This window comes from Peromyscus leucopus, chromosome 23 (assembly GCF_004664715.2).
Source record: "Peromyscus leucopus breed LL Stock chromosome 23, UCI_PerLeu_2.1, whole genome shotgun sequence".
Taxonomy (NCBI): Eukaryota; Metazoa; Chordata; class Mammalia; order Rodentia; family Cricetidae; genus Peromyscus; species Peromyscus leucopus.
In genome coordinates, this window is record NC_051082.1 from 14,350,304 (window position 1) to 14,475,667 (window position 125,364).

The 125,364-nt window shown below is 53.0% G+C and overlaps 5 protein-coding genes across 8 annotated transcripts; 2 read left to right on the forward strand and 3 right to left on the reverse strand.

The window, feature by feature from the left end:
* Window positions 1-1,438: 1,438 nt before the first annotated feature.
* Tmem120b (transmembrane protein 120B) lies at window positions 1,439-43,421 on the forward strand. Of its 4 annotated transcripts, none has more exons than XM_028885860.2 (12): window positions 1,439-1,675; window positions 21,594-21,712; window positions 23,277-23,393; window positions 27,254-27,313; window positions 27,910-28,005; window positions 30,225-30,314; window positions 38,726-38,791; window positions 39,236-39,297; window positions 39,869-39,961; window positions 40,742-40,806; window positions 41,324-41,392; window positions 41,822-43,421. In XM_028885860.2, the coding sequence occupies exons 1-12, from the start codon at window positions 1,607-1,609 to the stop codon at window positions 41,933-41,935; spliced, it is 1,020 nt and encodes a 339-aa protein (XP_028741693.1). In that variant the 5' UTR covers window positions 1,439-1,606; the 3' UTR covers window positions 41,936-43,421. The 4 variants fall into 4 exon arrangements, with proteins under 4 accessions (XP_028741693.1, XP_037054602.1, XP_028741694.1 ...); XM_037198707.1 differs by having other exon boundaries at window positions 1,513-1,675; window positions 39,844-39,961; window positions 41,283-41,392; XM_028885861.2 differs by having other exon boundaries at window positions 1,513-1,675; window positions 41,283-41,392.
* On the reverse strand, window positions 43,389-60,330 carry Rhof (ras homolog family member F, filopodia associated). Its single transcript, XM_028885862.2, has 5 exons — window positions 60,105-60,330; window positions 59,737-59,824; window positions 46,154-46,263; window positions 45,936-46,070; window positions 43,389-44,892 (listed from the first exon to the last, which is right to left on the reverse strand). Exons 1-5 carry the CDS (start codon window positions 60,240-60,242, stop codon window positions 44,728-44,730), a joined length of 636 nt encoding a protein of 211 aa, XP_028741695.1. The 5' UTR covers window positions 60,243-60,330; the 3' UTR covers window positions 43,389-44,727.
* Window positions 60,331-61,737: 1,407 nt separating this feature from the next.
* LOC114704546 (translation initiation factor IF-2-like) lies at window positions 61,738-71,034 on the reverse strand. Its single transcript, XM_037198516.1, has 6 exons — window positions 70,840-71,034; window positions 70,095-70,747; window positions 69,626-69,668; window positions 68,153-68,258; window positions 62,352-66,268; window positions 61,738-62,196 (listed from the first exon to the last, which is right to left on the reverse strand). The coding sequence occupies exons 1-5, from the start codon at window positions 71,032-71,034 to the stop codon at window positions 66,180-66,182; spliced, it is 1,086 nt and encodes a 361-aa protein (XP_037054411.1). The 3' UTR covers window positions 61,738-62,196; window positions 62,352-66,179.
* Window positions 70,657-94,179, forward strand: Setd1b (SET domain containing 1B, histone lysine methyltransferase). The gene is given in 18 exon segments (XM_028885854.2): window positions 70,657-70,737; window positions 71,194-71,378; window positions 71,602-71,700; window positions 72,333-72,603; window positions 74,787-74,899; window positions 75,766-76,989; window positions 80,405-80,645; window positions 80,648-81,228; window positions 84,618-84,879; window positions 84,968-85,311; window positions 85,414-85,513; window positions 86,232-86,765; window positions 87,988-89,268; window positions 90,035-90,201; window positions 91,104-91,235; window positions 91,325-91,444; window positions 91,565-91,702; window positions 92,565-94,179. Coding segments are annotated over 17 exon segments (5,952 nt in total). The 5' UTR covers window positions 70,657-70,737; window positions 71,194-71,207; the 3' UTR covers window positions 92,739-94,179.
* A 4,806-nt stretch (window positions 94,180-98,985) lies between these two features.
* Window positions 98,986-111,231, reverse strand: Hpd (4-hydroxyphenylpyruvate dioxygenase). Its single transcript, XM_028885853.2, has 14 exons — window positions 111,109-111,231; window positions 110,976-111,002; window positions 110,454-110,516; window positions 110,025-110,129; window positions 109,482-109,524; window positions 109,262-109,344; window positions 107,956-108,045; window positions 106,604-106,707; window positions 105,926-106,003; window positions 103,980-104,142; window positions 103,807-103,878; window positions 102,179-102,301; window positions 99,339-99,455; window positions 98,986-99,264 (listed from the first exon to the last, which is right to left on the reverse strand). The coding sequence occupies exons 1-14, from the start codon at window positions 111,109-111,111 to the stop codon at window positions 99,154-99,156; spliced, it is 1,182 nt and encodes a 393-aa protein (XP_028741686.1). The 5' UTR covers window positions 111,112-111,231; the 3' UTR covers window positions 98,986-99,153.
* Window positions 111,232-125,364: the final 14,133 nt, after the last annotated feature.

The following is a 125,364-nucleotide window of genomic DNA, read 5'->3' on the forward strand; positions in this document are numbered from 1 at the left end:
TGGGCAAGGCATGGCTATTTAAGGGGCCAATGATAGCCCACGATAAACTGTAATTAGGCTCTGGACCTGCAACATCCCAACTTCTCCGCAATTGCTAAAATCCTAATCAGTTAGCCAGCTTCGCAGAAGGTTCAGTAGAAGCTGCAGCTTCTTCCTGGGCACTTTCATTCATAAGGCAGGGCACACGGGACCACAGGTCAGAGGGTGGACGAATGCCGCCGAAAGCCGAGGAGCACCTGGGATCGAGAGCCACTGCCACGAGCGGCTAGCAGCAGGGAAAGGCTCTACCCAGGCTCCCAGGAGGCGCACGGCTTCGATTTCAGATTTGTAGCCTCTAGAACTGTGAGAGAAGTGCATTCTATTGCTCAGGGCACCCACTTGTATTTACTGCAGCCCCTATGAAACTAATACAGGTGTCTTTTAAATTTTAACTAATTAATCAATTTAACAGGGTCTTACTGTGTAGTCCCAGCTGGCCTGGAACTCACTATGTTAGACCAGGCTGGTCTCAAACTCAGATCTGTCTGCCTCTGCCTCCCGAGCGCCGTGACTAAAGGCATGCGCCACCCAAGCTCGGTCTGCAGAATGCACTTTTAACCACTGAACCACCTCTCTGGCCCCCACAGGCAACATTTGATATTTCACTTTATTTTATTTTGAGACAGTCTTGCTATGCTGTCAAGGCTGGTGTGTGATACCACACCCAGCTGCAGGTATCATCTGAATGAGGCTCCAGGGGTGGACAAGAAGCCACTACATGAAGATTCAGAGGGAAGAATGCCAAGTCAGGATGAGAATAATGTCTGGGGAGTCAGCTGGAGCCAGGGCAGTGAGATAGGATGTGTCCCTGGGAAGCCAGGCTGGTGCAGGTCTTGTAGGACTTTGCAGGGGAAGGGAGCTAAGCGCCTTCAGTGAACTCCGGAGGTGGCTGTGTCTTCTGAATGACAGCAACAGCTGTCAGGAGTCACCTAGTGTCACAGAGGACAGGAATCTAGGCTGTATGGGTTTGCAATAAATACCAATGCCGACGTGAGATGACAGAGTCAAGTCTGCATCTTCCCACCCTGCCCTTGACCTTACTACACGGTCACTGTCAACGCATTCCAGGGCACTGGCTTTGGCCTCTGGGGTCAGGCAAGGTTAAGGGGTACATGACTTTTTCTTTCACCTCCCCCCAAGTCTTTCTCCACCCTACTCTCCCCACAAACAATCTAAGTTAACATAAGCCGGAAATGCAGCTTGCAGATAAGCCCTTCACCCACACCGAGGAGAAACGTACTGTACGGGAGCAGGAGCAGAGCGGAGACAGACCAAACTAACCAAGATCATAAAGTTGAGCCTTCCACGCGGCCCGAGCCCGGGGGAAAGCGCAGGCGCAGGCGCGGGCCCCACCCTCGGGCGAGGGGTGGGGCCGGCGGCGGGGCGGGGCGGGGCCCGTGACGTCAGATGCGCGCGTGGCTCCGGCTGCGCAGGAACAGCTGGTGCCTCGGGAGGCGACGAGTGAGCGGGCGAGCGGGCGGGCGGGCGGGCGTGGGGTGCTGGTGGCCGGCTGGGCCACGCTGCGGGAGCCGCCGCCGCCACCGCCGCCGCCTTGCACCATTGCACCATGTCCGGGCAGCTGGAGCGTTGCGAGCGCGAGTGGCATGAGCTGGAGGGAGAATTTCAGGAGCTGCAGGTAGGGCCGGGCCACCTGGTCCCGCAACTCTTGCTCCTACCTGCGGTGCGGTGCCTTCCCCATCGAGCCACCCCAGCCCCGGGGTGGGGCGATAGGACCCAGAGGGTGGCCCAGGCTGTGCGTCCGATGAGCTGGTGGGTGGCCTGGCGCAGCCCCTTGCTTATCTTCCAGCGCTTGGGCTTCTCAGCCTCGTGGGGCGCCCGGTCGAAGCCCCCCATTCTCCCGCCCTCTCACCCGCTCTTTGCTCCACGCTCCCCTTCCGCTGCAGAAAGTTGGTCTCTGGCCCCGCGAGGGTAAGTTCCAGGTGTGTTCATGAGGAAACAGTGCCCCGCTCCAAGGACACCAGACCAGCCCCCACGCAGGGGTCCCCCCTCAACTTCGCTACTCTCCTACTGCGGCCCGGCAGCCCAACTACTGGCTCTCTGCTAGTGGGGCAGCCCTTCCCTGCAGCTGCGCTTTGAGAAACGCACTTAGCAGTTTTCACCTTGAACCCTTAGACAGTTCCTAAGTATCACAGTCATAGCCCTGTCTTTGGGGGTTCTGATGTGGTTGTGCTTGCACGCTCCTGCAAGCCGAGTTTGTCACTGGATGGCAGGCATCTGTCAGTTGACAGCTGGCTGCCTCACCCAGCGAGAGAAGACTGCACCCAACCCTCACCCTTTTGGCTCAGAGCTTTCCACCTGGTAGATCGAAGGTGGATGTAAGAGCTGGCCCTGGAGAGAATGGTCCTGCCTAATAGGTCCTGAGAGGCCTCAGCCCTGTGCTCTGGGGACTAGAGGCTCGGGAAACCTTGGGGATGTCCAAGAAGAACACCACATGAGTCCCTCCCGAGCCATGGGGTTGCCCGAAGTCGTTCACACCGTCACGCCAGCCTCCCCTCCACAGACACATTGCCATTTCCCCTGTCCCTGTGGTTCTCTCAGTTGAGCTGCCCAGGGCGGCGTCCAGGGGAGGATGTTGTCAGGGGTGCTGTGATGGGTCTTTCTAAAGTGAGGCTGTGGATCCTGATGTGGGTGCAGAGGGAGGCTGCAGGGTGAGCCTGAGCGGGAAGGCATGTACAAGGTCCCCAGGGCTGTTATCCTTTCGTGGTCTCCCCAGCACACATGGGTGGGTTGGTGCCTTCTCTTTCAAATCGAGGCCTTGGGTCCCTCGTAGTTCCTAGGAGGGGGCCTTTTGGTTCCACCCTCTGGGAGAAGACTCAGCCACTTAATAGTTTGTCCCACTGGGCTGTAGTGGGAGTGGGAGAAGAGGTTTCCCCGCGTGGGACCTTTCTTCATAGTTCCTTTCGGCTTGCCTTAAACTACAAGGGGGCCTTATACTTCAGAACTATGCAATTAAAACAATTAACAACAATTAGGTAGCAAGTCGTGGCAGGCAGATGTTGCAAAGGACTCCTTTGATTTGTTATGTTCTGGCTTGGACAGGAAGATGTCATGACGTGTCAGATGCTGGGGTGGTCAGGGACAGGGGAGTTAGGGGTTGATCTGGAGACCATTGTCAGGTGGTGAGCACACAGCAAGGCTTGTAGAAGGACCTGATGAGTGGAGGTGGCCAAGTGTCCGACTGGTGTCTCCTCAGAGCGAGGAGAACTGGAACAGACTTGAGCCAAATGTGTGGGCTTGGTGGTCAGCTGTTGGGTCTGAGTCTGGTAATGGATGACTTCCTGGGGCTCAGTGTCAAGAGACTAGAGCAAAATATCCTTTCTCTCTCTCTCTCTCTCTCTCTCTCTCTCTCTCTATATATATATATATATATATATATACATATATATGTATATATACACACACATATATATGTATATATACACATATATCCATATGTATATGCATACACATATGTATGTATATGTGTATATATGTGTACACACACGTATATGAGTGTTTTGCTTGCATTTATATATGTGCACCACACACGTGCCCGAGGAATTCAGAAGGGGGTGTCGTTGGATCCTCTGGAACTGGAGGTAGACAGTTGTGAGCCACCATGTGGGTTCTGGGATCCAAACCCGGGACCTCTGCAAGACCAGCCAGTGCCCTTAAACCACTAAGCCACCTCTCCAGCCCATTTATTTATTGACTTCTTAGGTTTATTTACCTGTCCCTGTGTGTGTGCCGTTAAGGTGTCGGTGCCTGTGGAGGCCAGAGGAGGAAGAAGGGGTTAGGTTCCCTAGAACTGGAGTTACCATTGAACATTTTTATTTATTTATTTAATTTTTTTGTTTTTTTTTTTTCTAGATAGGGTTTCTCTATGTAGCTTTGCGCCTTTCCTGGATCTCGCTCTGTAGACCAGGCTGGCCTCGAACTCACAGAGATCCACCTGGCTCTGCCTCCCGAGTGCTGGGATTAAAGGCGTGCGCCACCACTTTATTTGTAGAGGAAGAAACAGGAAACTGAGACTTGGGCATGCCAATTGTCCTAGCTGGGACCACTTATTCCGCTCAAAGTCAGTGCTGGATTTTACTCTGGAAATGCCTAGAGTCAGCCTGTTTTCCGCACACATGGGGATTCTGGGAAGAAAGTCTCCTAAGTCCAGGGGTATGTTGTGTATGTGGTGGACAGAGATTCTGATGAAGGACATTTATGGGGAGACAAAGGTGAGAGAGCTCTGTGTGTGTGTATGTGTCGGTGTCTGTGTCTGTATGTCTGTGTGTCTGTGTGTGTGTGTCAGGAGACTGGCTGTAACTGGAAAAGTTAACAATAGGAGGGACTTTTTTTTGTCATCAGGAAATCCTGATTAGCCAAAGTTTTCCAACATCTGCCTAAGAATCTGGGATTGTGCGTTTCAACTTTGCACCTCTTCATTTCTGGGGAGATGTATTTCGTCTGTGTTTTACCTCTCCTTCCCTTTTTGGAGTGGAAAAAAGAGGAAGCCTGTGTCTCAGACCTGGAACTTTTTTTTTTATTAAAAGGTCTTTGGAATCCCCCTTCACCTACAAAGAGCCCCAGGGTAATGCCTGGGACTTTGGAAAGGATCTGTTTCCTTTGCGCTTGGCTTTACATTTCCTGAGGCCTTGCTGGACTCTGGGGAAGGCTGAGTCCTCACCAGGACTTAGCGTTTAGGTGGTCACGAGTTGTATCAGAGATCAGCATGTACCAGGCCCCCTGGCCTGTGATGTGATCACAGATGGTCACACTTACAGACACTGGGACTGTAGATTTAACGATCAGTTCCTGCCTTACGTCACTGGAAACCTGACCCCATCCTCCCCAGCACAGGAAGCAGCCTTTCTCAGTGTCTGGCTTCAGGGATCACTGGGGCCTTGTATATTGTAAAGATTTGGAGTTTTTACTGCCAATGAAATGGACATTCCTCTGGCTCCAGAACCACAAAAAATAAAAATAAGGGAGTGAGCCTAGGAACAGGAAGGTCAGTGTTACCTCCTTAAGACCCCATGAAATAGAGCCTGGGGTTGAGTTATTTACCTAAGGTCACGTGTCTTTGTGAGTGCTAGTGTCAAGATTTGAACATAGACTGTTGAACACCAGCACCTCCGTATTCTCTGCCCCCGTTTACATTTAATTATGTGTGTATATATGTGTGTGCACATGAATGTGTATGTGATTAATGCAAGACTTCATGGAATCCAGAAGAGGATGTCAAGTCTTCTGGAGCTAGAATTGTGAACTACCCAACATGGATACTAAGATATGAACTTGGGTCCTCTGGGAGAGTAGCAAGCACTATTAATGGCTGAAACGTCTCTACACACACACACACACACACACACACACACACACACACACACACACACACCAATTATAAAAAATGTACATTTATAGCTGGGTGGTGGTGATGCACGCCTTTAATCCTAGCACTCGGGAGGCAGAGGCAGGCAGATCTGAGTATGAGGCCAGCCTGGTCTACAGAGTGAGTTCCAGGACAGCCAGGGCTGCACAGAGAAACCCTGTTTTGAAGACCCCTTCCCATGTACGTTTGTTTATATGTGTGCATGTGTGTGGGTACCACAGCACATGTGTAGGAGGCCAGAGGACAGCTTGTGGGGCATGATTCTCTGTTTAAAGTCCCGGAATCGATTTCATGTGATCAGGCTTGGTAGGCAAGCACTTTTCCCTGATGAGCTTTCTGTCCAGCACTGGAGTGAGTCTGTCTGTCTCTCTGTCTCTCTCTCTCTTTAGGGGCAAAAGACAAGATCTCTGTATGTAGTTCTGGCTGTCCTAGAACTCTCTAGAGAGTCCAGGCTGGCCTTGAACTCACAGAGGTCTCCTGCCTTTGCCTGCCTAGTGCTGGGATTAAAGACGTGCGCCACTCTATCAGACCACGTCTGTACTTTTTTTTTTTTTTTTTTTTTTTTTTTTTTTTTTTTTTTTTTTTTTTCGGTTTTTCGAGACAGGGTTTCTCTGTGTAGCTTTGCGCCTTTCCTGGAACTCACTTGGTAGCCCAGGCTGGCCTCGAACTCACAGAGATCCACCTGCCACTGCCTCCCGAGTGCTGGGATTTAAGGCGTCCGCCGCCGCCGCCGCCGCCGCCACCACCACCACCACCACCACCGCCGCCCGGCACACGTCTGTACTCTTAACCTGTTCACAAGGCAGACTCGTGTAGAGGTGAGTGTCTTTTGTTGGCCGCAGCTGCTCTTTTATGTTGGTTGCCCTGGGAACCTCTCACTTTAGAAGCAGGTGCAGTAGAAAGAACACTGGATGTGGAGTTAGGATTCCCCGGCCCGGGTCCTTGCTCTGCCGCTGTCTATCATCTGACCTGCAGCAAGCCACCACTCGGCTTGACACGGGTTAGCAGTAATGTCACCCTGTGCCATAGAGAACCATGCGACACATGGATTCCTGTCTAATCCAAGCAACAGCCCGCTCCTTTCTCGACATAAGGAGAGTGAAGCTGAGGGACTTGAAAATAGTCAAGGTGGCAGGGCATGGTGGCGCCCTTAATCCCAGCACTCGGGAGGCAGAGGCAGGAGGATCTCTGTGAGTTTGAGAGGCCAGCCTGGGCTACAGAGTGAGTTCCAGGATAGATACGTAGAGATACCCTGTCTTAAAATAAGAAAGAAAAAAAAAATTCTCCAAGTCAGAATTTGAACACAGGCCTATGGTTTGAGTCAGGTGCTCTTGTAATGCTAACAGAGGAAGCGCCGAAGTATCTCGAGAATTCCTTAGAGAATTCCTTAAAGCGCCAGGAGAAAAATTTTATGTTTTTTGTTTGTTTTTTTACATTTATTTACTCGTGTGAGAGAGCGCTTGTGTGCCATGGCAGATGTTTGTGGTCCAAGGACCACTTGCAGGAAGGAGTCAGTTCTCTCTCTCTTCCACATGGGTTCCAGGCTTGGTGGCAAGCGCTTTTACCCTCCGAAGGAAAGTTTTGAACTTGCCGAGTCTCTTTCGTTTGTGTGGAACTCCCTTACGCCCGGCCAAGACTCTTAGTTATAACTCTTGTCGGCAGAACCCAGTTCTGCTGGTTTTCAGGCAGAACCCAGTTCTGCTGGTTTTCAGGCAGAAAGGGAGTTTATGGATTCCTGGGTTGGGAAGTCCAGTTGCGATGACTTTCAGCAAGGCTGGATCCAGGAGCTCAGTTTATGGTCGTCTGTGTCTCTCTTTGTCCGGTCACTTCTTTCTTTACCTGACACCTCTTCCTTGATGTGGTCACGGTCACTAGGGCCAGGATGGTGGCACACATTTAAAATCCCAGCCTTTAGGAGCTGAGGCAGGAGAATCATGATGAGCTCAAGGCCAGCTTTCTGAGACCTTGTTAGAGAGAGAGATGGTCCAGCTTGGTTCATGTAATCATTCCATATTCAGCCAGTCACGGTACGGACTGGTCATACCTCTGGTTTGCCTCTGGAGTCTGAGAATGGGGTCCGTGGAGTAGGTGGGGATGGAGAGGGGTGATTCCATAGAGGGAAACCAAAATAACAGAGGTTTTTAAAAAAAAAATAGAAATCATCTTTATCTGTGATTCTCAAACCGTGTGTCATGACAGTCCTCCCCTCAAATGAGGATAGTTAAAAACGTCGGGGGAAACAGCGAAATGTCAGATCCTGGGTCGGGCCTGCCATGCTTTCTGACGGCGTCCTCTCTTGGAGACCAGTTCCCACAGACCTCGCCTCTTAGCCTTTATCCAGCTGAGGAAACTGAGGCAAGAGCGGTGGCCTTAACTCAGCTAGTGAGTGGCAGGTGGGCCTCTGAAGTCAGCCCGCCTGATGGCAGAGTGTCATCACTTAGCCGTTGTCTTACTCTGCCCCCCTTGCCGAACGCCCGTGCAGGTAGGCCTACCCACTGCCCTGTGGCAGACATTGCCTGTCAATCCTGGCACATGACTCAGAGTATTCCCCAGTATGGGAACGGCATGCTTGAGGTGGAGTGAACCTACCTGCCATGTTTGGTTGTGTTGCCATGGTGATGGGTCCTCCTTCGGGAGAGCGAGCCTCAGAAAGTCTGCTCCAAGATGCTTTCTTGGGCACCAGGCTGTGTGAAAGTAATCTCTTAGAAGTTTACTACCAGCACGCAGCACAGCCGTACGGTGGTATACGCTCCCGTGGGGGCCCCGGCGCTGTAGCCGTCTGCTGGATTGACACCACCTTCCGGGGCCTCTGGGCCAGTGCTCTGGTCTGTAGGTGCCAGGAGACTCATCAGTCTGGAGGTTCCTCTGAGAGATGGGGACGAGGAGGTCTGGCTTCCCTGTTCTGGATCTTGAACTGCGGGCATTGTTGTGTTAAGAAGGCGTTTCCAGATGTTTCACAGTTGAGCTGGGACCTGGAGTCATTAACCTCACCTTCCCACTGGGGCGGAACATGGGGCCTCAGAGGAGGAGAGTGGTGGCCTGGATTTGTGCCTACATCGGAACCTCGCTTGTTTGTGTCTCCTAAGGGTGGCAGGTGGCAATTAGGCAAGAAGGGACGATGCTAGGGACGTCCTGGCTCACAGAGCTGTTAGCCTTTTGGTGTGTGTGTGTTTTTAATCCAAGTGCAGTCTCTTCTACATGTTGCTGTTGTTAGGTGGGTTGTTTTGTTACATTTATTTATTATGGAGGTCAAGGGACAACTGGTGTGTGTGTGTGTGTGTGTGTGTGTGTGTGTGTGTGTGCTTTAGTGCTTGTGTGGAGGTCGGAAGACAACTTGGGGAGTAGGTTCCCCCTTCTACCGTGTGTTGTCAGGCTTTAGCGACAGGCCATCCTTCACGGAGCCACAGCATCACATTGCTATTTCCCGGGCTCAGAAAATGGCATTTATAATGGAGCCCAGACTACTCAAACCAGTACACTATGATGCCTAATGATACTGTGTGTGTAGCTCAAGGAAAAGACTTGCAAGACTTAGTAAAGACCACATTCCCCTGGTCCGGAAGCTCACACCTGAAATCCCAGCACTGGGGAAGCCAAAGCAGGAGCGAGTCAGGAGTTCAAAGTCATCCTCAGCTGTATTAGCCAGCCTGGGCTACCGGAGACCCTGCCTCAAAAACAGAACCATCCAACTGAGTATAGTATAGAGGGCCCTGGGAAAAAGCAAATGGATCTATTAAGAGTGTTGGTGATTGCCGGGCAGTGGTGGCGCAGGCCTTTAATCCCAGCACTTGGGAGGCAGAGGCAGGCGGATCTCTGTGAGTTCGAGGCCAGCCTGGGCTACAAAGTGAGTTCCAGGAAAGGCTCAAAACTACACAGAGAAACCCTGTCTTGGGGGGAAAAAAGAGTGTTAGTGATTAAAGAAATAAGGAGGGGAGAGTTGGTTTTCAGATGTGCGTAGTTTAAATCCCCCCCACTGCCCCCCAGACTGAAGGGTGAAGGGTGAAGGCTGGGAAGGTCCTGCTGTCTGACCTTTGCCGGAGCTGCAGTGAGAGCGGTCATCGTTGAAGGATGCCGGACGCAGGAGGAAGCCACACCACAGCCTCTCTTTCCTCTGCCCTCAGGTCCTCTGCTCAGGCCCATCGACCAAGGGTGCAGAGCAAGGGAGCCGGAGATGGGCAGCACATAGGGTCGAAGAAAAGCGGAGCCGATCCGGGGTGGGGATGGGGTACAGAAATAAACCAGCAGAAGTGAGTCACCCCTCACTCTGTGGGGAGGGTAGGAATCCCGGCTAAGAAGGATGTGGGACCTGTCAGCTCCGTGTGCACTGTAGGATTTTGGTTTGGGGCCAGCATCTCACATAGAGAAAATACCAGACTACTGAACTTTATTTTCTTTGTTTGTTTGTTTTGTTTGTCTTGAGGCAGCGTTTCTCTTTGTAGCTCTTGCTGTCCTGAATCTCTTGGAAATGGAGGCAGAGATGATGTTTAAACTTGATATATAGCCAAGAATGGCCTTCAGTTCCTCATCCCCCTGCCTGCACCCACCAAGGCAGGGACTCTAGGTGTGGACTAGCATTGGCCTGAACTTCGTTTTTACTTCTCCCTTTAATAGTGGGTTGGGACATGGGAGATAACTCACCCCAAACTGGGAGCTAGCTCTCCGCAGACGTAACCGTTTGCTTTTTAAACCAGCTTATTAAACATGATTGACTCCCACATCAAGTTGCTACTTCTAAAAATAATCCAGAGTGTTGGGAGTAGCGTGGCAGACAGGCAACTGTGTAGAGGACTCTATTCCACAGACCCAAGCAAGCCCAGGTCCCGGACGGTCTATCTTGAGAACAATTCAAACACACAAACAAAAGCATGCGATGTATCATAGACTACTAAACATAGAGGTGCTGGGAGGGGGCAGGTAGTCATAGAGAAAATGCGGCCAGAGAAGAGTCAAAGGCTAAGACTCTTACTTGCCAAGAGCAAAAGCCACAGGGCTGGAGAGGCGGCTCAGTGGTTAGAGCACTGGCTCCTCTCACAGAGGACCTGAGTTTGGTTCTGAACATCCACATGGCGGCTCACATCCATCTCTGCCTCCATTTCCAAGAGATTCAGGACAGCAAGGGCTACAAAGAGAAACGCTGTCTCAAGACAAAACAAACAAACAAAGAAAATGGAGTTGAGTAGTCTGGTATTTTCTCTAAAAGTTAGAAATTTATTTTTATGAGATGGAAAGAAAAAGATGGACATGGTAGCACATGCCTTTAATTCCAGCATTCAGGAGGCAGAGTTTTGTTTTGTGAGGTTTTGTTTCTTTATTTGTTTTGTTTTTGTTTTTTTGAAGACAGGGTTTCTCTGTTTAACAGTCCTAGGCTGTCCTAGAACTCACTTTGTAGACCAGGCTGGCCTCGAACTCACAGAGAGGAGTTTAAGGCCAGCCTGGTCTACATAGCAATTTCCAAGTCAGCCAAAGCCACACTGTCTCAAAAGAGATGGCGGGGTGAGGACAGAGTTTACTTTACCATCCAGCAATCCCATTACTAAGTATCTACCACACCCAGATGGTCTTGAATTCCTAATCCTCTTGTGCCCCACCTCTGGAATCCTGAGACTGTATTAGAGGTGTGTGCCGCTGCTGATCCACAGGAAACCGAGACAAATGGCTAACTGTGGTCTGTGGTGCCTCTTAGCATACCAAAGCTTGAGCCAACCTCCGACCTCCGACCTCCAGGCTCTCCCACAAACTTCTCCAGCTCCCAGGCTTCCCCGCCCCCAGCGTCTCATTCCTATGTACCCCTGCCATTCCTGCCAGGCTGCCTCTTTGCTCTCTTGGCTCTTGGTTCTCCTCAGCACCCTCTCTTGTCCCTCTCTCCTCTTTGCACGCACGCACGCGCGCACACACACACACACACACACCACGCACTTACTCCCTCGCTCTCTCCCTCTTTCTTTCCTGCCATGGCCCTGTTCATTCTGCTAGCCATGTTCGGTCCCTGCTCTGGACCCTTCCGGATGCCTCTGGCTGTCCTCTCCCTCAGATCTACAATAGACACCTTCTCGGTCGTCCCTCGGAGCAGCCACGCCCTCATTTTATTCAGCCACCACATCCTATTTAGGGGTGTCAAGAGGATGAAATCCAAGGCCTCTTGCTTGCCCGGCAAGCCCTCCACCCCCCTACAAAAAGACGCAATCTCTAGAGACTCGAGAGAGTGGTAGCCCGGAGCTGGAGAGAGAAGGAAGTGGGCAGTGACTGCTAATAGAACATGGGGATCTCAGTGGGTGATGGGATTTCCGAAATGAGATGTGGCGATGGTACACCTTCGCAAATGCCCAAAAGTCACTGAACTGGGCCAGCGAGATGTCTCGGCACGTACAGTGCTTGCTGGGCAAGCCTGACGGCCTCGCTTTGATCTTTTGAATCCACGTAAAGGGGGAAGGAGAGAACTGAGTCCGTGAAGTTGTCCTTTGACCTCCGCGTGCATGCCATGCTGTGTCCCCCCACCCCCCTCCTCACAATACACACACAGATATAATAATAATAATAATAATAATAATAATAATAATAATAATAATAGTGAACAGGTGTCACTGGACTGTCCGTGCACCCATTTCTGAGCTCGTGTATGTGTAGGGTCTAGGGTGTACACGTCTTTGTCAGTACCTAACTTACACATTGGCGAAGTTGTTAGAAAGCGTGCTTTGGTTTCCGGAGTTGGTGGAAAAGCTACCCCGCAAGAATGTTTAGACATCTTCATGCTTGGCTGTCTCCTTAGCTACTGGCCTGAGGAAGGAACCGCTCAAGTGGCTTTCAAAGTCCTTATTTGTGGCAGTTTTTAGATGACAGTGCTCTGGGCAAGAGACCGGTCATCAGACCAAGGAAGGTCTGTGGTTTCTCTTCTCTCTCTCTCTCTCTCTCTCTCTCTCTCTCTCTCTCTCTCCCTCTCCCTCTCCCTCTCCCTCTCCCTCTCCCTCTCCCTCTCCCTCTCCCTCTCCCTCTCCCTCTCTCTCTCCCTCTCCCTCTCCCTCTCTCTTTTTGTTTTTGTTTTTTGAGACAGGGTTTCTCTGTGTAGTTTTGGTGCCTGTCCTGGATCTCGCTCTGTAGACCAGGCTGGCCTCAAACTCACAGAGATCCGCCTGGCTCTGCCTCCCGAGTGTGCGCCACCGCTGCCCGGCGTGGTTTCTCTTCTTACCTGACGTGGTTAACTTTGCCCAGGAGGGAAGTTCCAGTCCTTATCCTGTTAGTGTGGGTTTTGGCACCTGCCTGTGCGGTGAAGATCGTAAGAACTGGTAACGCCACACAGGCGCAGTGGAGTGCGTTTGCCTGTGCAGTTGGGCATCCGAGGGCATGATTTCAGAGGGGGGCAGATACAGAAGAGGGCCTCCATTTCTCTCTCGGCTTTCCTCTTCTTAGTTGGGTTCATTCCCAGGTATCCAGACATTGGTAGGACAGCCCTGTTAACTCTGGACCTCCATCTTACTACCTTCCGAGCTAGTGGGAACAAGGCCACCCTGTTCTGACAGTCCCTTATGAGCCCCACACTTAACTGTCCTTCGTTCTGAATGCCCGTCCTTGTATCGGCCAGCTGGGTTGGCAGTGGGGGGTTTTGAGGTTCTAGTTGGCCAGGCCCAGGCCATGTGCCCTGGAGTCTAAGGCAGGGCCAATCTCACTCCGAGCCAGATCTCATAGATTGAACGTGGGGAGAGATTGGTCTCCAAAGAAATCTATAGCACTGGAAGTCTGCCTCACCGGTCAAAAACAACAGAAGGTCTCTGTCTGGCCAGCTGGCTCCACAGGAGGAGGCCAAGGTTACTCGGAGGAAAGGAAGTTATGGACAATGTTGTCATCTGAATCCAAAGTGTCCCCCCACGGGCTCATGTTCACTTGAGCTGGAGCTGGCCATGCTGTTCTGAAGGCCATAGAGCCTTTAGGAGCCGGGGCCTGGTTGGTAGGAAGTGGGTTCCTAGAGGTGGGATTTTCACATTTATACCCGCCCCTGCTTCCTGTCCAGCCCCCTCTGCCTCCCGAACCTCAGTGACATGAGAGGTCTCTGCCACAATAAGTGGAATCCTCTGAACCGTGAGCTGAAACCCTCCCTCTGTTACGTTGTTTCTGTCTGCATTTTGGTAAAGGACAGAGAGGAGCAGGTGGCATCTTTGGTTTGTCTTGGCTCCTGGGAGAAGCAGCTCACGGCATAGTAGGACTGGGCGTGATGGAGGCGCTCTGCGTGCACAGAAGGAAAACAGGAAAAGTGTCCTTTCCTCCTGCTAGAGATGCGGCGAACAGGGTGTCAGCCGAGAGCTGTGGGCCTGAGGATTTGGCTCCGCGGTCGAGCACTCGCCTAGTGCGGTGACTCGATGAGCATGTTCCCCCATCGTCCTGGGCATTTGAACACCTGGTTCCCGGTTGGTGGTGGTGCTTGAGGAGGGTTAGGAGGGGCGGGAGGAAGTGCATCACTGGGGGGGGGGCGGGAGGAAGTGCATCACTCGGGGGCGGGCTTTGAGATGAAAAGCTTTGTACCATGTCCAGTTCGTTCACTGTCTCTACTTTGTGCTTGCAGTTGAGGATGGGAGTGCTCAGCCTCCTGCCTGACACACACACACACGCACACGCACACACACGCGCGTGCACACACACACGCGCACACGCGCGCACACACACACACACGCACACACACGCACACACACACACACACACACACACACGCGCGCGCGCGCACACACACGCACACACACAGGCCCGCTGCCACACTTCCCTACCATGATGATTCTTATTCCATAAGCCAAAGGAACTCTCTGTAAGTCACATTGGTTGTGGTGCTGTATCACGGTAACAGAAAAGTAACCAGTACAGAAGTTGGTACCGGAGAGTGGGCTCTTGCTGTGGAGAACCTGACCATGTTTTTTTTGGGTGAATGTGGAGGACCTGGGAGCTCTGGACTAGAAAAGCAGTTGAATGCTGTAAGTAGAACATGGGAGCTTGGAAAGTGGTAGTGTGCTGAGGGCGGTGGAGATTGGAGATCCAGCTCAAGAGGTTTCGGAGGGGAACGATATTAGCAACTGGGCCAGAGGCCGTGCATGGGATATTTTGGTGAAGCATCTGGCTGCCTTCTGCCTACGTCTTAAGAACTTGCCTGAGGCTAAATAAATCCGAAAGCAATAAAGGGATTTCTTTGGCTGAGGCAATTTCAGGGCAGCATACTAATGACTCTGTGGAGCGGCTGTTATTGGTAACTAACTCATACGGAGGTCTACGATGAGAAAGAGCAAGTGAGGCAGAGAGAACTACAAATTACACACTTCGCAGAGGAGAAGAGCCCGGGGAACTCAGTGTCCAGCCAAGGCTTGTGCGGAAAGAGATGAGATCAGTATCCCTCAGGAGAGGCCTCCCGCTCCGTCCTAGGGCGAGACCCTGCCCAGTTGGGCTCCCAGCCCATGAAGGAGTGTGAAGGATTTCCGCTCCTGGAAAGCAACTGAATAAAAGCTGCTAATGTGGTTCAAGGGGCGCCAGGATGCACCCCAAGCTGGAGGTGGCACTCGGCAGCGTCACCCATGTGGAGTTGGCTTTAGAGGCATGAAGGATGCAAGAGTGAAGGAGGTGTGGATTCTCCCTATGTGGTTTCAGGGAGCCCTGAGGTTAGGCAGTGCGGGGTGGGGGAGCCCCTTGCATGAAGGTCTCCTGCTTTTCTAACAAAGGTTCCTCAAGTGAAACAAGATCCAAGGAGGCTCCTTCCTCCCTTCCTTCTGCACGTGACTGAGGCAGGTTCTAGGTGGGGTGTGAACGAGGGTTCATATGTATTTTGAGACAGGGTCTTAATGTGTATCCCCAGCTAACCCAGAACTCTCTGTGTAGACAAGGTTGGCCTCAAACTTGTCTTTGCCTTCTGAGTGCTGGGATTCAAGGCGTGTACCACCACTCCGCCCGGTTGCTTTTTTTTTTTTTTTTTTTTAAAGACAGGGTCTTTTGTATCCTATCTTGGCCTTGAACCCTGATCTTTCAGACTCCCATTTTGTAAACGCTGTTATTAGAGGTGTGGCCACCGTTTTTCCCTTGACTTCTAATTATGTGTTACTGAATAGAATAATAGTAACTGCCTCAAGCTCATGGACTTGGGGGGTGGGGTTGGGAATTCAGACAGAGCACAGGCGTTTAGAGTTGGTCCAGAGGACTAGCTGTGCCTTGCTGGAAGTCTGTAAGGACTACCGAGGCCAGCGCCAGAAGCCTGTGGAGTTTTCTTTTTCGCAGGTGTCTGGCCGGAGTAACTTGTCTTTATGCAAATGCAGATTCAGACTTTTGGGTTCTCTGGGTAATCAGGGCGCTGGGGTGATGGGACTCTTCGTTCTAGGGAATGAGGTGGACGCTGCATGGGCCTCTGTGACCTTGTCTCAGGAACTCTCTGGCGTCACCTGTGTCCTGTTCAGCTGGGTCGTCACGGCACTGCTGCTCAGATTGAGCTGGGGGTGGGGTGGGGGTGGGGGTGGGGGCGTAGGTGTGGGGGGGTGGGGGGGGGAGTAAGTCTCCACTTCTCTCTTTTAAAATAGTTTATTTTAGCCAAGCGTGGTGGCGCACGTCTTTAATCCCAGCACTTGAGAGGCAGAGGCAGGCGAACCTTCTGTGAGTTCTAGACCAGGCTGGTTTTCACAAGGAGACATTGTCTCAAAACAAAACACCCAGAGCTATTAGGAACAATTGTTTCTTGCAACAGTGTATGTTTTTCTGTATGTATTAGAAACGGCTCGGATAAAAGGCAGGAGCAGGGGAGGTGTTACTCAGAGGGACCAGGTTTCAGGTGTAGAGAATGTGTAGTCCAGTGATAGAGGCTTGCCAGCGTACATGGTATCCTGGGTTCCATCTCTAGCACTCAAAAATAAATAAGGAAATAAGAGTGGGCGGGGCCTTGAATGTTCTTTTACACAGAAGTAAATGATAAGGGGATGAGAGGAGACCTCTGGAGGTGAAGGGCAGGTCCACAGGTCTTAGGGCTGCACACTCATCTCCACTCATCACTTCCTAGACATTTAATTTGCTTCCTGTTTTTTTTTTTTTTTTAATATCAATCATACACTCAACTGCTTTGTTTTAGTTTTGATTTGGGTGCTGGGCATTGAACGTAAGACGTCACACATGATGTACTGTTAAAGAAAGGAAGACGGCAGACATTCACACCGGCTACAGCCTGGAAGAACGCAGAGCAGGGTATCCAGGGGAAATCTGTAGCTGGGAGGCCATGCTTGAGTTCAAGGCCAACTTGGGCTACATAGCGAAGGTGAAGTCAGCCATGACTATAGAGCGTGATCCTGCCTTGAAAACATAAGGAACTTGGTAACAGTGGTGACTTCTGGGGAAGAGGGAGAAGATCCATTGTGACGGTTCTCAACCTCCCTGATGCTGCGACCCTTCAATACAGTTCTCATGTTTGGTGGCCGCCCCCAACCATAACGTTATTTCTGTTGCTGCTTCATAACTGTAATTTTGCTCCTGTTACGAGTCATAATGTAAATACCAGATATGCAGGATATCTGATAGGTGACCCTCAAAAGGGTCGGGACCCAGAGGTTGGGAACCACTGGATTAAGGGCCTATTCAGAGCTGACTTCAGCCGTGGCTGGCGTTTTAATTTTTAACAGGGATAATGTCTTCGTGTTTGACTTGTGAAATTAAATATTAATTCACACTGATGAGGGCCTGGTCAGCATCTGGCTGCTGATTCCGCGGCCTTTGTCTTATCTCTCCAGGGTAGAAGCTGACACTCAAGAGTGCCAGGAGGCTGTGTAGCCCCTTATCATGCTGGAGCCTCCCCACCTTCTAGAGTGCTATCTGGGGCCCCTGCCTTCCCTGTGATGTCTTGGGGGGCTCTCCTTTGTTCCAGATATGTGTTGCACTGAAGCATCCAAAAGTCGTTTCCACACCATCTCTCTTCAAGAGTTTATTTCATTGTGTTTATTTATTCCTTTCTGTGGCTGGGGCCTCACATACGCAAGGCAGGCATTTAACTAACTGTGTTCCAGGCCTGGCCCTGAGATACCTTCTTAATTGCAAATAGCAAAAGTTGATCACTCGACACTAGAGACTCAGAGGGACACCGTGACCAGACACTCTAAAGTGATGTCACAGACACCACGTTCCTCCTGACAGGAAGCTCAGAGCACAGGTCACCACCACGTCCAGGCCCACGACAAACACAGAACCAGATCTTCGGGAATCATCAGATGGAACCCAGGTTAAGAGACGTTCTCTAAATGATGTCAGTTCATGAGAGGTGGGGGTTGACGTTCCGTTCAGGTTACAGAGACAAAAAGACGTGTATGGATGCTCAGTGTAAAATTGAATGGGACCCGAGAGCTGAAGGACAGAGGCCATAAAAGAGACAGTTTGGGCTGCAAGCTGGCTCAGCAGGTGAAGGTGCTTGCCTGCCCCCGAGCCTGAGGACCTGAGTTCTATAACGGGACCCACAGGATGGGAGGAGAGAACCACTCCTGCGGACTGCCCTCTGACCTCATGGACACTGTCCTAGGGTTTCTGTTGCTGCAACAAAACACCATGACCATAAAGCCGGTTGGGGAGGAAAGGGTTTATTCGCCTTACACCTCCACAGCACTGTTCATCACTAAAGGAAATCAGGACAGGAACTTAAACAGGGCAGGAACCTGGAGGCAGGAGCTGACGCAGAGGCCACGGAGGGGAGCCGCTGACTGACCTGCTCCTCAATGGCTTGCTCAGCCTGCTTTCTCACAGAACCCAGGACCAGCAGCCCGGGGATGGCACCACCCACCATGGACTGCCGGTGTCGTGCCCCCATCCCCACGACCCACCCGCCCGCTGTTGATCACTAATTGAGAAAATGCCTTACAGCTGGATCTCTTGGAGGCATTTCCTCAACTGAGGCTCCTTCCTCTCTGATGACGCTAGCTTGTGTCAAGTTGACACACACAACCAGCCAGGACACACACTGTGGCCGGCAGCAACCAACCGCCCATTGGATAAATAAACAAATGTCATCGAAAACATTTTCTTTTTCTTTCTTTTTTTTCTTTTTTCTTTTTGACATGGAACTAAATATAGATGGGTCATTGGTGAGTTCTAACATTTTCAAAGGACAGTTGGCAAAATGTGAGTTGTGGTGTCTGAGATGAGGGCCTCATATTCCATCAAGGTTTAGGAGCTGCCTCTGAATAGAGCAGATATCGTTGATCACAGCTGATGCACATTTTTATGGAGAAGTATGATGGTTACAACTAACTCCCTAATAGGCCAGCACAGGGGTGCGGTGGGGGTGAGGCAAACTTCTTTGGCAAAGGGCCAAATAGAGAATTATTTTTTGTTTTTAAGCTTTGGAGGCCATATGGTCTCTGTCACGGCCACTCACTCGGCTGTTGAAGTACCAAAGCGGCCACAGGGCATGTGTGATGGGCGTGACGAAGAACCAGTAAAACTGTGTGTGTGTGTGTGTGTGTGTGTGTGTGTGTGTGTGTGTGTGGCTGCCACGATTCCAGCGGCCTGCAATGTTCACAGAGCTTGGGACATTTTCAGATTTGTATTGTTTTCAGCCTTCCAAAACCCATTCTGTCGTACAGCCTCCGATACAGAAAGAGAAGCGCACCCCCGGGAGACAAGCACATGCTGAGAGCGTAGAGAGGGGCGTTCTTCTACTCACAAACTTGAAGTCATCTCAGGAGAAATGGGCATATTAGGAAAACGTGGTTTTCCTCTCTGGGAGGCCCAGAAGGAGAGGAGGTTGCTTGCTGGTTTTGCCCCCTTGCAAATGAATGGTCCGGGGTGACGGGCTCACACATTCTTGCATATCATTGCTAATTCTTCTCCCTTTTTTCCTTTCTGTGACTGTGGTCTCACTATGCAGCTGAGGCTAGCCTAGAACTTGCTGAGTAGACCAAGCCGGGCTTGAAGTATCCGTGATCCGCCTGCCTCTGCCTCCCAAGTGCTGCATTAAAGACTGCCCATCACCGTTCACGGTCTGTCTGATATTTGTCTTCCTTTACTTCCTAATTCCCTGCTTTAACTTCCGGTCCTGCTTGGCAGCCATACTAGTTTAGACTCTGTACCTGGTGTCCCCTCCTTTTCCTGCCTGCTAAACATGCTGCTGTGACAGCTAAGAAAACGGCTGTTTAAGCCAGGCGTGGTGGCACGTGCCTTCGATCTTAACACTTGGGATGAAGAGGCATTCCGATCTCTGAGTTCAAGTCCATTCCTGTCTGCATAGAGTTGCAGGTTAGCCAGAAAGAAAGGAAGGGAGGGAGGGAGAGAGGGAGAGAGAAGAAGGAGGGAGGGAGGGAAGGAAATGGCTCTTTGTTGTACATCGGCCAGAAAGGAAGGAAGGAGAAAGAAATGAAGAATGGCTCTTTGAACTGTGTCCACTGCTCATTGATCTTAGTTTCATGTTCTGCCCCCCTCCTTGCTCCCGTCGCCTCACAGACGTGACTTACTGGGAGATGAGTGTGGTAGCCGTTTGAGAGCTTACTGTGGCGCCTTCTCCCGGATTCGGGATAAGTCTCCCGTTATAAAGCTCAGAAGGGTTATTTCCAAGAATGAACTGTCACGTTTATTGAGTGATGTCGTCTGGGGCAGGGAATATGGCTTTTGGGGGGGGAGGGAGGGGGGAAGGGGAGACGGACAGGAGCTTTCCTTAGGTGACTTAGCAAGAGCTCTCTCATAGCGAGGATCAGAAAGTCAACGTGAACAGGAAGTAGCAAGGAGCTTACGGGTCTCTGTACAACCTACGGCTCAAACCCAACAGCCGAAATCTTTGTTGTGTTGTTACCATAAAATACTTAAGACTGGATACTTTAGGAGGATAAGAGGTCTGCTTTGGCTCATAGTTTTGTAGGCTGAATCCAAGCTCGAGGGCCACCTTTGGCAAGGGTCATGCAGTGCATCATGGGGTAGATAATACCATGGAACACGATGAACGTGGTGAATGCGTGGGTGCATATGGAAGAGCATGCATTGGGAGGTTGAGGGAGAAGCACCAGGCTTGTATACCACAGTCTGCGCTTGTGAGTACTGACCTAGTCCCGTGAGACTTAACTGACTCCTGTAACTTAGTCCTTCCACAGCCTGCTGCCTTGACCTAGTTACCTCTCACTTGTTCCCAGCTCTTAAAGATCCCAGTACATCTCAATACTGTGACATTAAGGACCCAGTGCATGTACCTTTGGACCCAAACCCGAGCAATAGCAGATGCTGTAAGAATTTGATCATATCATCTCTGGATTCGCTTTTCATGCCTGGCTTCATTCTTAGGAAGACTTGGCCCGCTCAGACTAGAGTGGGCATACCCAGGGGGGCAAAAAAACACTCTCTTATCTAATTGGTCCATCCAGAGTTTCAGGACTGGCTCTCATTGGTCAGTAGGAACCTCGTGTTCACCTCTGAACCAGTCCGACTGGAGGATGCTGATTGGCTGGGACTAGATATGTGGCCAACTGGACTGGGCATGTTCTGCTCTGCCAAACCATGTAGACGCAGACTTGGCAAGGGGTAGACTGGGTCTATCATTGACTTGGTAGAGTGTGTGCCTAAAGCCCTGGGTTTGACTCCCAGTACCACATAGACTGGGTGTGTTAGCATATGGGTGTCATCCTCATACTCAGGAGGTAGAAGTGGAGGAATCAGAAGTCCAAGTTATAAATCCAAGTTCATCCTCCGCTACGTAGTGAGTTCAACACCATCCTGGGATGCGTGAAACACAGTCCCACAAAATCAAAAGGAAACATTGGCCAGGAGGCTGAGGATATACTTCAATGGTAGAAAATCTGCCAAGTATGCCCAAGCTTCTGGCCTCAAACCTCAGACAGACAGACAGACACACACCAAAACCACATGGCAGTCCTACTGTGTTTGGTTGTTAGCATCAAACAGATAAACGAATAGGTGCACGCCTTTAATCCCTACACTCAGCAGAGGCAGGGGGAATCTCTATTCAAGGCCAGCCTGGTCTACACAGTGATGCCAGGACAACCAGGGCCGCATAGACTCTATCTTAAAGAAAAAACCAAACCACCTCAGGAATGAAGGAGTGACCCCGGGGAGAGCTGGCACTTATCCCACAGCCGCTGTGTCCTGCCTCCTTCCTCGGCCAGTTGCAGTCCTGGATGGCTGTAACCAGGATAGCTGTCACCCGAGACCTCTCCAGCCCTGTGACAGTGACGTGTCTGCCCTTCAGGAGACACACAGGATCTACAAGCAGAAGCTGGAGGAGCTGACCGCGCTCCAGACGCTCTGCAGCGCCTCCATCAGCAAGCAGAAGCGGCACCTCAAGGACCTGAAGCGTGCACTCCAGAGGTAAGAGGGGCGCTGCTTGAAAGCTCCCCGAGGGCCTCCTGCTGCCCCCCCACCCCCACCCCCCCACCCCCCACCCCCCCACCCCACCCCCCCCACCCCACCCCCCACCCCACCCCGCCGCCGCCGCCGCTGCCACCACCCCCCATCGTCTCACTCCGTAGATAGGACTCATCCTCACTCGGAGGTTGACCCTGAATTTCTGGCCCTCCTTCCTCCCTTCCTGAGTTGGGGTTACAGGTGTCGGCCACCACGCACGGTTTTTATGCAGTACTGGGTTCGCTGGGCTGGAACCCAGGGCTTTGCATACGCGAGTGAGGTGAGCACTCCACCAACGAGCTCCACCTCAAGGACAGAACCCCAGCTCAAAGCTGGCTTAAGAAGAAAGTGGAAATTTTAATGGAAAAAAACCCAGGGATACCTTCAGGCATCACTGGACCCAGGGGTCAGAGTGTGTTTCTAGGACTCTGTTTTTTTCCTCTGAATTTTCTCTAGGTTGGCTTTTGCTCTCGCGGTCACGGAGGCGGCCACCTGCCTGCTGAGCTTAGCTCCGCTCCCGTCGTCCTGACTGAGAAAGACGGGCTTTCAGCCTCTGTCATTCTAATAGTGGTCTGCTGCTCAGACTGTTTGGACACTGTGGACAGTGTGTAACCCCACTGAGCTGGGTTCTGCTGAGCAGAACCCCAGTAGATACAGCGGAGCCTCCCAGCCCGGCTGTGATAGACACTGCTCAGCATTGCCACAGGAGAAGCGCCCGCTGAGGAAGGTTGACCCGTGAGCTAGGGTCCTAGACTGAGCAACTCTCCCAATCCAGGGTGTGGTGTCTCCCGATATGGTTCTGTTTTTCTTCGTTTCTTAAGACAGGGTCTCATGTAGCCCAAGCTGACCTCAAACTGGCTCTATCCAAGGATGATCTGAACTCTCAATCCTTCTGTCAATCCATCTCCCAAGTGTCTCTGCTCCTTCCTCTTTTTTTTTTTTTTTTTTTTTTTTTGTGTGTGTGTGTGTGTGTCGGGGGGGCAGACAGAGAGCATTTGTTTTTTCAAGACAGGATTGGTTTGTGTAGCCCTGGCTATTCTGGAATTTGCTTGGTAGACCAGGCTGGCCTCAAACTCAGAGATCCACCTGCCTCTGCCTCCTGAGTGTCAGGATTAAAGGCGCGGGCCACCCGCCCCACCCACTTCTGTCTCCCAAGTGTCGGGTTTACAAGCCCATGCCACCACACCTGCCTCCAGCTTGGTTTTCTAGTTTTGATCCTTGCATCTCTCCAAAGAGCAACAGGAAGACCCTGCCTGGTTGACTGCCAGTACTTCCCCATGCCCCTCAGTCCGTCCACCTAGGACTTAGCTTTAAGTTCTGTTACAGTAGAGGAAAACGGCTTACCCACCCACGCAAGTCCATCAGCTCCTGTAGGCTGAGTATCGTTCATCCCAGATGCTTCACTGCATCTCCTCACGTCATCTTTACGTGGCCGTTGTTGGTGGATGCCACCCTTATCCGTCAGGCATGGGAAGTGGCATCCCCAAGGCCCCAAGGCTGCAGGGGCTCAGCTTCACCCCCATTACAGGTACAAGCGCCATTCCAGTCAAGAGGAGGCGGAGCTCATTCAGCAGATAGGCGCCAACATCAAGGAGCGGCAGAATGTCTTCTTCGACATGGAGGCCTACCTGCCGAAGAAGAATGGGTAGGAGTAGGAAACCTCTGATTCCTGTTGCCGGTCCCCGCTCCCTGCTGGGGTGTGAGATTCCAAGGGGCCACTTCTGTACCTGCTTCTCCCATTCCGGGAGGAGCTACCGTCCTTCCCCTGTGGCTGGGAGCAACCTCCCCGGGGTGACTCTTGGGAGCTGGCACCTGATACCTGTGTGTGCCACCTGGGGTAGATGGAAAGTGTTCTCTCTCAAGAGAGCCAACATGTATTGAGTGCGTTTTGCATGCCCAGCATTGTACTGGGCATGCCCGTTCGTGGCAGCAGACATTTTATTCTCAATAGCCTACTGTATTAGACTGAAGTGTTCTCCCCCCTGTTTCCCCCAGGGGTTGAAACCAGGGCATCCTGGCATGGTGGGTAGTGTTCTAGACTCAGCTACATCCCCAACCCCCCCCCCCTTTTTTTTTCTTTTCAAAGGAAAGGCCTCACTATATTGCTCTGACTGGCCTGGAACTCTCTGTAGACCAAGCTGCCCTCAAACTTGAGGTGATCCTCCTGCCTCAACCTCTTGAGTGCTATAATTACAGGTGTGTGCCACACTCTGCCCTTATTTGCTCTCTGTTTTTGAAGCAGGGTTTAGCCTGACATGGAGTCAGATCTTTCCTGGAGGGGGAAGATTCCTGTTAAGCTTCAGCCAGATGAGTATTTTTTGGTTTTTCTAGACAGGGTTTCTCTGTGTAGCCCTGGCTGTCCTGGAACTCACTTGGTAGACCAGGCTGGCCTCGAACTCACAGAGATCCCCCTGCCTCTGCCTCCCGAGTGCTGGGATTAAAGGCGTGCACCACCACTGCCCGGCACCAGATGAGTATTAACATGGTGGCCCCAGGGCATTGTGACCCATCCCTCCATTTTCCTTTCTTGCTGTATTTGGATTGAAAACGCCCCACGTTAGTTGGCCGTCCTATTAACAGCACCCTCCCTCCATCATTCATGACCTCCCTCCATCATTCATGACCTCCCTCCATCATTCATGACCTCCCTCCATCATTCATGACCTCCCTCCATCATTCATGACCTCCCTCCATCATCATTCATGACCTCCCTCCATCATCATTCATGACCTCCCTCCATCATCATTCATGACCTCCCTCCATCATCATTCATGACCTCCCTCCATCATTCATGACCTCCCTCCATCATCATTCATGACCTCCCTCCATCATTCATGACCTCCCTCCATCATCATTCATGACCTCCCTCCATCATCATTCATGACCTCCCTCCATCATTCATGACCTCCCTCCATCATTCATGACCTCCCTCCATCATTCATGACCTCCCTCCATCATTCATGACCTCCCTCCATCATCATCCATGACCTCCCTCCATCATTCATGACCTCCCTCCATCATCATCCATGACCTCCCTCCATCATTCATGACCTCCCTCCATCATCATTCATGACCTCCCTCCATCATCATCCATGACCTCCCTCCATCATTCATGACCTCCCTCCATCATTCATGACCTCCCTCCATCATCATTCATGACCTCCCTCCATCATTCATGACCTCCCTTCATCATCATTCATGACCTCCCTCCATCATTCATGACCTCCCTCCATCATTCATGACCTCCCTCCATCATTCATGACCTCCCTCCATCATCATTCATGACCTCCCTCCATCATCATTCATGACCTCCCTCCATCATCATTCATGACCTCCCTCCATCATTCATGACCTCCCTCCATCATCATTCATGACCTCCCTCCATCATCATTCATGACCTCCCTCCATCATCATTCATGACCTCCCTCCATCATCATTCATGACCTCTAGGACTGTGTTGCTCAGACTCACTTCCCCACCTGTGCGGGCATTTTGCCTCAGGTGGGAGCCTGTGTCACACGGGGTAGACAACTCAAAGAGTTGCTGAAGAAGAAAGGAGGGGTTTATAGCTCAGATAACACAGGTATAGCTCAGGTATGAATGGGTCCTGCCATTAAATGCTGGTAGAACCTGCCTCTCTTTTAACTTTTTTTTTCTTACTGTCTTTTCCAGTATGTATGTCTGTTCAATTCATAGGCAGCCTTTTTCTGTAAACTACTCCCCAGCCAGGCCAGGCTTGCTCTTGCCTAGCCTTTCTAGTAGAAAAAATCTGGCCCCTCAGTGGTCTCGGGGATTTAAAATGCTAGGGTGGGTTTTTATTGGGTTAGCTGTGTTCCGTGAGCTTTCTTACCCCAATCAGGAGGAGGAGGTAGTGCTTTTATCAGCTTTTGGACCGTGGTTGGGCCTGTTCTCCGAAGGGATTACATTACTCTTGCAGGATCTAGGGACTGAGTGCTAGGTAAGGAATCCGGATGTCCTCTCAATACTTCACATCTCCTTCAGACTAGCAGTGCTCCGAAAAGCCGCTCGAAGCTGGAACGAAGGCCCGCCCCCACCCCCCATTCCTCCTCTCCAGCTTCTCACTCTTCCAAGCTCAGTTCAAATGCCATCGCCTCAGTGAGGTCTTTCCAAAGCCTATCACTGATAGGAATTTACCTTTTCTCCCTGGGGTCTCAAGGAGCCTTTGTGTGCACCTTTGTTAGTGTGTTAGAGCACAGGCTGGTGAACAGAGAGAGGCCTAGCCATGCCATGGTTCACATAAGAGAGCTTCTCCTGGGGCTAGAGCCATGGCTCAGGTGGTTAAAGAGAGCACTTGTTACTTTTGCAGAGGACCTGGGTTCAATTCCCGGCACCCACATGGTGGTTGGCAGCTGCCTGTAACTGTCGTTCCAGGGGCCTGATGGCCTCTTCTGGGCACTGAAGGCACTACACACAGGTGGTGTGCAGATGTACATGGGAGCAAAACACCCATCTACATATGAGGGCGGGGGGGGGAGGGGGGGAGCGCACACCTGAGTGTGAGAGTTCACTTTTCTTTGTCATGAAGAATTAGAGGTAAGAAGCCAAGTGCCATGGGCTCATGAGACCATCAAGGGGCCGATAGTTCCTCCGACCAATGCCTCTCTACCCCTTAGCAGCTGTCTTCTTCCTTGAGGACAAAGACAGTTCCCACCATCACAGTCATAGGAAGGGAAAAAAGAGGGAAGAAAGCAATCCCTTTTTCCAAGACACAGCTGCCATATCTTGTAGCAGATAAACAGATACCATACCGTGACTCCAACCTACACAAGAGTAACAAGTGCTCTTTAACTAGTGGAAATGAATGCTCATGTTTCTATGTTCATTTATGTTGGTGCATGTTCGTGGGCATGCACATGGCCTTAGCGTGTATGTGGAGGTCAGAGGACACCTTGCAGTCTGTTCCCTCCTTCTATCATGTGGGATCCAGGGATCGAACTTGGGTCATCAGGCTTAGCGGCCTGCACTTTTATCCACCAACTCTCATTGGCCTAGAATCTTTGTGTGTGTGTGTGTGTGTGTGTGGTTTTTGAGACAGGGTTTCTCTGTGTAGTCCTGGCTATCCTGGAACTCGCTCTGTAGCCCAGGCTAGCCTGGAACTCAGAGATCCACCCGCCTCTCCTGCCGAGTGCTGGGATTAAAGGTGTGCGCCACCACCTCCCAGCTGCCCTAGAATCTTTTTTAAAATTAACCTAGATGTTGGATAAGTGTCTTTGACTCTTTGGCTGTAAGTTAGTTACCTGCTTTTGTCTGGCTGCCAAGAAGGCTGGGAGATCTGCCCTGTAAGTTGGCTTCAGTGGGGAAACAGCTGGTCATACCGTAGTCAGGAGTGCGGTTACCACGCTCTCTGGTTAACCATTGTTCTCAGCCATTGTGGGGCCCATCTGACATTAGCCCGAGCGTCCTGTTTTCTGATGTGAGGCGCTCCGTGTGCATCCACTGAGCTTGAAAAGTGTCGGTTACATCCTCACAGGTCTTTCCTTCCAGGCTCTACTTGAATCTGGTTCTTGGCAATGTGAATGTGACTCTCCTCAGCAACCAGGCCAAGTGAGTACGCCCGGATCCCGACCGACCGACTCCAAGGAAGCCAGCCTCTTGGGCCTTTTACCGGGGGACCGTGGGTGGAAGCGAGGGTTTTTGCATGGATCAAAACTGGTTAGCAGTTGAGGCTCTGGCTATCTGGCTTTCTGACCCTGCCCACCTCAGTGGGGGAGTGCTCGGGGGACCTCCCTTTCTTCCTTTCCCAGAGTCAGTGTGTTGGTGGATAGGACCCCACCCCCCACCCCCAGTTCCCACGAGAGTGACATCTATTCTTTCTTACACCTGATACAGCATTTGTTCTGGAGAATAGAGTCCTGCCTAACCAATCACCTAACTAGGTGACATTTCCAGGTGGCATCGGCCCTTGTTTCTGCTGCAATCTTGCAATCTTTAGGTGAGGGTAGAGAACTTGTCTTTGACCCTTGTCTGCCCCCAACATGGCCCCAGAGCCCAGGAGCTGGTACCTTCTGTACTTGGTCCTCTTTCCCTCACTAGACATCACTAGCTGAAGGCCAGGTTCTGCTGTAGATCTGTGGGCAGGATGTGGCAGAGCGGGGTGGTAGCAATACGAGACCTTTCCTGGGATGTGTCCGTCATGGCAGGTTTGCGTACAAGGACGAGTATGAGAAGTTTAAGCTCTACCTGACCATAATCCTGCTTCTGGGAGCTGTGGCATGTCGCTTCTTCCTTCACTACAGGTAATGGGGCACGGTGGGGTGTGAGGGAGGGCATGGGGGTGTGGGGGAGGGCATGGGGGTGTGAGGAAGGAGTCCTCAGGGAGGCAGGCTGTTGTTTCCTCAGCCTGTGCCTAGTACAGGGTGGGGAAGGACCAGTTCTGACTGCCAGGAAGTAGCATCCCTGCCCACCCCCCGTCCATCTAGCAAGCTTCATGGACTAGCTGCTGTCCGGGCCTCCAGATGTAGTCCTTGATGGTCCGGTGTGGTTTATGTAGACCCCGGAATGTCACACAGCCCTAACAGAGTGCAGTGCTGATGTGCATGGGTGAGCTGTGCCAGCATCATGCTAAGTGAGAGAGACGCCAGGTACAAAGGCCACGTATTGTATATGTTCATTGATAGGAAATGTCCAGAAAGGGGGGGGGCAGGTTCAGAGACACATAGCGGGGAGCAGACCTTGCCAGGGGAAGCAGGAATGGGGAATGACCATTCATGGGCACCAGCATTTCCTTTTGAGAATGATAGAATACCCTGGAATTATCAGTGGTATTACAAAAATGAACAAAAGACATCAAATTACATCTTCTTTAAAAATTTTTTTAGCCGGCGGTGGTGGCGCACGCCTTTAATCCCAGCACTCGGGAGGCAGCCAGGCAGATCTCTGTGAGTTCGAGGCCAGCCTGGACTACCAAGTGAGTTCCAGGGAAGGTGCAAAGCTACACAGAGAAACCCTGTCTCAAAAAACCAAAAAAAAAAAAATTTTTTTTTAAGGCCATGCTGGCCTAGAATTCACAGAGATCCTCGGCTTCTGCTTCCCGAGTGCTGGAATTAAAGGCATTTGCTCCCTAGCCTTTCGATTACATGCTTTAAAAGGAAAAATTGTATGGTATGTGGATTACATCTCGATTTCATACTAAGTAGATCAGTAGGGCCGAGGCTGTAACTCGAGGCTTGCTTGGGATGCAAGGAGACCCTGGGGTCAGTCTCCAGAGTCGGAGAAGCCAGGTTTGGTGTTGCATCCCTGTAATCCCAGCTCTCAGAGAGCGGAGGCAGGAGGATCAGAAACTCAAGGTCGTCACTGGCTACAGGAGAGTTGGAGGCCAGTGTAGGATGTATGAGACCCTACCTCAAAGAAAGAGTAAAGATGTCTATACATAGAGAGATGGATGCATGGGAGAACAAGAAGAGCCGTCCCAGGCTGCCTGGATTTAAATTCTGGCTTTGAGACTGAATGGCTGTGTCTATGGGCAGGTTCCCTGCGGGGTCCTCAGTCTCTCCCTTTGTTGGACAGTGGCAGCAGGCCATACCTCATAGGGTTATAGCCACTCAGTGAGCTCCCACTGTGTGTGGGTAGTACTCAGTTTCTGCCCATCGCTGATTGAGAAGAGAGGGAGGGCAGAGATAGGACCCATACTGCCAAGAGGGTCTGGTCCTCCTTTCTCTGCCTGGGTTTCCTGCCATAAAGGGGGAGGCAGCCAAGTACGGCTTAGGCATTTGGCCTAAGTGTCAAGGTTTATTTCCTGGCGTGCCCTTTGCTGAGAGTCCAGCTGTTGGCCTGGCTACTTGAATTTCTCAACAAAGGCCCTTGCAGGCTCTTAGTTCATGCCTGCCTGCTGCCAGTGCCCGGCTTGTGACCCCGAGGGCAAAGGCCGCGCACACAAGTACTGCCTGCTCATCTGCCCCTCTGAAAGAGAGAGTTGTTGGTGTCCAGTCCTAGGCCCTTACCCTGGGGCCTCAGGGTTCCTCCCTGGGAAGCCTGTGGCGTGTCACATTCTAAGCCATGGTTAAGCTCCACCTAGAGCCTGGATGTCCCCGATTCTCCCCTCCTCTTACATACAAGTCTCTAATGATCTCTTGGACAAAGTTTCACCAACTGGAGAACACAGCAAAAACACTTTCTGTCACCGCCCCGGAGGCCGGAATAAGAGGTCTGGATGTTGCAGGACCGTGTTGGTTCTGAGTTCCAAGAAAGCTCTTCTGCGTCTCTCTCCCATGGCCATCATCAATCATTGGCATTTTTCAGCTGAAACCTGTTACATTCCAGTGGCTGTGTAGACTGGATGGCTAGGGAGGGAGCCTCTGCTAGACCTTGGGGTGTAGGGGGGGCCGGGTGGAGATGGGGCACAGGCTCTGGGTGTAGGCAGGGGGAGGCACCCAAGGACTGGTGTGATCCGTTGGCAGTTCTGGTCCTGGCTCTCCTGTCAGGCCGAGGGGAGAGCTCACGCCGTCTCCTTCCCTAGGGTGACAGATGAAGTCTTCAACTTCCTGCTGGTGTGGTACTACTGCACCTTGACCATTCGGGAGAGCATTCTCATCAGCAATGGCTCCAGGTAACTACAGGCCTGGCTGGTGGGATGGTCATTTGGGGGAACAGGGAGCCGAAGAGAAACGTTGATACCCAGGGCGGGGGAGACCATGCCTGATGCGGTTGGTGTGATGTCACCCACTTTATGGTCCATCTCTTGCTGACAAGCAACGGGAACCCCAAGTCAGACTGATTTCATGTCATTAGATTTGGTTTCATGTCCTTGGAAATCTTTCGCCTCATAAAAAAACAGGTTCCCCGGGACTGACTTCAGGTAGGGCTTCATTCAGGACTCAGACACTGTGAGTGAGACTCAGTTTCTCTCCGTCTCTCACCCTCCCATTCTGTGCCGTCTGTTCTCAGGCTCTGTGTAGGGAGTTACGATGACGCTGAGTGTACGTCATCTCTCCCAGCGAACGGCACCGTTCCTTTCTTCTGAGCGTCTCACCAGTCTTGACCCGTTGGCTGGGTGCAGGCTGGACCATGTGCCTATCTCTGAACCAGTCACTGTCACCAGAGAATGCAAGGCTGTGATTAGCCAGGCTTGAGTGCTGTGTCCATCACAGCTCCAGGGCCAGAGCTGACTGGGGCATGGAGGGAATGAAGAAAAGGCAAACACACACACACACACACACACACACGCACACGCACACGCACACGCACACACGGACACGGACACGGAGACACAGACACATGGAAATAACCGGGTCCAGGTGGACTGGGCTCTCGGATGGGCTCAGGTGGACAGCAGCACTCCAGCAGCTCCGTGTGTTTATGACACAGAGTTGAACAGAGCTGTGGGTATTGCACGCAGCTGAACAAGGAATCAGGCTACTACATGCCGATAAACAAAGAGGCAGGGTCCTGGGACACAGCTGGACCAAGGAGACAGGTTTCGCTGATCTCAATAGGAGCGGTCTCTGTAGGGGAGCAATCTTTAGTCCGGAAATACCTGGGGGAAGAAAGCTACAGTGGACATTTTGTGCACGTGACCATCGGCATTGGTACTGGACCAGGAGGGAAGAAGGCTTTGCCGGTTCCCCAGCTCAGGGTTGGCTTTGCCATTTCGTTGGAGGTCTGAGGCTTGGAGGCCTTGGATCTGACTGTGCTTCTGCCAACAGCACACATTCATCAGGGCTTCCTCCGCTCCCCACACGTGAGCGTCACCTTCCCCTGGGTCCCTCAGCACGCAGAAGGAAGTGTCGGGAGTGGGGGCGGGTCCCAGGGGACATGGTTCCTGGGAGGATGAATGGGTTTTGGTGAAAGGAGCGGAATGTCTTCCACAAGAGAAGGGAAGAGGAGAGTGGACCAGTGATGAGGGTCTTGGCAGGGGGAGGGGGGGAGTCTCTGAGCAGCTCTGGAGCGCTGGACAGGCCCTGGCGCCTCTTTGGACTGTTTCAGTGTCCCTGGGAGAGCCACCATGTCTCAGTGTCAGTGTACGAATCTAGGAAGGAGGTTCCTGGTGCGTCTAAATTCAGGAAGACCTGCTGTTTTTTCTTTTTTATCTTTTGTCTGCTCTGCCCGCCTCTGAGCAGAGTCTTAGGTCCCAGTTAAGATCCATGATTTGGGGGCTGGAGAGATGGCTCAGCAGTTAAGGGCACTTGTTACTCCTGCAGAGGACCCATGTGTGGTTCCTAGCACCCATGTGGTGGCTCACAACCATCTACATAACTCCAGCCCTGGGGGATTCAACACCGTCTTCTGGCCTCTGAGGACACTGAGCACACATGTGGAGCACATATATGCAAAACAGCCTTACACATAAAATAAAAATACATTTTTAAAAGGTTTTTTTAAAAAAAAGTATTTTTAAGTTGGGCGGTGATGGCACACACCTTTAATCCCAGCACTCGGGAGGCAGAGGCAGGCAGATCTCTGTGAGTTCGAGGCCAGCCTGGTCTACAGAGCGAGTTCCAGGACAGCCAAGGCTGTTACAGAGAGAAACTCTGTCTTGGGGGTGGGGGGGGTGGGGTATTTTTAAAAGATCAATGATTTGGGGCTGGCAGGATTGCTCAGTGGGTAAAGGCTCTTGCCACAAAGCCTCGACTTGACTTCAGTTCCTGGGACCCACATAATGGAAGGAGAGAACCAACTATAAAGTTGCTTTCTGACCTCCATACACTCCCACCCATAATAAATAAGTAAATGTAATTAAAATATTTTTAAAAGATCTGAAATATCCTAGCAGTGGTGGCGCACACCTTTACTCCCCGCACTCGAGAGGCAGGCAGATCTCTGTGAGTTCGAGGCCAGCCTGATCCACAGAGTGAGATCCGGGACAGCCGGGGCTACACAAAGACATACCACCACCACCCCCCAAAAAAACCCCAAACTGGGTCATCTGTCAGCCCTCGCAATCACAGAACACCGGCTCGCTTTCTGCCTGGTGATCTCTTGCAGCAGGTTCTTTCTGTGTGCTCGAACCTGAACACGGAGCCGAGAGGTGGGGACGGTGCAGCCTACCGAGGAGGCACAGCCGTGCTTAGGGGCATAGCCTGTGGCATACAGAGGACGTCAGTGTCCTCACACTGCCCTCCTCCTGGTCCTTGTCCATGCTGCTGTTACCCTCTCCGTACACCACCCGGGCCACGGGTTCCTCTCGTCGTCAATCAACCCACTCCCTGTCTTTTTTATTCATTTGGTTTTCTTTTTTGTCTTTTGAGACCGAGTCTTCAGGAGAAGCCCAGCCTGGCCTCCCTCCTGCTTTCGCTGCTGCCTCGGGGGCTGGGATGGCAGGTGTGTTCCACCGTGTCCCGCAACAGCTCTCCCACCTTTTTCCTGGTGGTTATTGTTGAAACAGGGTCTCACTGACGTAGCCCTGGCTGGCCTGGAACTCGTTATGTAGACCAGGCCGCCCTTGGACTCACAGATTTCCCCCCTTCTGGCTCCCAAATGCTGGGATGAAATGTATGTGCCACCACACCTAGATCCACGCCCTCCCCCCCCCTTTTTTTTTTTTTTTAACTTTCTGGTTGCCGGTCTCTTCCTGTCCCTGTGAACCTGCTGCCAGGCACACACATTAAGAGTGCCGGGCAGCTGGAGAGAAATGGCTCAGTGGTTAAGAGCATGGATTGTTCTTATAGAGGACTGAGTTCGATTCCCAGCACCCACACCCATCAGCTCACACCTGCCTGTAACTCTAGCTCCAGGGGGTCCAGCAAACACACACAGTCACACACATGCACACATAGATGGACAGACAGACACACATAATAAAGTACTCCTGAGAGCCTGGGTGGTCTTTGGTAGTGGCTTTCATGTTGGAGTGGTTACTCTGCCTCTGTTTGCTAATTTAGTGTGCTTAGCTGTGGGCAGGCCATTACCAGAGAGAGAGAGAAGAAGAGAATTACCAAGAGAGGGTCCCCTGGAAAGACCAGGCTCACCAGGGGTATTAAAGGGGTCAGGAATGTGGAGTTCCAGAGCCACACCTCACTTGCCTCAGTTCAACAGGAGCTTTTCTGGGTTCCTTGGAGCAGGGACGAGCATCAGTGTTTATAACATCCAGCTTTGGGTGCGGGTCTGCTGTGTATGAGCCCCCCATGCCATTTATCATATGGCAGACACTGGGTTAGAGATTTTGAGATAACTCAATCTTCGCCTCTAGGAATCATCTACAGACGTTTTAAAAGAGCCTTTCCCACACAATCCCATGCAGTGGTGGGACTGTTTCTCCAGGCCTGGGGGAGGAGAGTCTGGAATAGACCCAGGGGACCCCAGCTTCTAGAATGACCACAGGAACTATGACCAGTCTGTGGGGTGATAGGGCAAGGCAGGTGGGCAACTCTCTGCATCTTTTTTTACGTTTATTTATTTACTTTCTGTGTATTATTTGTGTATGTGGGTGTGCAATTGTGCATGTCTTTTTCTAATTTTATTTGTTTGTTTGTTTTTGAGACAGGGTTTCTCTGTGTAGCTTTGGAGCCTGTCCTGGAACTCACTCTGTAGCCCAGGCTGGCCTCGAACTCACAGAGATCCGCCTGCCTCTGCCTCCCGAGTGCTGGGATTAAAGGTCTGCGCCACCACCATCCCACCTCGAGCGTCTTAATTTTTTGCATTTATTTATTTTATTATATGTATATGTGCATGCATGTACAACTATGTATGTCTTAATTCTTTACAGTTGTTTATTGTCTCTGTGTATATGAGTGTGCATATGCAATTGTGTACATCTTAATTTTTTTTAACATTTATTGTCTGTGAGTGTGTAGCATGCACATGCCACCGGGTGCATGTAGAGAGAAGGTTAAGCATAACCTGTGGGTGTCGGTTATCTCCTCCGCCATGAAGGCCCTGGGGATTGAATTCAGGTTGTCAACCTTGGCAACAAGTGCCCTTCCCACTGAGCGGGCCCACGCTGGCTCCTCGCACCCCTTAAACACCACAGGGCCTGTGCAGGCTGGTGCCCAGTAAACACCCATAAGTCTTGCTGAGATGAATGAAATCTGGGCTCTTTAGTGAGGAGCGGTCTTTGGGGATACCCAGGTGTCCTGGGACAGCAGACCTGAACCACACAGGCCTCCTGGAGACCTGTTGCCCAGGATGGGCTTCCCTAACTAAGCCTATTCTCCTCATCCCTGTTTTGTACCTGGGAGCAGAATTGGAACAGAAGGAAGTCTGGGAAAGCAGGCCTGGGGGGGTGGGGGTGGGACTGCCTTACTTTGAGATGGAGCCATCCTGGGTGAGTCTGGCGCCTCCTACCGCAGACGGCACACTCGTGAGCTCAGTAAAGAAGTCAGCTTTTCCTTGAGAAACCCACCTAACAGGGACCGAATCTGAAGGCACCTACTGTTCTTCAGCTGGGAAGTTCAAGGGTGCAGGAAGAGCTCCAGCAAGGTTCATAGCCCCGTTGGCTACCTTTCTCCCCCCACCCTACTTTGCTCTGGACAGTCCAGTCTGGCTCATCAGCCACCTCAGCGTGGAGAGTCTTGAGACACTCTTCTGATAGGCTGAGCGTGAGACACTCGCTGACTTCTGAACCAATCACTGGCTGGAGGGCTGTAGAACCCAGAGGGCTCGCTCTGAGCTGAGTGTCCAGACAAAATTCCTCTTCCCCTAGGTGAGGTGCTGCCCCTATAAGGAAGCAGAGGCCTGGGAACCAGAACGGCTGGTGTGGTGATTGGCAGATGGCAGAAGAGCCTTTCCTTCTGGGCCCGCATGACTAGTGAATCGGCAGGAGTCATGTTGACTTATTCCAAGAAGCCAGCCATGGTCCCGGGCTCCCGCTGGCTTTTTTAGGGGCTATACTTAGAACAGATGCATCCAGAAGGGAGCAGGCAGAGAGAGAGAGAGAGAGAGAGAGAGAGAGAGAGAGAGAGAGAGAGAGAGAGAGAGAGAGAGAGTGTCTGCAATGCAGGAGTCATCCATCCCACCAGCTACTCTAAAAATCCAAAGCGTGAAACCAGAAGCTACCTGGGTGCCGAACAGTGAGTGCCTGGCGCTCCTCTCCCCGGCCTATGCGCTGGCTGATGTGTCCTGCAGGGAGAAGCAGTGAGCCCCCCCCCCCGACACCCCCACAGTGCCCAGAGACTAGTACATTCTGTCCCTACATTCTAGACGCAAGCGCACCTGCTCCTTCCGGAGCCCACAAGCGCCCTGCGAAGCTGCATTTCTATAGCAAACAGGTCCAAGTCTAACAGGGTTGAAACAAAGGTCTCCAGTGGATCGTGGTGATGGTTGCGCAGCTCTGTGAAAAGACTAAACGCCCTGAATTGTGGAGTATCTGAATTCTATCACCGTGGAAGCTGTTACAGAAACACATAAGCCCAGAACCGGCCTGGAGCCTTGGGGTGTGCAGATGATGGCGGTGGTGGTTGCTCATGAGCGCGAAGCCGGGGGTTGGGGGTGGGTGGGGGGTGGATTTCTACTTTTCACCCAATGTCACTGAGCTGTGTTTATTGGTGGCATCTGTCAGAGCTGGGCCCTGGGCACAGCGAGCTGTGAAATTAAAAGCTGCTGCTCAGTCAGGCTTGTTGCCCAGGGTCTGTATCCAGCCCAAACTGCTCCCCGCACCAGGAGAGGGCGTGTCTCAGGGGAGCTTTGTGGGGACTAGGACAAAGGAGCCCCGGGGGTGGCCAAGATCCGAGGGCTGTGGCATGGCCTTGCAAAGCTCTGGGGAGGTGGCAGGGAGACCTCTTGGTTGCTTGTTGAGCAGAAAGTCTGAGGATCTGGCTAACTGCCTTTACTGTTAGGAAACTGGAGCCAGGGTCTTTTAGATGCTATAAGGTAAAAGGGCTGTTAGGACTGACTGGGAGCCGGAGACAAAGAAGTCAGTGTCTTATCCTGATCCCCCTGTCACCTCTGTGTTGGTGGCATTTAGACTCACTGCTGCTTTTCCCCTTTTTCTCTCTCTTGTAATTTTTAATCGTGTGTAGGAGTATGTGTATGCATGTGGCTATGAACACGTTAGTGCAGGTGCCTGTGGAGGCTGTCCTGGCTGGTTCTGTGTGTCTCCTTGACACAAGCTAGAGTCATTAGAGAGGAAGGAGCCTCAGTTGAGGAGATGTCTCCATGAGATCCAGCTGTAAGGCATGTTCTCAATTAGTGATCAGTGGTGGAGGGCCCAGCCCGTGGTGGGTGGTGCCATCCTTGGGCTGGTGCTCCTGGGTTCTATAAGAAAGCAGGCTGAGCAAGCCAGGGGAAGCAAGCCAGTGAGCGGCTCCCCTCCATGGCCTCTGAATCAGCTCCTGCCTCCAGGTTCCTGCCCTGTTTGAGTTCCTGTCCTGACTTCCTTTAGTGATGAACAGCAATGTGGAAGTGTAAGCCGAATAGACCCTTTCCTCCCCAGCTTGCTTTGTGGTGTTTTGTTGCAGCTATAGAAACCCTAAGACAGAGGCCAAAGCTGTTGGATCCCCTGGAAGTTGAGTTATAGTTGGCTGGGAGGCACCTAACGCGGGTACTGGGAACTGAACCCAGGGCCTTTAGAAGAAAGAGCAGCGGGTGCTCTTCCTAACCACTGAGCCATCTCTCCAGCTCCTCTTTCTTTATATTTGAGACAAGGGTCTCAGTATGTTGTCCATGCTGGCCTTGAGCTCAAGATCCTCCCGTCACACCCTTCCGTGTGTGGGGATTACAGGCGTGTGTGTCACCAGGCGACCTCTCTCAGTAGCCACAGTTCCTGAACATGATTTCACTCATGTCGTCACCTGCCTTCGGTAGAGGAGGTGACAGTGTAGAGCCATGTCAGCTGCACTCCATAGACTCTTCTTCCTTTTGCAGAGGGCCTTAGCATCCCCCTTCCCTGATGGCAGATCCGCATGGTCCCCTCTACTCTTTTGAGACGGGCTCATTATAAGCCCATGCTGGTCTTGAACTCACAAGTGATCTGCCTGCCTCTGCCTCCTGAGAAAAATGAAAACCAGATTTCTATCCCTAATGGGGTGGTGGAACTGTTTTAGGCAGTGTAGTCAGGCAAGGCCTTTGGGTAGAAGGCCTTTGGGTAGAAGTGGGGTCTGAACCTCAATTCGGGACCCCAGAGCCTAGCAAGGAAAAAAGAGTAGGAGCCGGAAGGACAGCATGCACAAAGGACCCTGTATCCATCTGTGAGGCTGCCACGTGATACCACACACTGGGCATCTTCACACACAGGCGGGGCTGGAGAGATGGCTCAGTGGTTAAGAGCACTGGGTACTCTTCCAAAAGACCCGGGTTCACTTCCCAGCACCCACACGGCAGCTCATAACTATCTGTAACTCCAGTTCCAGGGTATCCAACACCCCCAAGCAGACATACATGCAGGTAAAAACACAATGCACATGAAAGTTAAGATTGGAAATGAAGCTTGGTGGTAGAGTGTCCCTAATGCTCAAAGTTGAAGTCTCACCTCCTTAAAACAAATGAATGGAAAATAAAATAAAACAACAACAACAAAAAAACACAGTCATTTCTTTCCTGTGGCTTTGAGGACTGGAAGTCTGTGATCTAGGTATCATCAGTGCTGGTTTCAGGCCTCTCTATGGCTACCTTCCCATCATCCTGTGTTCTGTGTGGTCTTCCTTCTGTGCTCTGGTCTTCCGGGCCTTTTTCTTACAGAGACACTAGGTCAAAGACCGTTGATGAAGGCTTCACCCTTGTGTCCTCTTAACCTGAGTTACCTCTCCAGATGCAGTCATGCTGGAGGGCCCAGGGGGATTCGGCTCCAGCATAGGAATCTGAGCACATAGTTCAGGCCGTCCTAGGCCCTAGGTAGCGTTAGGCTTGGAGTATCTCAGTGCTGGGGAGCTAGGTGAGGATGTGTTCTGTAGGTCACGGAACAGGTCCCTGGGCTAATCTGCAAGTAGTGTGTTTGGGTTTCTGTGCCTCTGCAGGAAGAGATGAGGTCCTGGTTTGAGTCCATTTCTTATTCCAGCTGCGGGGCAGCCCCTGCTCTGAGGTTAGGAAGCAGAAGGGTGTCCGCATTTCTTGCCTCATCTGAACTTTCTTTCTCTCCTTCTCACCAAGGATCAAAGGCTGGTGGGTGTCCCACCATTACGTCTCCACGTTCCTGTCTGGAGTGATGCTGACGTGGTGAGTCCTCCCTCCCTGTGGAGCCAGAGCTGGGGGCTGGTACCTGGGGAAGGGGTTCCTGGCGGGTCAAGAACAAAGCAAGTGCAAACTGAAAAACTGGGTTAGAGGCCTAGCTGCCAGGGTCCTGCCAAGACAGCCGGGAGCTTTTCTGGGGACTGTTTCCCAGTTTCGGTTGGCTGGGACAGAGGTGACAGGGAGCGGCATGAGGAACCGGAGTGATCTTCGTGTCCCTTCATTTTAGAAAGGGTGATGGGTGTGACCCAGTCAGCTCAAGGACAAAGGACAGGAATCTGGGACTCGGTTTTACCTTTGAAGTATTTTCTTCCCTTTCTGTTGGAATGAAAACAAAAAAAAAAGGGGGGGGTGCGGGGTATGAATGAGTGGTTTTACAGCATGTCCCACCTTTGGGTGTGTGTGTGTGTATGTGTGGTTTTTGTTTTCCAGGCCTAATGGACTCATTTATCAGAAGTTTCGAAATCAGTTTTTAGCCTTCTCCATTTTTCAGAGTGAGTGCTCAAACCCAGCTTAGGGTGGGGAGGGAGGGACCTGGTTTCCCAAGGGATTTTACTGATGAGGAGGTCCCCAGAAAGATGTCCATCCTGGCCTGTGTGGAGAGGAGGGAAGAGAGTCCGGGCCAGAAATCTAGATCCCCCCCTCCACCAGTCTCACACACCTGTCTGAACACGCTTTATCCCTTACAGTACGGACAGACATGTAATGACCCATGAACGCACCAACCAGAGTAGAAACCTCTGGATTGTCCCTAGGCTTGCAGTAGGCACTTAACAAATGCTTTTGGGAATGCAAGCTTTGCGAGGCGGTGCTGGGAGCCGCATGCAGCGTTGAGGTGCACAGGAAGTAGCTCCATGCTGAGGGTGACAGCCGCTGAAGTGAGGTAGTGACCGAGAAGTGTGGCTGTGGTGCCTTATTAAAATAAAAAAGTAGGTCGCCAGGGTGTCCTCTCTGCCCTTCTGCTCAGCCCACCCACCGGCCTGCATTTGATAAGGACGTTGGCCTTGGGGTGGGGGGGAGACTTGGGTGTTTTCCTTGAGCCTGGGCACTGTGCTCCCCCTACAGGCTGTGTTCAGTTCCTACAGTACTATTACCAGAGGGGCTGCCTCTACAGATTGCGGGCCCTGGGGGAGAGGAACCACCTGGACCTCACGGTGGGTGAGTAACTGGGCAACAGGTCGAGTTGGGAAGACTGATCTACCTCCCTGCAATAGAGACTCATCATCAGAAGGGCACAAGGCTTCCAGGCCTCAAAACTGGGGCTGCCATTTGTTTTTTTGTTTTGAGACAGGGTTTCTCTGTGTAGTTTTGGTGCCCGTCCTGGATCTCGCTCTGTAGACCAGGCTGGCCTTGAACTCACAGAGATCCGCCCGGCTCTGCCTCCCGAGTGCTGGGATTAAAGGCATGCGCCACCACCGCCCGGCTGAGGCTGCCATTTCTGACCCCACGTGCTGTTTACAGTTCATCAGGGATCCTGTTTCAGCCACCGAATGTGGTAGCAACAGAGTGCTAGGCCTTTCAACCTTACCCTTGAAATGCCTGTATTTTTAAAAAAATAATTATTTTGTATTTTCTGTACATTGGTGTTTTGCCTGCATATATGTTTGTATGAGCATCTCCTGGAACAGGAGTTACAGACAGTTGTGAGCTGCCATGTGGGTGCTGGGAATTGAACCCGGGTTCTCGGGAAGAGCCGCCAGTGCCCTTAACCACTGAGCCATCTCTCCCGGAAATGCCTGTGTTTTTTTGTCTGAACTTTATAATATACACAATATTAGGCTGGGTGTGGTGGGACATATCTGAAGTCCCAGCTGTCTGGGAGGCTGAAATGGGAGGATCACTCGAGCCCAGAAACTTGAGGTCAGCCTGGACAACAGAGAGACCCTGTAGTTTTTTTTAAGTAGTCACACACACTTAACCTCTTAACTCTTCCCACAGAAGGGTTCCAGTCTTGGATGTGGCGGGGCCTCACCTTTCTCCTGCCTTTCCTTTTCTGTGGCCATGTGAGTCCCCCTGTTTGTGGGTACCCCTGTCAGGGATGACCCCCGGGAGCAGAAGATCTCTGGGGCTCCCCTCCCTCACAAGGTATCTGTCCCCAGGTATCTGGGATGAGATACCCGCCCATACAAATATCACCCCAACCTAGCTCCCTGTTGGGATGTATTTAATGCCTGAGCCTCAAAGCTTCCTGGGAGTCTGGGAAGTCTTCTCCACGGCTTGCAGGGTAGGGCCAGTCCCTCTGCAGGAGCAGTCGAAAGCCTCAGGTACACACACTACCCCCTCCCACCCCGCCACATCCCCATTTCCTCAGGCTCTAGGGGACAGTAAGGATAGAAGCGAGAGCTGGCCCTTCCGACCTGCGGTGTTGTGTCGGAGACACTTGTGATTCCATGGGCTGGGGGTGTCAGTGTTGCGGGGAGTTGGTCTTGGATGCTGGGGAGCCTGGTCCATCTCCCCGGCTTTCCACATGGATCTGCAGGGAAACGGATGGGTGAGTGCTGCCTGTCTCCCTGTCTCCAGTTCTGGCAACTCTACAATGCCGTCACGTTGTTTGAGCTCTCCAGCCAGGAGGAATGCAAAGAATGGCAGGTACATGCCCACGTCTGTCTGTCTGTCTGTCTGTCTGTCTGTCTGTGGGCAGGGAGGAGGGGGCTTGAAGAGGGCGGGGCTGCCTTGGGGAAGGACCCTTCCGATCCCTTTTCCTTGGTTCTCGGTTCCTGCTGCCCAGAGTTCTCGGCTGCTGGGGCCTCAGAGGAAATAGTAGGAAGGAATTCAAGAGGTCAGGGGGCCCCTCAGTGTCGTTGAACAAAGGAGGATTATCACCCCACTCCTCCAGAACCCCACCTCGGGGACCCACCGTATTCACATACCCCCGTGCCTTGCTGGTGCCTCCCATGGCTGTGTTAAGGGTCTGGGGCTGAGGTTAGAGGCAGGTTCTTCCGCAGGGGAATTGACTCGGGCTTCTCCTTCCTCCCCCGCCCCGGGCATTGCTGGGGGCCGCACCTCCGAATGGACCAGGTATTTGTGCTGGCACTCACCTTCCTCATCCTCTTCCTCGGCAATTTCCTGACCACACTCAAAGTCGTGCACACCAAACTCCAGAAGAACAGAAGCAAGACAAAGCAGCCATGAGCCTCCGGACTCGTGGGCCTGGGGTCTTGGGACTTGAGAAGGACTGCGGGAGATTGCAGTCAGCAGCCCAGCTGCCCAGCCGCCGGGCACTGGCAGCCGTGGGCAGCAGCATCTCAGGGGCCGGCAGCAGCACCCGGAGCAGGACCAAGGCCCTGGTCCCTGGCCAGACGTGAGGAATGTGAAGGCCGCCCGCCCGCCAGCGCACACAGTATTGCCCTGCCCCAGCGCCCTATTTATAACCTATTTAACGCCGGGTCTCTCCCCCCACCTCCCTTCCCTGGAATCTGCGGCCTTCCCTGCAGCTCTGGGTGATGGCAGTGGCCACACCTGTGTCTGTCTTCCAGGGAGGGGCGAAAAGCCTCAGGGACCCCCCTTCCCGCTCCTTTCATTTGAACCCCTCCCTGGGGTTTAGATGTGCCTCACGGGGGTTGGCCTCAGCTGACCTGCTCCTTACTGTGGCCCAGGCACCCGGTGGAATGAAACTTTCAGCATCCTGTGGAGCCCCCCCCCTCCCCTGGGCCACCATCTGTTGTAAGCGCCCCCCCATACCCCCCACCCTCTGTGATGAGGGAGTATTTAAGTCCTCAGAGAACCTGCCTGTCTTGTCTCTTGCTTTGTGTCTCCTGAGTCGCCTGCCTGCTGGCCACTGGGGACAAGGGGCGCAACCTACTCGGGACCTAGAGTTCTCTTCCCCTCCGAGCAGGCGGCAGGGTTTTAAGGATGGTCTCCACCAGAGGGCGCCCGGCCTCTGGGTTCTTTGCAATCCAGTGGGCTCTTAAGGTTTTCTCACTAATGCCCTTCCTTCACAAGCTTGCTGTGAGCCCTTAACCTGGTGTGACTGGAACTTAAGTCGTTAGGAGGTCATTCATCCCCTGCCTCTCCCCACCGCAGGCAGAGGGTCTTGTATGTTTGGGAAGGGCTGTTGCGACCCCGTGAGATCCAGGCAGCAGCCAGGGTGGAGGTGCAAACAGGTCCAGCTGAATGTTCTGCCCCTTCCCACCCATGGGCCTCAGCTGCCCGCTCAGACCCGACTTCACAGCTGGCGTCCTCGGACATGCTTCATTTGGTCCTCACAGGAGTTTTAAATTCTTGAGTTCTGTGATAAAAAACGAGATCTCGCCTCTCCCACACTGAGAGTCCACCTAAGAATCCAGATTTCTGTTTACCTTACAAAAATGGAAAGACCTGGCAACATTCCCAAAGAGCAAGATCAGGCACCTGCTCCTGTTTGCCTCAACCTGCCCCTCCCTCCATCCCTGCCCTACCTCTGTCCTTGGTCTCCTGTCCTTGGGTCCCCTGGCCTGTCCTTCACAGGTACCCAGGACTGCCCCAGATGAGGAGTCAGCAAACTTTTCCCATTAAAGCCCAGATGATAGTATTTTAGGCTTTGTGGGCTAGTCCTGTGGTAACTCCAGCCTACAGGTGTGGAGCAGAAACTGCCCTTGTCTAATCGTGGCGGTTCAATAAAACTTTATTTACAAAAACAGGCAGTGGCCATGTGTGGCCCACAGGCTGTGGTTTGTTGACCTCTGCCGTACATACACGATAATTTATTCACAAGGCCTCGGATTCTGAGAGAACAAGAGGTCCTTGCTTGGCTCTGCAGGGGACAGCAGGGCCTTGGGGCACTTGGGGAAGGGGATCAGAAGTCTCTTTCCTTGGCAACCTGACTTTACAGTCTGAGTCAAGAGGTATTGGGACAGATGGGCCAGCCAAGGCCATGGTTTCTTTAGGAGATGCTGACTTCCTCTTGGGGGCGCTAAAGCCACCTGGGATACTTGGCTTGAAAACTTCTGAACCGCAGACCCTAGACTTTCCGGAAGGAGTGTCAGAATTCAAGAATCTTGCTGTGGTAGACACTGGTGGTCAGCAGGCCAGTTCTGGAAAATTGTCCCGTGTAGCCAGAGACCGTCATGTCAGTTCTGGAGGGAGGCAGGGACAGTCCATTCCTGAGCCCCACATCCTGGTAGAAGCAGAGACTGGGGTGGAAGATGAGGAACTTTACTACTTAAATGACCCAGTCCTGGCCATTGACAGATGGGGAATGGTCTAAGGAGAGAGCCCATTGGCCCGAGGCCCCCGATGGGGGCGTGGGCACTGTCCACCAGGGGTCCCCAGTGGAAGTCAGCCGGGGCTTTGGAGGTGAGACCTGGAGCAGGGATCAGATGGGGGCCCTGGCTGGCCTGAGTCTATTTTGACCTTTTGAGAGATTGTTTCTTCTCCCCTGAACATGTGTCTCAGGCCAAGACAAAAGTCTTGAGTGTGGTAGAGAGGGAGCAGCTGGTGCCAGCCCCATGTCCGGCTCGCTGCCTGTGGTCTCCTGATAGGCCGTGGCCCCGGGTTCCTGAGGGGAAGAAGGGATAGGCTGGAGGATGTCGCTGAGCCTATCTCAGGAGCTCAGGGAGACGGCGTCAGGGGAACAGGCTGAGGACTCTGAACAGCATTGCATACCCGCATTTGCCCACATCTCAATGCCCTTCTGAGCTCCAAGCATGAACTGGGTTTGGAGAGGGAAACGCGCATGACTGGGATAAGAAGGAGCCGTTACGAGGGCCCCCCTGCGACCTGGGGACAAGTGCCAGTCCCAGGGCGGAGGAACATGGGTGGGCCTGGCGCCAGTCATTCACCATGGAACTACAGCGTGAACCCAAGGGGGATGGTTCCAGAACGTTCCAGGAGTCTAGCCCCCGATGGCCAGGCACTATGGGCCTCTGATGGGGCAAAATCCCCCAGCCGGGTCCCTGGCCACAACAGTTCCACAACAGTTCCACTCGGGGCTGTCAGCCCCAGGGTCACAGCAGCAGGCAGGTCCTGTGTTTTTTCTGCCTCTGTGCTTTCTTCAGGGCACTGAGGGCCACTTTGGCAGCTTCCCTGAAGACGTCTTCCACATTCTCCCGAAACTTGGCGGAACATTCCAGATAGAGTGCGGCTCGCATCTTTTCGCAGGCAGTCATGCCCTGGGAGGGGGTTGGGGGAGGCAGTATTCATTAGATGAGGGCCTGGTGCCTCCTGACACCCCTATACACGCACACACACCCTGGTGCCTCCTGACCACACGCGCACACACACCCCACCCCACCCCCAGAGTCTTAGGAGTTTGGGCTAGCTTTGGAGGCTCTCCAGAGCTGGAAAACAAGCTTGAGTGCTGGCCAGTTTGGGGTTTGCATGGCTGGATGGAGGAAACCCCTTGCTGGCCCCCACCTGCCCTCTCCCTAGCTTTCAGCAGAAGGGGAACTGAATTGTGAGAACTGGGGCTATCTACATCTCAGGCTTCTGTTCCTTGTCGGTTCCAAACTCAATGACCGAGTTTGCTGGTGAAGTGAAATAAAAACCTTGGTTTTACCATTATTAGTGCCTATGCCTTTCTATTTATTTGAGACAGGGTCTCACTGTGTAGTCCTGGCTGACCTGGAACTTGCTATGTAGACCAGGCTGGCCTCAAACCCAACAGAGATCCGCCTGCTTCTGCCTCCTGAGTGCTGGGATTAAACATGCGCATGATTATACATAGACTATTAGTTTTTGTTTGTTTGTTTGGTTTGGTTTTTTGAGACAGGGTTTCTCTGTGTAGCCCTGGCTGTCCTGGAACTCATTCCGTAGACTGGGCTGGCCTCAAACTCAGATCTGCCTGCTCTGCCTTCTGAGGGCTGGGGTTAAAGGTGTGCACCGCTGGGCGGTGATAGCGCACACCTTTAATCCCAGCACTAGGGAGAGAGAGCCAGGCGGATCTCTGTGAGTTCAAGGCCAGCCTGGGCTACAGAGTGAATTCCAGGACAGGCTCCAAAGCTACACAGAGAAACCCTGTCTCGAAAAACCAAAAACAAAACAAACAAAAAAGGTGTGCACCATATTAGTTTTTTTTTTGTTTGTTTTTGGTTTTTCGAATGACTCCTAAGTGCCTGCTAAGGCACTCTGGTTGAGAAGACCAAGGCCTAGGTGGTCTCTGGCTATGGCAGTTGAGGGGTCGTGGACCTGGGTGGTAGCTGGGACCCTGGCCCACCTGTGTGTAGGTGATGGGCTCCAGCTGGGCTGCCCGGAGCTTCCGCAGCTGCTCCTTATCCTTCCTCAGGTCTGTCTTGCAGCCGATGAGAACCATGGGGGTCCCTCTGCAGAAATGGGTGACTTCGGGGAACCACTGAGGAGGGAGAAAGCAGGGTTATCAGGGCCGAGGCCACTCTGCAGCTGACCCTTACTCTCAAGAGGCAGGCGGGACTTTACCTTGATGAGGACATTGTCGTAGCTGGTGGGGTTCATGACATCGTAGCAGATGAGAACCAGGTGTGTGTTCTGGTACGACAGAGGCCGCAGCCGATCATAGTCTTCCTGCCCTGAAACCAGAGAGGGAGCAGAGACATGAATCCCTGTCTGCCTGGGGGCCCTGTCTGGCCTTTGATGGGGTGGGGGATGACCTCAGGGCCTAGTTTCCATATTTATAAAGTGGACAGGATGGGGAAAGAGGGAATAGATTATATGCCGTCAAACCTCAGCTGGACTGATACAGAGAACTAAACTGCAGCCATTCTGTCGGGGACGGGAGTGTTCCCTCGCCTGTCAAGCCTGAGACTCAGATCTGGGATGTTTGCCATTCGGATATCTCCAAGGCCCAGAAGCATGTGCTGGCTCCAGCCTCCTTGGTTCTGGGGCAGCTGCCTGGATTCCTCCTGCCCATTCTTGCAAATGCTAATGAGGTAGGAACAGGCACATTGATCACCACATCTCACAGGGGCAGTCAGCTCCCATTGCACCTGGGGCCCACCTGGGGACATGTGACAGTCCCAGACACAGCCTTCCATAGGTCCAGTCCAATCAGAACCTAGAAGCTGGGCCTGGGTGTGGCTCATTATGCTTTTGTGAAATTTGGAGGCAACTCAATTTTTTTTTGTTTTTTGTTTTTTTGTTTTTTGAGACAGGGTTTCTGTGTAGCTTTGCGCCTTTCCTGGAACTCACTTGGTAGCCCAGGCTGGCTTCAAACTCACAAAGATCCGCCTGCCTCTGCCTCCCGAGTACTGGGATTAAAGGTGTGCACCACCACCGCCCGGCTGCAACTCAATTTTTATATTTTATTTATTTATTTATTTTTGGAGCTGAGGATCGAACCCAGGGCCTTGTGCTTGCTAGGCAAGCGCTCTACCACTGAGCTAAATCTCACACCCCGTTATTTATTTTCAAGGGTTTCTCTGTGCAGCCCTGGCTGTCCTGGATCTAGCTCTATAGACCAGGCTGGCCTCAAACTCAGAGATCTGCCTGCCTCTGCCTCTCAGGTACTGGGATTAAAGGCGTGGGCCGCCACCGCCACCCAGTTTGATCTTACTGTGCAGCCCTGGCTAGCCTAGAACTTTCTATATGGACCAAGCTAACCTCAAACACACAGCCACCTGCCTGCCTCTGCTGAGTGTACCTGCCTGTGTGCTGGGCATACCATCATGCCTCGTCGGAAAACGTGTTTTGTCAACTGTTTTAAACTTCCAGAGAGACTGCACGGGAGAATGCAGAGAACCCTTCTGAGCGTCCCTGTTTGTGTGTGGCTCACCTGCTTGATCAACTGCACACAGGCAGCCCCCCATTGCTCTCACAACAGAGTGCCTCAGAATAGCTTGTCCTGGTCCTGGCACCGAGCCCAGCAAGTCACACTGACCCCATCCTTGATCCACTCTGAATTCAGGTTTCACCCACTTCACCAGAAAGGTCAGCTTTTTTTTTTTCCCTAGTCCAGGAACCAGCCGGGATTACACGCCACCTTGAGTCACCATGCAAAGGTATCTATCTTTTAAAAATTCCCACAGAGAATGGATCACCTTTAGAGCTCATCAGTGACCCTCACTCAGCCACCTTTGTATAAACGTGATGTCCATCTACTACAAGGAACGCGGAGGTCCAGAAGGCGCCTGTCCAGCCCTGTCCTCATTTCTGGGCGGTGCCAGCCTACACTCCAGTCAGTCAGGGTAATTTACACCCTTGGTCTCCCATTGGTAACAGGGCGTAGGTTCCCTCTGGTTTTACATGCCTGGTTTTACATCCTCAGCCAGCTCCACCAAAGCACAGTTCCTAAAGTCATGGGCACCAGAGGCAGGTAAGACACAAGTTCAGACCTCCGCTGTGTCCTTCACTGTGTGACTTAGACAAGTCACCTGTGGGAGCTGAGTCTCCACCTGGAACATCAACATCTTTTCATTTTCCTTTCTTTTGTTTATTTTTATTCTTTCTTTAGTTAAAAAATTTTATTAGTTATTTGAGAGTTACTTTTTTATTATATTTTTCATTAAAGCAATTTTTAAATTTAAATATATTTTGATCACATTCTTCCCCTTCGAACTCATACAACTTTGAATCCTTTCTCAAAAAGCAAAAACACAGTACAACAAACACCCCCAAAACCAAGAAAACAAAACCACACACATGCCCCCCCCAACCCAAATAAAAGCATACAAAAAAAAAAAAAAAAAAAGAAAGAAAGAAACCCAATGGAGTCCATTATATATTGGTTGGTCAACTCCTCCTGAACATGAGGCCTGTCCTGGAGCGGCTGATAGACCCAGGCTGATATACTATTGGAAAAAAACTGATTTTCCCTCTCCCAGCAAATATAAGTGATAGTTCAGTTGCTAACCTTTACCCTAGTGGCTAGGTTTTCATTCATTCATTTTTTTTTTGTCTTAATTGATTTACTGGGACTAGAGAGATGGCTCAGCAGTTAAAAGCACTGGCTGCTCTTCCAGAGGACCCAGGTTCTGTTCCCAGCACCCACATGGTGGCCCACAACCATCCACTACTCCAGTTTCAGGGGATCTGAAATCCCAGTCTGATGTCTGGGGGTGCCAGACACACATGTGGTGCAGAACACTGATACGCATAAATGTAAACAGTTTTTAAAAATGAACTTCTTTTGGGGGGTGTGGAGAGATGGCTTGCTTGGTGGTTAAGCGCAGTGGCTAGGATCTTCCTTGCAGAAAGGACCCCGGTTAAATCTGCAGCATCGAACTTTTCAAATTGGACTTATTTCATGGGTGTGAGTGTTTTGCCTGAATGTATGTTTATGCACCACATGCGTATGGTGCCATTGGAGTCCAGAAGAGGGCACCACATCCCCTGGGACTGGAGTTACAAATACTTGTGAGCTGTCATGTAGTTGCTGGGAATTGAACTCGGGTCCTCTGGAAGAGCAGCCGGTGCTCTTAACCTCTGAGCCATCTTTTCAGCCCCCTTCTTTCTGTTTGTTTTGTTTTTTTGTTGGTTTTTTTTTTTTTTTTTTTTTTGGTTTTTCGAGACAGGGTTTCTCTGTGTAGCTTTTCGCCTTTCCTGGAACTCACTTGGTAGCCCAGGCTGGCCTCGAACTCACAGAGATCCGCCTGGTTCTGCCTCCCGAGTGCTGGGATTAAAGGCATGCGCCACCAACGCCCGGCTGTTTTGTTGTTTTTAAAGACAGTCTCACCATGTAAGCCTTGGCCGGTCTCAAACTCAGAGATTCAACCCCCTTCTGCCTACTAAATGCTGGGATTAAAGGCATGTGCCACCAGGTCAGACTTGCCTTGTTAACTTTTTTTTATTTTTTTTATTTTTATTTTTATTTATTTTTTTGTGACAGGGTTTCTCTGTGTAGCTTTGCACCTTTCCTGGAACTCACTTGGTAGCCCAGGCTGGCCTCGAACTCACATAGATCCGCCTGGCGCTCTCTCCCTAGTGCTGGGATTAAAGGCGTGCGCCACCGCCGCCCGGCTGTTAACTTTTTTTTAAGTGTGTGTGTGTGTGTGTGTGTGTGTGTGTGTGTGTGTGTGTATGAAAACAAACACACACACACACTCACACACACATGCATGCACACATGTATGTGGGTTGTTTTTTGAGACAAGGTTTCATGTATCCCAGTCTAGTCCTGAACTCCTGACCCACCTGCCTCCAACTTCCAAGTCTTGCTGGCATTACAGGTACATACCAGCCCATCCAATTGGGGACATGGAAAAGTAATAAAACCTGTCTTGTGGGATGCCACCAGCCAACATCCTTCTAACGTGTGGGGTTTATCCAAGTGTGCAGCAGCCATCGTGACAGCTGGCCCAGGGAAAGTATCCATGCTCTCCTTCAGTCCAGGTCCCCTCCACACGGGAGAAAGGGGTGCTTGACTTCAGCCTCCCTCCCCACAACAACTAGGAGATACCCCTTGTGGGACACTGGGACACTGGCTCAGGATGTCACCCCACAGAGGACCCTAGGCAGTCTTCTCTCTAAGTCTCTGTCAATGTCTTTCTAGGCCTGTGCATCCAACAGGGCAGCTTCCCAGCCCGATGTGACTCTTTGAATGTCAACTAATTAACAAGACAAAATTGAGTTCCTTGGTTGCACTAGCTACATTTCAAGTGATTAATTGCTATGCCAGGCTGGCAGCTGCCACCGCAGAGAACGCTGTGCACAGCTTGGATCTGTCTATTGCTTGCTAAGTGACCCTACCCCCCATGCCATCCTTTTCAAACTACCAATGGCGTCTTCCTTTTTTTTTTTTTTTTGAGACAACGTCTCATACAGCCATAGCTGTCCTGGATCTAAGTAGTCTAGACTGGCTTTGAACTCACAGAGATCCGCCTGCCTCTGCCTACCGAGTGCTGGGATTAAAGGTGTGCGCCACCTCACCCAGCTTCTTGTACCACCTCTTCCTGATCTCCTGCAGTCCTTCAGTAAAGCCACTCGCCACCTGGCTGCTGGATAGATCTGGAAACAATATTCTGGTCAGGCCGCCACACTCAGTGGTCCCCCAGGTCCCCTACTGCTTGACACGGGAGTTTACTACACAGCAGCAGATGCCCACCTGGAACTTTTGACGGTTCTCCTGCCTCAGCTTCCCTAGCTCTGAGATTATGGGTGTGTAGCACCCCAAGCAGCTTTGTATTTTGTATGTAAAAATCCAGACCATAGTATTTGCTTTTTCACAGTACTCATCGTCTCTCTATTTTTATCTTTTTTTCTCGGAGACAGGGTTTCTCTTTGTAGCTTTGTGCCTTTCCTGGAGCTTACTCTGTAGACCAGGCTGGCCTCGAACTCACAAAGATCTGCCTGGCTCTGCCTCCCGAGTGCTGGGATTAAAGGCGTGCACCACCACCACCCAGCCATACTTTTACCTTCTTATAGCATGCATTTTTAAAAAGATTTACTTTATGTATGTCTTAGTTACTGTTTTAGTATAGTGAGGAGATACCATGACCAAGGCAACTCTCATAAAAGAAAACATTTAACTGGGGCTGGCTTACAGTTTCAGAGGCTTAGTTCATTATCATGGTGGGGAGCGCGGCAGCACACAGGCAGGCATGGTTCATGGTGCTAGAGAAATAGCTAACAGGTCATATCTGATCTACAAGTTGTAGGCAGGACCTGGCAAGGGCTTTTGAAACCTCAAAACCCACTCCCAGTGACACACCTCTTCCAACAAGGCCTCACCTCCTAATCTTTTTCAAATAGTTCCACTAACTAGGGACCATGCATTTAAACATGAGCTAAAGCTGGGCGGTGGTGGCGCATGCCTTTAGTCCCAGCACTCGGGAGACAGGCAAGTGGATCTCTGTGAGTTCAAAGCCAGCCTGGTCTACAGAGTGAGATCCAGGAAAGGTGCAAAGCTACACAGAGAACCCTGTCTCAAAAAACAAAACAAAACAAAACACCACATGAGCTATGGGGGCCATTTTCATTCATAACGGGTGTGAATGTTTTGCCTGCATGTATTTTTTTAAATTTTATTTATGTGTATTTATATATCTATGTTACATCTGGTGGCCAGAAAGGGTGTTGGAATCCATGGGGATGGAATTACAAGCAGTTGTGAACTGCCTGATGTAGGTGCTGGGCGCTGGGCACTGAACTTGGATCTTCTGGAAGAGGAGCAAGTGCTGTTAACCACTGAGCCATCTCTCCAGCCCTGGCTTGCCTATTCATCTTTAAGGGTTCTTTACAGGGGCTGGAGAGATGGCCCAGCGGCTAAGAGCACTTGCTCTTATAGAGGACCTGGGTTGGATTCCCTGCTCACCACTGCCTGTAACTCCAGCTCCTGGAGATGCAATGCCTTCTTCTGGATTCTAGGGGTACTTGCCATCACATGCACACACCGACATACAAATACATATACACACATACATACTAAACATCAATTTAAAATAAAGAAGTACTTGCTACTCTTGCAGAGAACCCAAGTTCTGTGCCCAGTACTCAGTTAACTCTAGTCCCAGAGAATCTGATTCCCTCTTCTGACCCCCTTAGGCATCAGGCACACATGTGCTACACATAAGTACATGCAGGGACACACTCATATACATAAACAATTCTTCAAAAACAGATGCCCTTAATTACATCCCAATATGAAAGGGAAAGTATAAATACAGTCAACCTAGTATCTTTGGATCCTATGTGTAGGAGCCCACAAAAGTTTCCTAGTGAGATCTGAGCCTGCTTTACACAGCAGGGCTGCATAAGGGGATGGCTGGGCCACATGCCAGGTCACCAGGTGACTGGAACGGTCTGCATTTGACTGTGCTGGGGGGAGGTCTTTTGCTCCACCCCTTGGCGTTCCTATAAAAGATCTTTAGAAGAGACAGAAAGGGATGGTGGGTTTTGACCCAGGCCCTCCCGAGGCTAGCCTGTGTTTCTAACTCTCTCTCTCTCCTCTATATTTCTATCTAAATATTTCTCCCTTCTCAAGAGTACCCTTGAGGAAAAAAGTGGGAGCTGGTCTCCCTCACCTATGTCTACAGAAGCAACTTCCACTGGAAACATTTAGAAACACTGTATCTGACCGAACAAAGACTTCTTGTCACATTCCCTAAATAATACAGGTAGCAACTCTTCACATAGCACTGATACTGTATCCTGAGTAACCTAGGGGTAACTGAAATTCAGGCTATGTGAAAATGGATGGTGTACCATTTTCTATAAGGATCTTGAATTTGAGTCTCTATGGAGGTATGAATGGGGGTCTTGGAACCCATCCTTTGTGCTTACTGGGGGATAACTTACTCAGATTTCATATACAGGGGCTCAGTGTCACAGATGAGAAGCAATTTGCCTAACGCTACAGAGTCAGGAGCCAACCCCAAACCTTCTAAGTGGAATTAACGCAAATTAACAGCTTTTATTTTGTATTGTGTAAAGACAGGCTCTGGGCCTCTAAGTTGTAGGTGGGGTTAGTGATGGTGTGCATAAGTCTAGAATAACAAACACATTCATTCTCTTCCAAAATTTTGTCTAGAGGGTTCCACCAACAGTTACAAAATGAGGTCCAGGTACTGTGTCTTCCTCTGCATGTCACCTGCTGTGACTTTGAAGGACACCTCCTCTGATAGGCCCTCCCTGCTTTTAGCATGGCTTCCAAGTGTGGCCCATTCTGCTCAGCTCAGACAGGTTCCTGTTTACTGTCTGGCCTGTGGCAGGGCACACTGTGAGGGCAGAGACTGGCCACCGCTATCCTTATGAATTCCCGGCCCCCAGGAGACATTCAGGAGATCCTAGCTAATTGCTGGCTTGTGGTGGCTCAGGAGGCAGCAGAGATGAGGGCAGAGATGCGCTGGGCTGAGCATGGACAGCTGCGCTATTACCTTAAAGTCAGAGATACGGGGAGAGGTGTGGGTGGAGTCGGGTTGCTGTGGGCTGGAAAAAGAGGAACCACAGTGGGCGGAGAATGTTCACACACACTGCTGTTCCCTCTTCCAGAAGGTTCTCTCAACAGGTTGCAGCTGGCTGATGCTTTCTCTCTCTCTCTCTCCCTTTCCCTCCCTCCCTCCCCGCTTCTCTCTCTCTCATTACTTTTGGGTCTATGTAGAAATGTCACCTCCTCCAGGAAACCTTTCTCAACCACCCTGAACCAATGGCCTCTTGGTGTCCATCAGCCCCATAACAAAGGTTTTCTTTTTCTTCTTTTTTCTTTCTTTTCTTTGGCTTTAAAATACATCTACCATCTGATGTCACATGCCTCTTATGACTTTTGTTTCTTCCCCTAAGTAGGGGGGCCACTGTAAGCCTTGGAAGTCAGGTGAGCTCAGGAAAAATCGACTGAGGACAGGGAGAAAGCTAAACCCTTTGGTGGTGTCTGCCTTCGACTTCCTGACCCAGGTTAATTCAAGCAGCACCCAGGAGGTAAACTGGCCAGGAGAGTTCTTGTTAAGAGCCCAGGTGGCTGAGGGGAGCAGCCCCGTCAAGGTCACAGTTGGGCAGTGCCAGACAGCTTAGTCCCCACGGCCAAGGTCAGCTGCCTGCCCAGTCACTCTAAAAGCACCCAGAGTCCCCCACAAAGGCTTTCCCACTAGGAGTGAATCCTTATCTGTCCTTATCTGTGACATGGAGCTTTAAAGCAGGTGAGTCTTCGGGACAAGATTACTTAATGAGAGTGACCTTTATCTGTGAGTGTTTACCCCGTCAAAACGCTCTTTTAAAACTGAACTTCGGGGGCTGGAGAGAGAGCTCAGTGGTTAAGAGCACTGGCTGCTCTTCCCGAGGACCCAGGTTCAGTTCCCAGCACCCACAGCTCATAACTGTCTATAAGTCCAGTTCCAGGGAATCCTGCACTTTTACAGACATACATGCAGGCCAAACATGAATGCACATGAAATAAAAATAAATTATTAAAAAAAACCCTTCATTTTGTCATCAATGAATGGGTCTGCGCACTTGAGGATGTGAGTGCCCATGGAGTCCAGAAGAGGCTATTGGAGCTCCTAAAGCTGGATTTCCAGGCAGTTGTGAGCCGCCTGACATGGATGCTGGGAAACAAACTCGGGGTCCTCAACAAGTGTAGCGTACACTCTAAGTCACACAGCCATCTCTCCCCCTTTCCTCCCCATTCAAAACAATTTATGGGATGAATTTATCATTCCGCACAACCACCACACAAGGTAGGCGTTAGTTACCTGCCTTTTCCAGCCAGAGAAACCAAAAAAAAAAAAAAACCAGACAGGTGAAAAGACTTAGCAAAAAAGCTGATAGACGCTGCAAATGATAAAGGGTATGCAGGTGCTTTTTGTTCAACCCCCCCCCCCAGAAGGCAGCTGGGAGAGCTTCATTTCTGTTTACCCGTGATAGCTAATCTTGATTGTCAACTGGACACATCTGGGAATCGGGAACCTCAGTTGACAATTGCCTCCATCAGACTGGCCTGTGGGCATGTCTGTGGTGCCGTATCTTGATTGGCCAGTTGATTGAGGAGGGCTAAACCCACTGTGCGTGGTGCCCACTGAGCAGGTAGTCCTGGGTTATGTTAGAAAGACAGCTGAGCAAGCCAGTAGATAGCACTCCGCCATGGTCTCTGCTTCGGTTCCTGCCTCTAGTTCCTGCCCTGGCTTCCCTCAATGACAGACCAGAGTCTGTAAATATAATGAATCCCTTCTTCCTCCAGAGTTGCTTCTGTACAGCAACAGAACACGAAATTAGGACAACACCCCAGCCCTGGCAAGTTTGACAGAATGGCGGCATAAACAGTTCTCTCAAGAAAAAAAAGGGGGGGGCCTTGGTGAGGAATGGGGGGACAGCTGAGACCTTATTTCCTTCTTAGGCTTCATTCTGCCCGGCCTTTTCTTAGGATTCAGTGTGAGCCTTTCATAAACACAAGGAATTTGAGCTGGGCGGTGGTGGCGCACACCTTTAATCCCACCACTCGAGAGGCAGGCGGATCTCTGTGAGTTCGAAGCCAGCCTGTGAGTTCCAGGACAGCCAGGGCTACACAGAGAAACCCTGTCTTGAAAAACAAAAAGCTACAAGGAATTTAGGTACTGCTGCCGCCCCATCTACCCTGGAGGGTGGGTACTGGACACCCTTTCTGGCAGGCATGACTTGGACACACATTCTGGAGCCTAGTACTTTCCTTCCTAAGTCTTAATACCCTTATCTGGGAGAGGGTGACCGGCTCTGCCCTGATTTGGAAACAAAAGGACTTAGGGGCTGGGCAGAGGTGTGACCACGGCTCTTGTGGTTACAATACCAAAACAGAAACTTCCAAGGTAGGTGAATGACCTGGGTGCAAATTCCAAGCCCTGAATCTCAGAACCCCTTAAGGGGGCCTCCCATCCACTAGGTTAGTCGGGTATCCTGTTTTGCCCATGAAGAGGCCAAGTCACGGTCCGGGCGGTGGTGGCGCAGGCCTTTAATCCCAGCACTCGGGAGGCAGAGGCAGGCGGATCTCTGTGAGTTCGAGGCCAGCCTGGTCTCCAAAGCGAGTTCCAGGAAAGGCGCAAAGCTACACAGAGAAACCCTGTCTCGAGAAAAAAAAAAAAAAAAAAAAAAAAAAGGCCAAGTCACTTGCCCAAAATCTCCTTCACGCCCTTGGTTCTAGTGAGGGATGGGGCCGTGGGCCAGAGCTCCCCTGACGTCCCGCCCATTTTCCTGCCGTTTGCCAGGCAGGTGGAAGTGGGGCTGTCACCCCACCTGACGTACTTCCTCTGTGGAGTGGGGCTGTCCCTGGACCACGTTCCTTTTCCGGGCCAGGGTCCCTAAGACCTAGAGCTGTGTGGAGGGGTGCCATGTCCTCAGGACACAGTGCTCCCCAAATCTACTGGGGGGCAAGAGGTGACCCGTTTTGACCAAAAGCATTGGTCCTCTCGGGAAGGGGTGTTGCTGGCAGTGTGCGAAGCGGAAGCTGATGAAGAAGGAACCCACTTTTACGAGCTTTGCTAGGGCCCCCCCTGTCCCCCTCCTAGGGACAGGAAGAGACAGGGAAGTCCCTTCTTGACATGCGACAATGGTACCTGACGTGGCTTACCCGAGGCCTGACGTGGTCCCAGCTCCAGGGCTGTAATGGCCCCTCTTGTCCTGACCCCTTGTCTTAGCAGCTGTGACCCTCCATGAATTCTCTCACACAGCTCCCCCGTGCCCCTGTGCGCCTCTCAGTCTAGACGAGACTCTCTGGGTGGGGTCTGAACACCCCCACTGCCGCCATGACACCACCCCTCTCTGCCTAGGAACCTTCTGGCCTCACCACAGCTTCCTGTCTGAAGATGTCAGGGCTCAGGCGAGGCCACTAGGGCTGTGGGTGCTAGGGCCCCACCCCCTCTCTACCTCCCGAGCACCCAGTACTCGGTAGAGGACTGTGGTGTCTCCGCTTCCGCAGGATGGAAGCAAGCAGCCAGACAGGCCTTACATGTGGGCATTGATGTACCACTCACTGCCCATGGCTATCATTCATTTTGGGTTTGGAAAAAAAATTCAACTTTCTGGGGTCATTCCTGTCCCATAACTCTGACCAGTGCTGACAGGGAAGGCAGGTCCCTCCCCCCAGTTCCAGAGCTTTCTATGGCATTTCCTAGAGCCATTTCTAACACGGTCATTGCCCACACCTCCTTAGCCTCCACGTTTCTCTAGTCTAGACAGTTACTCGCCATCATTTTTTTTTTCTCCCACATTATCCCAAGACCCAGCCACAGGTAGAGCTGACTCATCTCCCTGATAATGAATTCATTTACTCCACAGTCACTGCTACAGCCTCCTGACAAACACCGTGCACATACACACACATGACCCAGCTTCATAGGCATATTGCTCACTGGCCAGGGAATTTCCTCCAACCATTAAGACTTCCCCAGTCACTCAAGTGACTGATAACATGCCACTTGTCAACATAGCTCTAGGACCTAGGAATCTGTCCTGGAAAAAAAAAAAAAAAGCAGTGGACACTCCTTGAGAGGGCACCTAGATTCTCCACCCTCTATGGAAGGAGCCGGACCAGAGCCATGTGTGATGGTGCCTATACCTCAGACGGCCAGGCAGGAGGATGGAGAACTGAAGGGCAGCATGGGCTGCTTGGCATATTTGAGGTCAGCTAGAGGAACAGAGACCCCTGCCTGGAACAAACAAACAAACTCAGATTGAGAACTGGGAAGGTAGTTCAGTGTCAGTGGTAGAGCTTAGTATGCACAGGGGTCTGATTTTTCAGCCCCAACACAAAATGAAAAAGAAGTCTAAAGAACAGTATGTGCTGAGCTGCTCCAAAGCCAGCCCGCCCCTGTGCTGAATGCTGTGTATATGAATTTGACTGAATTTTTTTGTTTGTTTGTTTTTTGTTTTTTTTGTTTTTCGAGACAGGGTTTCCTCTGTGTAGCTTTGCGCCTTTCCTGGAACTCACTTGGTAGCCCAGGCTGGCCTCATAGAGATCCGCCTGCCTCTGCCTCCCAGTGCTGGGATTAAAGGCGTGCGCCACCACCGCCCCGGCTTTGATTGAATTCTTTTGACTATTTTAGCTCTGATGAAAGATAAGGAAAATAAGGCTTGGATGCCCCCAGTGCCACAACTGAGGGGAAGCAAGTCAGGGTCTTGGTCTGACTCGAAGCAGGAAGCAGAAAGTTACAGACAAGATAGCTTGCTACACCCCACTATCATCACAACCTCCCCATGTCAGCCGCTGGGATCCCCCTCCATCCCTGCACAGCCTCTAGGAACAAACTTCTTCTAACCAGGAGCAGCTTTCTGGACCCTCATCATCATATCGCCTGACATGTCCTTCGGGCATCTTTTTCCAGAAAACGTCCAAAATGGTCTCCGCTCTGGTCTGAGGGGGAAATGGTCCTGAACAGGGAGGGAACTTTGGGATGTGACAGGAAAGGCTGATGGCAGAGGGAGGCAAAAAAACAGACTTCCTGGCCCCTCCTGGAGCTGTGGGGAGGCATGCAATACTTCTGCTCAAACAGTACTTCCCCCAAAGCGCGGTCAATGGTCCTGTCCCTCCCTGGCTCCTGGATCAGAGGCGTGTGTGTGAAAGTAAGTTTTCCAGACCAGACTTTTACTGCTCTCTGGGCCACACCTCAGAATTCCTTCCTCACACACCTGGAGTTGGAGGAGAGGGTGGGTGGGGAGCCTCAGTGGGCCACTCAAGGGGTAGGGAAGTCTCTCCAGTCGAACTTGCCCACGACAGGAAGGAGGTAGAGGTCTGGGGGTGGGGGTGGGGGTAGCCCTCTCCTGATCCTCTCCAGGGGGTGGTGGGGTGGGGAGAATGCCTGGATTGGGGCTCCATTTAAGATCAGAGACTTTGCCTCACGCACACAGGGATGGACTAGAAGGAAGGGGCACTCGGTGACTGTCCTGGTTCCACCCAGTCACTGGACACTGAGTCACCTAGATGGATGGGTGAGGCTCCACCTGGTCCAACCTTTACCCTGGAAATGCTCATGACACCCCAAAGGGAACCCCGGTGTTCGTGAACTGTGAGCCGACGTCTGCTCTTTGAGGGGCTAGCACTAGGAGACAGAGCCTTATTTTGATCCATTTCCTAGACTTCAGGTTCTTTTCTAAAGTTGCCTGTTTCTTCACAGAAAAACCAAGAAAACACAGAATGGACTGTAGCCCCAGGATCCCAGAAGCCAGGGACACAGGAGGAGGTCCACTCACAGGACCTTGGGGTCTCAACACCAACATGCCAGCCACAGAATCCTGGATTCAACAGCTGTGATCTAGACCTTGCTCCCCTAAAAACGATAGGACCCAGAAACACAACCCATTGAAATCCAAGCCCCAGGGGACTCAAAATCAAAGACCACGGTAAGGAAGGAATTCTGCAACCTTGGGAGGTACAAGTACAGCCCCACGTTTCCTAGAACCGCAGGAGAGGAACAGGGCCGGGGAACAGAACATAATACTGGGGGGTGGGGGTGGATCAGAGTTCGCCTCAACCTATTACCTCCCCTTAAAGCTGAGGAGGCAGAGGTCCTTTTGCCTTTCAGGGCCCCCCAGCCAGCCAGCTCCCTGCAGAGACCTTCCGCCTTGTTAGGGTATCAGGAAGGGAATGCCCCAGCAAGACAGGGGAAACCCTTGGGGATGACCACGGGGGACCCACTGGGCTCTGGTGCACTCACCAGCAGTGTCGTAGAGGTTCAGGGTCACCTCCTTGTTGCCCACGGTCACACTAGCCGTGTACTTCTCAAACACCGACGGGGCATAGTGCTGTGAGAGAGGGAGGATCGGGTTGGTCTTTTAAGGGGTGCAAAGGAGGCTCAGAGTCCCCGACAGATCCCTCCCCCACGAACGTCTAACACCCTCACTCCATCCAGCTCAGACCTGGCAAGCCACTGGGCCCAGGAATTCTCAAAGGGCTGCCTGAAGGAGACACCCAGGACTGCACGGTCCAGACTTTGGGCTCTGGGTCCTGGCTGGAGGACACCCCTTGTTCCTTGCGGGGCCCCAAGCCCCTCCTCGCCCCCTCCTGCCACCTACCAGGCCTCACCTCGGGAAAGGAGCCTTGGCAATACACCATGAGCAGCGACGTCTTGCCGCAGCCGCCGTCACCCACGATCACTATCTTCAGCTCCTTCCTCGCCGAGCTGGGGGCGGCGGCTGGGGCCGGAGCACCTAGGGCGTCCATAGCCCAGAGCCCGCAGCGCTGGATGCTGCGCTCTGGCCAGAGCCCAGTGGAGCGACAGGGAGGGGGCGGGGCGGCGGGGCGGGGCCACGAGGCTCCGCCCCGTCGGGCCGCCGGCGCCACCTCTGCCAGGCAGCCTCCCCGGGCTCACCTCCCTGCCTCAGTGACTCTCTGCTCTGGTCCCGCCCTGGGTTTTTGTCTCTCAGTCCCCGGGGGGGAAACGACGAGGAACCGGATGCTGAGCCACAAGCGCAGCCGCGCATCCCCATCACCACGTGTGCCTGCGCATCCCCCAGCTCGTTAGGTCCGCGGTTTCTGCCTCTTCACACCGACAGCCCGTGGTTGGCAAGCTCCGCCTCCTGGCGAGGACCCTTTGATTGGCCGGCCCCACCCCCATAGGGACTCCTGGACTAGAGGGCTGTACCCGGCGCCCGGGGTTCGCAGCCAGCCCTTGCAGCCAGTCGGCCAGTGGGGCCCGTTTCCCTACAGGTGGTACCCACGGTCGTCCCCGAGAAGACGCCAGGACGCTGGTCGTGTGCGTCCACAGTGTCCTGGCCCTCGTCAGTGTGCGATTATAGGAATTCTGCTCTCCTCCCCTCCCCGCGCGTTCTGCTGACCCACACCGTGGGGCCGGCGCGCCCCCTGCCGGGGGAACAGCCCCGTTTTCCAGGGGTGACTCAGAAAACACACAGGCAGCACTGAGCAAAGGCTCGGAGGGGTGAACCCAAGCGCGACGTTGTCGCGACCGTGACAGGTCGAGCATCTGGCCCTTCCATACATTCTGGAAACTCATCCGCCCCATACATCTCCACCAAGGAATGTTCTGGTGTCCTCCGGCTCCATGTCCTTCATCCCGGGAATGCCACTCCCATCCAACAGCTCTTGGCTAAGAGCTTACTTAATACAAACAAGTACTAGCGATACGGTTGGTTGACGTCCCCGTGACCCATCCTTTTCCTGTTACTATGAGCTGAGGGTCCACCCCCAAAAAGCAGGCCAGTGGCCAGGGGTTGGTAGGACCCCTGCAGCCAGCCCGCAGCAGCAGCAGCAGGCGGACGGTGTGCGTGTGTGTGTGTGTGCGCGCGCGCAGTATGAGTGCAATCCTCTTAGCTGGAGTCAAGTTCACGTCTTCCAAGAGGCGTTGGGCAGGGCTCAGGGATCTTCTGGACCCTCCCCACCCTTGAAGACGCCTCCTCATTTTCAAGTTCTCGGCAAACATCCGGAAAATGTCACTTTATGGAGTAAACTACCAACCCGGGAGGTAGTAAACGCCAGGTCGGTTTCTTCTTGTTTCCCCGCCCCCTCCCCGTCCCTCCCGGAGGCGCAAGGCAAAGCCATGACCACCAGAGGGCAGCAGCGACCGTCGCCCGTGGGACGTCAAAAGACAACAGAGACCTGGGTGGGCGGTGGAACCCTGGCCCAACCTCCAGCTTTGGGAGCCGGGCCCCCCTTCATGTCAATGGATCAAAGGTCCCCTGGACAAATGTTCAGCAACTCGTTCATTCCTTTTTATTTTATTTTATTTTATTTTATTACAACTTGTTTATTGAAAAGCAACCGTGGTCCCGCCGGTGAGGACCGGTCTGGAGGAAGCAGTGTGATGCAGTTCCCAGCATCAGTGAGATCCATTTTAAGGCGACAGCGGCGGGACCAGGGAAGGTGGTGTTTGTTGAACTGGGTACAGCTGGGCAGAGGGAGGGGGAGCCCAAGGAGGCCGGGAGGGGTGCCCAACCTGGGCAAATGCACCAATGCACCGCAGCTGGAAAACCCTCTTCAGGTTTTCAGTGGTGAGGGAGGGAGGGAGACGGGACCCAAATGGTTGTCAAGGTAACGGGCTAAATCAGGGCGGGCCTGCCGATGGCTGAGTGGAGAAGAGCGACAGAGAAGGCTCCACAACACAGGGGTGCTGTCAAAACCAGGCAGAGGAGGAGCGCTGGGCTGTAGCTCAGTGGCTGCTCTTTGAGGACGGCAAAAAAAAAAAAAAAAAAAAAAAAGGAAAGATGGCGTGCCAGAGGCACGAGTCCCCAGAGAAGGCAGAGCAGGCCGGTCCAGCGTGGAGTCAAAAATCACACAAAGAGGGGGGAGTTTTGGAGGGAGCTGGGACCCGCTTACCTTTGCAGGGATTCCACGTTTCTTCTCTCGGCCTTCTTTGGGCTTGGTCCTGGGCCCAGGAGGCTGGCTGGCTGCATGTGCTAGGAGAAAATTCATTTAGAAGGGGAAAAAAAAAAAATACTTGTTCTACTACATACAGCCAAGAGAGGGCTCTGGACTTTCCACAAATCCTCCAGACCTGTGTCTGTCTTCTCCATCTTCAGTGACAGAGCAAGTCTGAAGGAAATGACCAAAAGCAAATAATTCTGGCTCCGATGGGTTCCGGCTGCCAACTGGTTCCAGCCTGCCTCCCCACCCACCCCGGCCTCACCAGGAGACTGGCAGAACCCCAGTACTATCAGGCCTGGAGTGTTGGACTTGGAGCCAGCTCTCTCAGTGATGGTGGGGCTGGATCTGGGTAGCTAAAAATACCCAGGAATCCAGCCAGCTGCTGTGGAGAGCCTCCTCAGAGGTCAGGCCAGGCCAGGCCGGCCCCGCTGAGGAGATAAGACACAACTCACCCACCCCGGGTGGCTGATTCCCTCACCTGCAAGATGTTCTGGGGGCCCCCTGGGTCACTCTCTGATTCTCCAGGAATTCCTGGAAAGCTAGGAAAGTGAGAGATTCCTTCGGCTGGTTCTTGCCACAAAACCTCTCAGGGAGCCGCAGGATGGTCTCAGGGAAGACTATGCCCCAGAGGCCGACAGGGAGCGTGGAACCCAGGAGAGCAGAGACAGAATGCCTTCAGTCTTTCAGGACAAAGTACAAATTTGGAAGGGGAGTTATCACTCCCCTAACACAGAGGCACCATAAATCAATTATTTAGCTATCCAAATGCAGATGGTATGGATAGCAGGGAGAGATAAAAGACTGCAGCTAGAGCCTTAACAGATAAGGGGGGGGGGAGGGTGAAACCAGGGTGCCTGGGGGTGCTATCTTATCCACCCGGCTAGGCCATCTCCCTCCCAGGTCTCGGCTACCTAACAGCTCTAGGGAACAAGTGGAGGATGGGCAGGTCATTTCTAGAAGCCGGGCTGGAAAAACGGCTAAAGCCTGGACGCAAAGAGAGTGTACTTACGGTCCCAGCCTGTCAAGAGGACTGGCCTGGACGTGGCAAGACCCTCCTCGGTCAAACCAAAATGTTCTAGAAACAGCCCCAAACGGTGGTTGCATCGACTTTCCCCCTCCTGGTTCCCGTCTCCACAGGAACTTGCTTGAGGGCACAGGACAAATCGGAGAAAAACACGGGGGGGCTGGGGAGAGTGGGGGGGTATCACTACCCGTCGTGGCTGCTGTCTCCACCTGGAGCGTTCCAAAAGGTCAAGTTCCAAAGGAGGGCTCCAGGCCAGGTGGAGCCGACGGAAGGGGCGGGGACGCCAGAATCGGTAGAGAAGCTGGTCGGGCCACCTCCCGGGCCACCTCCCGGGCCACCTCCCGGCTCAGGCAGTCCTTCCGCTGGCGTGGCCCTCTCTCAGCAGCCCAAAGCGGCCCCGCCCCAAGCTTAGTGGGTGACCAGTGGGCGGGGCACCCCTCAGGGCCAGGGACAACAGAGGGACAAACTGCCCCACCCTACTGCCCAGGAGGTGATAAGGGGGCAAAAAAAAAAAAGAGAGAGGGAGGGAGGGAGGTGAAAGAGCCTGGAGTGGGGACATTCACAAGTTGGCCTGGTCACGACTATCTTTCCCTTTCAAACATCACACCACACAGTTTAGCACCTAATTGTCCCCCAAAGGCTGTAGCCCTCCAGGGTACAGCTGACACAGCGTGACTTGTCAATGATCTAGTCTGAGGCTGGAGGAGATAAGAGACCCGAAGACTGGAACCGGAGAAGCAGGGCGCTTAGGCGGACCAAGTGGGTTCCAAGGCTTACAGAGTATATATATATATATATATATATATATATATATATATATATATCTACAATATGAACCGAATGCACTGAGTAAGTGCTTTTCCGGGCTCTTCCCACTTGAGGTGAGGGGCTCAGCCCTCCCCAGCACCAAGTCAGCTCAACTGGACGCCTGGCCCTCGGCACCAGCGGGAGCTACAGGGACCATTCTGATCCCATGCTGCCAGACAGCTCTCTGGCAGCGAGGAAAACAGACAGCTGGCACCGGAGGGTGCCCAAAATAACCCAGACAGCTGGGCAAGGGGGTGTCAGGGGCCCAGGCTTATGGGCCGAAAAATCAAGATACCTGGAACCCTGTCCAGGCTCTGCCGGGGGGTGGCCTCGTAACCTAGGGTGAGATATTTCTTCTCTTGGAGCCTTTCGGGGGACAACCCTTAAACATCATGAACCCCCCCAACCCCCCACGGAACAGCCCATTGGGCCCCGGGACAGCCTGGACTCAAAACTGCACGGGCAGAAAAAACAGCTGGCCTCCTTCCCAAGCCGAGCTACTTTTCTTTCTCCTTTGCCTGGAGGCTCCAGCACGTGCTTCAGGAAGTGGGCTGGCGGGGAGGAGCCCAGGACACAGCCCAGCCCCCACCCCCGCGGCCACTCCCAGCAACCACCCCTATCATAATGGAGGCCAACCGGTGGCCGAGGCCGGAGCAGGAGTGAGGTCCCTTTAATCTCCATTAATCCTCCCACCAACCTTTTTCCAGCAGTTATTATGATTGTTTTTTGTTTTTTTAAACAGGGGAAACACTAGTCCAAGGTCACTAGCCCACAGCTGCCAGACTTGAAGATCCCTGACCAGGCACCAACACCACCTCCGTGAAGCCTGCTAGGCTCTCCAAGCCACCATTCCAGCACTCACCGCAGGGGTGAGAACGAGGGGAAAGACAAGAAGCTGGACGCTCCAGGCCAAAATAAGGAAAGCCGCGTGATCTGCGGCACCTGCAGCAAATGGCTTTATCAAAGTAACATAAACTAGGAACACACTTGGGGGGTGGGGGTGGAGGGGGGCGGGGTCAGAGATCAAGGGCCACACCACCTTCAGCTGTGAAGCTTCCCGGGGCGGGCCGGAGGGCAAGCCAACTGCCGGCTACCCAGCCAGGGAATATCTCAGGTGTCACCTAGCAGGGAGAGTCAGGAACACTGGCCTGGGACCTTACACGGAGTGCAAATTCTCAGCTGCACCTCCGGAGTGAGAAACTCAAGAGACGGGCAGAGCCAGGTTTAATGAGTTCCCCTAACTGACTCCTGATGCCTGGGCCGCCTAGTTGTTGCAGACAGGGAGCCGGGCTCAGAGACTCTGTTCAGACTAGGCAAGGTCACCATCACACGTAAAGGGCCAGCCCTACTTGCATGTTCTGGCAGCCAGGCTCTCACAACCTGGCCTTGTGGGGACATGGAGGCCACTTGGAGAATCCAGGAAACGGAGAAGTCAAGGAAGCCTTTTCTCTGGGCAAGCTGCCTACGACTTAGGTCTCTCGGTTCTTTGTCTACCCAGCAAGCCGCCAGACCTCAGAGGGCGGCTCATTTGGCCCTCCTAATGGGGCTCAGGAGGAAAGGCTGAAGCGCCACCGGCAAGCCTGCCAGCAGGGAATGCCTTCAGAAGCTTCCAAGGCCCTCCCACCCACCATAAAACACACCATTGGGAAATACTCCGTCGTCCCTGCTCTAGTACGCAGCTAAATTCGGCAGAGAATCGCCCGCCCTTAACCGCCTGACAACAGAGGTTGACAGGCGGGGCTGGATGGACCCAGCAGGCCGCCCATTTCTCACACACACACACACACAACCGCCACATCAGCGTGGGGGAGGGGCCGCAGAACCAGCCCAGCGAGTTTGGGGATCCCAACCCGCCCTTCGAAGGTCGCAGGCCCAAGCCCCCTGATCCAGTTCTCTGAACTTGGGGAAAGGGCTCTTAACCTACCTTCGTGGGGAAGGTGTCAGCCAAATTAGGCCTGCTCCAGATGTCCAGAGGAAGCAAGGAAGGGCTGTCTACTTTGGGGATAACCCAGACATGGCTCCGGTCTCCGGCCAAGACCTGTGAATTCGGACGATCTGTTAGGGCAGTCCCTCAGTTTGTAGGTCAGAGAATGGATTGGCCAAATGCAAACCAACAGGGTCTACTTGATCGAAAGGGAGCCTCAGAAATGCTGCCCCCCCCCTTCTTTCCCAGCTGACAAGGCGGCCCTCACTCTGGAATGGATGGGGGTGGGGTGGGGGTGGCTGAGTCACTAAGGTTCAGCCCGGGCGACAAGCAGCAGGAGACGACTCATCTGCATTTCCAAAGGCCCGCCCTGTCCGCATCCCCTCCCCCAGGAAGGCCGAGATCTAAGGCTTTAACCCTCCGGCACTTATGGCCGGGGGTGGGGTGTGGGGGGGATCCCGAGGGGGAGGCCCCACTCGGCTTTCCCAGGCCCCGACCGCCCCCCCCCCCACACCCCACCCCAACACACACCTCCAACCAGCAGAGCTGGGGTGGAGGCTGTGCCCCTGGCGTCCAAGTGAAGGGACTCAGGCACTGCGAGGGCCTCTAAACCAAAGTGGGGACAAAAGGGGAGACCCGCCCCTCCGGCTCGGCTATCAAAGGACGACCGGGGTGTGGGGGGGAGGCAAGGGTGGGTCTCCCGAAGCCGAGTGGGCAGTGGAGGGCGCCTTGGGCAGCCTCGTAGCCCTGGGCGACTTTGGCTCCTGTTCCGAGGCAGAACAAGCAAAGCAGGGCACTGCGCAGCCAGGGCGAGGCCTCGTGCCCGCCTGGGCCTTGGGAATCCGGGGCTACCGCGGAGATCAGGGTCTTCAACCCGCCTCCAGCGGCTCGCCCTGCCCGGCCCCGGCTCCTCCCGCGATCGCGATTGCGATCGCCGGTGCGGGAGCCGCACGCCGCGCCCAGGGCGCAGGGGGCGCAGGGAGGGGGGGGGAGAGCGAGTGCGGGAACTGTGGGTGCACGACATCCCCGAGGCCTAAGACCCCCCCCCCCCAGAGACCCGTCACCAGGATCCCAGGTGCCGTGCTTTGCAGGCTCCTAGGACCCGGGATTGCCTCCCGGGCTCCCAGCGACAACCGGGGGAAAGCAGGATGGCGGAAGGAAGGAAGGAAGGAGGAGGAGAGCCGGCCGCCATTAGCCACCGCAGCAGTGAACGGCCGGCCGGGCGGCTCCAGCCTTTGGCCCCAACCGGGCCCAGCCCGGGGCTCGGCTCAAAAATCTGAAAATAAAACTCATGTTTGGGAGGGAGGAGCGCGCGCGGCCGGGAGGCCAGGCAGCGCCGGGCTGCAGGCGGGAGAGATGCTGCGTCATGGTGCCAACATGGACGCCGGCCTTTTGTCCTTTCTTTTTAGAAGAGCAGGCGAGCCCCGGAGCCCCGAAAAGCTGACTTAAAGGGTGCAGACACCCCACCATCAAAGGGGAACGAGACCTTAGGACGGGTGGGGAGGTTTCCTCGCTTTTTCAGCCCCTCCGTCTCCAAAGCACTTCAATTTCTCCTCCCTCTGCCACCGAGGTGCAGACCCGAGGCCAGCCAAAGGGACTAAGCGCAGACAGCTCCATGGATGCCCCCCCGAGTACTGGGGAGCTGCTCTCTCCGCCTTTGGGGCAGAAGAGGCAAAGGGGTCTGGAGAGTCTTTGTCCCCTCACCCGCCCACGGTCATCGGTTGCCAAACTCAAGCTCCAGAAACCTCAGCTCCCATCATCTGCAGCCCGTGGCCTGCTCGATCGAGAGTTCCTCGAAGGGGGCAAAAAGCACTTAAAAATTTTTTTTTTTATTTTAGTCTTTTACTTACCCGCTCAGCCCGGTGCCATGGAGTCTAGAAGAAAAAGCTGGGCGGTGTTTTTGGAGATGTTATTATAAAAACAACATTTTTGTTGTTGTTGTTTTGGTTGTTTAGTTGGGGGGAAAAATCTGGGGTTATGGTGTTCTTTTGTTGTTACCTTTTTGTAAGTTACACTCATGGTATTTTCTGCTCCTTCCACGACCTGCAAACTTTCCAGGGTTGGGCTGGCAAAAAGGCGGCTTCGCTGTGGACTGTTTACTGCTCTGGATTTAGCCATGGCGTGATCGTCATTAAGAAACAAAAGGCGAAAACACGGTCAAGTCAAACAAAAGAAACGGCGAAAAGAGCTCACCAAGCCCTTCCCAACCGCCATAGGAAACACCACCGAGTTCATGGAGGTGTTTGGCTTGAACCAGCTAGGGCTTGTTTTCCCGTCTTAATCTAGTTTTCAGTGGCGGCTTTTAGTCTTTTGTCAAGAAAGTCTTCCTTTCTCTCACCCCCCCCCCTTCCACCCAAGTCGAGAAAAACAGCTGTTTTTCTTCAAAATAGATCGATTTTCAAAGAAAGGGTACGAGTTACTGGGAAGAAGTCTGAGCAGCATCTACTGCTGTAAACATTTTCTCAAAGGCTTGCACTAAACACCGTAGCTTCATAAAAGCAAACGTCTTAAGAGCATTTTAACTGACTTACATCGGACAGAGACAAAGACGGACATGCAGATGAAGATTCCGAAAATTCAGGACATCTCAGGCGACATTAACATGATAACTGCAGTGCAGTAAGGACAGAATGGACTGGGTACTTACAATGTAAAAAGGTTTTTTAGAAAATTTAACAGTAACAGCTCACAAATTTTGGTTGTTGCTGCCATTTCGCTATTGCTATTAATTATACATTTAAAACATTACCTTGTTAAAAAAAAAAAGAGTAGTTAATAAGATGGCCAGGTTAAGTGTTTAATAGAGGAAACTATATTTAAAAATTTATTGTTCAGTCGAGAGAATACAGATTAAGACAGCTCCGAGCTCTCCCCCCTCCACCCCACCCAAGAAAAAAGAGGAAAAAAAAATTAAATATGTCATTTACTTAGGTTTTTTTGCATTCAAAACTGTTAACTGCTGACATTAATAGTGTGCCATGACCTAGTTATACAAGACAAAGATGGATTCCAAGTCATAAGGAAAAATCCAGATCTTTTTAAAAGGTCTTCTTCATTCTTCCAAATGTGAGTCCTTTGGCAAATGTTAAACACATTCAGGCGTCCTGAACTGGATGGTGGAGTCAACAAAGGAAAAACCCACTTGGCCATTTAATTCCAATGCAGAAAAATGGCTCCCCTCATCTGTTGGCCTCTCCTTGGAGTCTGATGAAGGATGTTTTGAGATCAGCGTCTAATAACTCAAGCCCTATAGAAGCCGCGTGCTGATTGGCTGCCGCGCCCTGCCGCCCTGCTCCAGCCAATTACCTACCCACGGCCAAATTACAAACCCCGAAAAGAGCCCCAATATGAAATACACCACCACGACGCCCCAGCCAGGCGGCTGCTTCGCCTCGGCAGCCCGAGAAGACGGACCGAGGGGTCTGCAAACAGCTCCACGCGAAGCCGGGGACGCCTCCGAGTTGAACTCACAAAATGGAAGCCGAGCGCTGATTGGCCGCCGCCACTCCCGGACCTTTAATAAAGAAAGGGGAAGGAAAATGATAAATGCAAAAAAGGGGACTCTCTTGTCGCTGGTGGCTGGAGGAAGGAGGAAGAAGCATGTGTTCAGGACAATTACTGGGCGCTCCCCTCCAAAAATAAATAAAAACAGAAAGGAAAAAAATTAAAAAAAGGAGCTATCTTCCATGTCCAGGCGAGGGCTGTATCCTCCCAGGAATGTGAAGGCTAATGTGGTTCCAAGTCTTGGTTTCCCCTCCCCAGTACAGCTCCAGGGAGGGAGGGAGGGGGTGTGCGGGCCGAAGAGGAAGCGGGATCGGAGATATACCTCGATTGCAACTCGTTTTGGGGTCGACGTCTGCCTCCCCCAGGCTCCTAGTAGTCAAGCACACAATCACCCCCCTCCAAACCCAGCCCTTTTGCCGAGTCTCCCCGCGCCCACCTCCGGTCTGGGCAGTTTGGAAACAGTTTGGGAGGCCCCGGGGGCGCACGCCGTGGAGTGCCCGGTAGCTGGAAGGGTAGCCCCAGCCGCGGGAGGTAGAGACCGAGGAGACCCCCCTCTCCCCCCGCCAGCCAAGCCCCCCACCTCAGTCCCAGAAGAATAAATAAATTAAAAGGCCTTCCCCCCGGGGAAGGGGGGGGAGGCAGTGTGGGAGCGCGCGAGTGAGGGGTGGGGGGCCGCTGGGGCCCGGGGCTTTGGCGGCGCAGCTGCCGCCGCCGGGAGAGTGCCTGGGGAAGCGGCGAGGAAGGCGAGGGGAGGAGGAAGAGGAGGAGGAGGAGGAAGAGGAGGAGGGTGAGCGCTCGGGTCGGGCTCCTTAGCGGTGTATTGTGGGATGTGCGGCTACTGGGAGCCGAGCCTCCGCCGCCAGCCGCCTCCCGGGCAGCAGCAGCAGCAGCAGCAGCAGCAGCAGCGGCGGCGGCGGCAGCAGCAGCGGCAGCAAGGGCAGCGGCAGCCCGGGGCCCGGCAGCCGCTAAGGCGGCGTCCCCCCCATCCCGGCCCCCGGTCCGGCCGCCCCGGCCTCGGCTCCCGCGGGGGACACCATGTACTGGCTGGCGGCGCAGGGAGGCCGGCGCCCGGCGGGGATGTAAGCACGGCTGGGGAGGGAAGAGAGGCCGAGGCTACAACAGCCGGGCGGCCCGAGCCCCCGGCCCCCGCCCCGGCGGCCGACGCCAGGCCTGCCGCGCGCCCCGAGCCCGAGCCGGGCCGAGCGCCACGCCGGGCAGCCGGCAGCACCATGGGCCGGAGCCCGCGTCCTCCGTGCGCCCCGGACCGCGCCAGCCCGCAGCGGGGGCCCCGGGCAGCCCCTCGCTGGCAGCCGGAGACGGTGGCCGAGCGGGCGGGCGCGTAAATTCTCCGGAAAGGGTTTATTCTCTCGCTCCATTCTTATTTTTTTTTTCCTACGGGGGAGGGGGGGGGGAGAGCCAGCGAGACAAGCTTTCGGGGCGCGCTGGTAAGGTGGGAGGGGGTGGGGGCCAGCCGATTGGATTCTTTGGCGAATGTGTAGAAGCGGCGGAGAGGACAACAACTTGCTGGTTTTCAGGTTGGGTTAACGGCATGGAGAACAGTCACCCCCACCACCACCACCAGCAGCCCCCGCCGCAGCCCGGCCCTTCGGGCGAGAGGAGGAACCACCATTGGAGAAGTTACAAGTTGATGATTGACCCGGCTCTGAAAAAGGGGCACCATAAACTGTACCGCTACGATGGGCAGCATTTCAGCCTGGCGGTGAGTAGCCGACGCGCCTTCCCGCCACCCCCACCCATCTCCGGTGGAGCCCCCAGACAGAGGCGAATGGAGGGGAGACCCCTCTCCCAGCCACCTGGCCAACTGTCAGCCAGGGCTCCCCCCTCAGCCTGGAGTGGGACTGGTGCCTGGAGAGGGGGGATCTGCCCCTGCCCCTGGGGAGGGTGCCAGCCTTCCATACTGAGCCCCCTGTCCCTGCCCACAGATGTCCAGCAACCGCCCGGTGGAAATCGTGGAAGATCCCCGGGTGGTCGGAATCTGGACCAAAACCAAGGAGCTGGAGCTGTCGGTGCCCAAATTCAAGGTAGGGACCCCTCCTCTCGGTCTTTTGGTCCCTCCCCCCTTCCCCGAGTTCGAAAATAACGCCAGTCCTGACCAAGCCCAGCCGGATTCTGAGTTCCCGCCGTCCAGGACTGGGAAGTTTTGGCGGGGAGGGGGGGAGAGTGGTGTCCCCTCCCGGCCACTGTAAACAAAATAACACTCGGAGAAATTGTAACGAGGGCGCTGATACAGTGTCCTGTTGGCGGAGCCTGGGGCTCTGGGTCCCCATCTGGGTCCTGTGCGCCCAGGGGCCTGGTTCAGGGACCCGCCCCCTTTCCCATCCCTTTGGGTTTTAAGGGGACAACTTCCTAGACCAGGGGGTCGTCCCGGAACCAGCAGCAAGGCCTGGAGGCCAGAATAGGGGGTGGGGAAAGAGAAACTGTTTCTCTTTCCCCTTTCCTTTAGAACCCAGAGGACTTCCAGGTTCCAAACGATTTAATCCTCCGATTCCCAGGCCCGCCCGCATGCTTTTTTTCTTTTTTCAAAAAAAAAAAAAAAAAAAAAAAAAAATCACCCTTTATTGTTTTTTAACCGCTGGGCAAGTGAGAGGAGTGTCTGTGTTTTCTCTTTGGTTTTAATGTTTTCCAAACTCCCTTCCCCCGCGGCCCCTGCCAGATCGATGAGTTCTACGTGGGCCCTGTGCCTCCGAAGCAGGTGACATTTGCCAAGCTGAATGACAACATCCGCGAAAACTTCCTAAGGGACATGTGCAAAAAGTATGGGGAGGTGGAAGAGGTGGAGATTTTGTATAACCCGAAGACCAAGAAACACCTGGGTATTGCCAAGGTGGTCTTTGCCACGGTCAGGGGCGCCAAGGAGGCGGTCCAGCACCTGCATAGTACTTCTGTCATGGGCAACATTATCCACGTGGAGCTGGACACCAAAGGTTAGTGCAGGCCTGTAGGCCGCCCATGGGGGAGGAGCTGGAAGGCCGCCTGTCAGCCTGACCCCCTTCCTTTGAAATCTCCTCCTCCCTCCCTTCCGAGTTAGGAGAACCTTCCTACTGTCCCCTCTTCCTTGGGATTCCCCCACCCCCCACCCCCATCACCTTATTTATTTTTTTGTCCCCTCCGGAGGGCAGAATCACATGGAGCCAAATGTGTTGTCTGTTGCTAGGAGACAGGGCTATAATTTACCAAATGTGCCAGTCCTTGGCCGAGGCACCCTTAGGGACCACCCAGAGGTTTCCCTACCTATGACACCCCCGTGGGCCCCCTCTCTCTGAGTCCCAGTGGCCTGGGGTTAGCCCCTTGGTGTTACTGCCTGCGTTTGGGGAGAAGGAAGCATTTGTTTATTTGTAAGGGGGCAGAGGAAGAACCATGTGCCTTTAAATTCGTAAAAGTCATTCCTCCAGGATCTAGGGTGCTGTGCCCCCCTCCCCCTAGCCCCTGACCCTCCCGGGTGCCCCTTCCTTGAACCAATCTGAGCCTTGGAGTGTTTCATTGATAATGTTCTGATAGCACTGATTGTAGATCTTGGGGGCGGGCTGCTCTGGGTGCTCAAGGGTTGACACTTCCCTCCTCTCTCTCTTAAAGAGACCGCAGCACCTTGGTTTGCTGAGCCGGGCTGGGGAGGCACACCTCCTACCTCCAGGGTTTGCTGGCTCTGCCCTCAGCCTCAGTCCTGGCTCAAGACTCAGGTAGAAAGACCTGGCAGAGACTCAGAGAGCCTTCCCCCTAAATTGGTTTGCCTGTGTCCTTTCTGAGAGATTCCTTCCAATCTGAAGGAAAGTACAGGGCGCTCTGCAGCCAGGGCGTCCCTAGTCCCGTGGTCCTAAGGTTAAGTCCAGAGTTGTGGGGGGTAGGGGCGGTGGCAGACCGGTGAACCCTGCCTGAGGGGATTTAGGACCAGCTCCAGGGGTGTTCTGCACACAGGGTTTGTGAGTCCCTGAGCACAGCAAAGGCAAGACAGGAAAACTTACCTCGGTTTTGTTGGCTACGTGGTGGCTGCATCTCTTAAGACACTATGCTGGGTATTGCAAAGGGTTGTGGTAGTTCTGAGTGAATTTGGTTAGCTGGCTTGCAGAGCCTGGGCCTAGTCATATGTTATAAGCTTGTTATGTTTGTCCGATCTACAGCTCTCCCGCTCCCCTTTTTTCCTAGTTCCTCACTCTCTAATAAAGCTTGTGTGTGTGTGTGTGTGTGTGTGTGTGTGTGTGTGTGTGAACAGGCTTTTAAATCTGCTCCCCGCTCTTACAATAAGCTGAAGTCTAATTTCCCCCAAGACTGAAGCATACAGTCCCCTCCCAATCACCTGCCCACATCTTAAAGAGCAGCTAAGACTTACCACAATTTCATTTCTGAAAAACAAAAAAAAAGCCAACCCTCAGATACTACCACCGAAGTTTGAGATTGTATTTCGAGAAAGAGACCAGCAAAGTGTAAAGTGTAGCTCAAGGAATGTACCTCCTTTGCATATGTAAGCAACCACCTCTAAGACTATAAATACCAACGATCTGGTTGGTAAAAATCTCTCTCTGATGGGTAGCGAGGTAAACTTAGGGCTCATTGGGACCATGTGGGCCCCAGGTAGTTCCACAGGCAGACTTGGGGCCCTCCGGAGGTTTCAGCTGGTGAAAAGCACCGTGCAGTTGACTCACAGGGATATGTGTGTCTGACAGACTTTGCTGGTCTCCTGGCCCCAGATAGTTAACAGTCACTGTGTGTCACCTGACTTCCTCTGTCCTTGCTACGAGCACTATTACGTGTCTCGAAAGACTGTGGGGAGATGAGGGAGTAATAATGGCTCTTTGGGAACTATGGTCTTGGTAATGAAAAGGACTTTGCACTGAGGATGGCATTTTTGGGTTTTGGGGAGTCTCTACCCAACAAGGCATTAACCTTAGAGTCTCAGGGTCAGAACAACCAGGTGTGTAGCTTTTGGACAGATGAGAATCTTGAATGAAGTACAAGGGAGGGTAGGAACCTAAGCAGGGGACATGCAGTGTCCCCAAGCTTGTGGTCTCAGGCACAAGGGACCCATGAAGATGCTAATAAGCAAGTTGGAAACCACATGGGTATGTCTCCTGCTGGAGCCTCCATGGATACCCCTCTCCCCTGCCTGTTACAGGGGAGACTCGCATGCGCTTCTATGAACTGTTGGTCACCGGCCGGTACACCCCCCAGACCCTCCCAGTGGGTGAGCTGGATGCTGTTTCTCCAATTGTGAACGAGACCCTGCAGGTAGGTTTTTCACGGTTGCTTCTCTGGCTCAGCACCTCTCACTTTAGAGGCCTGAGTACACCTGTAGGTTCGGGTCTAAAAACCCTGTTTTCCCAAGATCTTTCTACAACATGTCTCCCCTAGGATTGGTTCTGCTCCCTGTAGCTTTCAGTCCACAGGGAGTCCTTCTTCCCATTCTACCCTCCGTCTGTACTGGGATTCCCACAGACCTGGGGTTGCTTTTCCATATGAATGTCAGAACATTGCTGTGTTCTGGTTTTAGCGTCTGGTGTCTGGTCTTCCCTGTACTGCTGTCTCCAGGAAGCAGGGTTCAGAGCCTCTTCCAGAACAGACTGCCTCTTTCTCAGCCCCCCTGCCTACCAGGACACTCACTTGGCCAATTCCAGTCAGCCACAGTTTCAACCTGCTCTGGGGACCCCTCAGAGGGTTATTAAAGTCTGTTTACCTGCCAAGCAGGGGCCACTCGTCCTATGTCACGCTGTTTAAATCTCTAGAAATTTTCAGGACAGTCCATCAAGCCCAAGACCACAGTTCTTGGTTACATCTCTGTCCCAACGCCCTTTAATGTCAGATGTCCTGAGGTGAGAAGGAAATGCCAGCCTTTACCAAGCCGGACAGGGTCTTCTCTTTCTGCCTGGGGGCAGAAAGATTTAGAGAAAGCCCTCAAAGTGTCCAGAGGGTAAACATCTACACCTAGGGAGAGAGAGAAAAACGTAGGAGCTTCCTAACACGTCTTTCCTTCTGCTGGAAAGTCGTGGGCTCCAAGCCCCCCAAGCAGCCAGAGTTTTAGAGGGAGACCAACTGCGTTTCCTTGCATGGATCTACCATCCCTCCACTCCTGGGACTTCTTTTCTTTCTCTGTGTAGCTGTCGGATGCTCTGAAGCGCCTCAAGGATGGCAGCCTGTCTGCAGGCTGTGGCTCTGGCTCCTCCTCCGTCACCCCCAACAGCGGCGGGACCCCCTTCTCCCAGGACACAGCTTATTCCAGCTGCCGCCTGGACACCCCCAACTCCTACGGACAAGGCACCCCGCTCACGCCTCGCCTGGGCACCCCTTTCTCCCAAGACTCCAGCTATTCCAGTCGCCAGCCCACACCCTCCTACCTCTTCGGCCAGGACCCCACAGCGACCTTCAAGGCACGGCGGCATGAGAGCAAGTTCACCGATGCCTACAACCGCCGCCACGAGCATCACTATGTCCACAATTCCTCTGTGGCTGCCGTGGCGGGAGCCACAACCACTTTCCGAGGCTCCTCAGACCTTCCCTTTGGCAGCAGCGGAGGCAGCAGCGGCCCCCCCTTCAAGACCCAGTCCCAGGATTCGGCCTCCTTTGCCCACACTCCACCTCCTGCCCAAGCAGCCCCTGCCTCTGGGTTCAAGTCAGCTTTCTCTCCGTATCAGACTCCCGCACCCCCCTTCCCCCCACCCCCGGAGGAGCCCACCGCCGCCGCAGCAGCCTTTGGGACCCGTGACAGCGGGGAGTTCCGGAGGGCACCCGCACCCCCACCCCTACCACCGTCTGAACCCCCGGCCAAGGAGAAGCCGGGCACCCCTCCTGGCCCCCCACCCCCTGACCACAACAGCATGGAGCTGGGCGGTAGGCCGACCTTCGGCTGGAGTCCTGAGCCCTGCGACAGCCCGGGCACACCCACCCTGGAGTCATCTCCTGCCGGGCCGGAGAAGCCCCACGACAGCCTGGACTCCCGCATTGAGATGCTGTTGAAAGAGCAACGCACCAAGCTGCCCTTCCTGCGCGAGCAGGACTCAGACACCGAGCTCCAGATGGAGGGCAGCCCCATCTCCTCCTCCTCCTCCCAGCTCTCCCCACTCACCCACTTCGGCGCTAACTCGCAGCCTGGCTTCCGCGGCCCCTCACCGCCCTCCTCGCGGCCCTCCAGCACAGGCCTAGAGGACATCAGCCCAACACCACTGCCTGATTCTGATGAGGATGATGACCTGGGCCTGGGCCTGGGGCCTCGGCCCCCCCCTGAGCCGGGCCCCCCAGACCCTATGGGTCTTGTGGGCCAGACAGCCGAGGCGGCTTTGGACCTGGCAGGAGACAGGACCCCGACCTCAGAGAGGATGGATGAGGTACCACCATGTCTGTTCTGTCTGGGATTGATTCTGTGTGTCTGTGCGATGGGACCAGGTCACAGGTTCTGCTGTCCTGCGTGGACGTAGAGCCCAGACTCTTCACCGTGGTTGAGTGTGAGTTTGAACGGAGTTTTCAGAGACCCGGAGGGGTATGAGCTGTGGTCACCGGTCCAGGGCATTTTCTGTTAGTAGCTTAGGAATGATCTCAGTCCCGGTTGCTCAGGAGTATTGGAGGCTGGCCAGGGTGCTGTGTGGAGCTGGCCCGGCAAGCGCTCCCAAGCGTTGTCTCTCAGAGTCTAGTGCTCCGAGGCGATGAGGAAACAGGCATGCAAGTGATGTAGTCGGCTTCCTCTTCCTGCCGCTGTAGACGTGTAGAGGCAAGGAGTTCAAGTTAGCTTTGGAGAGGGAACGCAGCCGTAAATCAGGCACATTTTCCCCTCGCCCTGCCTCACTCCATCTCATTGCTCAGACCACCAGTCTCAGAAGTTTCGGAGCTGGGAAGGTGAAGGTGCTAATAATGTCCAGGTCTTCCGGGGGGAAGAGAAGGGTTATGTCATCCCCCCGGGGTTCTACTCCTCATCCTGGGTCAGGCCCCTGGCATCACTGGGTCCAGCAGGCATTGAACAAGTAGAAGCTTGAGATACAGCCCCTCTGCCCCTGTGGACCCAGAGATGAGGTTCTCCCTCCCCCCTCACATTAAGCCCCTCTGGCTGCCTGGAAAGGAACAGAGAACCTTGGGTGTCCGGGGGGCCACAGGTGGCGGAGGCCCCTGGGAGCCTGCCAGCAGTTCTGGGGAAGTGGTTTCTGGCTTCGAGCGTCCAGGCAGGGGGAGCTGACAGGTGTACAAGAACTAGCGGGACTGTGGGCCCTCCCCCATCCCTTCTAGGCAGCCGAGGTTTGGCGGATGTTTATCATGCCAGCCACCTGGTCCAGGGCTCAGGAGCTCAGGGTAGCTCGAGGGAATGGGCCTCTAATCCCCACCCCGACGCTCACTCCCTGGGTATAGGAGGAGAAGAGGAAACTGAGGCTGGAGTCTGGGGCGCCCCAGGATAGAAAAGCCCAGGGATGCTTTGGAGTAGAGCTGAGCACCAGGCCGGCCCTCGGGCGCCCCCTGCTGGCCGCTGGGAGAGCAGTACTAGGTTCTGTGTCTGGGAGTGTGTGGTGCCTGTTTTAAGATAAAAGCTCTGCCTGCACCAGGCTGAGGCTGAGGCGAGCGAGCGTGGAGGGCACCGGTGGGGAGGGACGGGATAGGCAGAGGCTGGTGATTAAAAGCACAAAAGTTCCAGCCCCAGAGCCTTAGCGGCCTTGTCGCGTTGCCTACGTGACCTAGAGGAAGGCATGTGCCCCTTCTGGGCTCAGTTTTCATCATCTGTTGAGTGGGTCAATAAGAGGCCCGCCTCACCATCGCCATGGAAACCGTGGCGTTGCCTGGGAAGTCCAAGCGTCCTTCACCTAGCCCTCCAGGAGCTGCAGCCAGCTGGTTCCTACCCGCTGTGCCCAGGGAGGGGGCGGGCAGAGCCAGAGCTCAGCCTGGTGCTCCTGTGATTGGCTGACTGGAGAGAGGCCTGGGTTAACCCTCTGTGTGCTGCTCCACAGTGCTAGGTGCTGTCCCGAGCTGATGGTGGGGCATCTGTCCTTTCCCTTCTTGCTGAGCTTGCCTGGCCCGCCCTCACACGGGTACCCGAGACTGAGTGAGGAGTGTAGAGACGTGGCGTGTACAGGGGAGATGAGAGACTAGATGCTCCCTTCCCCTACCAGTGTCCCCCTCTGAGACCCTCCCCGCCAGGTGGGTGTGACCTCTGACCTCACAGCCTTCCAGAGTACTTGCTGTCTGTCAAGCCTGGTTTTCATAACGTTTTCGCCCCCGGGTAGGGACTGACCCACACTCAGGGTCTGGTGTGGGACTGGAACTCATCTTGCCTCACCTTACCTCCGGTTCCCAGCTCCACCTGTACCAAAGGAGCTCGGTGGCTCTCTCCAGTTCTCAGCCTCTGACTCTAAAGTCAAAGCAAAGAGCTCTCCCCATGGTGGCGCTTTTTTTTTTTTTTTCCTTTTTCTTTTTCTTTCTGGCCCAAGTTGTCCTTGACTTCTACCCCCCTCCACCTCCTCATGTTCTGACAGCCGCTCTCCATGGGGCAGGCGTCCGGAGCATGGGTCCCAGCCCTGGCTCTCACTGTCCGCTGTGGCTCTCTGGTTCACTTCCTCATCTGTCAAAAGGGACCCACGTGGAGCCCCACTGTGAGGTTTCCGTGTGAGGTTTCCCTGCAGTTAAAGAATGACACCATTGGTATCTGTCGCTCCCAGCCACTTGCCAGCCCTTTCTGAGACCCCAGGAGACCTAAGTGAAAAGAGCATGACCAAAGATTAAGAAGGTTCAGGCCGGGCGGTGGTGGCCCACGCCTTTAATCCCAGCATTCGGGAGGCAGAGCCAGGCAGATCTCTGTGAGTTCAAGGCCAGCCTGGGCTACCAAGCGAGTTCCAGGAAAGGCACAAAGCTACACAGGGAAACCCTGTCTTGGGGGGAAAAAAGGTTCAGTGGGAGCATGCTTGCCCAGCTCTAGGGCTGTGCAGAGCACTTACCTAGCATGCTCAAGGGTCTGGGCCCAGCCCCTAGCACTTCAAAACAAACAAACCCCAATCCCCTATGAGGCCATAAGGCTGCTGCTGCCCTCAGCCGCCCAGCCAGCACTGGTCACCTTTTGTCCCAGGCCCTGCGGGCCACGGAGAGGGCCACTGGCTGACTGAGGCCAGGTTGGGGAGCCACTTCCTGTTAGAAAGCCCGGCCGTGCCTCTTATTGGTTGCGTGGTCTCGGGGAAGTTACTTCAGCCTTTCCTGTGTCCGCATTTCCTCATTAGTAAAAGTGGGGATAAGGAACCTACTTTGCAGGGTTGTTCTAAGAACCACCTAATGGATGTCAGTTTTCCTGGCGCGTGGGAAATGCTACAGCATTAACTCTTTCCCGTGTCCGTGTTCTCTCCGACTGTCAGTTAAAGCTGTGTCTGCTTCATTTTGTCATCCGTATGTCTTGTCACCCATGTGTCACGTCCCATCTCCCCCCTCCCCACCCCGCTCCTTTTCTCCACGATACACCATCGGTCTAGTTATGCTTACAAGTTCTGCTCCATACAAAGTCTGTCTTTGCCACTTTCCCCTTCTCAAGGCCTAGAACAGTGCCTGGCACACGGGTGCTGAACAGATGTTGGTGGAATGAATGGCTGTTTGGATGCCCCTTCGACCAAAGGGGAAAGTATGTTTTTTGGGGGGGGGGGGGCGCGTTGATTGGTTTGCACAAGGCCGCATCCCGCAGCTGGGAATCGCCAGTCCTGATCCCAAGTCCCCAGCTTCCTGGTGCTTGGAAAGTGCTCGTGAGCCCGGCTCTCACCCTCTCTCACCCTCACCGCTCTCTTCCAGGGCCAGCAGTCCTCAGGAGAGGACATGGAGATCTCAGATGACGAGATGCCCTCGGCCCCCATCACCAGCGCTGACTGCCCCAAGCCCATGGTGGTGACCCCCGGGGCGGGGGCCGTGGCGGCCCCCAACGTGCTGGCTCCAAACCTGCCCCTACCCCCGCCCCCTGGTTTCCCTCCGTTGCCCCCGCCCCCGCCCCCTCCCCCCCCACAGCCTGGCTTTCCCATGCCCCCACCTCTGCCTCCTCCCCGCCCCCGCCCCCGCCGTCCCATCCCGCAGTGACGGTGCCCCCACCGCCCTTGCCAGCGCCGCCGGGCGTCCCCCCGCCACCCATCCTGCCCCCCCTGCCCCCCTTCCCGCCGGGACTGTTTCCTGTGATGCAGGTGGACATGAGCCACGTTCTGGGTGGCCAGTGGGGTGGCATGCCCATGTCCTTCCAGATGCAAACCCAGATGCTAAGCCGGCTGATGACCGGCCAGGGCGCCTGTCCCTACCCGCCCTTCATGGCCGCTGCGGCCGCCGCCGCCTCGGCCGGACTGCAGTTTGTCAACCTGCCCCCCTACCGGGGCCCCTTCTCCCTGAGCAACAGCGGCCCAGGCCGCGGGCAGCACTGGCCGCCCCTGCCCAAGTTCGACCCCTCCGTGCCGCCGCCGGGCTACGTGCCCCGCCAGGAGGACCCGCACAAGGCCACGGTGGATGGGGTCCTGCTGGTGGTCCTCAAGGAGCTCAAGGCCATCATGAAGCGAGATCTCAACCGCAAGATGGTGGAGGTGGTGGCCTTCCGCGCCTTTGACGAGTGGTGGGATAAGAAGGAGCGGATGGCCAAGGTATGTGGGCGCATCCTAGAGCGACAAGAGGGCGGCGGCGGGGCAAGGACCAGACTAGGTGTCCCTTTCTCCCAACGCGTGTGACTGGATGTGTGGTTGGTCGCCTCGGCCCCCCAGCATGAGGCTCCTTTACACGGAGCAGCCTGGACCCGTGGCCTCGTGGCTGTGTGCAGCGCCTTCCATTGAAATAAGAGAAGGTAAAATGAAAGTCCAAATCCATCGCAGTTCCTCATCTGCCCATGCCGAGTTTCAGGAGCTCAGTGGCTTCCTGTCCAGTGGCCGCCAGCTCAGGTGGCCCCACAGCCTAGGCCCCTGGGACCTGACTCACTTTCCCTTTCCCATCTGAGGTCTTTGGAGCAAAGTCTGACCTTGCGGGGACTTTTCCTTTTTTTTTTTTTTTTTAAATTATTATAAATGTATTTGTCTATTTTACATCTACTTTTCCCGTTTCCTGGAGGGCTTGCCTGTCCAGACCCTCAGAAGTGATCCCTAACTGCCTTATCTCTACTTCAGAAAGTTCTCTTTTTCTTTAAGAGGCGGAGTCTCAGCCTGTGGTCCAGGCTCAAGGATGTTCCTGCCTCTTCCGCCCTTGAGCTACAATGAGAGGCGCTTGCCTGGCTTGAATGTTTTGAAATCCTCTCAGTTAGGCTACGAGTAGTGGCGCACACCTTTAATCCCAGCCCTGGGGAGGCAGAGGCAGGAGGATCTTTAAGAGTTTGTGGCCAGCTGGGGCGGTGGTGGCGCATGCCTTTAATCCCAGCACTCGGGAGGCAGAACCAGGTGGATCTCTGTGAGTTCCAGGCCAGCCTGGGCTACAGAGCGAGATCCAGGACAGGCACAAAGCTACACAGAGAAACCCTGTCTCAAAAATAAAAAAAAAAAAGAGTTTGTGGCCAGCCTGGTCTATATAGTAAGACCCTTGTCTCAAAAAAGCAAATAATAATAATAATAGTAGTAGTAATAATAATTACAAGAAAAACCTTCACTCTGGTCCCCTCTGCTCCTCACCCCAACCCCAGAGGGAAGGAGACCACTGGTCCATTTTGCTCTTCCTCCCTACACTCCACTTTAGGGAACTCCTGTGACTAGGAACCTGCTCTTGGCTCTCTGGGTAAGCCAGTCCCGTCACGGCTGCTTCTCATCCATATTATGGGGTAATAAACCAGAAAGAAGCTCTGCCACACAGTTCTTTATAGTTCACTTGGCTTGTGTTGTCCCCCAGGGATGAGTAACAGTCGCAGCTAACTAAAGCTATGCTATCAATAACTTAAAAGTGTCCGTGCCCCGAAGACAGCTCATTTTGTCCAATTCTCGTACCATCCGTTGAAGCCCGTATTTCAGAGCCTTGAGTGGCCACCTGTGGGCAAAGAGTGAAGGAATGTCTTTGCAGACATGTTCTGTATTTTTGCTGTTGTTTTTGAGGCAAGGTTTCACTGTGTTGCCCTGGCTGTCTGGAACTTGCTCTGTAGCCCAGGCTAGCCTCCAACTCAGAGCTCCACCTGCTTCTCCCTCTAGAGTCCTGGTTTTAGAGGCATGCAATACTTCACCTGGCCTTCATGAATGTTGTAGAGAGGCTTGTTTTTATTAAAGCTGAATCTGGTTTAGGTTTAAATAAAATACTTATTGAAGCCAGGTGGTGCACACCTTTAATCCCAGCCCTCAGGAGACAGAGGCAGGTGGATCTCTGTGTGAGTTCAAGGCCAGCCTGGGCTCCATAGCAATTTCCAGGACAGCTTGGGCTACATAGAGAGACCCTGTCTCAAAAAAAAGCAAGCACACAACAACCAAAACAGAACAGAAAACCATCAGAGTCTCTAAGGCAGGCTAACTTCAAATTCCCTATGTAACGGAGAATGATTTTGAATTTAGGATTTTCCTGCTTCCACCTCTGGGTGTTGGGATTACAAGTATGCCCCACCACGCCCGGTTTAGCAGACGCTGAGAATGCTAGGCGAGCACTCGTCCAGCTGAGCTCCATCCGCAGCTCCGAATAAATTCTTCAAGCTGTTGACAGTGTCTGAGCCAGATGTGAAGCATACCTGTAATCAATCCTGGCCTATGGGAGGCGGGGCCGAGGACATCAGGAGTTTGGGGCCAGCCTCAGCTACACGGCTCCATGCTGTCCTGTAAAATAACAAAAGCAGAGGTTAGAGAGATGTCTCAACGGTTAAAAACACGGGCAGCTCTTGTAGAAATCAGTTCCCAGCACCTACATACGGGGTCAGAACTGATGTGTAAATCCAGTCCTGGGGATCCGACTCCCTCCTCCCGTCTCCCCAGGCACCAGGCAGACACGAGGACAAAGCACCCATACGCATAAGATACAAATACACTTTAAAAGAAATGATATAAGAAATGCAGAAGATCGGTAACTTGGGCCTGGTTTCATGTTTTATGTTTATTGGATGTTACTGTGAGGTAGGGTCTCATGTAAGCCAGGCCGGCCTCAGAACTTTTACTATGAAGGTAAACAGCGGTAAGGATGGCGAGGGTGTGCCGCCACACCCAGATCTTACCGTTGTTGTTTGTTTATTGGTACTGTTTGATGTGTGTGGATGTTTGGTCTGTATCCATGCAAGTGAAGCAGGTGTCTACCTGAAGCAGGTGTCTGCCTGACGGCCACCTCGGATGGCATTGGATGCCCTGGAACTAGAGTTACAGATGGTTGTGAGCTGCCACATGGGTGCTGGGAATGGGACTCAGGTCCTCAGCAAAGACAGGCATTGCCCTTAACAAACCACTGAGCCATCTCTCTGGTCCCCTTCCCTCCGTCCCTTTTGTTTGGTTTTTCGAGACAGGGTTTCTCTGTGTAGTTTTGGTGCCTGTCCTGGATCTCGCTCTGTAGCCCAGGCTGGCCTCGAACTCACAGAGATCCGCCTGGCTCTGCCTCCAAGTTGCTGGGATTAAAGGCGTGGGCCACCGCCGCCAGCACTAGTTCAAGAAATAAAATTGGTTCCAATTAATTTCTGAAATGGGAACCCCTAACACTCCATCCCTTCTCTTACGGGTATATCGAGTCAGCAGCTTAAACGCTGTGGACTGTTTGTAATAAGCAGGACCTACAGGGCACAGGGAATTAAGACATAGTAAAGTAAAGGTCCATTGAGTGTGGACCTTGGTCCATGTGATAGTGGGGTGCAGACGAGGCCTTAGAGCACACATTCTCTCCTCCTACACGGGGTGACATCTACTCCAACAACTTGGGCTGTAAGTATCGTGTTGCTAGGGAGGCCGTGATGGAGGGGCAGTGCAGGGTTCTGGAACCCCAGGAAGGCCGTGCAGTGTGGCCAGGTGTGTGGGATTAAAGTGTACCGTGACTTGGGGCCGCCTGCAGGGGATGACCGCGGTGCCTCTGATTGTGGTCACTGTTCCCTCCTCTCCCATCCTAGGCCTCGCTGACGCCCGTGAAGTCCGGTGAGCACAAGGATGAGGACAGGCCAAAGCCTAAAGACCGAATCGCCTCGTGTCTGCTGGAGTCGTGGGGCAAGGGCGAGGGCCTGGGTTACGAGGGCCTGGGCCTTGGCATTGGACTGCGAGGCGCCATCCGCCTGCCCTCCTTCAAGGTCAAGAGGAAGGAGCCGCCAGACACAGCCTCCTCTGGTGACCAGAAGCGGCTGCGGCCCTCCACGTCGGTGGACGAGGATGATGAAGGTTTGCGCTCCCGGCTGCTGGCCGACTGTCCGTCCCTCTTCTTCTGCCCGTCTCCCCGTCTCAGCTCTGACTCCTGCTGTTCCCACAGAGTCGGAACGGGAGCGTGACCGGGACATGACCGATGCCCCCTGCGAACTCGCCAAGCGGGACCCCAAAAGCGTGGGCGTGCGGCGCCGGCCAGCGCGGCCCCTGGAGCTGGACAGTGGTGGGGAAGAGGATGAGAAGGAGTCCTTGTCCGTGTCCTCCTCTTCCTCAGCGTCCTCATCCTCGGGATCTTCCTCCACCTCACCCTCATCCTCAGCCTCAGACAAGGAGGAAGAGGAGCAAGAAAGCACTGAGGAGGAAGAAGAGGAAGCAGAGGAGGAGGAAGAGGAGGAAGAAGGCCCCAGGAGCCATGTTTCCTCACCTTCATCCTCGTCCACCTCTGATAAGGTTTGGATCAGGGAGATTCCTGGGTGCTGCTGGGTGGGGAGACACGGACCTTCAGCTCACCTGTGTCCCTCTGACCCTGTACCCTTTGACCCCGTGCCCCAGGATGATGATGACAGTGACGACCAGATTGATTCTGATAACGATGACCAAGACATAGCCCTGTCAGAGGCGAGTGAGAAGGACAGTGGAGACTCTGAGGAAGGTAAGCAGGGAGGTGGGCAGCCTGGCCCTGCCCCAAGCCCATCCTCCAAGGGTAGAGATGGAGTTATCAGTTATTGATACTCTGGGACCAATAGTAGGGTTTTTTGTTTGTTTGTTTGTTTTTCGAGAGAGGGTTTCTCTGTGTAGTTTTGGTGCCTGTCCTGGATCTCGCTCTGTAGACCAGGCTGGCCTCGAACTCACAGAGATCCGCCTGGCTCTGCCTTCCCAGTGCTGGGATTAAAGCTGTACGCCACCGTCCCCCAGCAATATTAGTGCTTCTGAGAAGTGTATTCATTAAAGCACATACCTCATGTGTTAGGATCCCAGCTACTTCGAATGGCAGAATGGACAAGTCCATAGACCCAGAACATAGATCAGAGGGTTCTTAAGGCTGGGGGGGGGGGGGGTTAGGAAGAAAGTGGGTGCTTCCGAAGCAGGTGGCAATGGAAGCCCTTGGGAACTAAGTGGAGGTGGTGGTCATCACACTGGGAACGAACATACTGAGCGGTGCTGGGATTGTTCGCTTCAAAAGGAAGAGTGTTACGTTCATTTCACTGTGCTCTTTATATATTGAGGACTGGTTCCTCCCCTTCAGTGCCTGAGGGCTGTGTTCAGGAGGCATCCTGTTCAAGGTCTTCCGGGGAAATACCTGGCACGGGGCAGGGAGGGGCACCACGGGGGCCGTGAAATAACCCTCCCAACCTGTGTCCTTCACCCAGAGGAGACAGAGAGCATCGCCACCTCAAAGGCCGTAGCCGAGTCGTCATCCAGTGAAAGTTCCGAGTCTTCCGAGTATGAATCCAGTTCGGAGTCATCCTCGTCCTCGTCTTCATCCTCAGAGGATGAAGAGGACATGGCCGAACCTGGGGAGGAAGAGGAGGAGGAGGAGGAAAAAGAGACCGCAATGGCCACAGCGATGGTAGTGGCAATGGCCGATGAGAACATGCCTCCGGCAGGTGGCCAGGACTTTGAGCAAGAGAGGGCAGAAGTGCCTCTGGGCCCAGGAGCCCCCATGGGGGAGTCCTTGGGCACAGAAGAGGAAGTGGACATTGAGGCTGCGGACGAAGTCCCCGAGATGCAGACTCCCATGCTGGAGGAGCCTCCCTTGCCTGTGGGTACTCAGGAGCTGGAAGGGAGCAAAGAGCCCCGAGAAGAGCCAGTCCCAGACACACAAGAGGACATGTTGCTGTCTCCAGAGCTCCCTGCCAGGGAGTCAGAGGCCCAGCTCCCATCACCTCCTGAACACGGTCCAGGTAACCCTGCAGCCTCCCGGGTGGGGGTTGGGCGGGGCGTGGGGCAGAACGCTGGGTAGTGTCTTCGCCAACGGAACCAGCCCAGGTTCTCTGGAAGGGCCTCAGCAGACGCCCCTGGGTCACTGCTGGGCTCACTATTCAATAACAGGATTCCCACCGGGCCAGCACTTAGGAGGCTGAGGCAGGTGGATCTCTGTGAGTTCTAGGACAGCCAGAACTACATAGTGAGACCCTGTCTTAAACACCCCACCCCCCTGCCAAAAAAAAACACAACCCTTCCCCAAGGGTTATTCCTCAGTCCGTGTGTCCCTGAGGTGCCCCCATACACATGCTCAGTGGAAACCCGTGGTCGATTTAGTGGCAGGTGAGTGGGGGGGCAGCCTGTGGGTGCCAGGTCAGGTGAGGAGACGATGGGTTCTGCACCCTCCACCACCTTGAGAGAGTGGCGCAAAGCATGTGAAAAGCTCATTGCTGGGGTCTTGGTGTGGGCATGCCGGGCAGTGGCAGAGATGGTCTCTCTGACACAGTGTTGCTACTGAGCTCCTGGGACTCGGTACTCTTACTTAATTATAACTCGTTTTAACGTCTCAGAATATTTAACCTAGCCGCACCTGGTTAGTATGTCCCCTTTGGAAATCCAGGAGAGGAAATTGTTGCCATTGTTTTAATGTATCTCATTTTACTGAGTCCAGACCACAGGTCTGTGAACAGTACCTCAGTATGAAGGTTCTTTTGGTGCCCGGTACTGTCTTAGGCATTGCCAATACAGCAGCCGTAGATCAGATGGGTGAAGATGTCTGTCCTCTTGAAGCACGTATTTGAGGTCAGAGTGACAGGTTGCAACATGTGCACTAGAAAAATGCACAAGAGAGGAAAGATAATAAATGCTAGGGGAATATAAAGACCGGCCAGTACGGCGAAGATGAGCCTTGAGTGTTACTCCACCATGGAGCGGGTTTTCTTGGGCCGTAGGAACAAGGAAGTGTCTTGTTTTCTGCAGGACGGGGGGCAGGGGGGGGGGGCGGGAAGCTAAGCTGTTCCTCCTGACACTTAGGAAGCCCCTACTGGGTGCCTGACCCTGGGCTGGTTTCCGAGATGCCTTGCGTGGTTTAATTGAGTAGTGTCCGTAGGTTACGCGCAGAGCAGGACAATAAGAATATAAGGCTTGGAGAGATGCTCGAATCAAGTAACAATGCCCTGGTTTTTGCCTACCTCTCTGCAGAGGAAGACCTGGAAGTGGAGCCCGAGCCTCCTCCCATGCTCTCCTTGCCCCTGCAGCCGCCGTTGCCGCCCCCTCGGTTGCTCCGGCCCCCCAGCCCACCACCTGAGCCCGAAACCCCAGAGCCCCCCAAGCCTCCCATCCCCCTGGAGCCTCCCCCCGAGGACCAGCCTCCGCGTACCCCAGGTCTCTGTGGCACCCTGGCCAAGTCACAGAGCACAGAGACGGTGCCCGCCACCCCAGGCGGGGAGCCCCCACTGTCGGGGGGCAGCAGCGGCCTGTCCCTGAGCTCCCCCCAGGTGCCTGGCAGCCCCTTCTCCTATCCGTCCCCGTCCCCGGGCTTGAGCAGTGGGGGCCTCCCGCGGACACCTGGCCGGGACTTCACCTTCACGCCCACGTTCCCTGAGCCCAGCGGACCCTTGCTGCTCCCCGTCTGTCCCCTGCCAGCCGGGCGACGCGATGAGCGCTCGGGCCCCCTGGCCTCCCCGGTGCTCCTGGAGACCGGCCTGCCTCTCCCACTTTCCCTGCCTCTGCCCTTGCCTCTGACGCTGCCCGTCCCGGTCCCCGTCCCCGTCCCCGTCCTAAGGGCCCAGCCTCGGCCCCCGACCCAGCTGCCTCCCCTGCTCCCTGCTTCCCTAGCTCCGTGCCCGCCCCCCATGAAGAGGAAGCCAGGCCGGCCCCGGCGATCCCCGCCATCTATCCTGTCCCTGGATGGACCTCTGGTCCGGCCACCACCAGGGCCCGCCCTCGGGAGGGACCTTCTGCTCCTGTCGGGCCAGCCCCAGGCCCCCATCTTCCCCGGCGCACATGACCCTCGGGCGGTGACTTTGGACTTCCGGAACGCAGGGATCCCAGCGCCCCCGCCGCCCCTCCCGCCCCAGCCCCCGCCGCCGCCGCCCCCGCCCCCCGTGGAGCCCACCAAACTGCCCTTCAAGGAGCTGGACAACCAGTGGCCCTCCGAGGCCATCCCCCCGGGACCTCGCCGCGATGAAGTCACCGAGGAGTACATGGACCTGGCCAAGGTGCGCGGGCCCTGGCGGCGGCCACCCAAGAAGCGCCACGAGGACCTGGTGGCCCCCTCGGCGGCCTCCCCGGAGCCCTCGCCGCCCCAGCCGCTCTTCCGGCCCCGCTCCGAGTTTGAGGAGATGACCATCCTGTATGACATCTGGAACGGTGGCATCGACGAGGAGGACATCCGCTTCCTGTGCGTCACCTACGAGCGCCTGTTGCAGCAGGACAACGGCATGGACTGGCTGAATGACACCCTCTGGGTCTACCATCCCTATATCCTGCCAGACGTGGGGTCCACAACCCTCGGAAGCAGGAGCCCCTCCGGGCATATCGCCCTGTCTGTAGCAGTCACGGTACCAGGGAGGCAATAGTACAGTCATTGTCGCCTATCCGGTGGCGGTCACGCCCGGCCTGTCGCACTCCCAGAGGCAGCAGAGCTGAGTCTCGGGTCCAAACGTAGGTTGAGGATTGTAGACCTGGGTAACAGTAGAGGAGACCGGCCTGGGCTCCCTCAGCCTTTCGCTGCCTGGCTTGCACTGAATCCCAAGCGGCCCAGTGAGTAGTCCCATCTTTCCCGGGAAGAAACTGAGGCTCAGAGAGGCTCAGTGACCTGCCCAGAGTCACACAGCTAGCAAGCGGCGGCGCTGAGGTTTGAAGGCAAAGCTGGCTCTGGAAGCCTGCTCTTTGCTGTGAGGGCTGTCCTGAAGCCAGTTTGTCCCCATGCCGCTGTAAGAACGGACCTGTCGTGATCCCCGTTCTCTGCACCGATTTGATCATTTGCTGGCTCAGGAACTCTGCTCGAGTTCTCTGAATGTATTTAACTATCCATAGATGCCTCCTTACCCCGATTTTCAGGTGCGAAACGGGCAGCAGGTAGTAATAAACATGCCCAGCGGAGCTAGCAGAGGTGGTATGGAAGCGGGTGGTGGACCTGGGCATCGTTGTCCCAAGAGGTGGGTCTGAGGCTGGGGAGGCCAGACAGAGGGACCAGGAGGGAGGACCTCTGAGAATGTCCTTGTGGCCCTTGACCCACACCCACCCACCAGCCTCTCGTCAGCAAAGAAGAAGAAACGGGATGATGGCATCCGCGAGCACGTGACAGGCTGCGCCCGAAGCGAGGGCTTCTACACCATCGACAAGAAAGACAAGCTGAGATACCTCAACAGCAGCCGTGCGAGCACCGACGAGCCCCCCATGGATACCCAGGTACCGTGAGGAGGGCCTGGATGAGCCTGGGCTCAGCGTCACGAAAGGAGCATTCCCAGGGGAGGGTCCGGGCAGGGGCTCCGACAGCAGCATCCTTCATGCCACAGTTGGGCTGTGGGAGGTAAAAGGCAGGGCTGGGGAGGTAGAGGCTCATCAGTTCTAGGGTACAGTCTGGTCACATAGGTAGACTCTGTCTCAGAATTCAAAACAAAGCAAACAAATACTGCTTTTTATTCTGTGGATCGTGGAGAGCCCCAGATGGGTTTAACCTTGGACATAAATGCATTCCCAGAAAGTTCCTTTTTTTTCCCCCTTTTTTTATTCAGTATATACCTATTGAGCACCTCTTATGTCCTAGTCACTGCTGAGAAGCAGCATCAGTGAACAGAACAAAGTTTTGTTTTGTTTTTTTCCCTCATGGTGTGGGATGAACATTCACATGAACAAAAATAATCATGAGCAAATGCCATGGGTAAGAGGGAGGCTGGCAAGTCCGAGGGCCGGAGAAGGTCATGTTGGATCTGAGGGAGGAGGAGGAGGAAGCCACCTACAATGTCGGGAGAGTCCACTGAGAACAGAAAAGGGTTTCCATCAGTCAGGGAGGGGCTCAGCCGTGAGAGAAAGAAAAAGCATTTCCAGATGCCGATAGGAGCCTCGAGGCAGTGGTGGCGCCATACCTTGGATCCCAGCACTCTGAGGCAGAGGCAGGAGGATCTGAGGCAGAGGCTAGCCTGGTCTACACAGAGCGAGTTCCAGGTCAGCCAGGGCTGCAGAGAGAAACCCTGTCTCGGAACACCATTGACGAGATGGGAAGTTGGAGTCCGTCCCTTCTGATCTGTCATTGACGAGATGGGAAGTTGGAGTCCGTCCCTTTCTGATCTGTCACCCCATCCTGTCAGCAGGGTATGAGCATCCCGGCCCAGCCCCACGCCTCCACCCGGGCAGGCTCAGAGCGGCGATCTGAGCAACGGCGGCTGCTGTCCTCCTTCACTGGCAGCTGTGACAGCGACCTGCTCAAGTTCAACCAGCTCAAGGTGAGGCTAGACCTTCCTCTGGGGCCCGCCGAGTCAGCCGTGGGGGTCCGGAGGCGCACTCACCCAACCCCTGTCCTTCCCTCCCCCAGTTTCGGAAGAAAAAGCTCAAATTCTGTAAGAGCCACATTCACGACTGGGGCCTGTTTGCTATGGAGCCCATTGCTGCTGATGAGATGGTCATCGAATATGTGGGCCAGAACATCCGCCAAGTAGGTGCCGCCCCGGGGGACTGGCGAGGGGTGGCGGGGGCGCAGAGCCGGCCCAGTCTCACGGTTTGTTTGTTTGTTTGTTTCTTTGTTTGTTTGTTTGTTTGTTTGTTTTGCGGCCAGGTGATTGCGGACATGAGGGAGAAACGGTATGAAGACGAAGGCATCGGAAGCAGCTACATGTTCAGGGTCGACCACGACACCATCATCGACGCCACCAAGTGCGGCAACTTTGCACGCTTCATAAACCACAGCTGCAATGTGAGTGTCCGGTGAGGGGCCGAGAGGACCCCACCTCTGTACAGGGGACCCAGGCTCCTAGGCACGACAGTCGTGATGTTCAGCCTCCTTTCCAGGCCCCAACTGGCCAAAGGTGACAGGGAGGGAGGGGATAAGAAGCCTGGACAAGGAGCTTTGGTCCTGACCTCAGTTGTTGCTTCTATACAATGGGTGCAATGGGAATTCTAGAGTCATAATGAAAGACTGAAAGTGCGTGAGAGGCGGGCTGAGGGCCAGGTGTGGTGGCTCACACCTTTAATTAAAACCCAGCACTCGGGAAGCCGAGGCAGGTGAGCTTCCGTGAGTTAGAGGCCAGCCTGGTCTAGGAAGTGAGTTCTGTGAATTCTGGGCCCGCCAGGACTACACAAGTGGGACCCGATCTCGTTAGTTGGTAAATTGGTTGCCTTGCAAGCACAGAGACCGGAGTTCATTCCCCAGAACCTACGTAAAAAGGTTTGGTGTAATCCCAGTGCTGGGGAGGTGGAGACAGAATTTCTGGAATTCACTGGTCAGCCGGCGTAGCTAATTGGGTGAGCTCCAGACTAGTGAGTGGGAGACTACTTAGGCTGCCCAGGTGAGCAAGGACGGGTTAACCGTGCCTGGTGGCTGAGAACCGATTGTAAGTCCTCTGCAGGGGTGTCGTAAGTGTTGGTAACCACCGGGCCAGCCCTCTAGCCCCTCACCATTTTAATTTAGTATCAGGCATGGGAGGCGCTAACGGGAGAGCTGAGCCTGGAGCAGGTGACCAGAGTCAGGCTCAGTTGGGTTTGGGTCGTTGCGTGGTGAGGACTGGGTAGGGTCCTGGTCCCTGGCTCACCACATCATTGCCTCCCCCCCCCTGCAGCCCAACTGCTACGCCAAGGTGATCACGGTGGAGTCACAGAAGAAGATCGTCATCTACTCCAAGCAGCACATCAACGTCAACGAGGAGATCACGTACGACTACAAGTTCCCTATTGAGGACGTCAAGATCCCCTGCCTCTGTGGCTCCGAGAACTGCCGGGGGACCCTCAACTAGTCCCCAGGTGCCAAAGGCCAAGGATGTCAGCTGTAGCCCGGGAGGACCCTCGCCCTGGGCCAGGCTCCACCTCCCACCCATTTCAGGTGCTCTCCCTTCCCCCTCCAGCAGCCACGCTAGGGCCTGGCGCCCCCCTCTCCCTCTACCCCCCAACACTACCCCAGGACCCTCCTGCAGCCCCAGCCCCGCAGCGGGAAAGGGCTTCTCTGTCTCACCCGTGTCTTTCCGTTGTAAAGATGCTCTTTGCAGGCTTTCTATCCTCCTCTGTATCTAGCTTCCCATCCACCCCCCATCCTCCTCGTCTTCTCTCTCTCTTCTCGCTGTCTTCGGCCTCTTTCCAGTGAATGCTGCTCTGTTGCGATGGCCTCTCTTTACTTTTTCTTCCTTGTCCTAAGAAGAGACATTTTAACCGTTGACAATGTGAAGGCAGAATCAGAGGAGGAACCCCGTGGGGGCCCGGAGGCCGGCCTCAGTGAAACTGTGTGTGGGCCCAGGGTCCAGGCTGACTCCGGCCCAGGTGCTGCAGGAGAAGGGGGGGACTCCAGCGGCGTCCACCTCAAGAACACTACATACCCCAGAGGCCCCCCCTCTCTGCCTGCGGATGCAGTGAGCAGACCCCCCCACAGTTTCTCCTGGCCTGTCCCCCCGGTCTGTCCCTTCCCCTGTGGTTGAGGGTGGCCTTTCCCTGAGGTAGACCCTGGGGGGGGGGGAGCCAAGCTGGTCCCAGACAGGCACTTCCTTTCTGGGTGTTCCCAGCTGCCCCACCCGCCCCCAAGTCCTTGGGTTCAATGTTTACTTTCTCATTCGGATGCCAGCAACGATGGACCCTCCCGGGGGATCCCCAGTGTGGTGGGGGGGCCCCGGGTAGGGTGCCTCTACTCCCTGCTGCCTCTACTCTGTCTGGGTGTAGGGGGTGCCAGGGCCCTGGGGTGGGGGGGCCCCAGCCCTGCCATTACGGGTTGTCCGACCGTTCGCACGTGACATTTTTTGTTGTTGATAAGCTTTGCCCCTGTCCCCACCACACCCATGTCACCCTGCTGGCGGCCCCCACCTGGGAGGCCAGAGCGTATTTATTTCCATAGTGAGCAGTTTTTTCTTTCTTTCTTTCTTTCTTTTTTTTCTTTCCTTCCAGAGAAAGGAAAATAGTCTTGGAAATGATTTTAAACCTCAAATCTAAGTCTTAGAAGACAGCTCCTGCCCCTCCCCCCCCAGCCTCCATCCCCACCCTTTTCAGGATTAATTTCCATGAATTTGTTTGTTTGCTTGTGTATAAAATCAAAACGAAGGGAAGAAAAGAATTTTTTTCTTTGGGCGTTCAGAACCGATCCCTGTAGATAGACTGCCATAACGGACTTTTTCTCGGGAACTCTGTTTCTTGTAGAAACGCGGGAAGACTTTTTTTTTTCCTTATTTCTTTGTACTTCCAAAAAAAAAAAAAAAACAAACCAACCAACCACCACCACCAACAACAACAACAACAAAAGTGACACACACATACAGCAAGTCCCTGTCCCCCGTCCCCCCCCCCCAGAAAGCAGAGCAGGCATGTAAATACTTCTGGACCGTGACTGTTGTGACCCGGAGTCCTCACCGAGGTGGAGGGGCTCCAGGTGGGGCCGACCCCACCCGTGGACCAGGGCGGAGTCTCTGGTATCTCAGCTTGTGTCAAGCTTATATGTAAATTCTGTACAAAGAATTGTTACTTCTCTCTCTCTCTCTCTCTCTCTCTCTCTCTCTCTCTCTCTCTCTCTCTCTGTCGTTGGTGGTTTTGTTGTGGATTTTTTTTTTTTTTTTTTTTTTTTTTTTGCCCTTTTTGAATCCTCCACAGGCCCTCTGTGTTTGAGACTGTGCCCACAGGTCTGAAGGTCAGGAAGATCAGTGGCATTAAAGACACAGGGAGGGGGGGTAACCTGGGCACGGCGTCGACTTCTCTTCCATTTACAGTTTTCTGCATAACTGTGCAGATGAGAAAAAAAAAATATTTATTTTTCACAAGAAGAAATGCGTAGTGTGTAGAGATGGCTAATTTGAGTTACTTGTGTAGCCCCCACCCCACCCCCACCCCCAGTCCCCCCCGCTAGGGGCAGTTTTCATTTTACCTACTTCCATCCACCACAAAAGGGTAAGGGTGAGGACGCCCAGAAGCCAGGGAAGAGCTGCTGGGTACCTGGCGGTGCCGCCTTGAGCCCCATCACGGGATCCGAGCGCGCTGACCTTGATGATGGGTGAGGCATTGAGGCTGCCGCGCCTCTCCAGACCCCTGACTCACCCCCCAGGAACGGTTCGCAATAATCCTGATATGTGGGCCCATTTTTCTTTGAAAGCTTTTCTTATCATTGAATAGATCTCTGCTTTTGAAGGGTCAGGGGTTTCTGATTTTTTGTCTTTTGCTTTTTCTTTTTTTTTCCCCCCCTCCCTCTCCCTGCCCCTGCAAAGAAGAGAACCAATCAATTTTAGGGTTGTCTGTCCGTATCGACTCTGTCATCCGTATGTAACTTGTTTTTGAAGAGAAGTGTTTTCGTTGTGGGTGTGTCTTGCTGTAAATATTTGTTCATATTTTTGTGAATTCAATACTATGTACCATTGTATTATAGTAACTTTTATAAAGCAAACCATAAATATACTGACTTTTCTTACAGATTCGCCGTCTCTCTTGCTCTCCACCCCCCACACACTCACCCTCTTTTTTCTCCCTGTTGAAAGTGTGCCCTGTGCACAAAGAGGGAGGGGTTGGCCAGGCCCAGGTACCTGGAGGGCGTGGTGGGTTTGTTTGCATTTGAGATTGTTTTACTCTGTGGCGCAGGCTGGGCCAAGAATTTATAGCTGTCCTCCAGCCTCAGCCTCCTGAAATGCTGGGCTTGTTTGTAATCAGGAGTTACTAGTCAGGCTGTCCAATTTTATCCCCACTTGATCTTAAAGGCTCGGCTTCAGTGATTGGCTCTAAATTCTGAGCCTGGGCCGGGCGGTGGTGGCACACGCCTTTAATCCCAGCACTCGGGAGGCAGAGGCAGGTGGATCTCTGTGAGTTCGAGGCCAGCCTGGTCTCCAAAGCGAGTTCCAGGAAAGGCGCAAAGCTACACAGAGAAACCCTGTCTCGAAAAACCAAAAAAAAAAAAAAAAAAAAAAAAAATTCTGAGCCTGTCAGTGGATTCTGAACTGGGTCCTCTGTAGTCAAGCTAACCTTCCAGTTTTTTTTTTTTAAAGAGAATTTTTTTTTTTTTTTCCGACACAGGGTTTCTCTGTGTAACTCTGTACCTTTCCTGGAACTCACTCTGTAGCCCAGGCTGGCCTCGAACTCACAGAGCTGGGATTAAAGGCGTGCACCATCACCGCCCAGTGAGTTTTTTTTTTTTTTTTTTTTTTACCTAGCTATTTTTCTTAAGACCTTAGGTATCTAGAACTGCTAATGATCTGTAATTGAGCAAAAATCAATGCCACAGGCTTGTCATACCAGTTACTCCAGAGGCTGAGGCAGGAAGATCAGATCAAGGCCTAGGCTATCAAGTGAATTCAAGCCCAGCCTAGGCAACGTAGTGAGACCCTGCCTCAAGATAACCAGTATAGAAAGGGTCTGGGAGGTTGGCAAGAGGGCACATTAGTTAAAGAGGCTTCCTGCCAAGCCTGGTGGCTTTGACCTTGATTCCCTACAACCCATGGTGGGTTGGAAAGAATGGATAGCTGAAATTGTCCTCTGACCGACATGTGCAGCCTGCTCTGGTGGCTGGTCATGGAGTGAGCCTCCAGGTGGTTCTGAGAAGGAAAGACTCAAGCCCCGAACAAGGCTGGGCATAGCGGCAACCCACACTCAATAATGCCAGCACTTGGGACGCAGGCAGAGGGAGGGCCAAGAGTTCTAGGCCCGCCATGTGTAAAATCCTGCTGCACACCAAACAGGGCTAGCGAGACGCTCAGGATGTCAAGACACCTGAGCGGGAGATAACTGGAGTGCAGCCCACGGAACCTATGGGGGAAGGAGAGAGCTGGTTCCCGAGAGCTGTCCTCTGATTTCACGTGTGCAGTGGCATGTGCAGGCTTACACTCACCCATACATGGCACATACAATAATAATAAGCCGGGCGGTGGTGGTGCACGCCTTTAATCCCAGCACTCAGGGAGGCAGAGGCAGGCAGATCTCTGTGAGTTCGAGGCCAGCCTGGGCTACAGAGTGAGTTCCAGGAAAGGCGCAAAGCTACTTTCTCCATTCACTAGATGAGGGAACAGGCACTGGGAAGTAGCGTGCCCAAGGTCACCTAGGTAGCAAGCAGCTGCTGGTGTGGGATGTGACCCTGGCAGCCCGAGCCTACTGAGGGGTGTTAGGAATATGGAGGTGCCTATGACTTAGTACCAAGGCAAGACCGAAGACGAGAGTGTCTGTGGTGAGACAAGCCAGAACCCCCAAGTGTGTACGGGAAGTGGCCCAGCTTTCTAAAATGTTGACTCAAGAAGGCCATGGTGGCGCATCCCAGAGGCCTGGGCAACCAGTTACACAACTGTCTCAAAACAACAAAAGAAAAACCAACCCAAAACAACATCAAAATATTGACTTGGCCCAGGGCAGCGGTTGTGTACGCCTTTAATCCCAGCACCCGAGAGGCAGAGGCAGGTGGATCTCTGTAAGTTCAAGGCCAGCCTGGTCTACAGAGCGAGATCTAGGAAAGGCACCAAAACTACACAGAGAAACCCTGTCTCAAAAACAAAAAACAAACAAACAAAAATGACTTGTTTGCAGTCACACAATCAAAATACGCCCAGATGTGGTCCACAGTCTACGGCTTTGCAGCCTTCCGGGCTAGAGAATTTCTTTCTTTTGCATGAGCCATGGAAATAGGGAGAATTTTTGCATTGCAGAGCTGCAGCCCTGCTCTTCATTTTCTCCTGGTCTTTTGTTTTTGTTTTGCTTTGGGGGTCTCAGTACATCATGGAGACTGCCCTCAAACTTCCGATCCTCCTGCCTCAGTCTCTGGAGTGCTGGGATTGCAAGCGTACGCCACCACATCCAACTTAGTCTTTCCACTTCTTAGTTTGTGATCTTAGGAGCCCTGATTTTTCCTCTCATTGGAAAAAGCAAAAAACCAAAATAGAAGCTATTGCAATTCTTCCCCATGATACCGATACCGTCTTGGATTTTTTTTCTTAGATCAAAATGTTTCTAGTTTTGTCATGATGTGGTGCCACACATGTTTGGTTCCCCACCCTTTGGGAGGTGGAGGCAGAGGCAAACTGAACTCGAGTTACAGGCTAGCCTGGGCTACATAGCCAGACACCACCCTCCCATCTTAAAGTGAACCACAGGGTGGTGGTGGCGCACGCCTTTAATCCCAGCACTGGGAGGCAGAGTCAGGCGAATCTCTGTGAGTTCAAGGCCAGTCTGGTCTACAAAGCAAGTTCCAGGGCAGGCACCAAAGCTATACAGAGAAACCCTGTCTTGGGGAAAAAAAAAAAAAAAACCACAAAACATAATAATAATAACAAAATTAAGTGAGCCTAATTTTAGGTTCATTTGTGCTCAGGAAGGTTATCAGAGTAAAGCAAAAAGAAAAGAAACCAAAGTCCACCCCACTCTTTTTTTTGTTTGTTTTCCAGTGCTGGGGATAGAAACTCTTAAGGGTAGGGTATGCTCTGCCTCTGAGCTGCACCCCTGGGGTTTTGAATAAATAATGATCCCATAGCTTTCGGACCATTGGCTCCGTTCCCATTGCCTCCTAGTTTCACAGTGTTGAGGAAATGCAGCTGCCCTGGAGTTTGGGGTATTGGTGACTGCCACACTCAGGGTGCAGGGCAGGAGCTGAGGGATTCCGATCGCTCCGGTCTGGACTCTCTCACAGACCAGGAACCATGTCCTGCGATTGCTGAGAAAGGACCCCCCCCCCAAAGTCCTTTGACCCCCTTCATGTTTTCCGAGTGAGGACATTAAGGAGGGCTCAATTTCAAAGGTTTTTAAAGCCCTCAGGACCTTGTCTGTTTCCTCTCTCTGGGACTTTTTTGTGGATCAGATGTTCACTGGACTCCACCACCCGCCTTATTGTCTTAGTGGCATTTATCGCTCTTTGCAACGGTATTATCTCTTTGCCTCTGGAATGTATGTTCCTTGTTCCTAGTTCCACAAGTTGATCCTACCACTAGGGTCCCCCTTAAGTTTTTGCACCCTGCACCTGCTGCTCCCCACACAGAGGCCTCAGGCGGTCTTGGTCTCCCCCTGGCGGCGAAATGATGCCACTAACTCCTCGCCGGGCACAAACACAAGACACAGCTTTGGAGGGTCGCTTTACTCAGCAGGGAGGGAGCAGGCAAGGAGGGACCCTTGCAATTTGAGGGAGCGTGGCCATGATGTGGGTGGAACCCCGGGGTTGTCCCTCAGCCGGCTGGAGATGATTGATGTACCCGGCACCTTGCGTGGTCTAGGTGTGAGCGGGACCTACATTCCGGACCTCACCCCGTTGGTCTCCAGGTCGGTGAGGTTGCCCCGTAGGGCTTGCTCTTCCTCAAAAGCCTTGAACAGGGAGTTGAAGTTGCCCGCTCCGAAGCCCTGTGGCGATGGGAGGCAAGAATGAGGTGGGGACCTAGCAAGTAGCGGGTGCTACCCATTGGGTGCGGCCTTACCTGGTGGTTGTGGCGCTGGATGACCTCCAGGAAGAGTGTGGGCCGGTCCTGCATGGGTTTGGTGAAGATTTGCAGGAGGTAGCCTTTCTCATCATAGTCTACCAGGATTTTCAGCTCCTGGGAGGGAGAGCAGACTCCGTTAGAGGAAGACCCATCCTTGTGGGATCCTCAGAAACCTGGAAGGTTCCTGCACCACCAAAGCCAATAAAAGACCCCTGGCCCCAGTTTCAGCTTCCTCCAGATGTGTCTGCAATCCATCATGCCTGAGCCACCCCGATGCTAACTCCTGCTTGGTGTCCAGCTTCCTTTCATCCCATTCTCTCACAGCCTCCTTCAGATGTCACTGGGACACTTTGGTGTTGCTGATGCGAATGTAAAATGCTGCATCCACTTTGGAAAAAGGACCTGGGAGTTTCTCAGAACACGTGCTACCGAGCCTGACCACCTGAGATCGGTCAGTCCCAGGATCCACAGGGTGGACGGAGAGAACTGACTCCCAAATTTGTGCCATGCGTGCCCACGCGCACAAAAAATAAACGCAAAGAGAATTTCTTAAATATATTCGCATGTGCGGGATGCTTAGACTCGAGACTTGAGAGGGAATGTCCCGTGCAGAACCTTGTACACCAAAGTCCACAGAAGCCTTAGCCATGATAGCCAAAAAATAGACCCAACTCACAGCCACCAACCGATGCAGGGATAACCAAAGTGTGATTTACCCACATTCAGTCGTGAAAAGGATCAAATGCTGCATAGGCCCAGCCTAGGGGGCTGGAGAGAAGGCCCAGCAGTTTAGAACACTTGCTGCTCTTCTAGAGGACTCAAGCTCAGTTCCCAACACTCACATCAGGCAGCTTACAACCACCTGCAATTCCAACTCCCCGGGATCCAATGCCTCTGACCTCTGCGGCCACCTTCATGTGCAAACACTCACTGGCAGACACACACCCACACATAAAAACAGACCAAACAAACAAATCTTTTTTTGTTTGTTTGTTTTTGTCTTTTATTTGGTTTTGGGAGGGTTGTTTTGTTTTGTGTTTTTGTTTTATTTGTTTTGGTTTTTTTCAAGACAGGGTTTCTCTGTGTAGTTTTGGTGCCTGTCCTGGATCTCGCTCTGTAGACCAGGCTAGCCTTGAACTCACAGAGATCTGCCTGGCTCTGCCTCCCGAGTGCTGGGATTAAAGGCGTGTGCCACCACCGCCTGGCATGATACTTTATTTAAAATAACTTTTTTATTTTGGTTTTTCGAGACAGGGTTTCTCTGTGTAGCTTTGTGCCTTTTCCTGGAACTCACTTGGTAGTCCAGGCTGGCCTCGAACTCACAGAGATCCACCTGGCTCTACCTCCCAAGCGCTGGGATTAAAGGTGTGCGCTATCACCGCCCGGCCTAATAACTTTTTTTTTAAGATTTATTTTATGTGCTTTGGTGTTTTGCCTGCCTATCTATATGAGGGTGTCAGATCCTCTGGAACTTGAGTTACAGACAGTTGTGAGCTGTTATGTGGGTGCTGGGAATTGAACCCGGGTCCTCTGGAAGAACAGCCATTGCTCTTAACCATGGAGCCATCTCTCCAGCCCTTTTAATTATTTCTTAAGATTTATTTATTTTATGTATATGGTGCTCTATCTGTACGTACACATGTACCCAAAAGAGGACGTCAGATCTCATTATAGATGGCTGTGAGCCATCATCAGTTGGTGGGAATCAAACTCAGGACCTCGGGAAGAGCTGATAATGCTCTTAACCTCTGAGCCATCTCTCCAGCCCCCAAGTTGGTGGCACATGCCTGGTCTACAGAGCAAGTTCCAGGACAGCCAGAGCTGTTACACAGAGAAAACCCTGTCTCAGGAAACAAAACCAAACCAAACAACAACACCCCCACTCCCCACCCTACCCCCACCTCGCCCACAAATATTAAAAAAAGAAAGAAAAGAAAGCAGACTAGTCACATCAGTAAGCTCTGGGTTTGATTGAGAGACCCTGCCTCAGTGAATAAGGTAGAAGAGTGATGAGGATGATTTCCAATATCAACCTCAGACCTCCACATAAACCCACACTCACATGTATGGCTCATACAGGCAAGTATGCACATACATGTATATAACACACACACACACACACACACACACACACACCACACACACACACACACGGGTGGGGGAGAGAAAGAGAGAGAGAGATAAAGTTATAAAAATAAAAACAAGCTGGGCGGTGGTGGCGCACGCCTTTAATCCTATCACTAGGGAGGCAGAGGCAGGCGGATCTCTGTGAGTTTGAGGCCAGCCTGGTCTACAGAGTGGGTTCCAGGACAGCCAGGGCTACACAGAAAAACAAAACAAAGCAAACAAACAAACAAAAATAAATAAAGGCAAAATGACAAAACCTCCTAATAGTTTCTAGCCAAATAAGAGAAAAACTCCAAATCATAAATAGCCATAAGAACTGGCCCCTCCTAACCTGCCTGGCCTCCATCCCAATTCAAACGTAGCTTTCTTTCTGTCCCTCACACACTTGTTGACTGAGCCTGCTTCAGGACCTTTGTGTGTATTGCTCTCTCTGCCAAGACTGCTCTTTGCCCAGCCCTTCACATGGCCAGAACCTTCTCATATAGATTTCAGTTAAAGTTGCCAATTTGAAGAGGCCTTTCCCGGCTATTCTCTGCAAAGCAGCCTCAAGTGGTCTGTTTTCACTTTTCTGCATGGTGCCAACTGTCACTTGTCCCTGACATCCCCATTCCCTCACTCCAGTCTGCAACTCCCAGGCTGGGCGGGATCTGGTCTGGGTTTTCACTGTGTGTGTGGCCCAGGGGACTCAGGGTTCATGGGCCGGGCCTCACCTCCAGCACATCCATGCTCTCCTTCACCTGGATCTTGGCTGTCTTGAGATTCTCTCGCAGCAGCCTGTAGTAGGAAGACGGGACAGCCAAGAACTCCATGCCTCGCTCCCTCAAGTGGCGGATCTGTCAGGGAGCAGGGTCCAGGTCAGCCTGTTTGTCTAAGCTCAACTATTATGACGAGGGGGACCTGACAGGGCGGGAGGCGGCAGGGTCCCCGTCCAGGCTCCTCTGTCAGGATGCCGTGAGACCCCCTCCCTATGTCTGAGCCCCACAGACCAGCAGTGATTGCTCTCACAGAATATGCACTCTGTGCCTGCCTTTCTAGGGAAACTGAGGCAGAAGATCTCTGTATCTGTCTCAGCACAGCAGATGGATGATTTAGGTAGATAGAAACCAAACTTGTCACTTCATCTTAACCCACCATGATGCCCCATGTCAGAGTCACAATTCAAGGTCCCATCCATGGCCTTTACCCCCTGCCCCCCCACCCACGTCTTCCTGTCTCCCTCCCTCATTCTGTCCTGGCCACACACTTCTCCTCGCTGCTTCTCATCTTTGTCTTGGTGGTCCTTCCTGTCTGGAGTACTCTCCCCCAATTCTGTAGACATCACTTCTCAAATGCCCCCTCCTCCACGTGGCCCCCTGTCCTGGCTAGTTTTATGTCAACTTGACATAGCCTGGAGTCATCAGAGAAGAGGGGAGCCTCAGTTGAGAAAATGCCTTCCACAAGATCAGGCTGTAGGCAAGCCCGTAGGACATTTTCCTAATTAGTGATGGGTGTGGGAGGGCCCAGCCCATGGTGGGTGGCGCCATCCCCTGGGCTGGTGGTCCTGAGTCCTATAAGAAAGCAGGCTGAGCAAGCCACGGGGAGCAAGCCAGTCAGCAGCACCCCTCCATGGCCTCTGCATCAGCTCCTGCCTCCAGGTTCCCGCCCTGCCTGAGTTCCTGTCTTGACTTCCTTCAGTGATGGACTGTGATGTGGAAGTGTAAGCCGAATAGACCCTTTCCTTGCTACGTTGCTTTGGTCATGGTGTTCCGTCACAGCAATGGAGACCCTGAGTAGAAGACCCTCCTTGATTACCCTATTTAGATGTGCCATGCCTTATCTTCCACCCTCTCTCACTTCCCAGCTTTTTTCCCCCACAGCTCTTACGTCGACCAGTTGTCCGTCTTTTGGGCCAGGACTGAACTAGTCCTTCCTTAAGGGTTAGATAGGACCTGGCCTCCTCGAAGGCTGCATCCATAGGCAAAGCATGTTTAATTTGGCTAAAAGGACATAAGTGGTCTTATAATCTAATAGTCTTATTTTTAGAGTGAGGCACATTGAGGCCCAGAGAGGGCACTGAGTTCCCTGGGGCACACAGGAAAGTACCAGTAGGGCTGGGACTAGAGCCCAGGAGGCTTCCTTATACTTGGGACTGGATTTTTCTGCAGAATGAACTCTTCCATTATAGTGTGTGTGTGGTGGGGGGCGGGGGGCGGGAGGTAACTCTGTGAGTTGCACGATCTGGAAGGAAAGCCCTGTCATCCTTCTAGAGGGACTGTCACCACCCCCTCCTACTCTACTTGGCAGAGACTGTCCCAGCAGTGGATAGAGAGGGCTCGTGGACCAGGAACAGGGTTCTAACCGTTGTGATGATGTCTTCTGTCTTGAGAGCGATGTGCTGGACCCCAGCACCCCCATTATAGTCCACATATTCCTAGGGGAGGGGAAAAAGGGAGGAGACCACAGCTGTTTGTCCCGTCACTCAGTCCTGTGCCCCGTAGGGGCCCTCACACCTCCCTCCCTGTCCTCTCCTACCTGAATCTGGGACTTCTTCTTGCCCGGAGCTGGCTCATTAATGGGCATCTTGATAGACTCCTCATAGTTGGCCACCACGATGGAGCGCAGAGAGCTGTATTCCGTGTGCACCTGAGTGTCATCCACCGACCAGAAACGGTGGAACTGCAGATTTTTCAGGTACCTGCAGAGTGGCCAGGAGACATACCCCTTGAGTGCCTGCCCAGACCCCCTTACTGTCTTCTCATTTCCACTGTGGGAGCGTATGTCCGTTAAGCAGTCTTTACAAAAAGTGACATCACAGCCGGGGGTGGTGGGGTGGGGGTGGTGGCGCATGCCTTTAATCCCAGCACTTGCGAAGCAGAGGCAGGCGGATCTCTGTGAGTTCAAGGCCAGCCTGGGCTACTGAGTGAGTTCCAGGAAAGGCTCCAAAGCTACAGAAACCCTGTCTTGAAAAACCAAAACCAAACCAAACAAACAAAAAAAGTGACATCACACACATCATAGATTTGTTCTTTTGATGATTTTCTTCCAGGAGGAAGGAAAAGGTCTTGTAACAAAATATAGATGGGAAGCTGATGCTCCCAACTGAGGGTCAGGAGCTTGCTTCTCCTTTAGACAAGAGCGATGTTGGTACAATCCTATGGCTCTAATGTGCTCCCCAAATTCATTTAATTGTCACTGTGATGGTTTGAAGAGGGGGACCCTTAAAGGGCTGGGCTGTAGCTTAGTGGTATGTTGTGGAATATTCCTTTACTCTGTGTGAAGATGTGTTACTGGGATTGGCTTAGTAAAGAGCGGAATGGCCAAGAGCTAGGCAGGAAGAGGTTAGGCAGGACTTCTGGAGACAGAGAGAGATCTCGGGGAAGAAGAAAGGGGGAGGTGGTCACCAGTCAGACAAAAGAAGCAGGACACACAGGAGGAGAGGTGACAGCCACGAGCCATGTGACGGCACCTAGATGAATAGAAATGGGTTAATTTAAGTTATAAGAGCCCATTAGAAACAAGCCAAAGCTAAAGCCAAGCTTTCATAACTAATAATAAGTCTCTGTGTCATGATTTAGGGGCTGGTGGTCCAAAAAAGTCTGCTGCAGTGGTAGAGTGTTCTTGTAGTGAGCTCAGCTAGGCCATGTTAATGTCCCAGGTTAAATAGGTTAATGCTGCCAGGTGGCGCACGCCTTTAATGCCAGCACTGGGGAGGCAGAGGCAGGCGGATCTCTGTGAGTTCGAGGCCAGCCTGGTCTCCAGAGTGAGTTCCAGGGCAGCCAGAGATATAGAGAGAGACCCTGTCTCAAAGAGCCAAAGAATAAATATATAAGTAAGTGGATTTGGTGGTATCTTCCTCACATGCAAAAATAATAAATAACAGTATATAAACAGACTCAGGTAGGTAGCGGCACTCCTTGACGAAGGTGAGCATTTCACAATGAATACGTGAATCTGTAACCTTAGATTAGTCTTCCACTACCTTGTACCCTATTTCCACTTGTGTTAAAGAACTGGAGTCAGGTGGTGGTGGTGGCGGCGGCGGCAGCAGCAGCAGCAGCAGCGCACGCCTTTAATGCCAACACTGGGGAGGCAGAGGCAGGCGGATCTCTGTGAGTTCGAGGCCAGCCTGGGCTACAGAGCGAGTTCCAGGAAAGGTGCAAAGCTACACAGAAAAACCCTGTCTTGAAAAACCCAAACAAACAAACAAAAAACTGGGGAGGTGGGGGCTGCTGAGAGCACTCAGTAGATAAAGGCGTTTGCCGCCGCCGAGTCTGATGGGTTCCACCCGTGGGACCTGGGTGACGGAAGCAGAGAATTAACTCTCACCCATTTGTTCTCTGGCCTCCACACATGTGCCGTGGGATGTGTGTGTCCCCATGCATAAGCACACATAAAAAATTAAAATATTAAAAATAAATATGTAGATTTGGCAAGAAGGCTTGTCTCCTGTCACAAAGAGGGGTAGGCCAGGGACTCACCATTCTGAGGCAGACAGCATTTCCTGGTCAGGTTGGTTGCCTACAATATGGTCGATCACCTCGAGGTTGCAGCTGGGCCTAGAAGAGGAAAGGGGTTGGGAGGTGAGAAGACTAGCCCCCCGCCCCCCCAAACCTCTCCATTGCCACAAACCCTTCACAACACCAGTAGCCCACATTTGGGTGGCCTTTCCTCCTGTGTATTAGGCACAGTTAACTCAACAGCTGTTAACATCTTTATTTTATTGTTTTTTTGTTTGTTTGTTTGTTTTTCGAGACAGGGTTTCTCTGTGTTGTTTTGGTGCCTGTCCTGGATCTCACTCTGTAGACCAGGCTGGCTTCGAACTCACAGAGATCCGCCTGCCTCTGCCTCCCAAGTGCTGGGATTAAAGGTATGTGCCACCACCACCCAGCTCTCCCCATCCCCATCTTATGAGGAAGAAACATAGACATGAAGTAGAATTCTTGTACGAGGTAAAACGACTGACTAGGAAATGATAGAGCTGGGATGTGAACGCAGACAGTCTGCCGCACAGGGGTGTGGGGTGGGGGAGCGGTCCAGGCCTTCCTCTTCCAGGCACAGCAGATGCCTCCAGATGTTCCAACCTCCCAGAGAAGCCCACTCCACAGAGTGGGGAGGGGACCCAGCTTCCTACCACTCCCCCACCAAAGGGCACTCACAGTTTTGAAAGCAGGGTGTCCTTGTGCATTGGGGCCTCGAATCCGGGTAAGAAACGGCCAGTGTAATTGATCTTCTCCACCAGGGTGTGTGTGGTATCTCCATACTGGGGGTGGGAAGCAGCTGGAGTCAGGGAAAAGCCCCTACCCTCCCAACCCTATCAAGGTCCTGGTGTTTTCAAGGCACCAGCTGAACTCTGGAGTTCCACCGTGAATCTGCCCCTGACTCCGTGGGCGATCCTTCCTGGAATGCATGGCTACCTGCCATGTTGGGTAGTTAGTGTCTTTGTCAGCCTGCCTGTAGGTCCGGAAACTGATGTGGGGATTCAGTTTCCTTCTTCATGGCTTTATGTTTGAGATGGAGTCTAGGCTTACTGGTCACCAAGTTCCAGGGATGCTGGCGTGACAGGTATGTATTGGCTGTGCCTGCCTTTCCCCACCCCTTACCCCCAGTGCTGGGGTTCGAACCTGGGTCCTTACATATGCTAGGCAAGTGATCTACCACGGAGCTACGTCCCCAGCCCCCAATGAGCCTGGTTTTGTGTATAGGTGCTGGAGATCTGAAGCCAAGTCCTCGCGTTTACACAGCGGACACTTTCCCCACAGCGCCGCCATCCCCTCATCCCCCCCAGCCCTCCTTTCTTTCACTTCTCAGATTTTTGAGTCGCTCACGGAGTTGCTCAGGCTGCATGTGAGCCTAAGCGCCCGGGATTGGTGATCCTCCTGCCTCAGCCTCCCAGATGCTGGGATCACAGGCCTTCCTCATCAATTCTAGCCATCTTGAATATGACTTTGAGGAGGCGGGACTCGTGGCTGCCTCAGTCTCCCGATAACAGGAGGGCTGCCCAGGCTCGCCGTCCTTGTGGAGAGGGGACCGTAGGCTGGACATTGACCCCCTAGGTGCTTTCCAGACATAGGAGAGGTTGTAGCCCAAGACACAGATGGGAGGAAGCTCGGCATATGCCCAGGGCATACGGGAGATCCCACTCCAGTTCTTGCTCATTTCAGCAGTGCCCCAGAGGGGGAGGTTTGCTCAGAGACGCCACGCTAGGGTGAGGTGTGGCTTCCTCAGACGCCACAGCTCCCCTCTTGTTTAAAGCCCCTACCTCTGCTGAAGCTTAGACCCCCCCCCCTCAAGCTGTCGCTTCTCACTGGGGGGCGGGGGGAAATGCCTGGCGGCTCCCAGCAGCCTCTGAACATTGGCCAAGCATTATCAGAGATCAGGCTTGAGGAAGGCTGTACTCTTGAGGCATGAGGGTAGGGTGGTATAATGGGTGAGTTGGGGGGGGTGGGTGGGTCCTGGTGTCCCGGTGAGTTCCAACAACAGTGGGAATGGAGCGTCGGAGTTCACTCACCGTCTGTAGCACGGCGAATTTCACCTTCCCAAACTTGTCTTGCTCCACCCAGGGCTCCCTCACAATTTTGGCTCCCCGTTCCCGGGCTTTCTGGATGGGAGACCAAGTTGGGAGAACGGTGAGGGCTGGTGCCTCGCAGAGACATCCTGCCTTGCTCCCGCTGTGGGCTTCTGGGTAGTCCTGACGTAAGCAGGACACCTAGCCAGCTGCTTTCAGCTGGGTCCTCTGGAACCATGCCTCACGCCCATCTGGCAGGTGGAGAAACAGGTCCAGGCTCGGGGTTGTGCTGATAGAAGGCAAAGCAGGCCAGCACGCTTGTCTGCCCTGCCGCTGCCAACGGACTCTTAGGACCAGCCCTCGCTGCTCCAGTCCTCAGTTTCCCCTCCTAGAAGAGGCGTGGCCACATAGCAAACGTTGAATTGCCGTTACCTGAGCACCTAGTGTGTCAGACAGACCGTGTGCCGAGCGAGCGCTCTGAACACCCGGGCTCGCACATTTCCTGAGCAGGAGCTCACGGGCATGCGCATATCACAGGCCAGGCACTATTCTAGGGGTTAGCCTCTCCAGGTCTGACGGCAACATTATACGGAGGTGGTATTGCCCTCTCCATTCTGTAGCCGAGGAAACAAGGACAGAGAAATTAAGTCCCGTGTTCAAAAATCACACAGCTGCTCACTGGACCTCTAAGCTCCCATTTTCTTTCGTCCGGTGCATTACTAGGGATGCTTACTCGGCAAGCGCTCTACCACGGAGCCCGACCTACAAACAAGGAAACTTTTTCAAGGAGAGTGTCGTGTAGCTCAGGCTAGCCTCATGCTCTCTCTGTAGCTGGGGATAACTTTGAATTTCTATCTCCCCTCTGAGGCTCAGGGTGTGTATCACCATGGCTGGCTCTAGACTGCCTCTTGAGAACTCCATGCTCCAGACATGATCATTTCAATCCTTTTTAGTTATTGTTGTTGCTGTTGTTTCGAGACAGGGTTTCTCTGTATTACAGCTCTGGCTGTCCTGGATCTCGCTCTGTAGTCCAGACTGGCCTCGAACTCACAGAGATCCGCCTGCCTCTGCCTCCCGAGTACTGGGACTAAAGGCGTGCGCCACCACCGCCCGGCTTTCAATCCATTTTCTTTCCAACCTTTCAGGGAGGCTATGATCATCCCCATTTTGTAGATGTGGACAAGAGACACAGAGAGCAGGCACGCAGGAAAGGATGGGGTGTGTGTCGCTGCTGGTCCCACCAGCATCCAGCCTGACTGGTGGGGTCCAGGTGGCAGAGGCCTGCTCTGTCCGCCCAGGGGCTTCTCACCTGCACAATGTGCTCACAGTCTTCCACCTCGAATGCGATGTCCTTTACCCCGTCGCCATGCTTCACCAAGTGGTCGCCCATCTCTGTGGCCAGCGGGAGAACACAGGCAGGCAGTGGGGTTCCTAGCCCCTATCCCGGCCCCAGCCTCACCCTTGCCCCAACCCATGGCTCTGAGCCAACTGTCCAGAGCCACGCTGCCAGCCCCTGTGAGGCCCCTCACCTTTATTCCAGGGGTTGAGAGCGGAAGAGAGAACAAACACAATCTAAAAAAGTGGACAAGGGGGTGGGATTGGTGGCCGGGAGAGGGTGAATGAAGTGCATGCCCCCCCACTTCCCTATGGCGCCCCTGGTGGGACACAAGGCTCCACCACACGGGATCCCTGGAGCATGTGTTCCAGCTCCTTTTTGGCCTCAGTTTCCCCCACTGGTCCTCAGAGCTGGGAGCTTTGCCCTGTGGTAGCCATGTACTGGGTCCTCAGTGGTCAGTGCCTGTAAGGATCCCACGGACCAGAGACCCCTTAAACACCCTTCTTTGACATCCTAAGTTTCTAGAGCCTCTGTGGACCTAGTGCTAGACCCGATTGAGAAGGGCGTGAAGCCAGGAAGATGCCATTGCCTGGGCCGTGAGTCAGGGGCAGCTTTGCCATGCATCTTGGGACCAGCTGGGGGTGTGTCCCGAAATGACAGCGTCCCCCACGCAGGACCACACTGGAGCCCTCGACGCTAAGACACCTCGGCGGCGGCGGCGGCGGCGTTTACTCACCTTGCCTTGCTTGATGACGTGGCTGACCACCTCCCGGGAGCCGGTCTCCAGGCCCTTGTAGGCCAGTGGTTCGAAGCCCATCTTGTTGCAGTAGAAGGAGGCAGCCTGGATGACAGAGGGGCAAGGAAGGGGTTCAGAGGGGTGTGGGGACCACCCCGGAGGTCCCTAGAAGGGAGCCCCAGTCCTCTGTCGGCCCTCTCGTTCTCCATTTGTGGACCCTCTTAGGAAGAAAGGCTACCCCCCCTCCCTCCCCCGTGAAAGGTCCCTGCCGGGGTCTGTGCCTCTGATTGTGTAATGAGGATCCAAAGTGCCGTTCCTAGCCTGGCCCGGATCCTCCCCTCGCGGTAGCCAATCCCATTTCCAGCTGGGGCCGGCCCCCCTCAAGGAGGCCTCTTCCGGCCTGTCCTCTGCCCCCTCCAGCCTTCCTACCTGCTTAGCATTGCCAACCCAGAAGGTCACGGAGTGGAAATGGAGGAACCGGCCTCTCTCAGGCTGCAGGAGGCAAGAGGGAGGAGGTTGAAGCCCCGGATGCAGGGTTGGTTCCCTGGCCACTGCTCTCCAGCCTCAACCCCCAAACCCAGGAGGCTGCCACCCACCACCCTTATCTTTGTCTAGCCCCCAAAGACATTTCCTGCTAGAGGATCGGAGCTCCTGGAGGGTTCAGAACTGGGAACCCCCCCACAGGAGGCCTGCCCGGGGTTCACAGGAGGAAATAAGCTGGTGTGGGAACAGCATGGGTGTAAGGTAGACCGCAGACAGAATTTGAACAGGTTTTAGAGACCGGCAGGCGTTTAGGAAGGGAGCTCCTCGGGAAGCCGACATTGAGTCCAGTTCAGTCGGTGGGAGGGGCTGGGGATGAACTTGAGCGTGCGGGTGGACATCACATCCTCTGGCATGCTTCCTCTGTGACAAACCTTGTTCCCCTCCCAGCCCAAGGGGCCCCACATTTACCTTAGGTCCCTTGTTGGTGTAGGATGTCTAAGGAGGAAAGGAAAAACACAATGTGAGGTTTGGACAGAGGACTTCTTCAAGAGTCACCATGGGTCGGCACTTGCGGCTACCCCCATGGCCCAGACAGACTTACCATGGTTGATAGTGGTCACAGTTCTCGTGGTCAGGAAGACTGGGACGAGAAGCCTGGAGAGGTGTTGGGCAGTGTATTTACCACCGGGCGAAGGCAGGGCCCGCCCCTGGCCTGGGGAGGTTTTGGACAGTGTATTTACCATGGGGCAAAGGCAGGGCCCGCCCTTGGCCTGGCCTTCCTGGGGGTGGGGAGCTGAGCTCACCCTGAGAGCACCTAGGCTTGGGAACGTCCGAGTCAGTTCTGGCTTCACAGGGACAGGGCAGTGGTGCCATCCTCAGAGGGAGAGCGATGCTCTCTGTGATGGTCCACTGGCCAGTCGTAGAGCATAGCCCGGGCGAGAAGCCAAGGGCACATTCTCTCTAGGACCCGGGGTAGGACTGTGATCTTTGCCATCTAGATGGAAAGCTCCCAAAGCAAGGGCAGCTTAGTGCAGGGGTATCTGATGCAGGGGGAATCAGCCGGGCTGTTGGGGCTTGGTTGAAACGCAGTCTGCCAAGGAAACACGTAGATTCTATTGAAGGCGAAGGGCTGTGTTCTCTGGTCATTAGAGGCATGGGTGTAGGGGGTTTTCATCCTGGCTCTGCCATGGAAAGTCACCAGGGCCTGGGAGCCTCCGTTTCTTTATCTGTAAAATGGGAACAATAGCCAGGTGTGGGGACACGTGTTTATAATTCGAGTTCTCCGGGTCAGGCACGAGGATTCCCACAGTTCAAATCCAGCCTGGTCTACGTAGTGAGTGCTTGGCCAGCCAAGCACAGGGGTATACAATGAGATCATTGTCGCAGAAAAGGGGTCGGTGTGTGTGTGTGTGGTGATGGGTAATATGGGAGGGAATCGATGGGATGACATGTAGTATTTGGAATGGGACCTCGATTTCTCTATGTAACAGAGTCCTGTCCTGGAACTCACTCTGTAGACCAGGCTGGCCTCGAACTCACAGAGATCCGCCTGCCTCTGCCTCCCGAGTGCTGGGATTAAAGGCGTGCACCACCATGTCTGGCTGTGTGGCTCTATTTGTGCTGTTTGTAATTAGTTTCATAGCTTTGAGAACTGAGGGGGTGCCTTGGCCTTGCTATAACCTGAGTATTTCTTAGAGCGGAAGTTAGGGCTTTATTTCTGCCCTGGGTTCTTAGCACCACAGGACGCTGGGAAGGTGGAACTGATAGCTCTCGGGGGGAGGAAGGCCGGGATGCTTCATCCAAATCTTTGAGTCTTACTTTTTAGGAAGATGAAGTGGCCACAGCTGGTGTTTACTCGAGGGCTCTAGGACAACCCCCCCACCCCCCATCTTCTCTCTGGCTCCACTCCAGGGCCTGAAACCCCATTTTCCTGGTTGACAATGCAGATTCCGGCTGAGGGCTAGGTTTTGACCATGCAATTGACATGTGATAGAGTGTGTCAGCTTATTCTAAGTCCAGGGCCCGCACTTCAAAAATCTGTTGTCATGCCAGGCATGGAAGCACACGCTGTTCATCCCAGCACTCGGGAGGCAGAGGCAGGCGGAACTCTGTGGTTTCGAGGCCAGCCTGGTCTCCCTAGTGAATTCTGGGGTAGCTAATTTGACACAGTAAGACCCTGTCTCAGCCCCTCCCCACCCAAAAAGGGGGCGTATTTTGTTATCCCTGCCAGTAAAATGGGAAGACTGGGCCAGGGAGATGACTCTGTTGGCTTAGTAAGCTCGCGGACCTGAGTTGAGCCGGTGAACCCAAAGTATGTAGTTGTGTACCCTTCTTTTTTTTTTTTTGTTTTTTTTTGTTTTTTTTTTGTTTTTTTTTTTTTGTTTTTTCGAGACAGGGTTTCTCTGTGTAGCTTTGCGCCTTTCCTGGAGCTCACTTGGTAGCCCAGGCTGGCCTCGAACTCACAAAGATCCGCCTGCCTCTGCCTCCCAAGTGCTGGGATTAAAGGCGGGCACCACCACGCCCGGCTGGTTGTGTACCCTTCTAATCTCAGCGCTGGGAGGATGGAGACAGGAGGATCCCTCGGGCTCCCCGGGCAACCAGCCTAGTCAATCAACATGATGAGTTCCAGGCCAATCAGAGACTCCAACTCTAAAAGCAGGAACAGGGTGGCCAGTCCCTGAGGAACAACACCCGTGATGGTCCTCTGACCACCACATGCACACGCTCGTGTACACACCATCATATCACACACACACACACACACACACACACACACACACACACACACACACGTGGAAATGGAGCAAACACATCTCAGAGATTGCTGATCTGGTGGGAACAGTGAACCAAACTCTAACCTATTTGATTCTGAAGTTGAATCCTATCGACCCCTCCAGATATCATTTTTTCCATTGTTAAACCTCTGTATTTGCGGGCAGTTATGGAGGCAGGGTGGGTGGTCTCTCTCCCTTATTCCTACCCGTCCTGGGTGACTCTCTCCTCCCCTCACCCAGACCAGGCTCCACTCGGGGAGAAGGCCATCCACTACGACGCTGCCCTGGCCAGCAGGAACATCTTGTCCTTTGTTTGCTGTGACCAACTCAACCCCCCTGCTGCTGGAACCTGGCCTGGCTTCTATCCTAGGCATCAGGCCAGCCTTTCCCGAATCCGGCAAGCACGTCATGAGCAGCCTTGGGGTTCAGGAGGCTGGAGTGGCAGGTGTCTGGCTCAGCTGGGCACAGGTGGTACCTGTACTTCTCCTCCTCTCTGGCTTTGGCTTCCAGAAACGCCATGGCTCTCGGTCGTATTCTAGATATGCTACCAGGTGCTCGTCCATCTTTGGGCAGAGCCTAGGGAGGGAACTCTCAGGTCTTAGCCTCTGGAGCCCCCTTGTCCCTTCCTCATGCTATCGAGCTGGGCTCTGTGGGACATCAGATTAGTGGTGGTTGGAGGTGACCATTGCTGCTCTTGAAGCCACCCTGTGCTAAGGGACAGATTTCAGAAGCATTGTCCAAGAAACTATTTAAATTTTTTTTTTTTTCGAGACAGGTTTTTTTTGTTTGGTTTTTTGTTTTTTGAGACAGAGTTTCTCTGTGTAGATTGGTTGCCTGTCCTGGATCTTGCTAGACCAGGTTGGCCTCGAACTCACAGAGATCCACCTCGCTCTGCCTCCCCAGTGCTGGGTTTAAAGTCGTGCGCCACCACCGCCCGGCAAGACAGGGTTTCTTTGTGTAGTTTTGGCTGTCCTGGAACTAGCTCTGTAGGCCAGGCTGGCTTTGAATTCACAGAGAGCCGCTGCCTCTCAAGTGCTGGGACTAAAGGTGTGCGCCACCACCACACAGCTTTTAAATAGGCTTTTAAAGGTGGTGCTGTGGCTCATGCCAGCTCTCTTAGTACTTAGGGCTAGAAGTAGGCTACATGAGAACTCTGTCTCAAAGCAACTAACCAACCAACTAACCAGACAGACAGACAGACAGGCTTCTATGATTCATCCTGCGTTACACCCCAAAGTACAAAAAGAGCTTCCACAGCAGTCCTAGGATACAAGGGGGCCTCGGCTGGTCTTCAGGATCCTGAGCTCCAGGAAAGTGCCCATCTTTCTCAAAAATGACAAGAGTGGTTGACTGTGCCCAAACACTTTGGTTTATACTGTAGGAAGCTGGGGGGGGGGCAGCTCAGTGGTAGAGAATGGGTTCCACCCCTGGTACCAGTGAGAAAGTAAGAGAGTGGAAGGGAGAGGAAAATAGGGAGGGAGGCAGGAAGAGAGAGAGAGAGAGAGAGAGAGAGAGAGAGAGAGAGAGAGAGAGAGAAAGAGAGAGAGAGAGTATGAATTAATGAGCATGCAATGGCCCGTCTACTCCTGCCCTTTCCAGAATAACATGTGGATAAATAGCATAGTATGTAGGCTTATAAATCTTTTTCATTCAGCGTAATGTATTTGGTGGTTTTTCTAGGTTGGTTGTGTGCAGACTGGTTTTGTTGTTGTTTTTAAGTGCAAGAGATCGGGACTGGAGAGATGGCTCAGTGGTTAAGAGCGTGTGCTGCTCTTGCAGAGGACCCGGGTTCGGTTCCTTCTGTCTACTTTGCAGCTCATAACTGTCTCTTATTCCAGTTCCTGGGGACCTGACAACCTCTGAACTGCAAGCCAACCCCAAAATTAAACTCTTTTTCTTTATAAGAGTTCCCATGGTTGGCCCGGCAGTGGTGGCACACGCCTTTAATCCCAGCACAGGCGAATCTCTGTGAGTTCGAGGCCAGCCTGGTCTACAGAGGGAGATCCAGGACAGGGTCCAAAACTACACAGAGAAACCCTGTCTTGAAAAACCAATAATAACAATAGTAATAATAATGATGATGATGATGATGATGATAAATTTAAAAACACAATCCACCTAGCAGATTGCATGGTAGCATGAACAAGAACAACGGCAGCAGCCTGTCCAAGGGTCTCTGCCCCTCCTTAATAAAATGTCAGTGGGTACATCTAGAGAGCAGTGTGCATTCCCAAGAGGCTGTGATCTTTAAGCTACAGACTGTCAAGGTCATAATGAAGAGATTGGGTTTGGGAATGTCCTTGGTCTGGGAATCATTAAACAAATGCAGTCACTATGGGAAAATTCACCGAAGGAAGGTCTTGATGGAAAGTTTGTGTACCTCCAGAGTAGATGTTATATTTTAACCAAAAGAAATCTCTTTTGGTCTATTTTATTTAAATTTGTTTGTGTATTGAGACGGGGTCTAGTGTGTAACCCAGGCTGGCCTCGAACTCACGTTCTTCTCTTAGCTTTCTGAGTGCACATTGACCCTGCCTGGGCAGATGCTAGAGTGTTCCTGCCTCCCTCTCTTAGCAGCTGAGCATCCTGAGGTCAGTCACTTAACATCTCTGAGCTCCATTTCATGCCTGAAAAGTGGAGATGGTCCTGGTGCCTTTTCCATAGGGCTTCTGTGATGACATTTGCGGTTTGGATATTAAAGGTTTCCCCAGTGCGCTCACAGACTGAAGGCTTTGGTCTCTGAAGCAAGCATTGTTCAGAGCCGAGGTGTTAGGGAAATACTTGGATCATGAAGTCTCCGCTTCGCCAGTGGATGAATCCACTGATAGAGTCCAAATCTTTTGAAGTCCTTCTAAGTCCATAGAATAAATTGTACTTTGCCTGTGTATGTCTTTATGTGTGCAGTGTCCTCAGAAGCCAGAAGACAGTGTTGGAGCACTTGGGACTGGGTTTACAGATGGTTGTGAGCCGCCGTGTGGGTGCTGAGAATTGAACTTGGGTCTTCTGGAAGAGCAGTCAGTGCTCTTAACCACTGAGCCATCTCTCCAACCCCCAAGCCCTCTTATTTTTGTCATAGTGGGTATTGAACTTAGGACAGGACACGTTGTGTAAGCACTCTGCCTCTGAACTATATGCGCAGCTATGAATTTAAAACCTAATTTTTTTAGTGTGTGTGTGTGTGTGTTTGCACACATGAGTGCAGGAACCCATGGAGAGCTGACAAGGTTGACAGATCTCCTGGAGCTGGAGTTACAGGTATTTGTGAACTCTCCGACATGGGTGCTGGGAATCAAACTCTGTACGTAATGCTCTTAACCACTGAGCCTGTTCTCCAGCCCCTGAATTATTATTATTTGGTTTTTGGTTTTGTTTCTCGAGACAGGGTTTCACTGGGTAGTCCTGGCTGTCCTGGAATTCACTCTGTAGTCCAGGCTGGCCTCGAACTCAGAGATCCACCTGCCTCTGCCTCCTGAGTCCTGAGATAAAAGGTGTGTGCCACCACTGCCCCAGCCCCTGAATTTAAATTTTTACCAAACAAAAGGGAGATGGTGGCAGACCGAAATAGTGAGGCTTCAGAGGTGAGATCCCATATGTACAATTTCTTTCTCCCCAGCCGGCCATTCAGCCCTCCCAAGCAAGAGCTAAGGTCACAGCTGGAGACAGAGAAGGTGACTCTCATCTCAACCGTTATCAGTGCTGGCACAGCTGGGCAGGGCCATTGGGGTGGGACTGCTTTTTATCTTTTGAAGCATGGTGCTTTAGCCCGATCTTTGGGGTGACAGGCAACTGTGTCTCCACGCATCATTGAACACCTAGAGAGTCCAGAGGCTCTCTGGGGCCTTTGGTGACATGGAATACAGGGGCTCTAGGCACTGGGGACCGTCACCGTGAATTGTTCTCAGCTTCTCTCTAAGTCTCAGTGTCCCTAACTGTTAAGGCAGGGAGCCCTGAAATCCAGCGGGATTGGAGGTTTTCCTCTGCGTGGCTGGGGACACTAAGGAATCTCCTGGCTGTATCATTCACGTCCCTGCAGCCCGTTTCTGTAACAGTTTCTCCCTCTTCCTTTGTAAAATTGCCCCTTTACCCGCTCTGTCCGATGGTGGGTCACGTGGGATAGAACCGGCCTATGGGAATCCTTGTGACTGGATCAAGGATGGATGAGGATTTGCCCTGAGCTGGAGGAAGCCTGTTGCTGTCTGAATTCTGGGTCTGCTGTGCATATCAAATGGTGCTCTGGTGAGCAAATCCAAAAGGGAAGATCCACACATAGAAGGCAGTTTCCAGGAGGGGCTCGAAGAGTTCTGGGGTCTTAGGGTCTCGCTCCACATCTGCCTCTCCCTGAGCCCAGTGTCCTCCCAGTGACTGAAGTTTGAGCTGGTGTTTCTGGCATTCCCAACACAGCCCTGACAAGTTCAAGGAGAACAGCAGCATCGTGACGTGGTTCTTCACCTTCCTAGGGTTGGGAAGGGAGTATTTATTTATTTATTTATTTATTATTTATTTATTTATTATTACTATTTTTTTTTTACTATTTTTTAAAAAAAATTTCCAAGATAATAATTACACTCATGATATTCATTAATTACACTCCTGATATCAAGTACATTTGTGGTATTCATTGATTACATTTGCAGTATTCATTCAATGACTATATTTATGATATTCATTAATTACATTAATTGTATTGATTTATTACATTCATGACATTATGTCCTGATATTACTGTCCATTTGTGGGGCTTTGGGGAGTCTTGATTTAAATTTATTTTAACGTTATTTTATGTGCATTAATGTGAAGGTGTCAGGTCCTGGAGATCTGAACTTACAGACGGTTGTGAGCTGCCATGTGGGTGCTGGGAATTGAGCCTGGGTCCTCTGAGAGAGCAGCCAGTGCTCTTAACCATTAAGCCATCTCTCCAGCCTTATTTTTTTTAATTTTGCTTTGTTTCAAGACAGGGTTTCTCTGTATAACAAACCTGTCTGTCCTAGAACTCGCTCTGTAGACCAGGCTAGCGTCAAACTTGGAGATCCACCTGCCTCTGCCTCCCGAGCGCTAGGATTAAAGGTGTGCGCCACCGCCACTCAGATTCATTTTATTTATTTGTGTGTGCATGTGTGTGTGTGTACTCCTGCGTGGTGCTCTTGGAGGCCAGAAGAAGGCTTCAGCTCTCCAGGAACTGGAGTCAAAGGCAGTTTTTTGTCATCTGACATGGATGCTGGAAACAGGCCTGGTCCTCTGAAAGATCAGCAAATGTTCTTAAGCACTGAGCCATCCCTCCAGCCCCGAGGAAAAATAGCTTTTAAAATCTTATGAACAACATTGCTTACTTAAGTTTGCTGGCACATAATGATAAAAGCAACAGAATTTATCAGGTTCTGTTAATATTCACGTGTTAGCGTTAATATCATTAGCATTTTTACTTATTTTTTTTTGTATTTAAAAAAAACGATGTGTGTGTACATTTTTGGGGGTACACTCAGGCCATGGCGTGCGTATGGAGGTTGGGGAAGAGCTCTGGCGTCCTTTCTCCCCTCTTCCTTGATTGAGAAAGGGTCTCCTGTAAGCCACTGTGTACACCAGGCTAGCTGGACCATGAACTTCCAGGCATTCTGTTTCCACCTTGGAATTCCTGGTAGGAGGAGAGTTTGGCATTATAGATGTGTGCAACTAGATCTGGCCTTATTATTTATTTGTTTGAGGTATGGTCTCTCTACACAGCTCTGGCTGTCCTGGAACTCACAGAGATCCATCAGCCTCTGCTTCCCACAGCACTTGGCCTGGAAGTTCATGTTAATGAGATTTTATAAGATATTTTTCCTCGGGGGCTGGAGAGATAGCTCAGCGGTTAAGAGCACTGGCTGCTCTTCCAGAGGACCTGGGTTCAATTCCCAGCACCCACATGGCTGCTCACAACTGTCTAACTCCTGTTTCAGGGGATCTGACACCTTACACAGACATAAACACCGAACACATAAAATATAAATAAATTATTTTGTAAAAAAAGATTTTTCGCCGGGCGGTGGTGGCGCACGCCTTTAATCCCAGCACTCGGGAGGCAGAGCCAGGTGGATCTCTGTGAGTTCGAGGCCAGCCTGGGCTACCAAGTGAGTTCCAGGAAAGGCGCAAAGCTACACAGAGAAACCCTGTCTCGAAAAACAAAACAAAAAACAAAAAAAATAAAAAATAAAAAAATAAAAAAAGATTTTTCCTCAGGGTGCCACCACGTCCAGCCCCTGAATCTGGCTTTGTGTGGGTTTTAGAGATCTGAACTCTGGTCCTCACGCTTGTTCCGAAAGCGCTTTACTCAGTCACCGCCCTGCCCCCCACCCCCATTTAAAAATGTTTTACTCCGTGTGTGGGGGTGGGGTGGGCACATGTGCACCCATGGGCCACAGTGTGTGTGTGTGGAGGTCAGAGGACAACTTTCGGGGGTTGGTCTTCCATCATAGGTTCTGGGGACCAAACTTAAGTTTCCAGGTTTCAAGTTTTTGTTTTGTTTTGTTTTTCACCCAAGGAGGGTCACTGTGTACCACAGGCTAGCCTCAAAAGCTCATGGTTCTATCACAGTAGGGGCCTGGAGTTGCAGCTGTAAACCTCCTGGCCCAAGTTAAGAGTGTTTTGTTTTGTTTCTGAGAGAGGGTTTTATAGATCGCAGACTGCCCTTGAACTTGTCATGTGGTGGTAGGTGACCCTGAACTTCCAATCCACCTGCCACGCCCCTGCAGGGCCCCGATTGCCGATGTTTACTGCCAGGCCACGTTTCCAACTTAGTGTTCTCAAAGCGAGCGTCCAGCACACCTTGGGATAGACAGGGCTCTCACTCTTCCTCGGGGAAGGATTTCCTGTCCCTCGGTGGCGAGATGAGCCAGCTGTCAACTCCTATCCGGTCTACCTCAACCTGTAGACTGGTTCCAGGTCCCTTTCTTCCCAGAGTGGCTCACATGTGGGTATTGAGCGGTGGGGCAATAAACTTGGGTCACCCCAGTACGGTAGGTAAGTCTGTTCCCAGAGCTGGGGAGAAATGTCTAAGGCCCCTTTGAATCTCTACCGTTGGCTTCTCTACCCAGTCTCCCCGACACCCCCATTTAATTTCACCAGTGTGGATCCCTAAAACGAACTTGCACTTCAAGCTGTGACTCCGCCTCTGGAATGGGAGACCCAGCTCACAATAGCCCCCTCCCTTCCTTTACCAGGCTGGCACAGCCTCCCAGCTCACCAACCCGCCACGGCTGAACACTGCGCCCTGGTGTCCTCTGGAAGAGCAGCATATGCCCCAAATGACCTGTCCATGACCCTTAGAAAATGCTGAGTCCGGTCACATGTGGCAGCTGGTCCCTATGGTCCCTAGCTACTCAGAAAGCTGCCTTAAGGAGGCTACAGGGGAGTCTGGATGGCCTAGTGAGATCTCATTCCAAATAGACAAACAAAACACCTCGGGGGGCCAGCAACATGGTTCAGCAGGTAGAGGTGCTTTTTTGCCAAGCCTGAAGACCTACAAGTTGCCCTCTGGTCTCCACATGCATGCCGTGGTGGTGTTTGAATGCACACACACATACACACACACCGTAGTTTTGTTTTTCGAGACAGGCTTTCTCTGTGTAGCTTTGGTGGCTGTCCTGGATCTCACTCTGTCCTAGAACTCACAGAGATCTGCCTGGCTCTGCCTCCCGAGTACTGGGATTAAAGGCATGCGCCACCGCTGCCTGGCTCACGCCATAGTTTTTAAAAAGTTAAAAACAAAACAAAAATAACACTCTGAGCCAGGACTCAGATCCACACCAGCCCTCTCGATGAAACTAGTTCCCATCTTCAGAATGTCAAGGCACTGGTGGCGCACGCCCATGATCTCAGTGCTGGGTCCGCTGAGCCAGAAGCATCACAGATTCAAGACCAGCCCGGGCTTGAAAGCAAGCTCCCGATTCAAAGAGAAAAAGCCAAACAAAAAACGAAAAAGCACAAGAATCCAAAGTTACAAAAGAAAAACAGCGGTCCAGAATTGAACCGCCGACATCCCTTGCTAACTCTTGCCTAAACAACGAAGAAGACGGTGACCCAACCTCGGTTTGTGACGCTGATTTCTGGGTAGCGATCACTTGCTGTGGCCCATTTCCAGCTGCCAGTGGGAGGTCACTGGACTTGGGATGGGGAAGGACGTGTGCAAGGACACGCAGCTACAGAAGGCATAATGAGAGTCATACCAAGTAGATCTCGCTCTGTAGACCAGGCTGGCCTCGAACTCACAGAGATCCGCCTGGCTCTGCCTCCCGAGTGCTGGGATTAAAGGCATGCGCCACCACCGCCCGGCTGAATCTCTATTCTTTAGAGTGTGTGTGTGTGCACGTGTGTGTGTGCATGCGCAGATCACGGTGCATGCACGGATGTCAGAAGTCAGCCTGTAGGACTGGCTTCCTTCCTTCCTTCCATCCTGTGAGCTCGGGGATTGAACAGCCTGTCGACAGTACCTCAGCCCACTGACCCACCTTGCTGGCCCCTCTTGTCCCTGACCTCCAACGTCCCCAGGCTCACAACAATCTCCTATGATGCTGTTTGAAATGCTGACTTTCCGTTTTGTCCAGGGCCATGGTGGGATTCACTCTAACATAGCATTAAACTCCCTCCATTTAGAGCCGTGCGGTGGTGGCGCACGCCTTTGATCCCAGCACTCGGGAGGCAGAGGCAGGTGGATCTCTGTGAGTTCGAGGCCAGCCTGGGCTACAGAGCGAGATCTAGGACAGGCTCTAAAACTACACGGAGAAACCCTGTCTCGAAAAACAAACAAACAAACAAACAAAACTCCCTCTCTTTGAACAGTTGTGGGGATTCAAGCAGTTGAAGTGATAAGACCTGAGAAATCGATGCACACACTTGCTTAGGAATCAACAGTGAACTCCGAGGAGGCAATAGCAGTTGTCTCTCTGCTTTGGTTTCAGGGGTGAGGAGCCCCATGCCTGTAGGAAAACTGGCTGGCAAGCTGATCCAGCCTGGGGCACATCAAAGGAACCTTCTCTCCACGTGAACCAAACTACTCTGACATCAGCGGCTCCACGGCTTGCATAAGCTGAGGGTGAAGTTACTCAAGCCAAACATTGATCCCCTCCAGGCTAAACCCGTGTCCCTGCCTGCCATCCAGTGTCCCCAGGCTTGCAAAAAAAAAAAAAAAAAAAAACCTCGTATGGTTCCATTTGGAATGCTGACTTTTGATTCTGTCAAGGGCAATGGGCGAGTTCACCATTGGCCTCTGATTTGCTGAGTTAACTTTAATACACCGCATAACCTCCCTTAACCTCCTTTTTGACTATTTGAAGAGAGCCGAGAGGAGTCCCTGTCACCTACAGGGCCAGGAGTGGTAAGGGTGTCTAGTGATTTACATTCAGTGTCATAGCCTTGGATTATCATTCTGAGACAGGAGCTTGTTAGCCCAGGCTGGCCTCAGACTCACTCTGTAGCTGAGAATAGCCCCGGACTTCTGGTGTTCCCCTCTCCCACCTGTCAAGTGCCAGGGATACAGGTTGTGCCAACCATACCCAGTGTACTGTGCCCGAGATCGAACTCGGGACTTCATGCATAAAGGCACTACCTCCACCAACTGAGTTATACCTGTCCCCAGGCAGGTCTTAGAGCGTTTCACAGACGAGGAAACAGAGGCTCACAGGCTGAGAGGTCTATACTAACAGGGAAAGACGGGACTCATCTCTTCTCACCCTCTGTCCTAGTTAGGGGTTCCGTTGCTGTGACGAAACCACATGACCAAAGCAGCTTGGGGAGGGGAGGGTTTATCGGGCTTACACTTGGCTGCAACACTGCATCTTTGAAGGCAGTGAGGGCCGGAACTCAAACAGGGCAGGAACCTGGAGGCAGGAGCTGACGCAGAGGCCATGGAGGGGAGCTGCTTACTGGCTTGTTCCTCATGGCTTGCTCAGCCTTTCTTTCTTTCTTCCTTCCTTCTTTCCTTCCTTCCTTCCTTCCTTCCTTCCTTCCTTCCTTCCTTCCTTCCTTCCTTTCTTTCTTTCTTTTTTTTGAGACAGGGTTTCTCTGCGTAGCTTTGTGCCTTTCCTGGAGCTCATTTGGTAGCCCAGGCTGGCCTTGAACTCACAGAGATCCGCCTGGCTCTGCCTCCCGAGTGCTGGAATTAAAGGCGTGTGCCACCACCGCCCGGCCCAGCCTGCTTTCTTATTGAATCCAGGACCACCAGCCCAGGGACGGCACCACCCTTCCCCATCAATCGGTAATATGAAAATGCCCTACAGCTGGATCTCATTGAGGTATCGTCTCTAACGAGGTCCTTGCTCTCTGATGACTCTAGCCTGTGTCAAGTTGACATAAAACCAGTACACCCTCTATACTATTTTCTCCTCTTTCTGACGGTCTTGTTGACTTGGGCTATTTACACAGAGCCGGGTGTGAAGGCCAGTAAACCTGCACTTGAACTCCAATGCCTTAGGAGTCCAGTGGGTGACAGAGAGAGCAGAGGCATTTGGGGCTGTGAAGCGTTAGCTGCTTCCCACATGCTGCCAACAGAGACGATGACAGATCCAGACTGTGGGGACATGGACCAAGGTTGGCTCCGGAGATCAAAGAGAAGTTAGGGACCCGAATGCTCCTGTGAGCTCTGTTGATTTAAAAAGTTATATTATGTCCAGGCACAGTAGCAGTGGCCCGCAATCCCAGAATTTGGGAAGCTTGGGGAAGAAGTGTCTTGAGTTCAAGGCCACCCTGGGCCATATAAACTCTTGTCTAAGCTAAAACAAGTTGGCCCTGTTGGCAAAATGCCATGGAGTAGTCAATACTGCTGTCGATAAGACAGGGTCTACCATCACCTTGGAGACAAGCCTGACTCAGGCATGCCTGTGGAGTATTATCTAGACTATGCTGGCCTCTGGTGTGTCTTCGAGGGATTACCTAGTTTCAGTTAGCTGAGGTGGGAAGACCCACCCTGAAGGGGGGCAGCACCAATCCTCGGGCTGAGAAGGCAAGTTGAGCGGCGGCATTCACTGCCCTCTGCTTCTTGACGGCAGACAGCGTGAATTACAGCTTCGCTGCTTCTGTCAGGGATGTTGTTCTGTCAATAAGACAAGAGGCTAATGCACTCCATTTAAAAAAAAAAAAATCCACTGACTCAGTTCGCTGAAGCCTAGGCCAGATGTTAAGGAGAGGAGCTTATCCCGGAGTACAGTGTCTCCTTCAGGGATGATGGGAAGAAATGTTCTGGAATTAGAGAGAGGCGGTGGTCACATTACATTGTGAGTATACCGGATGTCACTGAAGCTCTTACTTTATTTATGAATTTAGAGACAGGGTCTCACTATGTAGCCCTGGCTGTCCGGAAACTCACTCTGTAGACCAGGCTGGCCTCGAGCTCACAGAGATCCGCCTGCCTCTGCCTCCGGAGTGTTAGGATTAAAGGCATCGTGCCCGGCCTGCACATTTTTAAATACTGGGAGACAGGATAGTGTTTTCTACTGCGTTTGACTAGACATGGAAAAGCGCATCTCAGCATGTGGCCCTGAATTGTCCCAAACTGAACACACCTGCTTAACCAGCTCGTAATGTGTCCCTCTCCCCTCCCTTCCTCCTTCACGCTCACGTGTGGCTGCACATGTGTCTGTTCTGGAGAAACCGTCACGACAGAGAAATTGATTTTCCTCTTTTGAGACATGAAGTTTGTTTATAACAGAAATAATAAGAGTTAATTTAGGAGATGAAAGAAATACATATAGCCGGTTGGTGGTGGCGCACGCCTTTAATCCCAGCACTTGGGAGGCAGAGGCAGGCGGATCTCTGTGAGTTCGAGGCCAGCCTGGTCTACCAAGTGAGTCCCAGAAAAGGCGCAAAGCTACAAAGAGAAACCCTGTCTCGAAAAACCAAAAAAAAAAAAAAAAAAAAAAAAAAAAGAAAAAGAAAGAAAGAAATACATATAATTGAGAGTAACAAATGGGAAAAAGGAAGTTTGAAAAATTGGTAATCTTTTATCATTCTTTATCCATAAACAATGAAAGACATTTTGGCCTTCTCTACAGTCTTTTAAAAATGTATCCATATATACAAAGAGAGAGAGAGACTTTGTACTTTTCTTTATATAATTT

What these genes read in the sequence shown, in the direction of transcription:
- Hpd (XM_028885853.2), bottom strand. An exon ending in TCTCAACCCCTGGAATAAAG is followed by an intron (nt 109,345 to 109,481) that starts GTGAGGGGCCTC and finishes CGCTGGCCACAG; the next exon opens with AGATGGGCGACCACTTGGTG. An exon ending in TCCAGCGCCACAACCACCAG is followed by an intron (nt 99,265 to 99,338) that starts GTAAGGCCGCAC and finishes CCATCGCCACAG; the next exon opens with GGCTTCGGAGCGGGCAACTT.
- Rhof (XM_028885862.2), bottom strand. Translation starts at nt 60,242, where the DNA reads ATGGACGCCCTAGGTGCTCCGGCCCCAGCCGCCGCCCCCAGCTCGGCG. An exon ending in GCCAAGGCTCCTTTCCCGAG is followed by an intron (nt 59,825 to 60,104) that starts GTGAGGCCTGGT and finishes CCTCTCTCACAG; the next exon opens with CACTATGCCCCGTCGGTGTT. An exon ending in GAACCTCTACGACACTGCTG is followed by an intron (nt 46,264 to 59,736) that starts GTGAGTGCACCA and finishes CTCTGGTTTCAG; the next exon opens with GGCAGGAAGACTATGATCGG.
- LOC114704546 (XM_037198516.1), bottom strand. Translation starts at nt 71,034, where the DNA reads ATGGAGCGAGAGAATAAACCCTTTCCGGAGAATTTACGCGCCCGCCCG. An exon ending in CAGCGCTCGGCTTCCATTTT is followed by an intron (nt 68,259 to 69,625) that starts GTGAGTTCAACT and finishes GGCTAAATCCAG; the next exon opens with AGCAGTAAACAGTCCACAGC. An exon ending in TGAGTGTAACTTACAAAAAG is followed by an intron (nt 66,269 to 68,152) that starts GTAACAACAAAA and finishes CCGAATTCACAG; the next exon opens with GTCTTGGCCGGAGACCGGAG.
- Tmem120b (XM_037198707.1), top strand. Translation starts at nt 1,607, where the DNA reads ATGTCCGGGCAGCTGGAGCGTTGCGAGCGCGAGTGGCATGAGCTGGAG. An exon ending in CTCCTCAGCAACCAGGCCAA is followed by an intron (nt 27,314 to 27,909) that starts GTGAGTACGCCC and finishes CCGTCATGGCAG; the next exon opens with GTTTGCGTACAAGGACGAGT. An exon ending in AGCCTTCTCCATTTTTCAGA is followed by an intron (nt 39,298 to 39,843) that starts GTGAGTGCTCAA and finishes GTTTTCCTTGAG; the next exon opens with CCTGGGCACTGTGCTCCCCC.